This window comes from Aulonocara stuartgranti (assembly GCF_965226115.1).
Source record: "Aulonocara stuartgranti genome assembly, chromosome: 16".
Lineage (NCBI taxonomy): Eukaryota > Metazoa > Chordata > Actinopteri > Cichliformes > Cichlidae > Aulonocara > Aulonocara stuartgranti.
In genome coordinates this window covers 5,894,559-6,038,737 of record NC_138952.1, presented here as the reverse complement: position 1 = coordinate 6,038,737, position 144,179 = coordinate 5,894,559, and the positions used below count along the sequence as shown (strand labels likewise).

At 40.4% G+C, this 144,179-nt stretch overlaps 4 protein-coding genes and 2 long non-coding RNA genes across 7 annotated transcripts; 3 read left to right on the top strand and 3 right to left on the bottom strand.

Annotated features, from left to right (window-relative positions):
* Positions 1–6,721: 6,721 nt before the first annotated feature.
* On the top strand, positions 6,722–19,279 carry igfbp5b (insulin-like growth factor binding protein 5b). Its single transcript, XM_082508616.1, has 4 exons — positions 6,722–7,434; positions 15,086–15,294; positions 15,399–15,518; positions 16,171–19,279. Exons 1-4 carry the CDS (start codon positions 7,101–7,103, stop codon positions 16,306–16,308), a joined length of 801 nt encoding a protein of 266 aa, XP_082364742.1. The 5' UTR covers positions 6,722–7,100; the 3' UTR covers positions 16,309–19,279.
* Positions 19,280–27,686: 8,407 nt separating this feature from the next.
* On the bottom strand, positions 27,687–56,865 carry LOC309691081 (insulin-like growth factor-binding protein 2-B). Its single transcript, XM_082508617.1, has 4 exons — positions 56,383–56,865; positions 38,175–38,305; positions 33,436–33,576; positions 27,687–29,584 (listed from the first exon to the last, which is right to left on the bottom strand). The coding sequence occupies exons 1-4, from the start codon at positions 56,738–56,740 to the stop codon at positions 29,426–29,428; spliced, it is 789 nt and encodes a 262-aa protein (XP_082364743.1). The 5' UTR covers positions 56,741–56,865; the 3' UTR covers positions 27,687–29,425.
* On the top strand, positions 44,913–47,714 carry LOC309691087. The gene is made up of 2 exons (XR_014271885.1): positions 44,913–45,246; positions 47,466–47,714. It is a non-coding gene; the product is annotated as an uncharacterized lncRNA (long non-coding RNA).
* A 1,945-nt stretch (positions 56,866–58,810) lies between the features above and the next one.
* Positions 58,811–76,761, top strand: LOC309691085. Its single transcript, XR_014271880.1, has 5 exons — positions 58,811–59,852; positions 63,485–66,063; positions 67,450–67,495; positions 68,466–68,604; positions 70,554–76,761. It is a non-coding gene; the product is annotated as an uncharacterized lncRNA (long non-coding RNA).
* Positions 76,762–76,869: 108 nt separating this feature from the next.
* On the bottom strand, positions 76,870–142,711 carry slc4a3 (solute carrier family 4 member 3). 2 transcript variants are annotated; one of them, XM_082508604.1, is made up of 23 exons: positions 142,551–142,711; positions 130,574–130,978; positions 122,341–122,515; positions 118,956–119,206; positions 118,581–118,771; positions 115,216–115,442; positions 99,723–99,868; positions 97,465–97,645; positions 97,112–97,247; positions 92,787–92,970; positions 91,913–92,015; positions 91,553–91,737; positions 91,133–91,352; positions 90,107–90,322; positions 89,867–90,015; positions 89,573–89,767; positions 89,303–89,485; positions 86,606–86,695; positions 86,324–86,490; positions 85,955–86,208; positions 83,605–83,774; positions 81,728–81,901; positions 76,870–78,845 (listed from the first exon to the last, which is right to left on the bottom strand). In XM_082508604.1, the coding sequence occupies exons 2-23, from the start codon at positions 130,625–130,627 to the stop codon at positions 78,768–78,770; spliced, it is 3,729 nt and encodes a 1,242-aa protein (XP_082364730.1). In that variant the 5' UTR covers positions 130,628–130,978; positions 142,551–142,711; the 3' UTR covers positions 76,870–78,767. The 2 variants fall into 2 exon arrangements, with proteins under 2 accessions (XP_082364730.1, XP_082364729.1); XM_082508603.1 differs by lacking the exon at positions 76,870–78,845 and having other exon boundaries at positions 79,796–81,901.
* On the bottom strand, positions 107,372–110,385 carry LOC309690396 (piggyBac transposable element-derived protein 4-like; the record flags this gene model as incomplete). The annotated part of the gene is made up of 4 exons (XM_082507430.1): positions 109,319–110,385; positions 108,231–109,168; positions 107,601–108,141; positions 107,372–107,448 (listed from the first exon to the last, which is right to left on the bottom strand). The coding sequence occupies exons 1-4, from the start codon at positions 109,446–109,448 to the stop codon at positions 107,372–107,374; spliced, it is 1,686 nt and encodes a 561-aa protein (XP_082363556.1). The 5' UTR covers positions 109,449–110,385.
* Positions 142,712–144,179: the final 1,468 nt, after the last annotated feature.

The following is a 144,179-nucleotide window of genomic DNA, read 5'->3' as shown; positions in this document are numbered from 1 at the left end:
AACCATCAAGCTATACCTAATAAAGTATACAGCATGCCTTTGCACTGACTGGCTTTACATTACAACATACATATTTAAAATGTTTATTCATTACATATAGAACTTTATTTGTCATACACACACACATTGGTGGATGCTTCAGGGGTGACTTGGGGTTCACTATCTTGCCCAAGAACCAAACTGGTAGCATTGTTACTAATCTGAATGCTGGTGGTTTGATCCACAGCTACTTCTTTGCAGCGTGAAGTATCTGTGGGTAAAGCACGAGACCTCAGATTGGTTGTGATGCATCTGTCAGTGTTTACACGAGTATATTATATCACATCACCATTTAGCGCATTGCACACTAATCTGCACCAAAGAGCCACTAGTATGAATGAATGTAGGCTCTTCTTTTGCCTAAATGTTCTCAAATGTTATGCTTATGATATCTAATCTCAGGTTTGCTTATTTTTCTATCCAACTCACTATCCGGCTCAAACTCATCACAATCATAACTCATCTCGCACACACTGAGCCTGGCACAACATGCTAGTATGTTAATGTGCTTGATGTGGTCTCCAGCTGGATCCTGGCAGTGAGAATCAGCCTCTGCCAACATGTCTCCTAACATCCAAAATGCCATTCATACCCAAAGGTTGGCACATACCTGAGCTGCTCAATATCAGGTCTTTTACCCAGAGCTGTTGGCGAGGCCTGGATGAAAGTATTAGGCATTAGATTTAGCCCCTGAAATGAATGACAGACATTTAGCTTGCTTGGGAAAGTTTTCTTTTTTCCTAGACTGTTGGTTTTAGATTCATTAGATTGACATTTTTATATAAATCCAATTCACTGCTTATACACCATTTCCACCCTGACATTTGCTGTTAGCTATTCTAATAAAACACACCTCTGTTCCATAGTGCAGTGAACTGGAATGTCAGTCTGTGAGTCTGAAATCTTTATCTTTAGCTCTTCAGCTTTGCACTGCTCAAACACTGATGATGGATGTGCCTTTTTTGTTTTATTTTGTATGTAGCTGTTTGTGCTTTTGCTTGAAATGTTGCCAGTGAAGGAATTCCATTTAATTTATAGCCGAAGCATTTTTAATGTTTATCTTAGTCTGAGACATTCTGCATGAGAGCATTGGCTAAGTACGGACTAACTAAAGTGTCTGAAAGTGTTTAAAGAATACTCGAGGAGTACTTGATGTAAAAAAAATTTAAATATTTGTAAGCTTGATTAGTCACTTTTGACCCGGCCTGCCGCCTTTATGCAAACACGCATATTCACGTACACATATCAACAAAGACAAACATCTTTTGTGAGGTCGGTTGCATAAGATGCCCTGTCAGTTAAAAGCACAAGGAATATGATAGGGAATATGCAGGTGGCAATGAGAAATGCAGCCTTAAGTAAATCATCCTCAACCATCCACAAATACATTACCTTTTAACAAAGCCCAGATTAGCCATTTCCAGCAAATGGTTTGGCACGAGACCAGTCCTGAAAGCAGGACTGTCTCTAAATGGGTTTTGTTTTGGAAATGCTGTAGGCCAACCATACATTAATAGACTATAAAAAGAGTACCACTTGTGTAGGGTTTTACGCCACCAGCTTATCTCGATCTGCAGAGTTTCCATCACAGCGCTCAGATAAGCCTTCGCACCGACTCACGTTACAGGATCATGCAGGTCTTCTCATGGTCACATCCAGGCGTTTCGATGTTAATGGAAACCTGCGGGGCGATCATCGTCCAAAAGTTCACCGTGCTGTTGACAATGCCACTATAGCAACACAGTCAACTATCGGGAGATGCGATCCAAGGGGCCACGAGCTGAATATTTCTCACTATTTGGTGAATTAAAAGCTTTGTCCACACTTCCAGTGAGTGGATGCTTTTAGAAAAATAAACCACATTGCTAAGATTTATCTGCATGTTGCTTTCATTGAGCCAATGGATATATACAGCTAAAACCACCAGCTTTTCTTTCCAGTCATCTTCCAAATGGTTTTAAATGCTTCAAGGCCGATATTGATATCAGTTTTTTGGTATTGGATCTGTCAATAGCTCATATTTTGCACTGACATTCAATATGGTTTATTAAAATTTGACCAAAGTCAGGCACCAAAATGTCAATATTTTTTTTATTCCTGACAGAGAAGAAAAGACTGGAGCAGCATTCATGGGTAACAAGATATTAAAGTGTTCCAGACAACTGAAGCCCAGACAAATGGAATAAATAGGTTTAGTGGCTCCCTGTAGCATAAGAATCCATTGCTTTCCTAAAAAATAAACCCAACCTTCTCCATTATTCCTTAAATCAAAGTTCCTAATGAGCTCAGCAAAATGGAAAGCTCTCTTCGTCCCTGCATCCTTGTGTCTTTTTCCTTTTTTTCTACTGATTTTTGACTCAACGGCCTCCAGTTTTATTCAGCAGTTTAAATGACACAGTGCAGACGGGACATTTGAAATGCTGACAATGCTAACAGGTTAATTCCTGGAGCCACGCTGTCTGGTCTCAACAGATATACACAACAACACCTTTCTGTATGTCCTTGGAAGTGAAACTGTTTGTGTGCACTAGAGTGTTTGTGTATCGCGCGCTCCTCGCGTGTATATGTAAAGTGCCGACTTGATGAAGTGGAAGAGGAAAAATTACGAGCTGCGTTCTCTGCTGTTCGTTATTTTCCATCTAAGGGGAACGCAAAGACATAAAACACAAATACACCTACCCACACAAAGACTCACGCACACACGCCGTCTACAACATATCCAGAGCGACTTGAGCACATAAACATAAAATTGGAGCACATGTGCATACGCACACTATTAGACATACATAAACTCACAGAAGCAGAAGCAACATTTGATATGTACACTGTGTGCATGTACGCTACAAGAGCTGAACGTGGCACATAGTGCTGACAATGACAGTACTTTAATTTATATAAGCACCATGCAAATTAAGCCAGTTGGCATAAAAAGCTGAATAACTTTATGCCTTGTGTAATGTAGATAGAAAGTCCCCAAAAAGTTTCCTTTTCTTTTACTGTCATTGTTTGAAACTTAGTCAAAGGATTTCATGTGCAAAAACCATTAAACCATTGTACAAAGTGCCATAACTGTGCTGTGGTTACAGTACACAATTTGAAAAACTGTAACTGATATGTTGTAAACTTTGTTACAGCTCAGCTGATCCAAAAATTGCGCACATCAAAACGTGTTTACCGGTCTGTGGCAGACACATCCGCATGTGTCTAACATATTCCATAAAGCGTTTTGGAGCCCCAGAGGGAGCCATGTGAAGCCTGAAACATGTCTTGAAATGATTTTTGCTTGGGCCAGCATCAGCTGGCCCAGAGGACAACGTATGTGGAGATGAGGAAAAATCTTAAGGTATAAAACTGCTCAGACAGTGTTTCAGTGTTTTGTTGCTGTGTTGGGGAGGAGGGTAACAGGCTGCGTTGAAAAAACACATTTTGATTATCCACACAGCCTGAAATTAAAAGTTCGTTTTGGTGCAAATTGTTCTAGAAAGACTAAAAGGTTTGGAATCGTTGTTGCACTGACCCCTGTGGGTTTAAGTTGTCCAGTCACACCCATCATCTGCGCAGTGATGTCTTAGTTAGAAGCACAGATCTGGATTCCAACCTTCTAGTTTCTTTCTGTGTGCAGTTTGCACCTTTTCCATTTCCCTGTGTGGGTTTTCTTCCAGGTAGTCCGGCTTCCTCCCGCAATCCAAAGACATGCATGTCAGGTTAATTAGTTATTAGGAAGCTGCCATAGGTGTGAATGCCGCATCCTTAAAGTGCTTAGAAAGAAACTAAAAAGTTCAACTGTGGCTTTGTACAATACCATATCACAGTTATGGTTTGAATAATTCCACCACTAGATGGCAACACATGCAGGATTTTCAAAGCAATTTCAGTGACTCCAAGAAAATGTATTAAACACACCAACCTTTATGAGTACATGCTTATTTAAAATATGGGGGTGGGGGTTGGGTATAATTTTAACTCATCAATCCTAAAGCTCACTTGAGATCCAACAGAAATGCCTCTGAACAAAAAAATAATTGTGAGAGCAGAGCTTTAAGCATCTGTTGCTGAGATGTTCTGAGATGCTGCTTGATCCCTTGGACTGCAGTTGCAGTGCTGAGCAATAGAAAATGCTGGCAGTTGAGCAGTGTAGATGCACTCTGAGAAACTCTCAGATGAGTCCTCTGGCATTCAAAACACACCACCACCCAAAGAAGACATCTAGTCACGGGTTTGCACACTTTGTGCAAACTTTGTTATTGCTCCTTTAAGTCAGAATGATGCATGGGGAGGAGGAGGGTGGGACAGAGGGAGTAACAGATGGATTGATGCATGAACAGATCTTTGGGGAACCCGGATTTGCATTGAGAAAAGAATGAGAGCAAAATAAGGAAAAAAGAACAGGAACATCGTGTCCCCTCGGCAGTGATGATATGTTAATGTACAGCCTTAACTGGGGCTTGTTTTGGGAGCATATTTTCTTTGTAATTTGTCATCCTCTCTTCATCCATCGTCTCATGCCCAGCTGAGATTTAGTGGATGCATCATTAATCCACTCTGCTTTACTATCTTAATCCGGCTCATTATCGCTGCTCTGGTTTGACTAAAGGAGCTCAGATTTATGTCTTGCAGGGTTTTGCCGCTCCTGTTAGTTTTGGAGGGAACACTGACTCACCGCAGCTCTTCGCCCTGGAGCTGACTACTGAGACATTTAACCATCACAGTTCACCCTGTGCAGTTTTCTGTGGCTTCTGGAGTCCTTTGTGACCACCTCCCCCCCGCCCCGCTTTTATTTCTTTGTGTCAAACTCTGACAGAAAAAAAAGCTCACTCCGTTTTCAGATGTGTATGGTTGAAAGCAAGAGATGTGAGGGCGATAACACTGATGGAGGCATGTGAGGGAAACCAGAGAAAAAGCCATGGGGGAAAACAGTGGTTATGAAAGCTTTCAACATCTTCTGTAAACCAAGTTTGAAACAATCACGGCTGAAATGAAGCAAAGAAAACACTAAACGTGTGCAACACTAACTATGAGGTGCAAACACATCACACGTACCAGAGCGATTAGAGAGAAAACGAGGTGCCCGTGTGGATCCAGCTTCATGCAAGTGAGATTATGTAATCCAGGCACAAATTCTAAGAATTGGCTACAAATAAATATTGATGTAGTCTTTTTTGTTTTAGATTCATATGCACTAATACCATAGCACCACATACTCTGTGCCTTTGGAACAAAGACATGATTTCAGTTATGTGCAAATAGAGATTTCAAAAGCACAAACGTTATCAGGGAGCTCCTGTGGAGTTTGTGACTGCTAACAGCGCCTTCTAGTGTTCAACACCTAAACAACAAATCACCTCCGTGGATCCTCAGCCTGCAGGAGCAGGATGAGATAAACCGATAGCCACGTTTAGGAAATGATTGTGGGCCAGTTTATCAAGCGGTGAGTGAATATGGGAAGGAAAATCGACACGGCTTCCTGACTCTCTGCTGGTAGTGAAGAAAGAAAGAAAATCTGTCCTAAAAGCTGCAGAGATGGGAATAACAGCCCCGAGTGTGTGATCGAGAGTGCATATGTGGTAGACACGCACACACAGACACACACGCTGAAGCAATCAGGCACTGTTCTGCATACAGGCTATAAAATAATAGAAGGCGGCTACACTTCAGTTGTCAGCCTCAAACCCAGAGTTCGTGACATTTTCCCCTTCTCTCTCTGACTCTTCTTTCTCGAAAACATGACTCTGGGTTCCTTATGCGCGTGCGCGCACGTGTGTGTGTGTGTGTGTGTGTGTGTGTGTGTGTGTGTGTGTGAGAGAGAGAGAGAGAGAGAGAGAGAGGTAGCACATTGGTGGGTTTCCCTTCTGGCTATATTTCTAACACAAATGGTGCCCAGTAGAAGCAACAGGTGCAGGCTTTAGAGTGGAGCAGGTATCCCTGTGAGTGATATCTAAACGTGTGTGTGTGTGTGTGTGTGTGTGTGTGTGTGTGTGTGTGTGTGTGTGTGTGTGTCGGGGGGGTAAAACTGGATTGAAAAATGGCAAATCTTCTAAATGTTACCGTTCCAACCGTTTTATAACCCTAAGTAATGATATCACGCACCTTCCCCGAACGCAGCATTGACGATATTCCATCCAACCCCGTGGCAAACACACAGCATTATGACTCAAGTAGGGGGTTACCGATGATCCCGTTTTTATGACCGCGGGGAATCGTTATGTAACGTAAGGTAACGACGTTTCCTTGAGGCTTGAACAAAAGTTTTCGGGATAAAACGTTCACAAGTTAGAATGGATTATTTTTGCGCGTAAAAACGTATTTTCCCCCATTTTGTTTGGCGCCAAAAATCTTGTGTGAGGTTTTCCCCAGAGTTTATTTCTGAGAATCAACAGCTGAAATATCCGTCTCCCTGTTTCGTTTTTTAGTGTGAGAATTTATTACAGAATACAAATGTGAACTACTTAAAAAAAAAAATCTATAGGCAGTACAGAAGCCTACAGGTTTCGACTAGCTGAAATGCTTTGATGAGGGCTGCTGTTGCCTTTTGCCTCTTGCACCTCGGCATCAGCTCAGCCTTCAGGGTGAAAGAGCGATCCTCCTGCTCCTGAAAAAAAAAAAGTTTGGCCGCGTGCCAAACTGCGGAACAAGTGCGCCTCCCCTCCCTGCTGTTTAGCGTATTCATAGTTAGGGGTTTGGGCTGTTTTTTAAAAGGCAAGGCTGCTCTCAAGTTGATCAGTCTGCTCAAGAAACTTGTGGTGGAGAAAGTACCGGAGTCCAAACAGACGGGGGAAGAGATTTTGTGCGCAGAATTGCTTTGCTCCAGCAGAGGACAACATTTCGGGGGGGGGAAATAGCGCACGTACTTTTAATTGGTCCTTTAAAGTCCTTCTGCAGCGTTCACAGAAAAAACCTTACCATTAATGTTTTTTATAGATAGCAACACTCTTGGATAAAGACTCTTGGCTTTAACTGTAAAAATCGGATTATCTGACTGAGGCATTGTGTTCATTAGACCAAGCTACTTTTCCCCTCCTCTTCGCATTGAGGTTAAGCTATAGCTGAAGAGAACGCCAACAATGTTTCTGAGTTTTTGCCTCCTGGTGACATTTATCTTGGGGCTGTCCGGGTGCTTGGGCTCATACGTTCCGTGCGAGCCCTGTGACCAGAAGGCGCTGTCCATGTGTCCTCCGGTGCCGGTCGGCTGCCAGCTGGTCAAGGAGCCGGGCTGCGGCTGCTGCCTAACGTGCGCACTGTCTGAGGGACAGGCGTGCGGCGTTTACACCGGAACGTGCGCCCAGGGCCTCCGCTGCCTGCCGAGGAGCGGGGAGGAGAAACCCCTGCACGCCCTTCTCCACGGCAGGGGACTGTGCACCAACGAGAAAGGATACAAACCTGCCCACCCGCCCATAGGTAAGACGCTCACTGCTGGGTGACTGAATGCATGCTTGAGAGCGAACATGGGTTTAAAATGTGTGAGAAATGTAACTTCTCGTCTGCATCGGGACCCCCTGGGTGTTCTCTCTCCTCTGTTTATCAGTGTTTGTTGACATCTTGTCCCACGCCGGGATCCAGCGTGTGTTACTCTGAGAAAGGCTCCTGCAGCCTGAGGGACCAACCAAAAGGCAGCACAGTAGCCTGCTCTGTTTTATTAAATGCAAAATCTCCCTCTTAAATGAAATTCAACCCCTTTTCCCAAGTTCTTCCCTCCTCACTTAGACCACCCGAAATAGTTCTCTGCCATGCAAAAGAAGCGCAGAGCCCTGGAGCGCGAGCAGCCGGTACCGGCGCGTTTGTTTGACATATGGTTTGAGGTGGCATCTGATTAACTTTTATCCACCGCTTTGAATCAACTGACTGTAGGAGCTCATTCCGGCTCTCTGCGCAGATCACACATGCTCCTTCTGGTGTCAGGCTGAGCATCTAGCTGTAGCACAGAAGTTTTAAAGGGCTGAATCTCCACAATAATAACACGGCGTGAACAAACACTCCGCTCGTGTCGCCCGGTGCCGGTTAATCTGCTGCGGGATCGACTCTTAGCTGTGGTGAACGCACATGGCGTGTCCCGGCTGAGCTGCGCCTGCAGTACGGGGCAGTGGCTGTCAGACTGCGGTTTAGCGAAACCCGAAAGTGGTTGACAATGATCCAGACAGTCCCCGCTTTAAAATATTTACAGGTTTACAGTCTTTTTGAAACAGTTTTACGCGTCTCTTGACGCACGCACGAAAGGTGGCCGTGGACTGAATGTTGGTTTATTCTATGCAAGTAATATTCAGATGAAAATAGGGTTCATGCTTCAGCCTCCTTTAACATCCAGCTCTAACAAGTGTCTGTCAAAGCCCTCGATTTTCCATCCACACGCCAGAGCTGTTCTCTGTTTTTCGCCTTTCCCGTCCAACTGCTTAAACTGTGAAATCGATCGAAGGCTTCTACTGTATGAGACAAAATGAGCTGCCACTCTATAAACTTTGGATCTCTTTAAAGCAGAATTTAGGCAGATTTGGGGCTGCAGGCTATCCCTATGGGTGGTGTTTCGAGTCGGATTACCACTAAATCTGTGTGCGTGAGAGAAAAGAGAGAAAGACCGATATAGACAGAAAGAGAGAGAGAGAGAGGGAGAAGGAGAGCTGGGCCAACAGTCTTGAATGATTTAAGATATTTCTGAGGGAAGCAGACAGGTCCACCTTCACTCAGAGTTTTAGCAGCTTGTCAACAACTAGATAAGTAGGTGGAAACCACAAAGGTTTTGGCTACAAGCCTCACTCTGTAAAATAGGCTTCGACTGGGCTCATTTATACTATTGATGGAGTCATGAGGTTATGTCCACCCTGTGAGCAACCCCTCATCTCTCTTCTATGGGTCCAGCTATGACTGCCGTTACAAAACACTCAGGCAATCACAGGTTTGGTAAAGCTTCAGTCAGTATGTGAAATGATGTAGTCTTTTGTGTTTGTTTTCCAAGTTTGTGTGTATTTGCTGCCACATATACTTGGGTGGGGCTGTGTGGGTCTCTGGGTGTGTATTGCATGTGATGACACCTCAGGCAGTTTTGTCTCACTTTGGTTTGCGCCGACACACACACGCACGCACACACACACACACACACACACAAGCAGAACCTGGCTTCTGTGTTGGTCCACGGAGGTAACCGGAGCATCTTTTCCTGCCCCGGGCGGTGCATTCATTGCAGGGCTCTCAGTCACAGCGCAATGATTCAGCAGAATGCCTCCGGCACGCTCTTTCCTCTGAAGGGCCTTCTGTCAAACAGCTCTGCGGACGGGAGCTCATGAGGTGAGCTTCTGGTTTCCTGTCGTGTGGGGTTGCAGCTGTCTGCGCGCTGTACCAGCTGAGCAAGGCAAACACAGAGACACAGAGAGGAGGAGCTCAAGTGTCCACCGCACTCGTGAGGCCACGAGAGCTGCGGCCCACTAAATACTGACTGGGACAGTCAAACAATGGCGGGGAGGAATCTTTGCTATCCTCTAGTCCCCCACTCCCCCCTCCCTTTTAAAGAACAAGAATCCTGGCCATCACTCTGCATCTGGGTTCATGTCCCAGCAGTGCATTAATTCATGTTTTGCTCTTGCACTGTGATCCCAGGAGTGGCTTGGATTGTAAGGCACAGGAGGTGGTATGTGCTCCCGGGGCACTTAGACTTTGTTAGCCCCCTGTGAGTGAATCAGACCCCAGAAAGCTTGCCAACAGATATGACTTCATGGCAGCACGCCTCCCGTCCTTCAAGCTTCTGAAAAGGCCTTATGTTTTAACAGATTGCTCTTTGCCAAGAAACAAAAGATGATTAGGGAGTGGTTCCAAAACCAGAATACTCTTCTTACACATGGACAGAAATACTATGCTCCTTATTAGCCTAGCAACAGAAAACCTGCTGCCTTTACTGACAACTTTAATACTTTTACATTTGCCCGGGTCCTTAATGTGTGTGTAGATGCAGTTTTCAGCCGCTGCCAGACAGTTTCAGCCTCGGTGACACTTGTTGTCGCATAATTTTAGAATGCTATTCAATTCATGAGCATTACCATCTGCTTTTTCCACGTTCACATCGTCCCTGGCACGGCGGGTTATTCGGCTGTAGCTGAGAAAATGATGCAAACGCTGACTCTCTCCAACTGTAGACAACCAGCCACCGTACTCTGTCTAATATGTACGTTGCATAAAGGCATGCCACGTTAGATATATCTCCGGTCACGAGTGACTCCAGCTGCCTCACAGCTTCATGACAGGCAAAGGAAAGACTGTATGCGGCTCTCCATCCATCTCACCTTGAACATCTGAGACAGTGCAGTGAAAGCTTACCATGCTGCAGCTCGTGTGCTGCAGGTGCTAGGCAGAGTTATTGGAAAGATCATTTTCCAAAGATATCACATGACCACTTGAAAAGCTTGCAATTCGTGGCAAAAGATAGCGAAGTGATTTCTCGGATGAGACACTGATACTACTGAGTTTTTTTTTTCCAGGTACAGAATGAGAGTCAACACCACTGGAGTTGTTGCTGGCAAGCAAATACCCTCTTTGGCATGCTTGCTTGAATTCTTCCAATAAAATTTTACAGTGGTATTTGTACAGCTTACCGGTCACTGACACCTAATCTGCCGGTGGCAACAGTTGTGAAAGAAATCAACTCTCACTGTAGTGCAGGATTTTATGATGATGTCACATGTGTTTAGGCCTGATCTGGATATTGTAATCTCACTCCACTCCAACCTGGTTACATTCTAGACCAATAATTATATTATTGTCCTTATAGAGGACTATTTAAAGTGAGCAGTACAACAAACTTCTAAAAAGTTTGGCTCCATTCTCCTAAACGGCCATGTAGTGATTTCTTTAAACTGTACGAAGACTGATTCTCAGTTTTGATTTGAAGAAGCAGCTAGCTTCTCATCCACTGTGGACTTCTTTTCCTCCCCTCGTTCTCCCTATACAGTACATCCACTCTACAGCGCTTGATGCTCGCCAAAATAGCTTCTTCTGCCACTGGGGAGTCAGAACGTCGTCACACCCAGCAATTGTGTTGTGGTAATGGTGACCCAAAAAGAGGTTGCGTCTGTCCATGTGGCTTGTTGAAAACCAAATTCAGATATGGGATGAGACCTCAGACCAAAATTAGCAATGTAGAGTAGAGCAGCCATGCGCCTTACTCTAATAATTTACTTTTCGAACGCTCTGCAACATAAAACTGAACGTTTAGCATCACGGAAACTGTAAACAGGTCAGGAAGTTTGCTTACCTATAGCAGCATTTCCTTCTTTGAAAGCTTTTGCATCCTCTCATAGGCCCTGTTTTGCAATTTATAATCCTTGAATTGTTCTTGCTGCTATTTATACCATGCATTCAGAAAAGCAGGAAACTTTTTGATTGCAATGAACATATTCTGCGTGCACAATACCATGGGAAGTGTTATTTCCTGCATATTCAGAAGCTGATTGAGAGCGTGCACAAGGCCGAACAACAGAAATCCCAGTGAAACAACAGGACATGCAGGTCAAAACATAATTCACTTGCACTTGTGGTAAAAAAAAACAACAAAAAAAAAAAAAAAACCTGGACAGAATATTTGATAAAGTCCAGATTTTCTCACTGTTCCAGCTGGTTTGGAAGTGAGCCTTTTTCAGTCATCGGTCTCTTAATCCTTCTCAGGAAACCACTGCGCATCTGTCATGTAATGTGCAGAGGATGTATCTTGTTGGCCTGTTTGGATCAAAATCTCTTAATGAAAACTCAAATGGCTGTTCGTGCCATTTCATTACTTTTTGCCACTGAAACAAACTCTTCATTTTATCTGAAAACTCTTTTGCCATAAAAGAGCTCTGCAACTGGCAACGTTGCCATAATTTGGACCCATTTCCTTTTCTCATCAGATAACTTTTATGCTGCTGCACACACTCCTTAGCGACTCCCACAATCCCTCTTGGCTTGTTCACACCTCCTTTGCTGCTCTAGAAACTGCAGGGTTATTGGGCCGTGCCCTTGCTTTCAAATATTAAGTAGCGGAGGCAGTGTGACACAGAGGGATGGCTTACTAACGTTGTGCTTTATATAACAGATGCCCTTAGGCTCATTTATCCCCACAATTATCTTGTCCTACCCCCAGATGAGATTAAACAGCACCTCTATTCACCGCTCTCTTACATCTTGTAAAGATGTAATTTCAGATGCAGGGCACAGACTGACGTTATCAAAGGCAAGACGTAACAAACGTGGTGTAATGTTGGGAAATCCAATGGAAGGTGGGAGAATCCATTGTCCTGTTTTGTTTTTTTCTCTAAGCGATGTTGTTACAGTCTTAAAGACCCAGTGGAGAGAAAAATCAAAAGAAGGGGCAGCTTATCTTTCATTCTTGGACTTGTGCCCATAAGAAACTTGGGATATTCATGAAGCATAATTGTGTGCAGATGTTAATTTTTAAACAGAGGAGTATCAGGTGCACCTCCTTTGGCTACTCCACTCCTCTTGCCCTAATGAAATCTTTAGCTCGAGCAGAGGGAGAAGCGATAGCAGCACGGCTTTGGGCTCGGCTGAATGGAAGAGATGCACATGACTTGGCTCACTTGGCCCCCGTCCAGCATCTTGGCCGAGTTTCAGGAGTTAAACACAGACCCTCTAAGACTCCTTTACAAGCTGGGTACCCTTAGCATGGAAAAACTGAGTTTTTGTGGCAGAGCCTAAGAGGCCACATCAGAAAAGATGAATTTTTGTGATTTTTGTGATTTTTTTTTTTCAGCGCAAGCATGGAAGTCAGGCACCATTGTCTTTTCGAAAGCTGCATGAATTTTTTGAAAACCTTCATCTGTCCCGCATTGTTAACCGTATTCTCTCCAGACAGGCATGTTCCCAAAGCGACCGACAGAGAACGTTTATTTTCACCAGGATATTTTATTGCCAGATATGTGGCATTTTAATCAAGCGCCCTGAGAAAGTATTAGACTGTACAGCAGAAATAAAAAGGTTTTCCAAAGTGGTCACATGCACGGTGTACATGAGAATGCTTGTTTGACGTGTTTATTTATAGCACGCAATAGCCCCTTAGTCTGAGCGGGGAGACACAAGGACATATCTAAACACAAACTGAGGCCTGCCAAGTCATGGGTTGCGAGATTAATTTCAAAGAGACGGCAGTGCAGCGCAGAAGCCAAAGACCCAATTCTGGTAATCACCCTGCCTCCAGCCCCCACCTCCCCCTCCCCTCCCAAAGACTCCCAGACACTCATGCTGTGTCAGGCTCTTTGAACATCAGTTTCTCTGAGCTCGTATCCTTGTTACGTCTCAGCGCCTTTCTCCAGGCTGGCTCTCTACCAAGAGGCCAGTCAGAGTCATGCAACTTGTCACATTTCTAACATATTGTTATATTCATAAGTAACATATTCATGTATGGAAGTTGATTTGTCTTCCAGCAGCAGTTGGCCATATAGTTTGCAGCCAACATTCCTCTTTGGTTCAGTGCGCCTGGCCTCGTGCACCACGGCGGGTTTCCTTGTCAGATAAATATAACCAGGGTCATCCACTGGCACCATGGCTTCAGCCATTTGGGGCCTGGCAAAGTCCCCACAATAACTCAGTACTTATGGTACAGCTAAGCCAAGAGGGGGGAAGTGGAGGGCTTGTTTCTGTGGCCTCAAAGAACCTCTGGCTGGGGGTCCAGGCTTAAGAGGCTGAGCCCCAAAGATAGGAATAGGGGGAGGGGAGGGTTTGGGTTAAGGATAAAGGACCTCAACCTGTAAATATCCTGTCAGAAGGGACTTTCAGATCTCTGAGACTACAGTGCCCCCTGGGGGAGCTGGAATTACATCTAAGGAGTGCATACAGTGTGACACAAATGTACAAGCATTTATATGATTCCGTGGTGCAACTGGATTTTCCTGAGCTTGACATTTGAATCAGTTTAATGTGGGACACGTCGCTATAAAGTTACTACACACAGGGGCCTCAGGCCCGGTTGCAGTTTAGCCCAGATAACATGTTAGCAGTTTTTTCCATGCAACACGTGATCCAGGCTTCCCAATTAGTAGAGCTCTTTATGCTCATAAATATCAGTGTGTCTGGATTCATGTGTGAAGACCGGCATGTCTCACTTTTAAACTTATGAGAGGATGTGTTGTTGGTAGACTGTTGAGCAAAAATGTTGTGCATATTTTTCTACATATTTTGTGTCTTTTTCCCTCACAGATAGCCCTGAGCTCAAACATGAATGCAGGATTTCAAACTTTTCCAGTTATAAATAGAGCAAAGGGCCTTTGATAAGTGGGGTTGGGTGAGAAAAGATGATTTAAAACTAAGCTCTTACCAGTAGGAGTTCATCAGCTGTTGGCCAGAGCTGCAGCCTTCTCTCCTCCCTACACAAATGTTAAACAACAGTTGGCACAAACCCTTGGAAAAGCACCCACCTGTTATTGTTTGTATGTGGAAAGGACTGACAGGCATGATTTATCATTTATGCAGATGACTATACAATAATGCAAAATAACATCCTAAACTAAGATTTTTTTTCCGTTTGTTAAACATTGCAAAAACAAATCTCATGTCACTGTTAATATTGTACATTAATATGTTATTAATGTCATTTGATAGGACATTACCTTCACAGAAATGTTTAAAGTTCCAGTCAAAACAACTACCATGAAATGATATGAGAAATGAGTACGAGATAAAAGTGAGAAGGAACTTTGTTTGACACTTAGTTGCTGCTCTTTCTCTTGCTCACTGTGTATAGCATATAAAAGCTAAATTAGGCATTTAAAAGAGTTTATTTTTATATTTAAAAATAGATTTCTCTGATTCTTTAACTAAAAAATCCAGTAATAATAATGCTACCACTGGGCTCCCAAAATGTTCTTACTTCTCTGAACTTTAACGTAAGAGACGAGCACATTATGCTACGTCCAGATGAACAGAATCAGCTTTTTGGGATTTCCTTACCTGAATGATTGAGCATGCATCAAGGCACTTTAACTTAAGAGAATTCCAGTTACACTTGCTGGATGCGCATAAAAATGTAATTTGAAAAAAAAGTAACCTCTTTCTGTTGTTGCTGTTTTTTGTGGTGCAGATCGCGAGTCCCGAGAACACGAGGACACCAGAACCACACAGAGTACAGGCGGGGTTAGACCACCACCACTCTATCCCAAAGAGATTGTGAACAGCAAAAAAGTCCTTGCAGTGCGCAAGGAGCAGAAGAGGAAGCAAGGCAAGCAGCGCATCATTGGCTCAACCATTGATTACTCTCCTCTGCCCATTGACAAGCATGAGCCTGAATTTGTAAGTATTCCATGTGCAAAGTTTCATGTGGTTTTTGCGGTGTATATCTCAGTATACAACTGGTAGTTGTTTGGTTAATAATCCCGTGCTGCATTTCTCTAAAGGGTCCATGCAGGAGAAAACTGGACGGGATCATTCAGGGAATGAAGGATACTTCTCGTGTAATGGCGCTGTCTTTGTACCTTCCCAACTGTGACAGAAAAGGATTCTTCAAACGCAAACAGGTGAGCCTTGATTCTTTAAACCTTATATAGCCTCACACCACCCTTTGAGCAAGCATTTGACCAACATAACAATAAACTGCATAATTTCATTGTTATTAAACATAGTTATTTCAGTGGAATGACAGCAATCAGTGGGCTTGCTTGCTAGCTGTTAGCTTTAGCCCTTTGAGAATTCACTCCAGGAAATGCAAATAAACATTGTTATGATGATAGTGGTAAGTTCAGGTTAGCAAGCTGCCTCCAAATACTGCATCATTCTACCACACAGACACAGATGTCTGTTAATTAGAGCTAAATAACTAACAAATAGTTCACTTACAAAAAGCAGTGCACAGACCTCTCAAATGGAACAACATCAAAAATGCTCCAAAGGACATGAACATCCTAAACCAAAGAAGTCAAATACAGTGACTCCAATTAGCAGTGCTGGAAGCTAGCAGAGAGCTAACTATCATTCACCAATAACTCAAGGCAGCCCTAGCTCTAAAAATGCAGTTTATCCTTGCTAAAATATAATTCTCCCCCATAATTCAGAGTTACTAAGAAAAATCCCCACTTTGTGGTTATCACATAGTTGGAAAATAGCTCATTTAAATGTAGGCCTTTTAACATGGGACCTTGCTGGATTAACTCACTGTTTTCTTCTCCACAGTGCAAGCCATCTCGTGGCCGCAAACGAGGCATCTGCTGGTGTGTTGACAAGTACGGTGTTCAGCTCCCCGGCACAGACTACAGCGGAGGTGATATTCAGTGTAAAGACCTGGAGAGCAGCAGCAATAACAATGAGTGAAACTGGGAGGGCCATTTTGACCTCCCCCATCCCCCAACCCTTAACCACCACGTGACCCAGGGCCCACGCCTCCTCTCTGAATCACACCTGTATGCTCCGCCCTACGTTCACTTCAAGATTTGTTTTTTCAACTTAAAAAAAGAAGAAAAAAAAATCCAATCGCAAAACAACAGGCTGAAAAAAGACACCTGTATTTTTTTTTCCTTTCTTTTCAGTTGACCAAGCACTCTTCTCTAAATGAGGGTGAAAGTCCCAGAAGATTTACTAGATCCTTTGACTATTATGATCACGGGACCGCCCTTCTATGAGCCTGGTCCCTTGGCTGCAGATCCATGAAAATATATGCAACTAATGGATATATTTTTATAGAAGCTGTGGGTTTGTGTGAGGTGAAATTAAAACAATTGTAAAGAAGAAAAAGAGAGAAACAGCATCAGGCTTATTGATTGAAAACAGATCAGTTTTAGGCCATGGAACATGATGCCACTGTGGAGCTGACGATTGGCCAGAGTAATTTGTTTTTATCTGTTCTCCAAAAGAAAAAAACAAAGAAGAGATAGGGATATGCTGTAACAGTTGACTCTATCTGGGTTCTGTCAGAGCACTTATGAATAGGGGAACCTGCTTGGATATGTGTAAAAAAAAATCACAAAATGATGCGTGCATGGACGCGTGCATGTGTACAGTTTGAATGTGTGGTATGTATGTTGGTATATGACGGAGTGAGCCTATTACAAAAAAGAATGTCCTTTTTTTTCCTTTTTCTTTTTGGTTTTTTTTTCTGATTTTGTCACAAGTATTGCTAGAGCTTGAAGTGGTATCGGGACTGGCCTTCTCTTAATGTAAAAGCGTAAAAAAACAAAAACAAAAAAAAGCAAGTAGACCATCACAGATGAATCTATGTATGTGGCTCTTTGACAATGTAGCTAGCCTGATATGCCAACTGTGCCTATTTGAACAGACATTGCCATGCAGGGCGACACAGAGCTTAGAGAGCACCGCTGGCTCTACTGGTGAACTAAACGTTTTCAGCTTAAGTCTGACTCAAGTCTGACTCCGATCATGAGTGCATGCAATCCAGCTTCCCAGTCGGGCCGGCCGCTTCTCTGATCCATTTGTGTGAAGTGTAGTTTTGTATGGTTTTGTTTGTGCTGTTTTCTTTGCCTTCAGTGAAGTAAAGACCACCCACTTTTGAGCCATGTTTCTTTATCAAGTGGTTCCCCCTCAGTACTGCTACTACAGTGTAACCATGGTGTATTACATTACTTTTAAATATAGTTACTGAATGTTTGTTTTTCCTGTAGAAACAAAGTATGAGAACAATGTAATTGTGCTTGGGGGGAAAAATAGCCTGTAAAGAATTTCAAAGGATTCTTGTAGGTCAACTACAGGGAAGTCAAAAAAGCTAACAATCTGAAATCCTTCTGCTTACACGCCTCCATGCGGAGGTTATCTACCTTTATCTGAGTGGGGCATGATCCAAACAAAAAGGTTACAGGTTATAACAGGGTCTTTAATAGAGTCGCTCTCTCTGTGTGCAAGTCACAGTGCCTTCCTATATGCAAAGACATTTAAATACTGACGTGAAAGTGACATGGATATCATGCGGGGCAATTTTCAGATACTTGATATGACAATAGAGGTTCTGATTAAGAGAAGAACAGTGAATGTGGTAGGTCCTTTGAAATGGTGTCGATAATATGTTGCAAATCCATTTGTAATCTCCGCCTGGGGGTAGTTCTGGACAAAAATGATGTGTGAGGAACTGCAGTCCGTTAAACCTCCTTCTTCTCTTTGACAACCAATAAGCTAAGATTCATGCTTCTTCATGTGAATGCCAATGTATATGATTGCCAGAGAGGGGAAGCCAAAGGATGTTCGGAGGTAAATCGTGTTTTAGGGCTTTTTTTAATGCTTCTGCAGATGTGTGCATCCTAAATGGCTTCCAGTTGGGAATACATTGTCAAGGCTCCTTGCCCCACTTCCAACACCAAATCCCCGCTACCACTTTCGAAAATAAGCAGCTTGCACTTATTTCAGTTACTCACTATTGATATTGACACACGGCAACATCCTGAGATGTGGTATCATGAAGTTAGTTTAACAGCAAGAACAACAAAAAGTAAAAAAAGCTAAATGTTGTGTTATCTTGTGCTTACCTTTCAGAGGTGGTGCTTTGAGGTAATATTTGTTGACAGGGGCTGTGAAGCCCATGCCTGGGACCTCCAATACAGCAGCATCTTTTAGGGAAAAGTAGATTGAAAGTAACACAGCTAGAGATGTTTTCATGGCCTATTGCACAGAGATGACAGCTGAGATAGAGACAGAGGAGACAGAGAAGAGGGAGAGCGAGCGCCATGGGCAGTGGTCATGATCAGGGCCTAGCCACTTCCCCGATGTGGGGTCACCAATTGCATGACATTAGATACAGTTAGCAGGACAATAACTGGGAGTCGTGGAAATCCGAGGAATGAAATACTGCAATCAGTTTAAATATCTGAAATTGGAACTTGGCAAATATCAGCGTTCCAGTTATCTCTTTCATTTCAATTGCAGGTTGGAATTCAGGATTCCTGTTTGCGAGTAGCAGCTTCCTCAGGTTTCATATCTCCTACTTGGTTTGAATTTCAATTCACATACTTCAGTAGTACAGTAACTACAGTACAGCTTTTATTTCTGAATACATAACACTTTTTGGATGTAATGCGACGATACAATTGGGTTTCGTAATTTGGTGTTCACTGGCTTGTGAAATCGACCCATCGGTGGCAGGAGGATAGCAGGAAATAAAATGGTCAGTATTTGGAGCTGCATAAGACAAATAAGAAAAAAAAGACAAAAAAGCTCAAATTATTAAAGTGAATATCACTGTGTAATATTTATTCAACTTGTAATTTATGTACTCTTTTAACCTTTGTCTGTTTTTGTTATGACAAAGCATTTATTTAAATAAAGTTATGTATTCATTTAAGCATTCTGCGTGAAGCTTTCATTTCTAGTACTGCATCTTTAAGGGGAGTAAGTAGCTGCTAAACTGGCTTGAAACATACAGTTTGAGCGGGAATCTTCCTGATTGTAAGCACTAACTAATCTCTGAGGCACGAACTGTTAAACCTCTTAGACATAAGTCTGAGACACCCAGGCTACACTACAGGATCTCATCCAGCATGCAGGATGTGACTTTATAAAGCCTCGCCTGAAGGCAAGTCACCTGGTTTTCAACACCATAGTCAAAAAGATTGCACCGGAAGAAGGAAGTCATTTAACATGAGTTTGAACTTCGGGGGGGATAACATCTACAGGGGCCGGCTCACTATTCAAATGACTGGGAAGAAGAGATCTGTAGCCTGAAGGAGACTTAATCATGTTATGGAAAACCTGCCTTTATCAGCACTTAAAGGAAGAATGCGCTCCCTGTGACACACCTCTTTACACAGACGTATATATCCAGTTGCGTGCATATGGAAGATATGGAAACAATATGGTAATCTTTGAAAGTATTTTCTGTGGATACTAAATGTGAAGCAGTTTCACCATCCAGGTGTTTGTCACAACCATCTTTTGAAAAACATGATATAAATGCACTCAAAGAGCACAGATGCCAGTTTCTGATTAGCTGTTGGCTTTCAGTTAAACATTAAAGGGCTCTAAGGACATGTGCATGCATCTCTGAAGATGGGTGTCTGGTCATTTTTATTCTCTTGTGGCTTTAAGGAAGTGACAGAATAGGACTTTTCTTTTTTTAGGGGGCCACCAAAATCTTTCCCTGGGGACCTCAAGACTTTGACTGACTCCAGATGTGGGTGACTGAAGCAGGGCATGAAAGGGTAGAAGGATCCAGGAGTTCCTGTGTAGCTAGCAGATCAAGGGTGCTGTAAAGGTTGTTGTGGTATGTTTCCATGAGTGTGTGTGTGTGTGTGTGTGTGTGTGTGTGTGTGTGTGTGTGTGTGTGTCTGTGTGTGTGTGTGTGTGTGTGTGGACCAGGGGCAGCGCATGCTTTGACTTCAGGGAGGAGGAAACATGTGTAGAAGATTTGATTTGTGAGGTAGTGTACATGACAATTACTATTTGCCTTCAAAGAAACTGACAACTGCACTTAGGACTTCAAAGCATTTATGCCCCTTTTATTAGATAATTAGGCCAACAACGTTGGACGTCTACATCTAACATCAACTCACGCACCTCACTGCATCCCAAATCCAGTCAAACTGCTGTGCTGTGCACTTTTCTGCCCATGCGAGACCTAAGGTGGGATACTTTTCTGTACTGTATTTCAATTATACAATTAAACAAATGGTCAGTGCTGAAAAATCCCAAGCAAAAAGCTTTGGAGATGCTTTTAGTTGCTTGTGCATTGCGTTGCCTGTGGCTCACTTCATTAAATGTGACTTTTAGACAGGATGATGGGACATTTAAAGACATAAGCTTACAAATGGCATGCAGATGTTTACACTACGTATTTAGGATCTCTTCAAATCACTGCTTGTGCTCTTGTATAATACTATCTCTTTAAGAGGTAATAGTGGTTCTTGTCATCACTGAGATGGAGATGAAAGGAGATTTGAAAGAAAGTACGGCAGTTGGGAGTAAATCACATGACTTAGTGATAGAATCCGCCAGTGCTGGTGGTAGAAGACGGCAGACAAGTGTCTGCTAGTTTTCTAGTTTTCATCCAAGCCCTTTCATCCCAAATGGACTAAGACCTAGAATCCCAAATGGTGGGTTGTTCATCGTGGATCGGATGTGACAGTGAGACCCACAAATGTGTGTTAAGTAAACCATATTTAGAGATTAAGATTTGACGTCCTTCAAGCCAAGAAAGAGAACCTTACGGTGCAGTCTAGTAGACGTTCTCAATATTATGGGAGATTCCAGCAATATAAAAACGTAATCTGCATCATTCTAACAACTGAATGAAGTTTTATATTTTAAACAATTGTTTTTAAAAGGAATCAGAGCGAATCTGTGAAATTTCATCAACAAAAGTTTTAAATGAGACAGCGAATGAGATTGGGGGCTCCATGGTCTAGGTATTTTTGATTTTCTCTGACAGCAGTTACTTTCAATCACAACAATAAACGGTTTCTTACACAAGCATACAGTTTCTAGTTTAACTTAAGAAGCAAATTAATTTTTACCTGGAACTTGGTACCATCAAGAAAGGGCACTTTATCACAAATCCTTAACTGACCAATCAACACGCATTACCAGAATCCATTTATGAGCAAACTCAGCTTTCATGTAAAAAAACAAAAGTCATAGCATTGTTTTATTTTTGGGGTGGCTGTAGCTCAGGTGGCAGAGCAGGTCAGCCACTAATCAGAAGGTCGGTGGTTCGATCCCAGGCTGCCTCCTGGCTGCATGTCAAATATCCTTGGGCAAGATACTAACCCCATGTTTGCCTACTGGTGGTGGCCAGAGGGCCCGGTGGCGCCAGTGTCCGGCAGCCTCGCCTCTCTCAGTGCACCCCAGGGCAGCTGTGGCTACAACGTAGCTTGCCATCACCAGTGTGTGAATGTGTGTGTGAATGGGTGAATGACTGAATGTAGTGTGAAGCGCTTTGGGGTCCTTAGGGACTAGAAAAGCGCTATACAAATGCAGGCCAAATGCAGGCCATTTTATTTGAGTTTGGGTATTTATCTGATTACATTAAAACACTTTTTTGCCCGGAAGAAAGTGTATAGAATTATTTTGGCTGTTTAGCAGCATTAATGCCAACTTACAGTACATAATGTTACAAGCACTGCTCCAGGTCACTTACAGCTGAGGGTGGTAGAATGGGGTTACTATGAAGTTCAAGTCGTTTCTATTATATTGTTCAGTTTATAGTACCAAGTCACAAAAAGAGTTGTCTAGAGGTTATTTATATCATAAAGCAAAAAACCCTACAATGTTATAGAGAGAATAAGTGCTTGGTGTTGGTGGGGAGAACAAACTCCCTTTATACAGGAAAAGACTTCCATCAGAACCAGACCTCATGGATGGGCAGAAATCTTCTACGACTGGTTAGTGAGGGAGTGGAAACAGAAGACAGAAAGAGGAGCATGGAGAAACAATCGGCAATAACCAGGACAAAACACAGAATGCAAAAGGCAAAACTTACCTATTTGTCTCTTGAAGACTGCACGGTTCACTGTAACGGTAGTATAGCAGTGGGGTGGGGTTTTGGCTCAGCTGCAGGGGAGGGGTGGAGCAGAGGGTTCAGGGGCAGCACCAGGAGAGGCTGGCTGGTACATCTGTCAGCCATCATCTAATCATGATTCTCCTATTTTACACAGTAACATGCAGGGACCGCAGTGTGTGTATGTGGAGAAGCTGGAACACGGATTACCAGGGTAACATTGGATGACGTCTGAAAAGACAAACTGCTATAAGCTGAGCACATGTGTAAATAAACCAGCACTAACTAAATCGCCTAACTTGTGTGTGGCAACTTGCTACCAGTAAGGTAAAAAAATAGGTGTATTTTTTAATCAAACACTTTTTTATTTGACATTCAGATTACAGAGATGATAAGAGCCGGATGACTCTTCTGCCTGATATTAGATTGTTATGTTTACGTAAAGTTTTTTTTTTAAAAAAACCCTGAAGACCCATTATTATTATTGCATGCAACAGTTGCGTGCAAATGCATGGGAAGCAAGAAAAAAAGAGGGAGAGGATACAAAATGCTCAACGCATCATGGAAAATTCCCCAACAACTTGAACTAAGGGATTGTTCGGGGTCACGTGATCAAGCTTAACTACCATCTTTGTTAAAAAGGAAAGTTTGTAGAGAGTAAAAAGTAAAGATGCTGCCTGTTTGAAACTCGAGGAACCACAGCATTCACACTGAAGGTGAAGTGCTTAGTTGTGATGATATGGCACCATGAGGTGCTCAAGATATGATGGGCCTGATCATTTAGGACTTTCTTTGTACGAGAAAGGATTTTAAATTCAACCTAACAGAGCGGCAGATCAGCGCTGCTAGGAGAGGTACAGCCTGGTCAGGTCACCAGTCTATTACAAGGCTAACACAGTAGGAAGAAGACAACCATTTTTCTCACACATATTGCCACAGCATGCATGTCTTTGGACTGTGAGAGGAAGCCAGAGTACTCACCAAGAGCCCATGCAGGTGCAGGGAGAATACGTGAACTCCACACAGAAAGGCCTGGTGGTGAATCCAAATCCAAGATAATCATGCCTTGATGTTATAAACACTGTACCAACGTGTTCCCTAGTCTTTAGTGTACCTTACCTCTCTCACCATGATAACTGGATTTCTCCAGTCCCGTATGACCCTGAATAAGCGGTAAGTGGAAGCTAATTGCCAAAAGCCTTGTTTCTTGTATTTAGCAGAAAGCTAACTTCCTCTTGTTTTGGCCTTATTGAATCCACTTCATGCAATACCAGAGTGTTCAGGAACTCTGGTATTGTGTGAAGGTAGTGGATAAAGTGTAATTCCCCTTTAAGATACAGCTTCATTATCTGTTCCTCTATTCGTGCCCCTGCATAACCACATCTGTGCAGATTCAGCACTGTTACTGGCTTCCCTGCCCTGCTGAGCTGAAACATAATAATTGGCTTTTTTGTCCATATTGAGAGTTAATGTTTCTACTTCCTGCTAACATGGGAGCACCTTATCATTTCAGCACAGATAAAACAACAATTATTTTGTTAACATTCAACAAGTACAGCTTCTGGGAGTCTTAGTAACAGACCCACCATCAACATATCAAGGGAAGTTTGTTGAATGCTAACAAAAGAAATAGTAGCCTGAAAGTAGGGCGGATCTTGGACTCTCTGTGCCAATACACACATACAGTACGTGTGCTTTTGCACATACACATGCACTCACACACTCAAAAACACCAAGCAAGCAGAGATTCTCACCCCCACTCTCAATCCTTCTGCAAAACTACCCTCCTTAGCTCATTGTGCCAGATCTATTAAAGCCCAAACAAAAGACACTTGTTTTGATTCGTGTTTTTGCAAAAGACCAGCCTCGAACTACCATCAGATGTGGCGAAGGATCCGAGGATCCACGGACGACACTGAGCCAAGCTGTCAAACATTTATGACAAACTCTCTTCCAAAACAAGGCATAAATAAAAAAAATAGATAAAATATGTCACAAAAACTGAACAAAGCTGTGAGGCTGTAGCTAAAGGAGCAGGAGTGTGATTAAATACAGCATTGGACTGGTGTTCAGCTACAGTAACTGGCACATGGGCACAAGTATAAGGTTACGTGGCCAAAGCCAGTCAGGAGTGGTCTCATATGATACACTTTTGGCCTGGACTTCAAAGAAGTCTCTTTTTACACCCAAGTCTTGAATCATTTTGATGGCAAATCACTGGTGACTGTTCTTGGGGACATTTCCCAGTGTTTGCAATTTCTACTTGATGTCACATGTACTTCAAAAATAAAAACTTAACAGATGTTCAAGGAAGCCCAATCATTCAGTGCAACTTTTATTAGCAAACGAATATTTCATTTATTGAGCAAATCATATATATGCAAATTATTTAGGCTTTTAAATCCTGTATACATTTGTTGCACATCTGCAAGCCACTTTTCAACCCACCTGCTCTTCCTTTTCTGCTGTGTCTATCTTAACCAGCCTGATATCCATTGTCACTGCCGCTCTGTTTTGTGCCAGGCTCTTGCTGGTGCTCTCGCCGCCTCTGGCTTTCCATGTATGCACATGAAAAAGCAGGGAGGTGTGAACTGCCAGGCCTCAGAATGGAGCCATGCCACCAAGGATAAATTACTCCAGATGGTGTCACGAACCAGGCTCAAAGGGAAAGACAAAATATGGAGAACACATATCACTTGTATGAAAAGTAAAATAAGTAATTAAGTAATCTGTTATGTCTGAATGGCTGCAGATGGCCAGGGTAAGTAAATAAAGAAGTAAATCAAAGTCAAATGTAAGTCAAAGGGAGAAAAGAGTGATTGACTGCTGAGGAACATAAAGTATATACCTGCAGATGAGCAATCTGCAAAAAACACCCATCCTGCTTGTTGAGTGTAAAATTACATTTAGCTGGAGCTGACATGAAGTTTAAGAGCCTGAGTGCCACAAATCAAAGGACCATCTTCTAAGTGGCAGCTGCTTGGAGGTTTTTGCCAATGCCACTTTTTGGCTAGAAACCTTCAATTTGACTAGAAGAAAGAAGTAAATGTGGCTGATGTAGACACAAATATTACATTTGGAACTAAAATATCAAAATATATCACAACAGAGTTGTTTTTGATCAAGCCACTAAAAGTACCTGCTGTGAATACTTGATAAATCTTATTCGATATTATCAAAGTAGTGTCTAAATTCTGTCGCTCCACAATTAGCTTCAGCACAGCTTTGATGCTCAAAATTTGTCCCTTGGCTTCCAAAGGGATCAACTCATATTCATTCTAATCAGGAGCAAATAAAAAAAAAAATACAGATTGAGATTCAATCCCAGTAAACACTTGATAAGTTTATTGCTCGGGAGTTTCACTTCTTATTAAGTACAAACTGAATTTTAGTAAATTATTGTCCCCAGTAGAGTCAAAAAGTATGATGGATTATGTTTTAGGCAGGCCTACCTCATGAGTGACTAGTTGCTACTCTATGACAGTGCAGTTGGTCAACTTTTTTACACTTTCGGTAAAACAAGACAAGGTGAGTATAAAGCAAACAAAAACTTAAAGGAACACAGAGTATAGTGTCAAATTAATTAAATAGTTAGTAGCAGAGGAGGTTGGTATTCGGTTTTAACTGCGTTGGTGTTAATGAAATGAACAGCAGGTACACTAGAGGGGCAACAATGAAACAACCTCAAAACAAGAACAGTTTGGCAGGTGGAGGGCACTGACATTTTCCAGCCCATCTTTTCTGACTGTTTTTTCACTAGCTCTGTATTTGACCAGGGTCAGTGTCCAACTCCCCTAGGATGGCACATCAATACATACCTTTGTCAGGTTTGCTATGTCTCTCAGCACAGTCTCAAGAGCATAGAGGAGATGCCTTGAGACAAGCAGATACTCTTGGACAGGACTCCAGAAGCTCCTTAACCCATCAGCAGGACCAGTATCTACTCAGGAACAGCAAGAGCCACAAAATTAGATCCTTCAGGTCACTTGTGTAAATATCCCTGACCAAACAATCAGAGAAAGATTTCATGAGGGTAGCTTTAGGGCCCAAACATCCTCTAGTGTGCCCTGTGCTCATGTCCACTGCACCATGGAGCCAGTTTGGATTTTGCCTCCCTGTGCTTTTCACAGATGAGAGTAGGTTCACCCTGAGCACATGTGACAGACGTGAAAGGGTCTGGAGAAGCTCTGGAGAAGGTTATGCTGCCTGTAACATCGTAAGGCATGGCGATGGGAGGCATATCCATGGAGAGACACACAGACCTCTATAGGCGTGGCAGCAACGCCCTGACTGTCATTAGGCATGAGTGAAATTTCATCAGAATGGGCTAGCCTTCCACTTTGATTTTCAGGGTGTCTTTGAATTCAATCCTCTTTATGTTGCCCATTTAAATTTTTCATCAAACATTGTGGCATCCTTTCATTCCTAATACACTAACCAGTACCAAATTGGCACAGCTATCCTGACTTAAAAAGATATCTACTGACATGGCAAAAAGATTTCCACTTACACAAAAGCTATTCATTCATGTAGTTAAAGTGTCAAATTAAACGTAGATAACAACTTCACTATCCTGCAACTTTTTTGATTCACGCACTGCTATTTTTACAGTGACAGTGCAACAGAGACTGAAATACGATTACATGAAATCAATGAGAGCACTTGCCTTAAGGGCCAAAAACTGTCTGCAAACATTCTTCCTCTCAGCGTGTATGAGTGAGACAGCACTGTACAGTAAGTTACAAATCATGTAATAAGTATTATCCTTACATTTACACTGGTTTCCGCTCTTAAAGTCATGATGTGCAGCAGTACAAAAGTGTGTGTGCATGGGGTTTTGTGTGTGTAGGTGTTTGTGTGTATGTGTGTGTATGAATGGGCTGGTTTATTCATAGACACCTTTACCACTTAGTATCACATTTGTCAATGTCAGCCTAATCCCTCCTCATGTCAACACTTAATTAGTAACCCTGGCAACACACACACACACACACACACAAGCATGTCAGTCCACAGTATCGATAGGAATGGCCACACAGTGGTTTCCAGGGTTATTATCGTAAGTGTTGACAGGCAAACAAAACAACAACAGCTCTCTGCAGTTTATTATACGGATGGGTGTGGATTCCAAGAAAAACATGGATGATGTCAGATTTTACAGTCAAAGTTAAATTAACACAACATTTTCACTGCAAAATCTTAAAAAAAAAAAAAAAAAAAAAATGACAACCAAAAACTGCAAACAAGTCTGTTCCAGTCATGGGCAGAGCATTTTATTTCATTTTGCACATCAACATGAAATTTTGCAAAAGGTAATCAGAGAAAGCATTACTTGAAATAAAAACTTAATTATCTTAATTAAAACAGTGTTCACCAAGTATTACTGCTAAAAAATGTATGAGTATAGATAGTGCACACATCATCTTCAGCGATTCAAAGATTCTCCACTCAGCTAAAGAATAAGTGGGGGTTTGTCCCCATTTTGCCATTAGAATAACATTTAATCTGTGTCATTTATTATATTTATATAAATTAATAATAATTTATTGATTTATACAACAGTAGCAGTGTAGATTAATAAACATAAATGTAAAGTTATCCAAAATGCTACACTGTGAGTCTAAATGCACCAGCACATTAGGATGTCATTGCTGCTCATTGCGAGCTACAACTGTGCGATATGGAAGGAATAAATTTGAGTGGGACATCGAGTCTGATGCTTGTAGACCAGTGGTGTCAAGATAAGGCCTGAGGGCCAGAAATGGCCCAGCAAAGACACCAATTCTTAACACTTAAGATCAAAGTGGGCTGTATGTGGCACGATATTTAAAATGAGGTTTATATCCCTGTTGTGGGGTGTCCACCATGACGCCGTTGTGGAAACAGCTACTAGAAGCATCTTACAAACAAGCTTTTGCTATCACAATTCAGCTGCATTTTCTGCTCTATCAGAAGCACAAACATTTTGTTTTGCACGTTTAGTTTTTCATTTATTCTCCTTGATCGCTGGTAAGTTTAGAATTTTAATGCTCCATTCCTATTGGTTGATTCTTAGACAGTATTTATAATGGTAGACTCTCATCTTCAATTTCTAAAATTGCCAGCTTTGGGCTTCGATCACTGAGCAGTGTAAGACTTCTGATATGGAGGCACAACCAATATAATATTTAGTCTCTTAAAAAAGACTAACTGCACTTACTGAGATCCTACATGAGACATTTAAATGCAGATAAAATCCTTAGTAGGTTTAGGCTGAAAGTCTATATAATTAACAGATTAATGCTGATTTCATCAGATTAGGTGTAATGTCAAAGAGCTTTCTTAAAATGAAAAAAAAAAAAGCAGAAAATGAGCTGACTCTGCAGTTCCCCTTAGCATTGCAAACCATTTTAGCCCCTTTTAGATGGTTATTTTGCTTTTCTTGTCTCTGAATGGCCTCTTTACTTGTAGCCCTAAAAGTTATGCGTTTGCCTTATATTCCTTAAAAAGCTTTACTTTCGGACAGCTTTACATTAGCTGAAAATCACCAGAATGATGGACTGACAGAGCTGATAACAAGCTATCATTTAAAGACCTCAGCATGTTATTTTCAGAAGTTATAATGACACTGAGGATGAATATTAAAAGAAATCCAGATTTTTTCTGTGTGTATTAGATGGACACTTATCATGATCTAACTTGGTGACGACCCTAAGCCTAACACACATCAGAATGTATTTATGTCCCCCTGCCTCGAACTGTTGTTGCTTATGCATGTTTTTTGACTAGAATGAGCACTGTAGTTTGAGTGGATTATAATACATATCATACTGCTGAAAAATGTCCATTTACCAGCAAAAATACTGTAGTTCACTCTGCATTTATGCTCTTTTACTGAAGCCACTTTCCTAAAAAAGTATTATATCATACGAGTATGAGCTTAGTCATCACCTGTTGATGAATAATCCTCATAAATTTGGAATTGTGAAGAAAACCCAGCCCCATTTTGATGGTGCGCTAGTGAGATGCTTCTGCAGTGGGCATTGCTCTGTGCACCTCCTGAAACTGGTTACAGTTGGGATCCCCTCTGACTTTAGGTGTCTCTGATATCTGGACTCCTGTTAAGGGGTCAACACACCAGCATTCTCCCCGCTGGCCGTGGGTGGACATGTTGCACTGGAAGGAGAGAAGAAAAACACAAACTAGGCAAGATGGAAAACACTGGGAAAAAGAGGCGGGAGGGTAAGGAAACACAGTGAAAGCAGGGGATGCATTAATGAAGCATGGCGTAGGGTGGCTTGAGATTTGTGTTCATGTGTGTGTGTGCGAGGATCTTCTGGCGGCGGGGGGTCATTGGATGAGAGTGAGGACTGTGATTCGGGTGGGACAACACTCACCCAATAACAGCCTGTCCTCAGGTTATGCCCCCTACACACAACCCATCCACAGCCACACATGTGATCGCAAACACTCCCACACATACACGCACAAACGGAGGCATGCCAGCAGACTAGCTCCCCTGCAGAGCCCACCCTTCCCCCCCAACCCCCTGAAATGAGGTCGTAATTGAAGTGGACACAGTTTACGGCCCGCGTGCGGGGCGGCCGGGTAGGGGACGGCGAAAAGAATGAAGAGCTGGGGGGAAAGAAAAGACTTTCCATTTTCTTCCTTCGATGAGAAAGAACAAAAAAAGTGACAGTTACAGTAATTACCGCGCGACAAGGAGGGACAACTCCAAAAGGGAGCCGAGTGTTGAGGAGGTACAGTGTTCCTCCCTGGGAACCGTGGACTCTAGTCCAAAACAATGCTGTTGTTTGTGACCGGTGATGAAAATTGGCTGAGTGGTTGAGAGCCCTGCTTTAGGAAACGGTGGCGCCTATTCAAATCTTCTTTTCTGCTCTACTATCCTCGTAAGAAAACACTGGATATGTGACCTTGTTTGTCCTCCCCTGTCTGATGTCTATGGATGGGCATAATACAAATTCAAGCCCCCAGTCGGAAGCACAGTTCGTTCCTCGGCTTAACAAAAGTCTTCCCATGAAGTACGCCAAACAGTTTTATTGCCTTGTAACCTTGAGCTCAGAAGCTTGTTGCCTCATTCATGATGACAACATCTCCCCATGCATTTGTGCGTTTGTGTGTGTGTTTAAGAGCAGAACGCTAAGGAAGAGGCGGGTGTGAGAGTTTATTAAGAAAAAAGACAGGGGGAGGAGGCAGGTGGCAGGAGTGAGAAGGAAGTTATACTTTTGCCAGGGTGATTTTGCCAGGCTGATACAAAGGAATTGTGTGAGTGTGACTCAGACAATGAGAGAAAAGAGAGGGGAAACCCCACAAAGTAATACGTGGGTGAAAGAGGAAAAACCAAAAAGAAAGTCTGAGGAACTGAAATGAAAATGTGAAAAGCGAAGGAGGAAACATAAATGCACTCAAAACTTTAATGCGTTACACATGTATAGGCACAAGAATCTCCACCAATACCGAAAGCCACAGAAGCTCTTTCCCATCATCAAAGTCAGCGGTCATTACTTACATAACCACCAGCAAAGTTTAAAACCTGTTGACATCTGCAACCACTTGAGTTTGTTATGGTCTTGTGTTACAGATCACCACGAAACAGTAAGTCACCAGCAAATCCCACAGAGCATAAAACCGCCATGTATCTGCTCACTATGGGCTGAATCACCAAAACATGCCACAGCAATAGCAGGAACCGTAGGAGTGATGTCACAGCAGGTGTGCTGCTTTTTGACAGCAGATGGAAAACACCTGCTGTGACAGCACTGACTGGGGTGTGGCCGTTATTGTGAAACTCGTGAGTTTCCTGATGCGTGATTCAGTGTTCGTATTATTCAGCAAAGATGACAAACGAGTTTACAGTACATGTGAGTAGATCTGAATAATGGAATTAGTCCAACGACGAGAACGTTTTTTGTTGTTTTTTTTGAGTAGTTCAAATGAAGGATGAGGCGTGAAATTCAGTGGAACAATGTGAAACACTGCTTAGACACCAGTGTTTTCATTTGGTTTGGTGGTTTGTAATTTTCTATGATTTTCAGTTTTACTTAACAATAACTGTAAAAGATTTTATTGCCATTCTGAAACTGAAATGTGGCCACAACTGTATAACCTGTGTCTTCTGTGTCCTTTGGCTTTTTGTATAAGCAGAGTGCGGCTCTGAGCACTGTAAATGGTGCTCAGCAGTGGAAGATTTGATAAACAAAAGGGTAACTGGTCAAGAAATGATGTCTCTCAAACTGAACTTTTAGACTACCCTGGGCAAAGAATGGAAAACGAGGCACGTGGCATTGTAAAGCGCTTTGGGTGCCTTGAAACGCGCTATATAAAATCCAATCCATTATTATTATTATTATTATTACTTGGACAACAAAGGTAACCTGTTTGGGCTTGCTACTTTCTGTTTCCACCTTCAAACTGGTTACGGATTTACATGAGATTGTTACTCTAAAAATAGATAGATACATTTAGTGACTCACCTGACATTTGTATACACCCCATAAACAGAATCACATCAAAATAAGCCATAAGCACACAATACTCAGTCACTTGCACTCTCCTTGAATTTTAGAGATCATTTTGGGCATACCAGTATGTGTTGCACATGTTCAGAGTTTTGATGGTTTGATGAATGAAAGATAGTTTGGATCTGGTTTTCTGAACAACAGGGGCAGCAATTTAGATTTCCCCTTGATGGATGAAAGTTTCCTCAAAACTATATTCTTTGTTGTGCCTTTCTGCTCAGGCATTCAGTTCAAAAATCCTATTCCAGGATACCTGTACTCAAAATTAAATGAAAATGCTACCACATTAGGCTGTGTCCATGCAGGAATTAATTCAAGGTGAACAGAGATCATAAAAACTAATGACATATGGCACCTTCAACTTGGCAAGATAACTGCTTGGTACCCTAGATAAACTTTTTTAAACTTTTCTCAACTTCCAGTTCGGTGATTGAAGCAAGTACCAATGAGTGTGTAAGGTAATGCTGATTGACACATTACCCAGCAGTAGATACATAACAGTATAACCTTCTATCATCTCTTTTGAGTCTGATTTCCAGTGAGAGGATGAACATAAATATGCAATAGATCACATTTAGGTAAGATGACTGATGGACTCATCACACAACAACCCCCAACCAGGAGTCTAAGACATGGCTTTAAGATGTGTATCATAAAACTCGCATTATTAAACATCTTTGCTTCTGCTTGTGATCAAAAAGGTTCTCAATTCTAGTAACTTAACTAATATCCTTTTGGAGATTTTGTTGCCTGGCTCTCTTGCTAGTTGCTGTTGGGGCAGATCGATCTTAAAGTAGAAAGCTACTCAAGTCACAGCTTACAGCAGTTTGGCTACACTGACCACATCAAGGCTGGACAATATGTGGAATAAGAAACTCACTGGAGAGGCAGTCAATTATACTGTTGTGAAGATATCAGTGGAATCCACACTGACAGTCTGACCCTGAGAGACTAAATAATAGCAGCCCATCATCCTGCTGGTTGCACTCATGACCTGATGCATCATGTTCATGCTTGGATTCTCGGTCTTAGCTGAAGACAGCTGACATGACCAATAATTATCCTTTAAAAGAAAGTAACATCAGTTTGACGCACGGGTGGCTGAGGTCCACAGACACAGAAAGTTCTACTGGAATTTAACTTGAAGAGAAGATCATCTAAAGCCATTTTTTTTAATTTACTTGACCAAATTTGGAGATATTTTTTGTTTGCTTCTCAGGTTTTCCAGCATTGTTTGGCAGGCTTTTTGCAACAAGGGCTATTTCTTTCTTCCTTTTATGTCTACCCTCTCGTCAATGGGAAGTCTCAATTCTTTCTTTATTATGCTTCAAATTATATCCTGTAAAAATCTAAAACATAAAATAACAAAAACGTGAAAAGTCTTACCATACATATATCATGGATGGGTCTCTTGTGAATTTATCTGACCCAAATGTTCTCTTTTGTAAAATAATGTGACGTAGGACAGGTGATATGCCAGCAGCTCACCTGCTTGAGGTTATACAGTCCATGTTTGTCACAGTTTGGAAACTTGAGCTGATACAGGTTCTCCAGTGGGCCTCTGTTATCCTCTGAAGTCATTTTAGCAATCTCCTCTAAGACCCTGTCCAACTCCTGCTGACAGGCACTCTACATGATGAGGGAGAAAAACAACAGTGAGTAATTAACATGTACAAATACACCTGTAGTCACTTTTAGGCGAGGCAAAAAAGAGAGGTAGGTTAAATTTGACTTGTGCTGGAGGCCGAGCAAAATGTTCTCCAACAAAAAAAAAAGAACAGTGAAATAAAATACATCTGTGCATCTTGTAAAAATGTCACAAATATACACATTTATAGTTAACATTTTTATGAGCCACAGTTAGACAAGCAGCAGTTCAGCCAATATTATTGATGTGAGTCTGCTGGAGCGGAACGTAACTGACTGGGCTGCTTAACTCAACTGGTGGCCACGACCATGACCACACAGACACACACAAACCTGTGCTTTCATGCACGCACAAAATTCTTAGCACACTTTTCCTGTACTTACTCTTCTTGTTCTGCACATTTACAGTGTATTCAAGTGTGCACTGTAATGCAGACACACACACCGAGTGCCAGTCTACCCGTGGGATCAAAGGGGTCTGTTCTTATGATTAGTTGGCTGAGGATGAGAGAAGGGAGCGGGAGGAGGCACAGTCTGCCACGAACTTTATCAGACATCTGAACATATAGATGAAAAGCCCTCTCCCCCTCTCTCTGTGTTAGACTCCTTTTCTTTTTCCTAATAAAGACATACATAAACCAACATGTCAAAGACAACTTTTAGTTTCAGAGCAGAGTCCCTGCTCCTACATATTGGGATGTTAGTGGCCAGATTAAGATGGTCCCTGGACTGATTCTGGGCTGTATTTTGCCCATGTGTGTTCTTGAAAGACTCGTGTTGAGATTGATGTCTCAAGATTGGACAAGCAGTCCTTAAGTTGTAATTTAGACACCCCTTTTACAGAAGTGGTTTGGTGTAATAGTCTTTATCTTTTTATTTTTATTTACTGCAGCCTGTCACCACGACTGACCTGATGATGTGCCTGGAGTTTCTCTTCCAGTTTGGGAGTTCAGCTCCTAATACTTCTATTACCACTTAGGACTTTAACCTCCACATCTGCTCCAGTTGTTCCTGGCACTTCTTTATTTTCTTGTGCTCCTTCTTCCTGATGTTGCTGTCCACTGAGATTGCCACATCTATTAAAATTGTGGTCTTCATTGTCAACCACCACTATGTCTGATTGGTTGGCCAGCAACTTGTCTGTCTGGAACTCGAAGTCCCACTGCACTGTTGTTCTCAACATCCTGTGGTGGTATCTCTGATTGGGAGTTACGGACTTCTAATCTGTATATGGTACAGATGTGCCAGTACACTATCTTAGCCACATCTTCTGTCTGTCTATGATACATCCCATGCAGGGCCTTGGTCTTCCATAATAGTGTTCTAATCCTCTTCAATCCCGCCTGTTAACCCCAAGTAGGTGGATCAGTAAATTCATGTCTCACTCACTTATGACTGACAGCTGATGGTTTCACCACTCCTGAATCTACAGTATATCTGTGTTCACTCTTTGTTATGAGCTGGTTTAGGGGGAGGCCTATGCAGAACCGCGTCACCTTGGTATATCCTGCACTTGATGGTAACTTGTGAAATTCCCTGGAATGGGTCTATAGTGTTCTCTTCCACAGCCCCATGTACTTCCTGATGAATGTTATCAGTGCACTGTTAGCCTCGTAGCGGCCGCCGGTCTGACTGTCAGGTGAACTGAACTTCAGGTAAGAAGTTATGACCTGCAGTCTATCTGGGTCAGATATAAACCAAGTTTAGGTGGAGTTTATTTTCGTTATGCTGAGTTTTTCGTACTGCGTACTAGCTAGCATGACGGGGTTTCTATACAGCGGGGTGGGTGCTATGATGTTACTGATGTTGAACTTTATTTTGTTCATAAGGTTAATTAGTAGAGTTGCCAACCGTCCCGTAAAAAACGGAATCGTTCCGTATTCAGACAAAATATTACGCGTTTAGTATTGAGGTGAAAAGGAACACAGTTTGTCCCAGACTTCAGCTACAATGAAAAAGACACAAAGCTGGAGTTATTCTGTCTTTTGCTGTCAGCTGCCTCTTCTTCTCTCATTCTCTCCCTCTCCCGTTTCTACTTCAATCATGAAACTGATCAGCTGGTTACTGTGCAGGGGGGGCAAGGTAGGGCCTTAACAGGGAGAGGGGCGCACAAAGAAATACTTTTCTTTCTTATTCTCATTTAAAATGTCTAGCTTTTAAAAAATAATTATTTGAGCCTTACAACAAACGATTGATAGATTAACGCATATATACCATCAAGACAGTGTACATCACTGTCACAACAGTGTTTGTTTTCATTCAAAGGCTTTATGATTTTTCCTATAATGGTGGGCCCAGAGTCAAAATGCCCAGGCCGATTTTTTGTCACAGTCCAGCCCTGTATGCAGCTCATGTGCAGTCTGGTGTTACCTACATCTTCCTATTCAGAAGGCAGAATTTCCGAGTTCTGAGTACAGTCAAAGCACCACGACTGCAGTTTTTGTGTTGGATGTAAAAAGCGCACATGACGCTGTGACGTAGGCTAGAATCATGGCGGCAGTCAACGACGGTTCCCAGTGCGCTGTAGCCGCTGAATCACTATCTTCAGCAGTAGCTTTCTTTTACAGATGTTAGAGCACTGAGGTACCAGAGTGGATCTTTGGTCTTGGGCTCTTCTATAATTCCCACTTGTTGCATATAACCTCTCTCATTAGGTCAACAGTCAACAAAATAACAGCTGGATAGTCTGGTAGCAACATTGGATCAGTGGTTTGATTCCAGGTCAGCCTAGGCACCCAATGCTACTTGAGCCTATGTTGGAATATGAGTGAGCTGGCTTAATGAGGTCTGCATCATGTGTTAGGGAACTAGGGTACACTGATGAGAACCTGACTATTATACTTGTTATTGGATTATTGGATTGCAGTAATTTAATCTTTATGAATTAAGTTGGATATATTATATCTTACATTTTGTTATTGGCTTTGGAAGTTATGGACACCACTCTTCCCTGTGTCCCTCTCTGTACTGTGGAGCCACAGACTCGCCCATTGGTATCTTTTTCTATAAAAATGGGCTGGTTCCCTCTTACATGTCTGCATGTACTGAATGAATATGGCTGTCACAGTTTTTTTTTATTTTTGTCAAAAAGAAAATTGAGAGAGACAAAAAGAGAGAGAAATCTGTCACAACCAGAGCTCTGACAGTGAAGCCTGTGTTCAGCATATAGCTCTATGATCTCCAATGACTATTCACAACAAAGTGCTGGGCAAGTCCCTCCCCTTGCCCAGCTGCACGACTCCTTTTACTGCACTGTCTCCTTTGTTGCTTCTAATGATCTTGACATTGTATTGTACCGCCCCGCTTATTATTTCTTGGTGTATTTTGTTTTGTTTGGCTACAAGCGAGGTTGTTAAATGAGGGAGAAAATGAGCAAAAGCATATCATTGTTTGTCTTATTGAGACATATATGGGCGTCCATATGCGTAGCCCCCTTCAGGCCCAAGCTCATTTGCATGAAACAGGATATGTGTGCTTGCACGCCAGCCCATTGACGACTTTCTAGGAACTGTTTTTAATTTTTTGCGGTGTTGCACTGTGAAATGATGAGTGAGTGCTAAAGAATGGAAGGGGGCGGGGTTTTAATGTAAAGACTGCATCAAACTGCCAACTGCCACTCCACTGTGGTGAGAAAAACAAGATCACTTTTCATAGTAAAGGTGCTCATTATGAGCAGTTACTGAAGACGCCTGTGGCTGAATAGGGGCACTGTTGCTTCTGCAACTTTCTATTTAATTAACAAACGCATCAGTAAATCATCAGAGTGGAAATGTGTCATTATGTTTGAAAGCATTTCAAACACAAGGCCTTCAGCTGCCAAAGCTATACAAAGAATTTCTCTACAAACAAATAGTCGTTGCATTAAGAATCTGATGTCACTGTAACTGTCACCTCAGCTCATATCAACTGGTGTATTTTTCAACACTCACAGTTTCTATTAAAGCACATAAATGAGCGCTTATATTAAAGCATGGTACAGGGTGGAAAATGTGGAGCCTACCAAGTAAGCTATGAACTGAGATTGAGCTGGGCCTGTAAAACGCATAAAAATATAGAGAATGTCAAGGATTAAAAAGTGAGTGTGTGTTTATTGTGTGCACATATTAATCTGTTTGTCTGAGTAAAACAGTGCCCAGAGGAGGGCACCACTGTACCAGACATTATTGCTCACACAGCACATTTTTGACCTTGTGTCACTGCTTCTTTTGATGGGCAAACATTTCGCTGTATCCTGTAATGATTATCTTTTGTAGGCCTAGAAAGAAGATGTAACATAGGCAGGTAACGAATAGGCCCCTACATTACACACTGCTGAGATTTTTTTTTTCTTTTCAGCTGTTTCTTTTTAACGACATGCTTCTTTGTTTCCATGTCAGGCAGATGAGCTGCAGGGGAGGTTACAATATATAATTACAACAGTTTTGCTCGTACGATTTATAATAACTTGTGGATCCAATTATGTCAGACATGGAGCCAATATACTTCAGGTTACCAGTTAGTCTACAAAAACAAATCCCAGTGAAATGAACCCTGAATTGTTTACCTGTAGCTAAATTATAGGAAAAAGATTTAACCCTGACCTGAGATACTCTCTGATTTATCTTCATCCTTGTTCTGCGGTCCTGAAGGTATTGTTCGAGGGCGGTCTTCTGCCAAATCCATGGGTTTAGAGGCGGTCTCCCGGTGAGTGGATTTTCAGTCCCATGCACCTCTGCAGCAAATAAACACACAAAGCAAATGCAGTTAATGTGTAGCATATGTCCAGATAAACATTCAGACTTCATGGCTTTTTGGTTTCGATCCTTGTGTAACATTCAATACTTGTTAGGTTCCTAGAAAACCTTATTTTGTGTCATTTGTTTGAGTATGAAAGTTTTCTTGTGGTTTCTTTAGTTAACAAACAGATGTTGTACACACTAAAAATTGCCTCACAGTTTTTAGTGTGTACAACATCTGTGCTTACTAAAATGCTCAAGACTCATCTATATTTATCTATTCAGTAATCAAAGCTACTATTAAAAGTAATTATTTATCTAATAACAGGCCCTTTGAAAAGTTGTCTTAATCCTAGAATTAAAGGACAAAGTCATTCTGTGTCCTCAAGGCATCCTGTGACCCTCCTGCTTCATGTGACTAATTCTGTGCAGCCAGCCGTTGTGTGGACCAAACCGTGCTAAGATGTTTTTTGTGAAATGGCCAAGTGCTACATCCAGCCCATTTAGGTTTAAAATACTGAGCTACACTGAGCAGTGGGGGTCTCTGTGAGAGCAGTTACTGTTGACTGTTATAGCAAAGTATGTTCATCATTTGGTGGCGACAGGAGAAACAAAGCACAAACAACAAAACAATCCACTGAGGTCATTCAGGGCAGATCCAGACAGTGAATTTAACGATGCTGATGACTGTAACTTTAAAACAGAACTACATCAGGGGGTTAAAACTGTATGGACTTTCATCAGCGTAGCAGTCAAAACAGTCATGAATTATAGTCCTAAGGTAGACTGGCAGTCAGTGAAGGTGAGTCCAGACTCGTGAGGATGCACATCTGATGAAGGCTTTTCATGCTGAGTAAGGATTTTTTATGGCATCTAACTTTCCTGCCAGAGGCTTTGTGGGTGTGTGAGAGTGTGTGTATTTGTGTAAGACCGTGTGTGTCTGTAATTAGCACTGAAGCAGAAGAGGTTGTAAATCAAGCCTGAGAAGGAAGCCTTCCCCCAAATCTTGGGAGCTCCTTACACATGCCATGGCACTGTCTGAATGTGTCTGTGCTCATGTGTGCTGGTGCACGCTCTGCCAGGTGTGCAAAATGAGCAAGTCCGGCTTCTATTTTGCTAGAAACTTGTGTCTTACAAATCCCTTTCTGGCAAATTTGGAAATTTCCTCTTGAAAGAAAATTAAAGCAATTAAAGAAAAACAAAAATAAATCATAACTAAAAAAACAAAAGTGAATTATTTGACCAACAAATGTTTTCAACACAGTTACGCTAATTTTTATTTTATGTAGCATCAGTTTACATAAACACTTGCCTTAAGGCGCTTTGTACTCCACCTGTATTACAAAGTAAAGATCCTACTATATTAGAGTGATAACCCCAAATCAGTTAATTCCCTATGGAGAAGCAGTTGGTTACAAAGGGGAAGAAGAGATGCTCAGTGCATCATGGGAAGTCCCCCAGCAGCAGCAGCATAACTAAGGGATGGTTCAGGGTCACCTGATCCAGACTTAAGCTTTACCAGAAAGCAAAGCTTAAAGTATGAACCCTAGCCTTAAAAGTAGAGATGGTGTCTGTCTCTCAAACCCAGACTGGGAGCTGTTTCCATGGGAAAGGGGTTTGATACCTGAAGGCTCTACTTTTAGAGCCCAGTCTACTTTTAGAAACTCAAGGAACCACAAGTGAGCCTGAAGCCTGGGAGCAAATTTTTAGGTTGGGTTAGTATCATACATGCAGTCTTTGTGATAGGATAGAGCCTGATTATACAAGACTTTGGATGAAAGAAGCATTTTAAAAGGACCAACATTTAACATGCAAGAAACATAAAAATGTGTTCATAGTTTCCCAAATGACAGCGTTCTACCGCCACTGTCTTCACTCCTACAATCACTGAACCTATAGTACTCCTGTGTATATCATACAATGAGAAGTACTCATCAGGTTTGGAGAATTACTAGAAATTTGAAGGTCAGTACCCATTCTCTCTAGATGTGTTCCTAGTAAAACACTGACTCCAGGTTAATCAGGAAGATAGTCTGAGCGGTGGAAAAAGGACCAAGGAAAGGTTCAATAGGTACGTGGAAGCTAACCCCCCGGGTTCATAGTTTTACAGGGTCTTGTCAAATCACATGTTGCGTCCTGAATGAAAGAAAATCCTGATTTGGAAAGAAAGCATTTTAAAGTTGATAGAAATTAGCAAAAATCTAAGATGACAAGTCACAATGCTTCTGGAAGTGTTTTTGTAAGACACATCTGCTCTTTGGTCACAGAGGAATGTAGAATGAACCCCACCCCCACTGTAAAACATGGAAGAGGCTCAGTTTGATGCATCTGGGACACAATGAAATGAGAACAATGAAATTAGATGATCTCCAAGACATTCTTCAGAGAAGCACTATCCAGTGTCAGGGACCTGTTATTTTCTAAAGGAAAAGGATACCAATAATTATGGCTAGTTTTTCATTTAGCTTTGCATATCATGTCAGTTAACAGAGGCAAATGGTGGACGATGGCCATAGACCCTGCCAAGGCTGCCCTTTGTCAACAATTATGTTCATAAGTTCTACGGACAGAATTTCTGAGAGAAGCCAAAGTGTTCAATTTTGTGGTTTGGGATAGTGCAGTGAGGCAGAGCTCAGTTGTTCAAGAGGGGCTGGAGGTAAAGCCTGTGATACTCTATGTCAAAGGGAGCCAGCTGAGGCTGTTTGGGAATCTCTCTAGCGTGCTTCCAAAGTGAGATGTCCAACCAAGAGGAAACCCTGGGGAAGACCTTAGACCAGCAAAAACATCCACTGGCTTGTAAACAAAACGGAATAAGTGGAAGGGTGGATGGATGGACCAAATTTCACTGTAATCCATCCAATCTTTAGTGGTATATTTTTATTTGCAACAGTACTGGACAGACTGGTTGACCAGCGTTACTATCCCTCAAGCCAAAATCGTCTTCTTATCGAGATTGGAAAGATTCACATGTGAGCTCCACATGGACAGACTGTGACCATAAATGAGTCCTTAAGTTTCAAGCGGTCAAATTAAATTCCCTACAATCTGTCAGTGTTGACTACATGTAAAAGCTTCCAACCTCCACTTCAGCATACAAATTCAGACTTTTGTTCCAAGTTTTGTTAAGATATTCATGAACTGCGAAGGAATCTTTGACTTGGGAAGGTTTTGCAGGGCACATCAAGCAAGGGCTTGCTTTTAAGAAGAAATGATATCTGCCGTCAGAAACACATAAAAGCATTTTATAGCTTCACAACATAAATGTTAGTGGAAGAAAATGGATGGATGGGTAATGTAAAGCATTATTTCCCCTTAGCAATGCAAAAGTGAATGAAGCAGGAATGCTGTGTTGTGGTTGAGTTAAATAAGGTAGATACACAGCTTGTAAACACTTTTCTGCGGTTGTGTTTGAACTGCCTCTACAGACACTTATAGGAACTCATGACTGCATTTTCAAGCAGAAAAAACCCCAAACTTGTCTTTAGCCAACAGCTGTCATCACAATACTGTGTTGTTGATTCTGTCTTCAGCGCCATAGAAACTACCTGTCTCGAGCTGTTTGCAGTGTTGGCTTTGGGTATTGCCTCGATGTGAAGCTTTCACAGTCCTCTCATAGCACAGAATGAGTAATGTCTTTCCAGAGTTGCTTAATGTATTTGTCCTGTTATCATATACAGCAGAGCTGGTCTCAAATTGACTGGGCTTTGACGTCCAAGAAAGTGGACTACTTTAAACCCACTGTCTGTGTAAATGGTTCCTCTTAAGCCCCAACCACTTCAAACACTTTACAGCTGGCAAATGTACAAAAAGAAACAGAATAATGAAGATCCCCTTCAGACCTTTTACAGTAAGCTCTCTCTTTCAACTCTTCTATGTGGCTGTGTGTCATTTTAAGCAATGAAGCTGCCTTTGTAGTTGTTAACAGGAAACTTTTGGTGCTTCTACACTGATTGTCAGGCTTAAGAGGCAAAAAGGTCAAAGTCAATTATTTTTCAAAACAGGCTCTCGGGTGCTGATATATTCATTGTAAACTTACCCCCAGAATGTTGTTTATATGTGATTGCTTCAAGAATATTTATCATTTATTTAAAAATTGCATTTAAGAAATAACCTTAAAACTCATTTCAGTTGATGCCCAACTCTTCAGTTTCTCCAGGAGCTTTACTAAATATACTTGATGCCATTAATTAAGAAGTAGAACCTGCGGCTTCACTTTTTCACAGCTTCTCATTAACTCTGTTTAACGGTGGAAAAAACTCTGAGAAAACCCACCAGACAGCAGAGAAACTATGCAGGTGAGGAGGCGTGAGAGCATTTCACTGCTCAAGACTCCAGTAACACGGAGGGTTTGGCAGATTTTTTATGCAGTTGTGTTGCATGCATACGCTCATGTGCAGGTGGTGTGATCCAATATATCTACTGGTCACTTCCGTTAAAGAGGTTTTAGGTCAGTTCTTACCAAAATGTATCTTGCAGAGAAAGGCCAGAGACATGTTATAGTCTTTATGCCAGTGTGACATGTTTGTTTTTGTTTTGTTTTGTTTTAAGTAACTTTACTAAATACAACTAATATCCAAGACATTAAAGCTTAAGATACGTTTGTTGAATAACTGCAGGCTTATATTCCATCCCTGAACTCTGAGCTGACAATACCAACACAACAAAACGCTTACAATTTCACCGAATGCAATGTATTCCAGAAGCAGCTCTTCACTCTATCAAATGCACCATTTTATCAATCAAACTGGACCAGTTCTAGTTTTGAGAGAAGCCACACCAAGATGCACAGAGCAGATGAGCAAGGCAGGAAGTCAGACACAGGAATAATCATGTTTCAAAATAAAAGACCCCACTATACATGAAACTTACCAAGCTCACAATGACTAGGTTGCCTAAACTTAGTCATCTTAAGTATGCTGTACTTTTTAAGTTCTGGGAACAATTACATTTTACACTGAGAGCGATCTGAAGATGTGCGAATGCTCCTTTGTCGGTCTTGCAGTCCAAACACACACTTCTTGATTGTGCCATATTCTGCAGCAGCAGCACTTTCCCACAGCAGAGCAATGCAGAAAATCATGAAAAAGCACATGAAAAATACCCCAAGACATTAACCTGGCCTCCCTGCTTCTAATCTGATGGAACAGCTAGAGTATGCAGATTCATGGAGTCCCCACCCCAACCCCAACAAATAAACTATTTGTTGACAATGTTTTAGTGCAGAACACCACCACAAACTCCAGAGGTGCGGTTCTCAATGCAATTGCTCAGAGTGGTTTTGGCAGCGTGACCAACAAAATATCAGGGATGAGATTTTAATTTTGTGGCTGATTTTTTAAAAATTACACTAACTCTGTACAGACTTAGGGGGGAAAAGTATCCCTCGCCTTGTTGTTCCATAGCCTGTGAGCTTAGGCAGTGTTTAAACAAGCACTTCAGTCAGTCATTGTGGAAGCTGCACATTACTGCTGTGGTAGGGCAAGGTGGAGAAGGTTCTCAGGTTTAACAAAAAACAGATTAAAAGAATGAACTTCGGACTTCTTTTTGCCTGGTAGTCAGAAGCAAATGTTAACATCACTCTGTGTGCCTCCATGCAAACACAGAGGCAACCTTTTGCAAACACTTTAGTTCAAAGTGCAGTATAATATATTGCTATACAGGCAGTGCTGTGAGCATTCATTTGGAGGCAGAATGTTGCTGGTGAAGATGCATCTATTGCATAGTTTAATCTGAAGACATCAGAATATTATGTTTGACAAACTTTATATGTTTTCTGAATCTTAATCTGATAATTAATGCAGTATGCAACCTGCAACTTCTCAATGTGCTTTAAAATATGAAAGAGAAGGAGAGAGGGCTATTTACACCTCAGAGGGAGTTTTCTCAGGTTTGCAGGCACCCACATGCAACTCCCACCCAAAGTGATGTGTTATAGCTTTAACTTTTCACACATTCTACTGTGTGCAGCACAAATCGACACAGAATAATTAAAGACCATAGAGTGTGAGTGAAGGAGAAGCAGCAAGTCTCAGCAGAGGAACCCCTTCAGGCCATTAAGGGCAGTCTAAGACCACCGACGCCACAAAGAAGAGACAAGGAGAGAGAAATAAACAGAAGCACAAGGAAAGTGCAAAACAGGTTTGTGCTTTGCGCAGTGGGGATTTTTCAGTTGACGACTGGCGGTCTGAGTGGTTTTATGAACGTCACTATTGGATGATTCTGTCCAACCCACCGATGTGTTGAATGAATGGGTAGGGGTAGATGGTTATGATAATAAAACAATGGTTAATTCATGGTTGTGGTTAGGGGAAGGTTTTGGCTGCCAACATGAGAACTCTGGCTACACATCAGAACTCTGAAACTTTAAACTGGATGCCACAACCTGATGAGGGAGACATGGAAATCAAAGATCAAAGTCAAATCAGTGTTGATTGAACAGGTATTCCTGCTGTGTGTTCTACCCTCCACTGTGTTCTCTACGTGTCCTATCAGCTGCAGTTACAGCAGTGTAAAACACTCAGATTAGAATAAAGTATAACAACATTTTTATATTTTTTGCATCACCAAAATAATACAAGCACATTTCTGTGCATACACAGCAAATTCAAAAGTGTTAAATGTTTTGGTGTTAATAGTCTTCTTGCAAAAGTAGAGTTAATTTTACTCTAAGTAGAGTCACATTCTTTTAATGTAACTCTGAGGTGTAAAATGATAGTAGTTAAAATCGAGTGTTAAAAATGAGTGTTTCTCTGTCAAATCTGGAGGTGTTACAATGGAAACATTAACTCTTGACCTCTTAACTCTGAACTCCTAGAGGGGCTATGACACCAATAGAGTAAATTCACAGACTCCGCCTCCAGCACGGCTCCAATCGAAGCTGAAGTGAAGCCGTTTCAGAACATTTTGCTCTACATATTTGAGTTGTTTGCCATGCTTGGTAAGTCATTCTTTCAAAGATTGTTTCAATTATTATTATGAGCTTTTACTTCTGTGGCTCTTTAAGAGATAAGATAAGATAAGATAAGATAGAACTTTATTAATCCCTCGGGTGGGTTCCTCTGGGAAATTCGACTTCCAAAAAAAGCACAGCAACGACCGAAGTTACAGTTACAGAATTGTTATATATATATATATATATACACACACACACACACACACACACACACACACACACACACACACACACACACACACATATATAAATACAGAGACAAATATAAATAAAATATACAAAGGGGATAAATAGAATAAATAGGAATAAAAAATAAAAATACAAGTGAATTGCACATTTCAAGTATTGAGTCTATTGCACTGTTGACTATTTACAAAAAGTATTGCACAAGGTATTGTACAGTGAGGTGAAGAGGCACTACAGCTTAGTTGTTCCCCCCTCCTTTGTCCTCCTGTTTCCCCTCCCTCTCCCCTCCAGAGAGGAGTTAAACAGTCTGATGGCGTGTGGGACAAAGGAGTTTTTAAGTCTGTTAGTTCTTGTCTTGGGGAGAAGCAACCAGAACAGACTCTTCTGATTGTTTATGGCCGTGTGCAGAGGATGCCCAGCATTGTTCATAATGTCCAGCAGTTTCTTTAATGTCCTTTTCTCTGCCACTGTCACCAGAGTGTCCAGCTTCATGCCGACCACAGAGCTAGCCCTCCTGATCAGTTTCTCCAGCCTGGATGAGTCCCTCTTTGCTGTGCTGCTCCCCCAGCACACCACAGCATAGAAAAGTACTCCAGCAACCACTGACTGGTAAAACATCCTCAGGAGCTTCCTGCAGATGTTAAAAGACCTCAGCCTCCTGAGGAAGTACAGTCGGCTTTGGGCTTTTTTATACAGGTGCTCTGTGTTGCATGACCAGTCCAGTTTATTGTCCACCCACAGCCCGAGGTACTTGTACTTGTTGACCACCTCCACCTCCTCCCCCTCTATCTGAACCGGCAGTGGACCTTCTCTGGACCTCCCGAAGTCCACAACCAGTTCCTTAGTCTTTGAGGTGTTGAGTTGCAGGTGGTTTGTGTGACTCCATGCGACAAAGTTCCTCACCAGACTTCTGTACTCCTCTTCCTGATCATCCCAGATACACCCCATGATGGCCGTGTCATCTGCAAACTTCTGAATATGGCATAATTCAGAGTTGTAGCAGAAGTCAGAGGTGTACAGGGTGAAGAGAAGAGGGGACAGCACAGTTCCCTGTGGTGCTCCTGTGCTGCTGACCACAGTGTCAGACGTGATGTCCTTCAGCCTGACGTACTGTGGTCTGTCGGTGAGGTAGTCGGAGATCCAAGCCACCAGGCAGGGGTCCACCTCCATCCTGTTCAGTTTTTCCTGAAGCATACAGGGCCGGATGGTATTAAAGGCACTGGAAAAGTCAAGAAACAGGATCCTGACCGTGCCTTTTCCCCCATCCAGGTGTGAGTGGGCTCTGTGTAGGAGGTACAGGATGGCATCCTCCACTCCGACACCCGCCTTGTATGCAAACTGTAGTGGGTCCTGGGCATGTTGTACCTGTGGTCGGAGGAGGTTGAGGAAGAGCCGCTCTAGAGTCTTCATAAGATGTGACGTCAGTGCCACCGGTCGGAAGTCATTCAGCTCATTGGGCCGGTTCTTTTTGGGGACCGGGACGATGCAGGATGTTGGAGTTGAGACAAAGCTGTGTGGAAGGCATTAGCCATGTTGCTCGGTGATAGCATAATATTCTGTTTTAGCTAGCTGAAAGGTATTGTTTGCGGGCAAATACCACAGCCTTGAAAAAAGCTTGCATGTGAATTTTCAGTCAAACTTTTGGTCAAATACACCTAAAACAATGTGTAGAATGTGAAATGTTGGTATAACGGTGCTGCTTGAAGCCTGAAACCGATCGCCCATAAAAATAAAAAAAACGAGCAAACAGCAGTAGCAGACGTCCTGACTGGATTCTACGTTAGCATAGATCCCTCCAGAGTTTTGTGCACACGGTTTAGGTAAAAATGAAAAAGGTTGAGGTTTTACATTTAGTTCAGTATTACCTGTTGCCTGTGTCCTTGTCTTTTGGGAAAATACTTTACACAAGTAATGGCTCAAAGAGGATTCCTTTTTCTTTTTTACTGTGCTGCAATTGTTTACTGGATTATTTGTGCCATTAATTAGTGTCAACTAATTTTTATTCAATCACCACACAGGATATGCTTGTGAAGATGGAATATGGGGGAGAGCAGAAGTGCGTTGAAGTTCCACAAAGGGATGAATGAAGGACATGCAAATTGTATTGAAGAAATAAGTGATGAGAATGCTGTTATTTGCATTTACCATGTCAGACCTTTTGATAAACACAATTCTAATGAAAGTGAGAACATGTATACTGTTACATCTTTCAGAAAATGTTTTGAAATTGTGGTGCACAGTTCAGAATAAATGTTTTTCAAAAACCATTGCATCTTTTTAGTAAATGTTTAGTTCCAAAAGAAATTTCTAGAAGTTCAGAACAGTAAAATTCCCGCTTTTAAGAATGAATTAGAAGATAACTCTTACGTAGTTAAACTAAAATACTCTTTGAGAGTTAATATATAAACTCTTAACACCAAGTGTTAAATTATCAACTCCAGACAGATTTGGTGTTTAACACTAAATCAGAGTTAACGTACCAACTCTCCAAAAAGAGTTAAATTAACACTCTCTGGTGTGGACCCATATAGACACTTTAATAGTGTTGAAATCAAATCCGACAGTGTTAATTTGGACATGCTGGATTTGCTGTGTAGCACTCTAGTAAAAAGATTCCAATCTCACGAGTTTCTCTTCCTGGTTGAGTGCAGCTTAATCATTGCAAATTGGTGGTCATTAAATATTTATTTTAACAAAAAGATATTGTTGACAGTATGCTGTTGGACATGGGACAAAAATCAAAAATGAAATTAGGAAGAGTAGAGGTGTTAAAGTGAGGAAACAATGGAGCCAGGTGTCTGCTATCCGGTTGTTCAGTGATGACGTGACGAATCCTACTTCCGGGTCTAAAGTAGCCTGCGTTTAATATGGCTTTTGTGCTGTTAACATGTTTAATGTTATGTATTTTCTTCTATTTGATCTCAAAAAGCTCCTAAAACAGTCAGTGATCACCGTTGACCTCCCTCGGCTTTTATTACCGCTAATCATTTATTTAAGCTCAGTTTTTAAAACCTTAGGATGTAACTACAGCCCAGCCCATGCAGCAGTATATGAATGACTAACCTCGTATTGTGGATGGATTATCTCAGTTGTTCTCCTGGCTGAAGTTTGGTCCTTTTACAGCATCCTGCCATGCGATTACATTTGTTTCTGACCACCAAGAAAACTCACGTTAAGTTTTATCGAGTGGAAAAAAAGTTAGCTTGTTTATATTATGCTAACATAGCTGTGTCACTAGCGGTCACGTAGCACATCATTATATACCAGCTAGCCCAACTTCAGTAACCCTACAAACGTCACTGCTGTTTAGTTTTCTGTCTTCATTTATGCTGGAAGTGATAGCAGAGCTGTACGTTTTAATTTGTTTCCAAAACCCTGCAGTCAGGACATGCTATATTGTATTTAGATAGAAGCTAGCGAGCTAACTTCCTGCTAACTTCTAACTCCGTTAAATGTCATAAATTACGTTTTCATGGATGCCTGGATGTTAAACTCAATTGTTACACCTGGTAGAGCAGAACGCTGATCATTTTATTAAAGATGAAAGACTTTAGACAGTTTTTCAACTCTCAGTAATGCCATAGTGATCGTTTGATATATGAACCTGCAGCGGAGTTTAGACCCAGACACGGCTAGTGACGTCAGACTGAACAACCGGATTGTTCTGACTGTATGCTCCCCCGCCTGCTACAGTATAGTACTGCACCTTATAGACAGACTAGCAAGTAGAACACACATCACATCTATGAGCTTAATGCAATGACTTCCCGTATTTGTAAATAATATAATTTTATCCATCTTAATCATCTGTACTTTAATCATTTATTTTTAGCTTATGCATACAAACAATCATCCATCTCAGTATATTATACAATATATATTATCTCTCTCTATCAACACCTACTCCCTGCCGGTGATCAGGTACCCTGCTAGGATAATAAGATGGCCAAAGGAGGAAATAGAAGCCACTGACATCAAGACAAGGAAGCTCCTGTCCATGCATGGAGGGTTTCACCCCAAGTCCAAGCTCTATGTACAGATTTAGATTTTGTACTGTCTTCAGAGAACTGTGTACCGTGTAGCAGCAGGCCTTATTCTCAGAAGACATGTTTGGCCCTGCACTGCAGGCTGACAAATTAGCTCTAATTAATGGGTGAATTTCATTTAGCTGCTCATCTCTGTGGTCCTCCCATTGTGCTTGAAGGGATTGCTGGGTTTCTCTACACAGTATTGTTAGGTCATAAAATCATATCTAAAGAGTTTTAAATGTAATCATTCTCTGAGTTTACTGGAGCACTTAACCGGTACTTTATTTACCACTGCCAAGCAGAATATGTGATCGATTCAGTTATTTCCTCGTCTGTAAATTTGCTAGTCTATCAAAGAGACAGGCAAAAGAAAGAGCAAGTATGCTGGTATATTTGTGGGAAGGCTAGCAGAAATCAAAATTAAAATCCAGTATCCACCATACACACTGCTAGTAACTCTAGTATGTCAATGGAAATTCAATTTGTTTAAATGCAAATCATGCATCATTTTCTGGCCTGTTTTTTAAGCTGGATTCGATGCAACGCATTCAGGCCAAGCCCAATCACTGATTGACTGGCCACTAGAGAAACTCTCCCTTGTACAATTCCCCAAACCGTTGGCAGCAGCAGACTTAAAATAATGTTGTGGAGTGTAAGCGCAGACTTTCAGCCTTTCAAGTAAGTCAAGCGAATTTGTTTTGAGCAAACATTCTGTGCTGCTCAACAGATCGTCCCTGCATAAATACAGTGGATGCTGAAATGTTAATGGATAATCCAAATATTGCTGCATAATGATGTATCCATGTTTCTGACAGATCTTCCACACCTGCCATAGACTTCAGCACCTCATCGGAGTCAGTGAATTCATTTCCTTTGTCCAGAATTTAAAGGAAGGGAATATTTGGTTTGATGTCAAGACTGGAGCTCACAATCATCACCAGACTAAAACCTTAGTGCACCAAATACTGGCAGCTGCATGTCTGTAAAATGCTTACAACCAACCTTTACTTCTCCTTTCTGACATCATCATCATGCCTGATATCTTTAACCTCTGCTGTATCCTGGACGGGAATTTAGACGGTTTGAAAGATGGTCTATGAAGTTCTCTTCTGAAGCCTCTGCCATCTCTCTTATTTTCCTTTTGGGTGATGGAAATGGGCTTAAAACTCCTCACTGATTGGCTAATTCCTCATTCAGTCATTAATGAACATAGTCTGATTAGACCTCCTTTCTTGGATTTATAGCTTAAATGACCGAGCCCGTAAACTCAGGACAGTTTGTGCAGAGGTGAGGGAAGACTGGTTTTCTCACAGACTTCTACGGATATGAAGTCTATGAGTCTTTTCGCAACCACAGGAGATACCCTCCTGGTGGCAATTAAAGAGACACTTTAAAGGCATGGTAAAGGCACTTCTGCACTGGCTTTAGTTTTCAAAATCCAAAGCTATATCCATATTTTGAGGTATCTATGGCATGGGGTCTCACCGGTTTATGAGTCAGAAGGTTATGGTTTCCATCCAGTTGTGACCTTTGTTTTCCACAATTTTTTAACTTTGTGTTTCTTAGTCATTTTTAAACCCTGCATTCACTCACTGGTTGGGTTTAGGAAGTGAAAGCTACTTTAATTTGATTTAAAAAAGGGATTGTGGTTCTGGTTAAAAAAAAACAACAAAAAAAAAAAAACACCCCAGTGCAACTATAGTGCACTTCAAAAAATGATGATTTTGGAGTGAAAAGTACCTCTCACCAATGCTATAACCCACCTTGTCATATAGATTATAAGGACGAGGAACAAACTCTACCTAAATGAGCCATCCCAGTGGCTTTGACAAAACAGCACAAGTTGACGCCCTGGAGTGGACTTCCAGGGTTTCCACAGTGTAGTACAGGATATCTTGGCAGAGACTTCCCATTCCATGCACTGGTTACTGTCTATCCATTTAGATAAGTTAATAAAAAGACAACACTTTGGCAAGCATACTCCCGTCTCACAGGGAGCGCCTACCTGTATGCAACCAAAGTGCTCAGTTGATTAATCAGTACTACTTGGACAACAAATTGAAACTGGGAAACTGAAAAATCTTGTCCCTAGTCAACACATTTTACATATTTATACACAGATGTTTGTCTGCTGAAAGCACCAAGTCTCAGCAAAGCTCAAGGAGGTTATGAACTCTAGACTGTTTACTCAGGCTGATGTGCTGCTCATTTCAGTGACCCAAAGGACCCACGTGAACCCAGGATCACATCAAATAAGCACAATATCCTAAAAAGCAACACTGTTTTTTTGTTGAACTGAAAAGTGAGAGTGTAAACTTCAGGATCTTTCCTGCAGTTAACGAAATGTGGATGTTGAAGGGTACAAAGAAAGACAGATGTTGATATTAAATAGCTGCCATGCTTGAAAAGTCAAGCTTAACAGAGTGCAACCTGCCCTATAAAACAATGCTCGTTTGTATTTTAACTGATCTGAACGCCAAAGGTGATAAATCACAGCATAGAGCCCAGCCCATCCCATTCTGTAATATACTCACATACTCACATATCTATATTATTGCTAATATATATTGTAATATATCTATATCACTAAAGCACTTCTGGATGGATGCAAACTGCATTTCGTTGCCCTGTACCTGTGCATGTGCAATGACAATAAAGTTGAATTCTATTCTATTCTATTCTATCCCGAGTGCACTGTGCTCAGATAAAATTGCAGGATTGGAAATGGGTTTGTTTTCATTATCCTCTCCCATTTAAGTCAGTAGCCATGAGACGCAAGATAAACAAATAAATATTTAGCTCTAAGCAGTTTATATAAATAGGTCACACCACCTTCTTCTTCTTCTTCTTCTTCAGAGAAACTCTTTTCCAATAACAAACTGACACTGATGCTCACAACAGACACTGAGACATTTATGATTGAATGCTAGCCTTAAAAGTTTCAATGTGTATTAAATTTCCTCCTTAATACAATAGCCTACATCAAAATAAGGCATTCCCAATACGAGAGCTTTGAGGCTACGTGGGTTATAGACATGTTAGAGTTCATTGGAGGGATACTGCTGGTTTGCGCTCACAGATGTGGGTCTGCCACTGCCTGCCAAACACATTGCATATGTCAACATTCATTTTCAGGAATCAATAGTGACCCTTTGTCCCTAATAACTGTAATGTGGGATAGCAAAGCTTAACATTTCTCTGTCCCAGCAGGATTTCTGGGTTGTTTCTTTTGGGATAGTTACAAATATGTTTGATGTAGATGGTGGTTTTTCTGACATTAAAAGAGTTCTGCAGTGAAACTGTAGTCTCGACTCTGCTAATTCTCAGTGAAGTTTTTCCTTCTGTGTTATAACTTCATGCTGAGGTATAAGAGAATATAGGAGAAGTCTCAGTTAAAGCACAGTACAGAAGATACTTGACAGAGGACAAATCTTTGGATGTACAAAACAGATGTACACAGACCATCACATATAGCACTGTGTCAGTTTAAGCTGTGGTGATGCAGACGTAGGTGATTTAACATCATAATGAATTAGATTTCCACTCCTAGGAAATTAATATACTTCTCTGTGTTTTGGACCTTTTGAATATTGTTAAATTCATTTTTGATTTTGAGAAATGATCATATTACCTGGATTTTATATTGTTTTGTTTTCTTGTTTAGTTCCTGTGACTAGAAATAGTAGAGCTTGGTAATCCCTGGTAATTTCCCTGCTATATTGTTAGAGGTGTCTAGTTTATTTTCAAGTTATTTAAGTGTTATCAGTTTCAGTTCCTGCTCCCTTGGTCTGGTCTCTTTGTTTTCTACTTGGTGTCCCCTCCTGTCTGTCATGTCTCTCGCCCTCCCTCTCTCTCTCTCACTTGTCCTTGTATCTGTGCTCTGTCTCCATGTTCTTCTTTTTGTGTTTCATCCTTTGTCACCCCCAGTCTGTCTGTTTATCCCTGCCTGCAAGTCCTACTCTGAGTCTTGGTATGCATGACACTTCCTGTTTTATTTTGACAGTCCCTTGTCTCATGTGGATTGTGTTCAGCTTCATTTCTCCTGACTTATTATGCCCGATTAGTCCCTCCTGTGGGCCTCCACTTTCCCTAATCATCCTCATGTGTATAAATTGTGTGAGTTCCCCTTCATCCTCACTGGAATGTCAGTTCACCTCCCTCCATGTGTCTTTCCGGGTTTCACAGTCTATGATCTTAATGTTTAGCTTTGCCCAGTTTGATTAGTAAAGTCTGAGTCTCCTTTTGTTTTGTATTCTTCTTTTGTTTTTCTCCCGGCCTAAAAAAACTGTCTAGTCCTGATTGTACGCGTCTGCTTTTAGGTCCTCTCTCCAACATGACAGACAGAAGAAATCTAGTCTGGATTCATGAGTACTTCTCATGAGTACTAACTCTGTAAAGACTATATGCAATGACCTCCCCTGTACCCTTAATGCCAGGTTTTGAATAGGGATGGGTATGGTTTAGGTTTTATCCGATACCAGTACCAAACCGGTACTTTTTAAATGGTGCTTAAAGAATGGAGAACACAAAATTGGTCCAAAAACCTCTCGTGTTCAGCTGTTTTTTTGTAAAAAGATAACAATGTTAGCCTTTTCTGCAGCTATAGGGGATTTGTGACATCACTCTTGGCTGGAAGCAGTGCTTAAACAATGGAAAACACAAACTTTGTCCAAAAACCTCTCATGTTTAGCTGTTTTCCACTTTTTCTTTGGTCATTTTAGCCTTTTTGGCCAGGGTGAAGGGAGTATCTGCCATCAAACAAGAGGACAGCCGCATGTAGCTATGATGATGTTTGCTAGTTCACCTTACATGCATTAAGTTAATAACGTGGTTAGCAACATAAATTACACACGAACAACATTAAGCTACTCACGCAGAGAAGAACGGCTGCTGCTGCCATCATCATCCGTCATCATTTCTGCTACACTGGCAGGGCTAGGGGCCAGAACTCTCCTCTTCGGGTTCTTGGGGAATGTTGCTAACTCCGGGTCAGATAACCAGTGTTGCCAACTTAGCAATTTTGTCGCTCTATATTTAGCGAGTTTTCAGACCCCCTTAGCGACTTTTTTTCTAAAAAGCGACTAGCGACAAATCTGGCGACTTTTCTGATATTATTGGAGACTTATTTATGACGACTTTTTGACGTGCAAACGCGTATCGCTCTTACTCTCAACAAGCAGCGGGTGCTGCCTTGGGCACCTCACCCGTGCCAAAGCGCACACAGGCGGAGGATAGTCCTCCCCAGCTGCTATCAGAGCAGGAGACGTTCACACCTGTGCGTCCGAACAGCAAATGAATAGCACATGAGCGAAGCCGCTGCTCCCGCACTGACTGTAACGCAGTCAGTTCTTCCTTTACTGTTATGCTGTTTTGTGGATCACAAGGTTTAAAACTACTTATAAACACACACTCTCACACACAAAGTAACTCCACCAGAGTGCCTATTTCAGGTCACTTTTGCTGGTCCAGGACTGGATAAAGGAGCAGGGTTGGAATTGTGACATTAAAAAACAACAATTGCTAAAATAAATTTAATTTGTAGTTCTAAATAAATTCTAACTGCATTTAGGACGTTTTTTACTCACTTTATGTCTCTTCTACGATGTTATTTCTCTCTCCAACAGCGTAGGTTACAATTACATTAGCATGACCAATTATGCAAATTAGGCGATGACGTCATTTGGCGACTTCTAGCGACTTTTAGGACAACCGATAGCGATTTTCCTTACTGAGGAGTTGGCAACACTGCAGATAACAGGCAAACCACGCGCAGTAGATGTGCACGGTGTGAGGTCTCGCAGCAAGCTAGAAAATACAGCGCATTTCTCGGCTTTTAACAAAATGCTATACATCGCTAGGTGTTTCATCAGATTCGAGGAGTTACCTCCTTTTCACAGTATCACCTTAAAGCACTTGTTGCAGGCTGCTGAGTTTGCATCATTTGCTCAGAAGTACAGCCAGACTTTGACAGCTTCGCCTTGGGCATTTTTAATCTGTAGCTCTGCTCTAAAAGAATGTACGTACCTGGGCCCGCCTACTACGCTCGCAAAGATAAAATGATTGGCTGGAATCCAAAGTGTATGACATCTCAGGGGAAAAAAAAGCGCTGCTTTTCGGTCTGGTTACTACCGTTTATGTCAGAACCGGTGCCATAATGATACCGGTACCCATCCCTAGTTTTGACCCCTCAATATATAACAATATATCATGTACTGTATTTAAAAGATGGATGTGACATCACCCTTGACTTGATCTTAGCCTTTAGTTTTGATTTCGGAATTTTGAAGTTTCACCACCATTTTGGCTACCACTGTGTTGGCTTATTGGAGAAAGAAGTGAACGTATTTGGATGGCAGCACTATAAGGCAAAGCTAGCAAATTTGGTTAATGAGCTGTGTTCATTAACTTTACAGTTAAATTACACAAACACAGAAACATTTAACAGACAAAACACTGAATATACCTCGCCAAAGCACAAATTGCCGAGATGGTTAGTTCCACAGATTATCTGTTAGATAATTTAGTTAAAATGTTCAAAAAGGCACCAACAGCAGAAAAAAGAAGTCCGGATTAGAGGCTCCCACTAGTGGAGGTAAAGCCCAGACAGTGATGGGCTGTAGCTGCCAGGTACCTGTCAAAGTAGCCATGGAGCTAACTTTAAGTCTTAACACTAGGAGTTCTAAAAAGTAAAACCCCTACCCTGTAGAATGGTTTGGAAGAGATCCATGTCTCCTCCAGGTCTAAAAAGTAAGGCCAATGTAGCCTTGGGGGATTATTCTCTGTTCAGTTTATTCAATTTAAATATAAAAAGCGATTTAGTGATTGAAAACAGCAACTACAGATTAATGCAGCTTTAATGGTCTTTCTTTATTCTACTACTTTGCAGCAGTTTTTTCATAGAACTTACCATACCCCGACAGGTTCAAATGTTCCCAGACATCCACATCTATTCTTTGTCCACATTGTCCCAAACCCTGAATGAGCTGCTGTAAAGGGAAGTCAGCATCCATACTTGGGTAGCACCTCAGACCGGTGGAGCACCTTGGCAGATAAACCCCACAGAGCTCTCCCACCTGCCGGGCACACACCGGACAGCAGCCGCAGCCTGGCTCCCTCACAATCTCTGCACATAGCGGATCGACTTTGGTGCATGCCATCATATCCTCTGCGGTGCAGCTTGGGCATCGGAAAGCTAAATCACAGAGTAAGAGTCCAGGCAGCCCAACATATGCAAAAAGCAAACCGTATAAGAAGTACATGCCCATTATAACGCTTGCTAGGTTTGTTAGTGACCACTAAAGGTAAAATGACCCTACAGCATGAACCTCTGGATTCTCTGACAGTCCTCTGTGTTTGGGTAAACACTGTGGTGCCGCTGACAGGGTCCTATCTGCTCTCATATTACCAACTGACTGAGGAGAAAGAAGTCTTTTTTTCCCCCTGAAAGTATCAAAATATAAATCCCTGTTGATAAGAAGGTTCAGAAACTGAAACTGTTGCTTTCAGGTGCTATAATGTCACTCAGTACAAGATTACCAGAGAGGAAATTTTTCAACATTTGTGTTTTTCCATTTCACTCCAATTGCACCATCTACATGTCCTTACTAGCAAAGTCCAACCAGATGTTTCCTGGGAAATGTTAAAGTCAGTGCTCTTTCTGTGATTTGGCTCCCTCACTTGCTGCGTGTCAGTTAGCACTCAGTTAAAGGTAAGACTAAGGAGCCAAAAGTGCTCTTTTTTCCCCCTCAGTAGCTCAACCATTTTACCTGCACACAGCACAGCTTGCATTATTTTCATTGTGTGTGTGTCATCAGGGCAGAAAGCAGCCCTTCTGACATCTACTGCAGAATTACTCAAAGGATGTTTTAACAGGTATGTAGCTAAAGTGGACACAGTCAATGTGACACCATTGGTCCACAACATCAGCTTTGAGTTGAATATGTTGAATGTTTTTGACACTGAAGCCGAACATCCCATGCTCATGAACTCCAACTGACATGATAATCTTGCTTTAAAGTGTATCCTGCTTTTTTTCTTTGCATTTTAATGGGAACCATAATTTAAACAATTACCACCATGTTGGTGAGGAAAGGACTGTCTAAGTATTGGACAGGATGAGTAGGGACCACCCTTTTATTTGTCTCCTCCCACAAATTCATATGAAAAGGGGCAAACCGCATGCACAGGATCTAGCCAGAAGTCAGACCCTTCAAACAGAAACTACGCAGGCTAGGAAGGAGGTAAAGTCATCTTGCTGTCTTACACTCCAGAACTCCACCCAAAGGCTGACGTCTAGTTGAACATTTTGACCATTGCAATTTTTGATTTTTAAAGTAAGATTTAACAAGCAAGCGGTAGAGCTGATTCACTATAATGTACCATCACACTGAGTGATCAGTTGAACAAATTAGAATATATAATATGTTAATCAATTTATCTGAATGTATAAAGGTGTCCACTCCCTCCCATTATTACTTTCGTTGGGAAGAGATGGGAAGTGAAGCAAATGTTAGGATACTGATAAGCACCTTCCTAGTCACCTTCCTTTTTCCACCCCCAGCAGATGGTGCTGAGGGTGTACAGGTGGTTTTTAGAGCTTTTTTCCACAGAAAATATCCACCCCGTGCTTGGAAATGAGGCTGGTGTGAGTAGCAAATAACAGGGCTGTAAAAACTAATGCAGTTGGCTGAAAGCCAGCGAAATACCCTGTAGGAATACAAAGAATTGCAGATTCAGGTGAAAATGATGTGATTCCTTTTCACAAAGAAGAGTGATTTAAGCTGCTGATTGAATCTAAAAATGCAATAATTAATGTAAACTTGAGCATTTGCAGTTTAAACAGGACAAGTCCTCTGCTATTAAAAGTAAAACTATGAGTGTAATTGTAGCACCACACCGGTCAGTGGCAGGTATTCACAGACATGACTGGGACGCCATGCATTTAATTACACACTGATTAATGTGACCGCTGGACACCGGATTCAAAATCAGTCCCAGAGCTTCATGCGCAGCCACTGTTTGATAAAATTAAGGTTGAACAGAGTCCTGGGTTTTGCTTCGGGCCTATTTGGTGCTCTCTGGAGTAATCAAATAATAATCTGCTCCACGGATCTGCTGCAGAGCCTGCTTCTCCAAACCCACAGAGAACATTGCAGATAGCCATTTATTTCATAAACCTTCACTTGCGATGATGTAGGTGTGTGTGTGTGTGTGTTCCTTCTAGAGATTCATTTGCAGAATATTAATACAGTACATTTTGTTGGATTTTTATGCTTTCTTTTTCTGAAACTAATTCTAAATTCTGCATTGTCATCAGCCTCGTGTGTATAGTTTTCTATCAGTATCCTCCTAAATATCAGCCTCCTTTTCAGTTCTGTCCTTTGAATTTATCCATGACTGAGGGAAATAACCGACTCTGGAAAATGTGACCACCTTCTGTAATATTCCATTTGTCTCAGCTAAATGACTCTTTGGGAGATGGATCTTTCAGGAGCCCAGTTAAAATATCTCTCAGCGCCGTAATATCAGGTTGTTCCGCTTAAAAAATTAGACATCCCGACATTGTTCAGCCGTCGCCCATTCATTCAGAGTTGCTAAGCAGCACGTACACACAGAATATCATCGTATTGAGGAGTGGTCTTAAGAAAACATTTCCATTTCAGGAACAGTTTACCGAGCAAACAGAGTACACAGCAGGTAGACACGGTTTAGTTAACGTTGTGCGTCTTTTAAAGACGGCGCACGTGCTGTTTGGATAGCGTCTCTCATGAAACGGAGTGGAAAATGTTTTCACAGATAAACCCAGCAGAAGAATGATGATGAGAGAGGTGGGAGGTTCGGGAGACAGAAGTTGACAAAACACTTTTTCCACACATTTGTTATGTACATAACCAACACTCTTATATTTTTTTAAGGTTCTGTGACAAACTGGTATTTGTGTTAAGTTGCTTTGAAAGCTGTATGGGAGGAAATGTGATGATTTACAGACACAGACAATGAAAAGGATGTCATCACCCAAATGGTAATGGTGTAGGAAAAATTGTGTACATTAAAGACCCGTTTAGCAGTTTGCTATACTGTTATCACTTAACATTTACTTTTAAATAAATGTGACTCTTATTTTATCAGATAAATTCAAAGATTTCTAATAGTAATTGAATCCTACAAGGCACACTGTAGAGTCCCCATTTACACTTACTGACACACATATTCATTGACGATTTATTCTGTGTTGTTTTTTGCCTGTCACATGTACATCTGATGGCTTCACTGCCGGGAATATCTTCCCTACAGACAAGCCAACACACACGGATCAAACTGCTGACCCTCCAGTTAGGTCACTCAGTAGATGACCTGCTCCTAAGCCACAGCCGCATAGTAAGTGTTGTTATATACAAATATCAAATGAGCCAGTCAGATGGAAACAGCTGAATGTATTTAGTAGGGGTGCAACGATACGGTTCGATATTTTTTCGATACAAAAAAATGTTCATGCTTTTTTAATTTATCATTTATTAAAATTATAAATATATAATATTTTAACTCAAAAGGTTAATGTTGCTGAAACAACAAAGTAATAAAAAAATTAATCTATCTGATCGAGAAATCACTCATCTTTGGAAAAGAGAGTTTATTACAGAGAAATGGCTCTTTCCAAAATAAAAGCTATACTATACACCTCTTCTGGGGTATACTCTCAGCAGCATATTAAACATATCAGGTCCCCATGAGGAGAATCATGTGCTAACGGCTGTCTAAATGACTCGGGTAAAGTTTGTAGCATGCGTGCTTGTTGTTTTTGTCTGCTTCCACTTGTCTTTGCATTAGGATGATGTCGGCGTAAATGTGCAGTCATATTCGTTGCGTTCCCACTAGTGCTGTCAGCGTTAAATTTGAAATGACGTTAACGCCACAACAGGGCAAATCTCTGTTAACGAGCTACCGCGGATCGCCCCGTGCCTGGGGCTGGACGGCCAACACGTTACCGAGCTAACTGCGCTAACGCAGTAGTTCCCACCCATGTAACTGAGCATTGCGTGGCACATCCGACATACTGTTTTACTTTTGTCCATGACGTGCTTACCTTCAGGGTCATACTTCACATGAAGACCAAAATAGTTCCAAAGGCCAGATCTGAATGAGGGTGGGGGAGGTTCAATTTGCCATGTTGCAAGGAGCTTAGCTTCTGTCTTGCTAGCTTGCGCTGCGCTCAGTGGATCTGCACTCGACAGTGCAGCCTAGGCGGAGTAGTTGAACGCAGATCCACTGAGCACTCAACACAGACAGCATTGCCAGAAGAAAAGTTGATAAAATAAATTAAAAATTTTGTATTGTTCGATACATATATGTACCGAAAGCACTGTATCGAACGGTTCAATATCAATACGAGTATCGTTGCACCCCTAGTATTTAGGCATGTAGATGTGTTTAAGACCACCTGCTGAAGTTAAAATTGAGCAATGGCAAAGAAAGGTGATTTAAGTGACTTTAAATGTGGCCAGACAGGACGGTCAGAGTATTTCAGAAACTCTCTGAAAAAGAGAAAATACCAGTGAGAGGTATTTCTCTGGGTGAAATGACTTGTTGATGCCAGAAAAGTAATTTCACCCAGCTGCCTTCCTATCTCGCAGAAAAACAGCAGGAAACCACACCGGGCGGCACTTTGGTCAGCTAAGAACAGGAAACTGAGGTTACAATTCACACTGCCTAACTAAAATTGGACAACATGAGATTGGAAAAAATGTTGCCTGGTCTGAGTAGTCTCAGTTTCTTCTGCAACATTTGGATGGCAGGGCAGAATTCATGTAAACAGATCAAAACATGGATCGACTTTGCCTTTTATCAAGAGTTCAGAGTGATGTGTAATGAAGTACTAGCATCAGTTAAATCCCAGACACTACCATCTTCTGATGGCTGCTTCCAGGATAATGCACCAGAGCTCAAACTGGTTGCTTGAACATGACAATGAGTTCACTGAACTCAAGTCATCTTCACTGTAATGAGTCCAACAGAGAAACTTTGGGATGTCGTAGAACGTGTAGATTCACATCATGGATGTGCAGCTCTAAGATATTTGCTCAGATGTGCTTTAAAGTAGAGATGGACCGATCCGATATTACATATCGGTATCGGTCCGATACTGACCTAAATTACTGGATCGGATATCGGAGAAAAATAAAAAATGTAATCCGATCCATTAAATATCACGAAAGCACCTCACAAAACTTGCAACACGCCGTAACTCACCTCAGAACTTTAGCATGTCGGAGCAGTATGCATCACGTGCGGGACCTGTCGGTGGTCTGGATAGCATGTGGAGCTTCGCTAGCAACCCGGCATTTCATCTCCGACAAAGTTATCCCCGAGAGAAGTAAAGCAAGTGTGTAAGTCCATCTCTGAATGTTTGTAAATCATTCCTGCGTTAAGCTTAACAAGCGACTGCCTCTTCTTGCTGCTACTTCAATCATGAAACTGATTAATGATCAGCTGATCGGCTTTTCTGTCGCGAGTCCGTCTCTCGTTTGTTTTTGGCCCACTTTGCACCAGAAAGAGGAAACCAGCGGATAGACAACAGCAGCACATTTAAGCTTGATCAGCTGTTGTTAGAATTTATTTATTATTACTTTCTACTCCAGGATCTTTTTCTACGTAGCTGACGCTGGTAACTGTGCAGGGGCGCATCTAGCAAAGTTTAGCCAGGGGGGCCGATAGGGCATGAACAGGGAAAAGGGGGCACAAAGACATACTTTTCTTTCTTATTCTCATTTAAAATGTCTAGCTTTTAATAAATAATTATCCGAATCTTACACCCAAAGTTTTAATCTGATGTAAAATGAATAGAAGTCAATTACTGTATATAGTGACTATTAAGTCTAATATATATACCCTAGTAAGCTATAGTACTTTTTCCTTTGGGAAGGTACCATCTGTGCAGTCTGCAATTTTGTTGAAGAAAGATGTTGAATCTATTTAATTATTCTTGAAAAATAATTGATTTCTGTGCATTGTTTTTCACACTGCATCAAATTAAGGTTGATTACGTTGATTAAGCATCATGAGGTGGAGTGTGAGGGGTGGTTCCCTATTTTTTATTTATTTATTTTTGTTGTTGCTGGGAGTTGGAACCCTATTAGTTAGGTTGCTTAATATTTACGCTAAGTACTCTTTAAAATACCAGAATAGGGAGGATGGTGTAGGTTTAAGTTTATTAGATTGATCAGTATTGCTGAACTATGAAATTTTTTTTTTTTGCATATAGGTATAACAGAATAGCTTTAGTGTAGTTGTTGTTTTAAACTTGAGTATGAATTTATACAAAATGCAGCAAGATATTTAAAAAAACAGTTTTGTTGATTAAAAAACACTATATCGGATTCATATCGGTATCGGCAGATATCCAAATTTATGATATCGGTATCGGACATAAAAAAGTGGTATCGTGCCATCTCTACTTTAAAGTGAATTAGAAAATATCAGTACTAAAATGTACTTGGACAGAGTGGCTGGCAATTTCAAACAAAGAATATCTGATATACCAGCTGTTAAGTGAAACCTAGTACTTTTGCCACCATGCAGCATGCATGATGGTTGAAAAAGAAATCGCAAGACCCTTGTAATGCAAGCGGGGTGTGGTTGTCCCTCTTCATATTGTAATTCAGGCCATAAAATTGGAAATGTTCTCATCAGGGTTTCAGAGTAATTCCCTGCATTGTTTGCCACGAAGGTTCTGTTACATTACCTCAGAGGGGCTTCAAAGTCAAAGCTATTCCACACTTTGTGGCTTTAATCAAAAGCCAAACTATTTTATTACCAATAGTGTTAATATGAAGCTCAAATGTGTTTTACATACAAGCCGGTGATGACGTAGTGAAATTAGACTTTCTGTAACCTAGACACCAAAATATTTCAGTTTGATATTTCATATCTTATCTCTCAACTTACATGATCTATTTGACAGGCCAGTAGCATTTCTTTCAACTACTGGTCCGACAGTGAATGCTTTGTTCCAGGATAGAAGGCCCTGACAGACATTACTTCATACACCCAGACCAGCTAAGTTGAAGCATGTTACACAAGGAGCGACATTGACGTCACGCTGGAGCTGCAACGCAGGCCTGGAAGCCCTAACTAGCATCCTTGGGTCAGTCAAAGAAGAGGAAATATCTTTCTCATGTCATAGGCGAGAAATTTCCCATGCCCTGTCTCCAAGAGGTGCAACATACGCTCCACACATGACAGTGTGTTAAGCCACCATTACATCATGTGTGACTGTGTAATAGGCATTCATACACTTTTGCTCCAGTACTGACAATAAAATCCTACAATCCTCCTTTTTCAATTATTCTAGCAAAGCTAAACATGTTAACATCACTTTTAATGATCTTTTTATATGCTGCAAATTTTCATCAGCCAAAACATTAAAACCCTAATGTGTTGGGCCGTTTTGTGCTGCCAAAACATCTCTGAGTTCTTCAGGTCATGGACAGGACCCAAGATCTCTGGGGGTGTCGCATGGTGTCGAGCACTGGGATGCTGGCAGTTGATCCTTTGGATTTAGTGGACTCTGTTTTGGGGCATTGTTACATTCCCCAGGCAGTCCTGGGAGAAGAAGGGAGAGACTGGGGTAAGTTGCTCCAAGGGGCAAGATTAGCCATGCCTGCTAGCTGCCTCCTTCCAAGAGAAAGATGGTCACTGGCGCCATCTATGCCTTACCCTTGATCAGATTTAGAGGATTCTCTTGCAAAAATCATCCTCCAGATGCAGGTAAAGGATTTGCCATACAGCTGAATTCTCCATAGCATCTAGTAGCCTGATAACAACAGTCTACTAAGATAGTATCAAAATCAATTCTGCCAAAAATTAGGTCGTGAAAAGTTGTTCTCAAAATATCAGATGATGGCCACCATTCCACTCCTTCATTCCAAAAGTATTATTGACAAAATTACTACAATTTATTCTCATTATTGACACAATAGTTATATTTCACTTTAAATATGATTGTTATATATGCAATGAAATTCTGTTTAACTTTTGTACCACATTTATTGAATCCCACTAATCATGCATTTAACAATTTTTTGATGTATGGGGGTTTCTAGAGTCTACAGCACCACGCAGTACAGAAGACAGTTCTGTGTGCAAAAGCAACACAAAATTACCTGCCACTGTCGTTTTGATATTGTCGGTTATATGATACAACCAATATCTTTGTAAATGGACTGGAATTTATGAAGCCTTTTTCATCATTACTCAAAGCCCAAAGCAAGGTACTTCATGCTGTTAATACCGTTTTTATTGATTGCTCGCTAATGGAAGCAGTGAATGCATATTGAATTTCACAATCTTACTCAATTAACTTTTATTTGTATACAAACAACCAAAACGACAGTAGCCTCAAGACCCTTTGACACACAGGCTGGAGGATCCAGGGATCAAAGCTAACAGCCATCCTTGAATTTGGGAGAAAAGTAGATACGTTTAAGACAGTCTAAGAAGCTTGGAAAGAAAAGCGTCTGGACTTCTTTAAGTTACTTAAAGATGTTTCACCTCTCATCCAAGAAACTTTGATTTTAAGACAGGCCTCCAGTAAATGCTCTATATAAGCAAAGCCAAGTTTCTGGTTGCATCTGTGAAGATGTATGTCTTGCCAGTGCAGGGTTCTCATACTTCTTTTCCATTTAATCATCACGTGGTGTGCAGCCAGTTCTGTCTTGCTGCCTTTTGAGAACCAGCTTATATTTCAACAGGTTTGAGCACTGAACACGTTACGTAGCATTATGCTGGAAAGGTTGGGGTAATTTTATGGGAAGAAAAATAAAAAAAAACAGAGACAGTCCAGGGATGAACTTCACCTGCTTCCAAGATGCCAAGGAGAGGAAAGTCTGAAGAGTGTAGAACACTTAGTGGTATATAAAGCAGCGTTACTGTTTTACTGAAGCGTTGAGCATTGTGGCCTTCATCAGGGTCTTCATAAAAACATAATGTAGGAACCATTTTGAAATAGCAGAGGTAAACTATAAATTTGGCTCTAGATTGGGGATCTAAAGGCAGCTCTAAGCAGAGTTAAAACTAACAGATCCCAAGCATAAAGCTTGGGGTGTGTTGGAGTTGGAAATAACAAATTTCCTCTGATTGTGAGTCTCTTTCAGTTTGTGTGTGCTGACTTTGCACACACAAACCCACCCCTTAATTCCTACCCCACCCAATCTTCCACTGCTGGGAAGCTGGATAAGAATATGATTTAACACAAAGCATAAACATTTACGTTAAATATGTGTCTGTGGTGCCTGTGCGCTGGCTTCTTGACTCTTAGAGTTTTGCTAAAGTCTCTCTAGGGGGGCTCTGACTGGAACACGCCTTTGGGTAGCATGGGAACAGGCAGGCTTGGTCTGGGAAAGGGAGCAGGCTGTTCATTTCTGTTGCACAATCCAATTAGCTCCGAGTTCCACCGATAAGAAACAGCACCAGATCACTACAGAAGCTTTGTGTGAGAAGTCGTGCGTCTAATAGCTGGCTGGTAAACAATCGGCAGCATCTTCAACAGGTTCCGCTTTCACCAGGGATCTACGACAGCTGGTTAACAACAGAGGTACGTGACTGTAGAACTTTTTATCTTTATAGGTTTTGGGTTTCGTAAAATGATTTACAAGTGTTGGCTGGATGGATCGCCGCATAGGTTGTAAAACCAACTGCAATATAACAATTCGTGCATTTACATCACTGACAGTATATGTGCTTTTATAGAGGGACAAACATCACATGTGCACATAAGAGAGGAAAATACAAAGAGAAGAAAATGCTTTTCAACATTCCATGGCAACATCTGTTTTCACTTTTTCCTCCCACGAGATAAATTCATTAGTTTGTGGGAATGTCCAGGAAGCAGATGGACATCATGTCTTCATACACATCCTTTTTTCTTTCAAGGTGTATGCTTGGGATTGAGGTGAAAGTTGGAACCTTAAATGTTAAATGTATATCTACCTTTTAAATGCAGACTGACAAAATAGGAAAGGGTCTCTTTTCTTTGTCTTTGTTATTGTGCATCATAACTAGAAAATACAAGAAATGTCAAATGTGGAAACCATTATGTGCATTTCAAGGAATTAACACTCCAGTGAGGGGAGGAAGCAGAGAAAACAAAACTGGAGAAAGTGTCATTTTGTAAAGCTCAACAAGACAAATTAACAGAATAAAAACAGAATGGAGAATTTAGGTTTGTAGGGAGCTGAGGAGTGATCTGACTATCCCTACTAGCAAAAACACACATGCACAGTAGGCACATTGTTACAAAATCCCCATTTGAAAACCATCTTGCATTATTAATGTTATTTTAGCTTATCACTACTTTGTCAGCAGTCATTTCAACTGCATGAAGCAAATTGGTCCTAAAAAATAATCTCGTAAAAAACGTTGAAAAGGAAAACCCAGTCTGTTTGCACAGTTGCTGAATGGTGGGATTTATGGGACTGTGACCCCAAGGCCCTGACAGACAGCGGGGAGGAAAACAAAATGTGGGAGAAAGGAAATGGATCACTTATCAGAAGCAAACCACAACTAACAAGTGTAGATGACCCACCACCTAAAAAATGTCAAAACCACTGCAGTGTCAGGAACACTACCTGTCTTATGAGTGCTGTCAACAGCCCTTAAGCCACTGTGTGATCTTCAGAAGCTGCAAGTAAGCTACACAGGAACCGTGTAACCAAATACCCCTTCTTTCACAACTTGGACTTCCTCAGGGGACTCGATACGAGCCAGAGACAACAAGACTGTTGGTCTGTGTAAAGGTGCCTGATAACGTGAAGGAGCCAAGGTGGTCGGAGACTTTGCTGCAAAAAAAGTGAGAAGTGTCACGCTGGTGCAGATGGCTCCATCAAGGAAGTTTGAAAACACCTGCACTCTGTGCATGCTGAGGATGTAAACCAGTGGTTGTTCGGTGTATTAATGAATTCTCATAACAATCTTTTAATAGATCATGCTGACTGCTTACCTGCTGGCAATCTTCTTCATCTGCGCAGGTAAGTGTAGTCAATCACACAATCATTGCAGACCAAAAATGAGAACTTAAAAGGTATATTTGGGTTAGAGGAATCTTTTTTTTAAAAGTTTTTATAGCTAAATGTATCAAGACAGACAAAACAGCAGTTATTCACAACAGGAAAATGGGAGCGTTTCCAGGTTTTTTTTTTTTAAATGGGCCGGCAAAGGAGAACCTCGGGTGGCTGGGTTGGGGGTGGAGATGTCTCACAGGGACAAATAAAAGCATCTGGAAGTTCAATGAGTTCTAATAATGTTAATATGCTCCACAAACATGCATTAGATGTAGCTGCTTGTAGCAATGTTGGAGTCACACTGAAGGGCAAAGGGAGCTAATGGAGCTAATAATATATTTCAGTTTTACTGCATGGTCTATCAACACATATTTGGCTACAGTTTGCAAAGTGAAAGAGTAAAGGGGGCACAATTAAACTAGCAGCATTCACTGCATGCAATATTATTTATCATTATACTCCTATGGCAGTTGTACCTTTCGTTTTGTGTGATTTTCAACAAATTACACAACATCAGAAAAGATTTTCAGCTAGAATATTTCATTCATTTCATCTGCATGCATATATTTGCAAGATTCAGTGAAGACAGAATTATTTGTCATATAAAAAAGGGGTGTGAATGAAGTTTCCTTTATGGACACCACATGAACTATAAATATAATATAAATATAAATATAGAGACCCTGAAAAGCTGAAGATGGAAGATTTTTACGTTTATGTTTTCAAATTGGGGAATTACAAGATATATCCAGGCCTGATACATCTTCTAATTCACAAGAACCCTTCATTACATTTAACTGAAAGCCAATTTGAATCCAAATTATTACAAAAAAAATGAACAGGCAAACAGTAGTGTTTCTAACATTAATATGCGCTATCCTGAATTGAGTCAGCAGTGCTGACTCTCGCCTATGTTGTGCAATGTCATTTTCTTCAGGAATCACAGCAGAAGCTGTCCGTCCACCATGCAACGAGGACCTGTTTGACATCAATGTTGACAACTGCCTGTTGGATTTCAACAAAAGCATGGAGACAAGTGACTATCAGAACATGTGCCCGTGGCCTATGGTTCAAAGGTAAATGTTAGGCTCTTCTTTTCTTCTTCATTTGTTTATTTTTTAAATTTAGCTAATATAAAGTTGTCGGGTTTTTTTTCTGTGTGTTTATATAAGAGAGACAAATGAGTTATATTTAACTGGACAAGAGGCTCCCATGAGTTTCCAAGACTTGAATGAGTGGTGTGTGATTAACCAAGCATTAATGCATGAGTCTGTGCTGAGCTCAACATGAGTGAAAACACAGGAAGGCTGGATAAAGATCCAGCCTTCCTGTGTTTTCACTCATTGAACTCTGCAATGAAATACAGACACTTCTTTTTACTGCCTTTTCAGTAAAGACGTATAATAACCTTTAGTCATGGGAAAATCAGATGCTTTCCAGTCTCCTCATTACATTTGATGCCGGTCGAAGTTTTAATTACTCATATTCTAATGAAAACATGTGAGACCATTGCTCTTGGGCTCATATTTCCAGACAGCAGTTGTTTCTGGAGACTTTAGTCTTTGCCGTGCTACCTGGAGTGGATGGCAGTGGACTTTAATTATGACTGTAATAATCCATATTTTACTGTCAGCATAATTTGGGAGATGAGGTACCGTAGAGTTTAAATGGTGTGTAAGGGTGGAGTGTCCATCGTCACAAGGAGCCTTGCTTGTTGAGCAGGCTTCTGGCTGTCAGGTTCAATTGAGCCTCGGTGGAATTTTTCCACACTAAAATTTTGCAGCGACATCTGGTTGCGAGATTTATGTTTGTTTAGAGAGGCTACGGTTGCTTCTCTGCCCCGAGGACGTGACAAATTAATGCTTAAACTTGAAATGTAAGCTGCTGCCTAAACATCAGCGGGTGATTTCTCCATTTATAAAAATCTTGAAGACACTCAGGCTGTTGATGTTTTTGGCTTTGTGCGCCTATAAACAAGGCGCCTATAAGTGCAATGCAACTGTGTGACATGGATCTATGATCATGCCAGGTGAACTGAGGCAAAAAGCATGGCTTCTATTCATCTGCTGTTGTTTGTTCATGCTACATCCTACTCAGCACAGTCATGTGTTCCCATTTTTTGAACCAGTGCACCTGTACATTTCACTGGCATCAGGATATTTTAATAGTGCATTTGCAAGAAATAAACAATGTTTATATTATTTGGTATCTTATGGCTGATTTTCCCCTAATGATAAATGAAAATGTGCTGATGACCCATTTAAAATGCATTAATGGTGGGTTCTGAAAGAGGGTTGGTCTGTCCTGATGATGCCAAATAAATAATTCATGCATACCTGATCTTTTAATTTATTAATAAGTCTTTACTCAGTTATCCCATGAAATGAAGGTCTGTTTGCAGACAGTTGGGTGTGCTGTGGTCAGTAGAACACACATAACAGCTCTGTTGCCTGGCAATACTGTTAGCTAAACGGGAAACAGGAAGCTGAAATGTTAAGGCCTCAGTCACCCAGGTGGAGAGACTGATCGGTGACCCTCTGACAACCACAATGTGTATCCCTCTGCTAGTCGCTAGGTGAAAATGGTTGCAAAAATGCTACTGCACCAAAAACTTCCATGTGATTACTTTGGTCACTAGCAGATTGTTGCCATTGCCTGCCGTTTGCATGGAAGACACAGACTTGTGTGCAAATACTTACCAACTACTGAGCAGCAGTGAACCTTTTTATGAAAAGGTGGCGTGTTTTATGAAAGCTACAGGCGACTGCAGCAATCTGCAATCGTGGAAAATAACTTTTTCCCTAGTGACTTGTGGTTTCCAAGGATTCACCGAGCAGACTAAGGCCCAACTCTTAAAGCTACATGTATGAATAATGTCGAATGTGCTGACGTGGAATCTGATTCTCAGCCTACAGATTCATGCTGCACATATTTCACACACCCTAAAAATGTTACAAGTGAAATTCTTTACCGCCTGAGTAATTTTGGGTCACCTTGACTTTAGTCTCACTCTCTTTCTCTGCAGCAACTACAACAAATTGATGACATGTGTGGAAGACTGGGCTAAGAAAACTCGGTGTTGGGGTTATGGATTTTTGGTAGATGAGATTTACTTGGAGGTCCACCAGACGTACTTTTCGCTATGTGGATACGTTCGTGACCCCCCACTCTTCACTCTCATCATGTTAATAGCACCGTGTATTATTGTCACACTTTTTCTGCCTCTTCTGTGTGTTCACATCGCCCCCAGGGACACATAAATACCCAGCGAAGGAAAATTGGAATATTTTTTTAGCCAGTGTTCTGACAGTGCTAACTGTGCTTGCTACCTCTGTTGCAGAGATTCAGGAAATTCATCCTGGAAGAAGACACTTCAAGCTAATAAAGAATCATTTTACATAAATCAGAAAATACATTTTCTATTCAATGAAGTAGTGAAAACGCCTGACTACTTAAGTTTGGTTGGATAAGTATCTTGGGCTGTTCACAAAGAGTTTCATGATCCAAAAGACTGCAACGGAGAGGACAACTGTACAACTGAGACTCTTTTGGACCTAAATGTATTTATCCAAGCAGACAAATTGCAGGGGAGCTTATAAACGGGTGTCGTAAATTGAGCAACAATGACTGCAAATCCCCCAAAGGTCACGTTTGGTGGAACAAAGCAAAAATCTCACCTGTTTTAAATATTCCCCTGTCCCCTTCAGGATCCCTGTGCACCTCTGCACCATTTCCAGCGCTCTGGCTGTTTTCCGATCTCTCTCTGGAACTCCTCCTCTGATCACTTGTATGTCCTCCCTTTTGTTAAAACAACAACACTTCCAGCCTTAAATTTTATATTTCGAGAAGAATGTCAGAGAACAACATCTAGTGACTAGTGACTGACATTATCTCCAGTCACCATCATAGTGTTGGTATGTGGCTTTCATAGTGTCAGCACACAAAGCATCCACTACAGGTCAGGTCCTTTTTGACAAATGCTCTCATGAGACACCTCAGATTTTTACAAAAGACACTCTTGACCTTATGTGCTGCCTCTGCACTTGAACAGTTTTTATTTTTTTCACCAAAAATTGTATTTCTAAAATGTTTTTTCGTTTTATAAATCATCATTATGACCTGTATAGAGTGAGCCAGACTAATTACAAGTGCTGGAAGCCGTCCCGAGGTCCCACAAAGGCAGTCTTGAGGGGGACATTGGCTAAATCTACAAAGCTATGTTTTTTATGTTTGAGTTCCAAAACCACAATGCACAGAAAACAACATTTTACAGGATTTTGTCATCCAACTGTAAAATTATAGGAGATATTTTACTATTTAAAAAATAACATTGTTTTGAATATTACCCTCCATAAACAAATATGAACACAACTGGAGGAAATCTATGAAAATGTAACCATTTTATTGTTGTAGTGATTTTTCCCTGCAAAGGTCAAACACTGTATTTCTCTGTGACTTGTTTGGTAAATATACAGTACATATTTATCACATTATACAGTCTGTAAAATGAACATACACTGAGCACTTACCTAATGAATGTTCTTCACTTCCATTATTCTTCCATGTGTGGCAGAAGTAATCTGGTTTATACTGTAATCATTTTTATGTTGACAGAAATAAAAACAATACCATTTGTATTTGAAACACATAATAAATATTTATTTCAGACAAAAAAATAATGCTTTACAGTTTTTTGAAAACCTCTTTGTAGCCATAGCAAGACAGACCTGCTATTAAAGTATTCACATGACCTAAGTGTCATCTACAGATGCAAACATACTGCATTTAATTATTTTTTCATCCAATTACTACTTAAAAGGACTGTTGTGCAGAGCTCATGCAGAAAACTGTGTCAGTAAAACAATGTAAAGATCCATTAGGTGTTTTGGGGGGATTTCAATACTTGAACAATTTTATGGTTCCTTGTAATCTGCAAAGGATGCTAGCGTTCTTAATCTGACTGAGGATCAGTTGCCCAGCAAAAAAACAGAAAGCAAGTTGAATTTTTTAAGCCAAAGGGGAATTTTCTCAAGAATCGGTGGGTAAACTAGAGACTGTTCAGATCCAGGAGTGCCAATTGGTGATATTATGTCTAATAAGACTCTAGCATCATTTATGCACAAGGTGTTTTTTGGTATTTGTTACCTGATGCACCCGGTTAATTAAATAAGTGCCACTTCAAACTCCTTGTTCCCCAACATGCAGGTAAAGTTACCAAGTAGTGCCTAACTCTAATAAGCAGATTTAAGCGAAATTTGCTAATGCGGGTCTCTAAAACGGGACCATTAATTGTCAGCAGGTAATCTTGCCACCAAAAACACACCTTGTGCATAACAGGGAGTCCCAATTAACTGCTGACCCCGCTGATCATGAGACTCGCTAGCTGTTGTGTGTTGTAGAGTTCTTTGGTCTGGCTCTTATTAAAACCTTGCTAAATGCAGCTTACACCGTGCTGGGAGAAACGTATAGTCGTTTTGTCTTTCGTGGATCAGTCACACTAGAGTAAAAACAGTCCTTATGATTAAAAAAAAAAACTGGTGGTTGATGTGATTTCATGGAACTTTGTTGCTGTCAAAGACCAAGTGCAACTACTGGTGTCGACCAACTGGTCACCCAGAGGTTGAGTGGGTGACGCCCTCAACCTCTGGGCGACCACTTTCAACTGGAAGGCAGTTGCACAGGTTGCCAAGTGGAGACAACTTATTCGTGGTGGGAATGGGACTCACTGTAATCACTCTCAGACTGGCAAAGGTTTTCAAATAATCATTGCGTATTTTGTAAGCACAGAAAGAGTCGGTCTGTGCAGATGAGTGCAACTCGACTGTGACAACTCCTTGCAATACGGGACTCGACTCAAGTGGTTGCCGGCTGCTTGTATCCCGATTACATTCCTCTATTAAAAACAAGGCTGCAGAGTGCTTGCGTCATTTTGCACAGGTAAAACCACATCCTACTCACTCTGTCTTAGTGCTCTTTTATCACCGTCTGGACTCAGTAAATTTGCTTTGAAGAGTACAACTGACTGTGAGTGGTTTCCAGACCTGGTTCATTTAGTTTTCCCTAGTGTGACTTCAGCATAAACAAATAGCATAATCTTAAAAATCATAGGTGTTTCTCACTGAACTGAACTGAACGTATTATTATTCTATGAATAAAAAAATACTATCCACAAAAAGGAAGATTAAAAAAGGATAATACTGGAGATAGTATTTAATTTACAGCAGGAGATGAGGAAAATCTGATACCAAAGACAGAAGAAAAAAAATTAGTGGCATTCCTTCAGCATCCACCATATTTCTGTTGCTCTTAAGAAAATATCAGTATTACTGCATTTCCTTGTAGCAGTTAATCTCGTTTCACATGTATCTGATTTATCGTTATATATAGTCAAACAGAGTACACTATTCAATATGCTAAAGACCCAAGCTTGTCAGATGTCTTCACTCAAGCTGATGACAGTGGATTAGTCTTGGTTCAAAAATAACAGAGCTAAGTCTTAGAATTGGGTGGGTGGCCTGGCCTGCTACCACTGAGGCATAAGGTGACGAAATGAGGTGACGTGAGAACGTTGACATGACAGAATTTTCTTTAAGGGTCAGAAAGACCAGAACGATTTTTCTTTACATCTCGTGTGTTCTGACATCCAACACCAGACAGGACCAAGAGGCAGCGCCACACCTTTTCTTATCTTAATAATACCCACAATTCCACTTTTTCTCTTGTGTAAATACTGAAAGGATGTTTTGGTAAGTTTGCTGGTTCTTTTTAGGCTGTGGGCTCCACAGACACAGCAGCTCGTGTCACACACACACACTTGTATCGGGCATACACCTCAGAGCCTCTTTCACCATCACAGGTCGAATCAGCACAGCATTGTTGACAAACAACAACTTTGGCTAAAAAATGAACTATCAAAGCTTTCACTGCATATTTAGTTATTAATGGCACCAACAAGGCATTTTACTTTAAAAAATAAAATCTTTACCCCCCTTTTGATTCTCATGTTCTCAGCCACTCACAGCTGGCTGTACAGCATCTACTCTTAGTCTCTCATAGTAATGCACTTAGTGCTCTGTGTACAACTAACATTAGTGTGTGCTTTTTAGGTATGGAAGTTAAATATTGACAAAACTATTAGACATAGAACAAATGTAAGCTTTCAACAAACTATTAAACAATGTTAGTCTGCCTGAAAAGATTTATAAATGCTTTTCATTTTCTAAATAAAACTATACACTTACTGGTCACTTCATTAGGTACACCTTGCTATTAACAGGTTGGACCCAATTTTGCCTTCAGAGCTGGCCTAATCTTTCATTGCACAGATTCAATTAGGTGGTGGAAACATTCCTCTGAGATTTTTGGTTCAGACTGACATGATAGCATAGCTTTGCACAGTTACTGCAGATTTGTTGGCTGCACATCTACCATCTCCCATTGCACTGCATCCCAAAGGTGCTCAATTAGAGTGATAGCTGAACTCTAGTTTAAGATCACTTGAGCTTTGTGACATGGTGTGTTAGCCTGCTAGAAGAAGCCAGCGGAAGATTGGGACATTGGAGTTATAAAGAAATGGACATAGGAAGCAATAATTCTTTGGTTGGCCGTGGTGTTTAAAAATGGTCATTACACATTGTTTTTGCCACAATACCATCCAAATGCTGCTTGCTAAATTTCTTTTCAGTATTCATTATTTCAAATGAACTGTCGTCCTTGTAAATGAGATGAATACAAACTGAAAAAATTGTCTGTAAGGCAGAAAATATGAGGGATGCTTGCTTACTCAGGGCAATCTAGAGTTTACACTTTTTAAATTTATACAATATTAGAATAATTCTAGGTTACAAAAAATACATAAATGTCACACACAAAAAAAAAAGAGTTAAAAAAAAACCCCCCAAAACATCAACAACAAAAATAGTTTTTTCATTTTTTTTGCAAAATTATTTGGCAGTGCGCTTTCTAACATGGTGACCACTCATAGTTGTGTCATTAGTGAACTTCCATAAATCAAGTTCCTGCCCCTAAAAACACACTCAGTCAGAGGCAAACATTCAATAATGTCACGAATACGGATAGGGGTGGGTATAATGAAGAAATACCTCACTGTCTCTGCCCTCAGTTTGCCATTCCAGTCTCTGTAAACTCCTGAAACATAAACACATGGTTGAAAAGGTCCATTAATAACGCAGCCCATTTTAAATGAAACTGCTACAGAGTGCTAATTCAAAGCACATTGTGTTACTCATTAACTCGGGGAGCTGCAGAATTAAATACAGACTGCAGCAGGTGTACGCTTCACATCAAAGTGGAGCTTCAAGTGCAGGCCTACAGAGAACAATCTAGGGGGGAAAGAGAGATTCATTTACCGTTAAACTTCTATGTCACTTCACTGGAGTAAACACATAATTCTACGCACTTGACCTCTTTTTCCTACATTGTACAACATAAAAGCCAGGACTGTAAGCCATAGTTTTTTACATAGCAAGCGCCGGATTGCCTTGACCGCTTTATTTACACAAAGAGGCAACAAACTAAAGGCTGGGGAGCAATATTTACAGATCAAAGGTCAGTTTCCCCTGAGACTGAATCTTTGCATGGCTCATAATATAGGGCATGGTTATGTGAAATAAGATGAACAACAGTACATTGCTGACCATTTAAAGTATGTTTATAGTGGGGTTTTGGCCTTGTTTGCCAGTAATTTATAGAAACCTCTTCAGCTGCCAAGCAGTCTCTCTCTCTCCTAACTTACTATGCACTGTTTTCTTTTAAAAGGTTCATAGACTAAATGTTAGCAGTACATACATTTTGGTAGTAACAGTGCAAAGAAACAGACTTTCATGTTGAATTAACCTTTTTGCCAAGCATCCCCCAGAGTGAGGAATTTGGGTTTGGGTTCAATCATCTCTGCTGTTCTTTTCCACTTTCACTGAATGTGATCAAAGAGTGTGCCATCAAGATATTGTAAGAAAAAACAGCAGACAATTGCTGACTTTCTGCAGATATCCACCCAGTTAGAATCCCCAGGACTCAGCTGACGCTTCCCGAGTGTGTCAGTGATGAAAGCAAGGGAGCCACCGAATGCAAACATGGAAAAAGACCAGAACCCAATGTGCTCACTTTTTTTGTTGTATTCAACAACTCCCGTCTATTTTAAATCAATACGAATAAACTTTATAATCCTAATGTTTGGTGAACCAGACAGTGAATATCCTCAAAACATCTAAATGTGAAGCTTCTTCTTTCAGTTCCTAAGCTTTTAATTGCTGACCGTAAATGGACCATTGAGCCAAATATAGTAAAATCACACCAATTTCCAACACTAATTAATGAATTAGTTTGATCTTTTTGTTGTTTTATGTACAGCAGCTGTTATGTGTTTCTGTGTAGCATGAAATAAGAAAGGTTTCTGAAAATGTGCATGTGTCAAAACTACACTTTATTAGGTACACCTTAGGTAGTACCAGGTTGGACCCCCTTTTGAGATCTGGCGGAGGGATTTTGAGGTTTTTGGTCTTCTGCTGTTGTAGCTCATCCGATTCAAGGTTCAATATGCTGTTCATTCCAAGATGTTCTTCTGCATACCTTGGCTGCAATGAGCAGTTAATTTAGCTACTGCTGCCTTCCTATCAGCTCAAAGCAGAATCTCCTCTGACCTCTGGCATCAGCTATGCATTTTCACCCAGAAAGAGAACAGAATGGTCTTTTTCAGACCATTCTGTGTAAACCCTTGAGATGGTTTTGTGGGAAAATCCTAGCAAATCAGCAGTTTCGGAAATACTCGGACCAGACTGCCTATCACCGACTACCATGTCACATTTAAAGTCACTTAAAAACACCTTTCTTCCCAAATGTGATGCTTGGACAAATTTCAAGAAGTCATCTTGACCTGTCTATATGCATACATACATTACTGCAGTTGCTGCAGTACGATTGACTGATTAGATTTGCGATAACAAAGAGATGAACAGGTGTACCTATTGAAGCAGCAGGTGTCCGTTGCAATATAGGATAACTCTAAAAATAGATGGTAAATTACAATCCCAAGCTCACAGTCAGTCTGTGCAATGCAACCTTCATGCATCCTGCAAATGTTTAAATGCTCCCCAACATTTTCAGTACTATCGTGTCTGTGTTAGCCAAGTGCATTATTCATGACATCTCTTAAAAAATATACCAAATTTAGCAAAAAACTGACAGATACTTCAAATAAAGACACATTTTTCTGTTTTTAACGTGTCACTCTACACAATGTTCTTTATATTTTACACTAACTCTAACAGTAGCTTAAGCTATCCGAAATCTAAATACCACTAAGAACATGGTATAGCGTTAAGTCCAAAAGGTCACAAAATAAATAGATACAACAAAGTAGAAAAATAGGTTTAGACCATGTTAGCTATTTACTTATACATCCAAGGTCATAATAATGGGATCAGTGGAGGGCATTAATCACCTTAAAAAAAGTACAGTGGCAGCCCATGAAGAGGCACAGTCTCTAGGGGATTTTGGATTCACGGGAGACTACATTTAGAGATGAGGACTTGTGCCAGGGAGCTGGGTTGGCAGAGAAACGTGACCTTTTTTTCCTACAAGTCTGTACAGAAAGGAAAAGGACTGACTTAACTCCTTGTTTGCACACCATTGCAACCTATAGACAAAGGCAGTAATACAAAGGAAAAAGGCAGTTTAACAACAGAGGCAGTAAAACCAATTGAAGGCTTTACATTTAGAGAAAGTTCATCTGAAAACATTATTAAGTTTGATTGAAATCCTCTCCTCATTAAAGAAAATCTTTCTTTTCTCACAGATCAGTCCCAAAATAAGCCTGAATTAATCAAGCCTGCTGCAGTCCTAAAGGTCCCCACTATCATTGCACTTATGCCCAGAACCTGCAGACTAATTAAAGGGAGACATCAGGTAAAAAGAGTTCATATAAGTTATGTATGCTGCTAGATTTGGTATAGTCCACTTCAGGTATGCATTCAGAGCTATTTCTGTCAGGGTTAAGACATCGACACCACCACAAAGATCTAACATTAGATGTGCTTTTTAAAAAATGGATTAAATAAAGGTAAAAAGTGCTTATCCAGCTATAGATTCTGTATATTTTACAAACACCATTGCAGAAGCTCCTCTTGCTATCCAGAGACAATGAGGTTTCCAAGATTTGCTTCCTCCGATCGGTCAGACCTGCAGGGTGTAGGTGATCCTTTTAGCTGGTTCCAGCTTAAATTTATACAAGCATGTGGATCTCATTGTACTCATCTCGTCCATCTTCATCAAAGTTGGGCGAATCTTCATCACAATCCAGCTGCAAAGGGTTGAAATACCTTATTATTTTCATTTAATGTTCATTCTGGACAAATTAAGCATAGTTTAGCGCTGCCAATTAAAACAATGCTGTGGAATAAACTAGCACACTGACACCATCATTGTTTATTCATAATTTAAATACAGCAATGCATGCATTTTGACTGAGCAGTACTCTGTTAATTATACACAGCAATTAGTGCCTCTAAGATCAATGCCTGAAAAAAAATAGGCTGCTTTTCGCAAGCTAAGGCTTTAGCACAGAGCCCAAGAGACCAGCCGGCAACCATCTGCCAGTCATGTATTCCCTGACCACTTGGCAAGTGGTTGCTGAAGGTTGATGGCATTTGCTGCCGCTAGGTACTCTGCTAGCAATGGTGAAATTAGGAAAAGCGTGACACAAACTGTTTTCTGGAAACAGAAAACATTAACCTTTAAAATAAAAGCTGCATCTTTTGATAATTGTTGGCTGCGGTGGCGAGGCACAACTTTTAATCTGAAGGTTTCTGGTTTGCGTATAACTTTTTCAAGGTTTACCACTGCTCAGCTATTATTGACTTTTTAGCGAATTTAAATAGCAACGGGCAGCAACTTAACCTAAATTAAACACAAAGACAGAAACAGATGGAAAAAGCTAGCCTGACTGTTTAAAAGTCACCAAATCTTGAAGAAGCAGACTACAGTAATGTCTATCTAATTTTCTGTGTTAATCTGCATTAGCCAATTTAGCATCACAGGTGCAGGCTTTCAAATTATGTTTAACATATAGACAAAAGTAAGACATTTTTTAAAACGTCTGCTTTTATTTTTATTTTATTCTTTTTCTTTATATACAGTTTAGAACTGAGTTATAGGTCGTTATTGGAAAATGTGGTAACAAGAAGAACATTCGTGAAACAATTGCAATCCCCAGTTCAAAAAAAACAAAAAAGACATTGGAATGCTGTAATTTTAACTACATAGAAAACGCAATGATCTGCAAATCTCAAACCCATATTTTGTGAACTATAGAACACAGAAAAAATACAAATGTTTAAATTGAGAAAAAAATGACCATTTCAAGGTCATACGGTCATTTTGAGTTTGATGGCAGCAATATATCTCGAGAAAGTTGGGACAGGTACATGTTTACCACTTTGTAGCGTCTCATCGTCTTTTTACATCAGTCTGTAAATGAACTCAGGAGAGCAGATGCTGGACTTTTGGGAAAGGAATGTTGTCTCATTCTTGTCTGATAGAGGATTCTAGCTGCTTAACAGTCCTGGGCCTGCTTTGTTGTATTTTCCATCATGTCCCAAATGTTTCAGAAAGGTCTTGTAAAGGTATGAAGTATGCACTTTAGCATTGTCTTGCTGAAATAAGCAAGGCCTTCTCAAAAAGACATTGTCTGGATGGTAGTGTAGTTGCTCTAAAAGTTGTATATACCCTATGGTGACTTTCCAGATGTGCAAACTAAGGCACTCATACATCCCCCTAGAATCGGAAATGCAGGCTTTTGAACCAATAACCAGCCAGAGGTTCCCTCTCCACTTTAGTTCAGAGGATGCAGCGTCTATGTTGTCCAAAAAGAATTTCAAATCTTGATTCGTCTGACCACAGAACAGTTTCCCACTTTGCCTCAGTCCATTTTAAATGAGCCTTGGCCCAGAGAAGCGTGTTTCTGGATCATGTTTGCATATGGCTTCACAATTTTACACTGAGGAATATTATTCTGAGAGTGTTCCACAATTCCCTTTTATTCAGTCATGTAACCGACCAGTTGCCAGTTAACCTAATTACTTGCAAAATGTTCCTCCAGCTGTTTCTTTTTAGTGCCACTTACTTTCCCAGTTTTTTGTTGCCTTTGTCCCATCGTTTTTGAGATGTGTCAGATTCAGACTGAGCTAGTATTTTTCTGGAAGCAAGAAAATGCAGCAACACAGGAAAATGTAAACCTTTGATATGTTTTTTTATATTCCCATGTGAAGAAAATATGGATTTATTTATGAGATCTGCAGATCGCTGCATTCTGTTTTTATTAACATTTTACAAACTGTTTCCACTTTTTTGGGATTTAGGTTATATTTATGGAATTATTGTAGAAAATCATTGATGGTATGTGTCAATCTTGACTAGCAAAGGTCCAAATCATGTACTTAGTAGTTTTCTTTTTTTAATTTGCATTTCCCATACATGGATCATTAGAAGTTTTTCTAGGAATGACTTTCCCTCAGGTTCACATTATTTCATCCACTAATGTGAACATGAGACAAACCAGAGCTACAAGGCCATTTTTCCCCTTTGACTTTCTTTGGTTTACCAATTGTCTATAGTGCAGAAAAGCAAAGCAAAGAATGTGAAACAGGAACATTTATTATGGAGTTCATACAAGGGTGAAGGTTCGAGGGAGTGGAGGATTTGACGTCAAGGAGGTTCAGCTTTGGCAATTTTCAACTTTTGCCAGTCCTTTAGGTGGTTTGGGGCAATTCTGCAGCGCAGAGAGTTCATGAGAACACATGAACGGTGGTCATGTTAAGAATAAGCTTATTTTCTTGCTCTTAAAAAGTTGACATTTAGGAAATGGAAGGTTTTAATTTGACAGTGATGACATGTATGGGTTTAGGTGGATCTGTCCAAGAAAACATGAAACCCAAAAGCAAAAAGCAATATCTGCGTATGTCTTGAAATGATTTGGATGAAATGATCACAGGGGCAAAAATAATCATCAGAACTGTCAGGGGTCAAATTTGTTTCAAGCCCTGCAAGTCAGTATTAGACCGATATAAAAACATGCAAACGTCCGCTGAATTTTAAATTTGCCGTATACAGTAAGTATCTCGAGGCTATGTGGGATTGGATGATTGTGGCAAACATTCTCGGAAAGACTCTGCTACCTAAACTTACCGCCTGGAGCTCACGCTCCTCGAAGATCCTGGAGAGGATGAGGCGTCGCAGCGGCACCGTCATGATGAGGACGAAGGGGAACGCCAGGGAGGCCGCAGTAGACTTCACTACCCACAGAGCCACGATGCATGCCAGCTGGGTGATGGTAAACATGTTCATGCGCCATGTCTTCACCTGAAGAAACACACACATGGTCAGAGGGTTAGAAACCAGGAAATTACAGCACAGACAGATATATCCAGAGATGCACAAATCACATTTTTGGCTCCATCTAGTGGAAAATTCTGCATCTAATCTTTTTTTAAACATGCATGAGGGTTAGATTTTCTGTCTCTCTTTTTTTAAGAAATTCACCAGGGAAAATTTTGAATTACAAAGATTGGATTTTAAGACATGGGAATGGTTGTAATTTATTTACAGTCTCATAGGCTTTATTGCAAGTTATCACGATAAGCAGCTGCAAAGTTGCTCTGGCTGTGAATGGGAGACATGTTAGCAGGGAGTGTTCCCTACATAACAAGATCTAAGCTTTTCTACGTGAGCTATTAGGTTGGAAACTGTGCTGTTAAAAAAAAATAATAGAGAGAGCAAGCATCTGCGCACTTGAGGACGTGCTGTTTAAGTTTCTGGTAAGACATGAAATACAATCCTACTATGTAGTCCCATGGAGAGTGTGTGTTTTCACGCACTGCTGCTGTGTGTACATCAAGATCCCACTACATCCCAGTTATAACTGTTTTTTTAACATCTAGGTAATCTGCTGCACATGTAAACACAGCAACTTTAGAAAAAGAGGTTATGTTTTTGAGTTGAAGGTGTTAAGTTGGTTTGATGGTGTTAAGATTAGCTGACCTGACAATATCGGAGCTTTGCTATTTTCCAGATATATCACATGTTGATGTACGAGTTATTTTTTTATTACACAAAGTATTCTGTGACCATGGCAGAGAGATAACCCGTCTCTATAAAGATGCAGGCTACTGTCACATTGCCTGTGCTGTTTGACCGCTTAACAAAAGTAATGAAACTCATAAAGACAGCCTGGCTGTGTGCGCCTTAATTTATTTCAAATTTCAGCAACAATATATTGGGCAAAGGATGTTGAAGACGGAGCTTCATCCAGAGGTTCATGGATGTAGTGAAGGAGGACATGCAGAGGGTTGGTGTGACAGAGGAGGATGTGTCTTCTTATAGAAGACTCTCTCGAGTATTGCAGGATCTTTACCTTTTAATATAAAGCATTTTGAGGCAATGCTATAGCCAGCTGATGCAATATAAATACTGAATGATTTACGGGAGGCAAAATTTACAAGGTTTTAGAATACAGCACAACACGACATGAAGTAACGCTAAAAGACTAAAATTAGAATCTAGTTTTTATTTTTATCTTTTCTGATTTTTTTTGCTTTAATATTTGAATTAGATGTTTTAAATTACAGATGTAAATGGTTTGACACCAGTAATACAAAGAGTAGATAAAACTATGCTATAGTCTGACAGCTGCAGGTGAAATAAGAGGAATGGATGTATTAGTAACCAGATGGCCAGAAAATGAACTGTGCTTTTCCCTAAACTGTTGAGGTTACTCTCAGATTTGGGTCCAAACTCCAGGAAAAAACTCTTTCGAAACCAGGACTTTAAACCAGAAATCTGGTGTGCATGGTTTTCATTGGGATTTGTCATTATCCACTGTGACGTTGTAGTATGTCTCTGACTCTCAGCATCTAAGCCTCTCTGTTTTTCTTTTGATTTAACTCAAACGCTGAGGACGGACGTCATTTTGGTCCCGCAGTTGCTGCTCTGCTGGCTTTGGTTTCTCCATGTTACCGCTCATAATAGAGCAGAGGGCATGTAAACACTGCTATTGCGTGTGCTACCTTGGTGACGTAGATGTGGTCCGGGTGGTGCTTGGCAGGCGTGACCATAAGCGTTATGCGTTCGTACAGCTGGATGCCCGTCAGAGAGGTGACCCCCATGTACAGGAAGATCCCGAAGAGCACAGCCAGAGGGATGAGGCGGAGAATATCTGTCATCACTATGGACATACCTGATGGGCAAACAGGGATTTAAAGGGGGACTTTTAACATGATTTTACTGCATGCGTGCACAATAACTGGCAACTGTGGAGAAAATTATTCATTCAACAAGGGAACGGGAACGGCCCTTAAAAACAAACACGCTGTCGTGCCTTTTATTAGAAACACACTCCCTCTTCAGATGCCTTGGTTAAGATACTCTGAGGGCTAATCCAAACAGTCTTCTTCCTAATCCAAACAGCATTTCACTCAAACAAAAGCTCAACAATCATGATGACTCACCACGCCTGCATACCCAAACTGGATCAAACTAGACTTAAGATTGCTTCGGGAACCCTACCTTAATTGAAACAAGACTTTCAGTCGGCAAAACGCAATGAGTCAGTGGATGAAAAACAATGCTGCAATGTCAGGCAGTGCATTTTCACTTTCACAAAATTTTCTTCTTGTAGAACGACTGTCTCGGCTCATTTTGAAGACAAACAGAATGAAAAATCATTTTAAGCTGTTGTTGGGCTGAGTCAACCTTCATGAATGTCTAGACATGCAGGAGCTACAGAGCTGCCACTCTTCCAGCTCGCGTTTATTTACCTAGAAATAGCCACTGGTTCAGATTCGTGTTTTATTCCATCTTGAATATTGATCTGGTGTAAATTCTGATCCTTACACTTTCCTTACATAGAATGATAAGAAGTGTAATTCTGCCAGCCGATTACATTGTCTCCCCTTTTCAATTAATTTTAACTAAATTAAATAGGTTAATTTCTGCGTTAATGTTGGCAAACTCTTAAAAAACAACAGGCTTTATATGTTTTTCTGTAATTGGACAAAATAATTGCGTTTATTTTGACTTTGGAATTAATGTTGCTATACTTACTATGGCAGCAGCCACACAGGGTATATGCAATCATGTGAAAATGTCCATTTTCACAGACTCTGTGCAAACCCCTGAAAGACCAAGTGCACCCCATTCAGTATCTTGTAGAGCCATCTTAACATTAAGTAACTTGAGGTAATCTTTTTCTGTCTGACTTAAGAAGAACTTTAGGGTTGATTAGGTATAGCAGGTCAACTATTTGAGGATTAATTTATGCACAGTTCTCCTTCCTTAATCTTTTCCTTTTCCTTTTGTTGATTTACTGCTATAATTTGGATCATTGTTCTGTTGCAAGACCCAATTTCAGCCAACCTTTAGTTTGGCTTTTGCCACAAGTGGCACAGTGCATTATTACCAAACATTATGACTCCACTCATATGTCCAAAGCACATTGTTCCAGAAGTCCTGTGGTTTGTTCAGATGCAAACTTTGCAAAGCTAAGTACACTATGTTCTTTCTTTTTACAGAGAAGAGGCTTTCTCCTAGCAACCCTTTCCAAACAAGCAATACTTGTTCAGTTTTTCTGATGTTGTCATGCACTTTAATATTTACCATGCGAATTGAGACCTGTAGAATCTGAGCTTTTGGGTTTTCTAACAGTGTCTCTGCGCACTGAAAAATCTGAGATCTGGCTGAATATGCTGGTCCGTCCACTCCTGGGGAAAATGTGGCATTGTAGTAACACATCCGAATGCTCCAGACCAGAAAACTACGAATACTGCTTTTATAGAAGTGTCCAAACTTGCTAAAGATCAGTTAGTCAAGTGCATTTGATTAGCAGCATCTGGCTACTACTTATCCTCTTAACTCCTCCGAAAGAAGTAATGGTTTAATTTGTTTTTCACAGGACTGCACAGATTCCTTAAAAAACGTTCTTTTCATTTGACTCGGCCACTGGCTTCACTTTCAGACTTTGAGGCTCCATTCTTGTGTTAAAGCACCTTAAAACTGCATTCCTTTTAATGGCCTGCAGTGGGGAGAAAATACCCCAACTCCTCAGCAATTAGGACCTTTTCCTAATGAGTTTATGGACTTAATTGAATATTTGAAATCTTACATAACAGAGCATGATACACATTTTTTTTTTTTTTTTTAAAAGAAATCGCAGTCAAAGTGCTGTAGACGTTCTAAACAACCATCTGTTTAGAAAGTCTGCAAATAAATATACATAAATGCAATGTATGTATATCTAAAACAACAGGCTTGATGTCAGGCCTTTCTAACTACAGTTGCTAAGCTATGATCAAAAAAGGAAGGGGGTGTGCTGCATAATCATTTGGTACTCCCCACTCCCATCCTTGCCTCTCCTCTTACCAACAAGCACAGCCACAAGAAGTCCGGTGAGCCTCTGCTCTTTCACCTCCTGGATCATGGGCTTTTCTCCAGGAGCCGTGGCCTTGCTCATCACTGTGAGCGCGTTAACATGAGTGACAGAGCGCACAGTGGCTGCCGTGAGCCACGGCAAGCCAAAAAGGGGGCAGAGGGCACCCAGGATGACAATGAGCAGGAGATCCAGATGGAAGCCGGAGCCTTTAACCAGCCGACGCTCCTTCTTACTGACTATCAACCTAAGATGTTGGAGGAACAAGACGAAAACAATAAAATGTTTATTTTAGTGAACATATTTCATGCACATGTACAGAATTCTTTGCAACTGTATATAATCATGGCGTGCGAACGTACGAAGTAATTTGAGTTTCCATGAAAATAAGAATGAACACAAGCAGGGCAGGAACAACAGACGCCCCCATCATCCAAGTGGGGAAGGGCTTCTTGTCACCAAAGGGGCTGATAAACCAACCTCTCTTATCAGGAGACGTGACAGAAAAACCTGATGGCACATTGAGTTTCTAAAAGAGAGAAAAAAAAAATCTGTTTTTAATACTGAAAAGAAAAATGTGTTAGAGCTTTTGAAAAATGTCTGCACTTGCTGTGCAGGATTTCTGTGATTAGCAGTGACGCTACCTGTGTGTAAGTGTCAGTAATGGCGTAATCCACCAGTACTGAAACTAAGATTGAGATCGGGATGCCAAAGTCACCGATAATCCTTCTGGCCTGGGGATATCAAGAAACCAAACATTAAATTAAAAGTGAAAATACATCCCAGATCTCATAAAGAGAAACATCACTTGAGCATAAGTCAAAGATTATGTAAAAAGAAGTCATGCAGAAGGGAACAACCTCCTGTTGAGTGGAAAAATGCTGATTTGAATTGCTTTTCATATGAATGAGTATAAATTATATGACTGATCTGCTCTTTTTTCATCAAAACAAACCACTTTAGCTATCAAGACTAGCCAGCAGTAGTTTGTCTGTAAAACAGAAGCTTAAAAACGTATTTGCATCACTGAATAACTGCACATAACCGTTTCAGTGCAGAGACAAAGATATTTACGATCTGAAATCACACAGCCTACCTGCCTCGTCTCATCTTAAGCTACAGTTTACCTTCAAATATAAACTGTGAAGTCTTGATACATGCTCTGTCATCCAGGTACAGAAATGCCAGAAATGTTCATCTGGAACAAGTGAGTTATTCAGTCTTAGCTCACTGCAGGTTTTCCCAAACTTATAAATGGTACAGTTGCATAACAGTCATTATGCATTCAACTGCGAATGAAGAATACATTTGTATGAGTGACAAAACATTTCTGTCCAGATGGACAGAATCAACCTTCTGACATAAACGCTGACGTTTTCCTCCACTAGGAGTGCTAAAGAGCAATGTTTCATATATGGCCCTTGTTCTTTCACAGCATGTCACACATCCCTGCTGAGGTTTGGACACCTTTCCACAATATTTAGTGGTAACAGCATGCAGAAAAGCCACAGAGGATGAAGTTTAAACAATACTGTTTCTAAAATATACAGTAAAATATGTATTTATTTAGAAAGTAAATGAAATTTAAATTTCAAGAAGATGTTTCACCTCTCATTCAAGAGGTGTCGTCACTTCTAAAACCAAATGGAAGAGAGTTTCAGAGAGGTATTTAAACCTTAGTGAGGGTTGCTGACCTCACCTGAGCCACGGTGTGAAAAAAGGTGTGGGTCCTTAACATCACCAGAGGTTTCGGCTGAAACCACTGTGACACCTTCCCTCACCCTATCATAAGCATTGTACTTTAGACCCAGCTGCAGCTTCAGACAAATACTGGTTTATCTCAAGGACAAAAGCTCCCAAACACAAGATAACAACACTGGAGGAAATCAATGACTGGTTGTGCCACAATTTTCTCCAGCTAAACAAAAACAAAACTGAGGTAATAGTCTTTGGCGCCAAAGAAAAACGATTACAGGTCACCAGAGAACTTCAATCTATACATCTAAAAACCACAAACCAGGCGAGAAATTTGGGTGTAGTGATGGATGCAGACCTAAACTTAGAAAAACACATTAAGACAATAACAAAGTCAGCTTACTATCACCTCAAGAATATATCAAGGATAAAAGATCTGATGTCTCAACAGGACCTGGAAAAACTAGTCCATGCATTCATCTTTAGTAGGCTTGATTACTGTAACAGCATCTTTACAGGTCTACCTAAAAAAATCAGTCAGACAACTACAGCTCATTCAGAACTCTGCTGCTCGAGTCCTCACTAAGACCAAAAAAGTGGACCACATCAGTCCAGCTCTGAGGTCCTTACACTGGCTGCCTGTCCGTCAGAGGATAGACTTTAAAGTTCTGATGCTGGTCTATAAAGCTCTGAATGGTTTAGGACCAAAATACATCAATGACCTCCTGACCCAGTATGAACCATCCAGATCCCTCAGGTCATCTGGATCCGGTCTTTTATCAGTTCCCAGAGTCAGAACCAGACACGGAGAAGCTGCATTCAGCTTTTATGCTCCTTATATCTGGAACAAACTCCCAGAAAGCCTCAGATCAGCTGAAACACTCAGTTTATTTAAATCCAGGTTGAAGACTCACCTGTTCTCAGCTGCATTTGAATAAAGCACCAAATCCACACTTTAAGCTTAAATTTCAAAACTTACATTTAACTACTGATTTTATCTACTGTTCTGATTTTATCTGTTTTGATTTTATATACTGTTGTTTGTTTGTTTGTTTGTTTGTTAATTAGTTAGTTAGTTTATTTGCTTGTTTTAATCAATTTTAAATCATGCTTTTTATTTGTTCTTGTTTCTAATGTCTCTGTAAAGCACTTTGAATCACCTTGTTGTTGAATTGTGCTATACAAATAAACTTGCCTTGCCTTGCCTTGCCTTGCCTGTGCATGCTGTGCAGAGCAGCACTATACTGTACACCCTCACCTAAAGGGTAAAGGTCACTCTTTCGACAACAAAGCGGGCTTGACAGAAGAGTAAAAGAAGCCATCTATGTGCCCTGTGTACAACCGTAATTAAACAGATGCGGTGGGTTATGACACCAACTGTCAGCCACCTACAATGCAGTCTTGAGATCTCTTCCCAAGCGCCTCAACCCCCACTCACAACACGTGTCAGCTGACCTTAATAGATCATATGATAGGGTGAGGGCAAGGTATCGCAGTGGTTTCACCCTTGTCTCCATTAAACATAAAGAAGTCCATTCACTTTAGACTTAGACTAGATGTAATAAAAAATGCTCTATAGAGTCCATTTATATTCTCATGAGAAGTATGATATGATTTGTTTGAAAGGATTAAAGGAAGTTTATTACCTTGCCACCTAAAAACCGGCTGTTTCGAAACTTCCTGAGAAAGAATGCAACAAAGAAAGTGCCCATCATGAGCACCAGAGAAAGAAGAGCAGTGTTAGGCTGGTTGTATATGGGACCATCAAAATTTTGAGACCCACTGGCGTCAGTGGGATACACTGCCATCAGTGGATGTTCCTTAAAAACCTGGAAGAAAAAAAAAAAAGAGTAAATCTATACAATGTGACTGATTTTATTAGCATTTGCAGGACTGATTACTGTTTAAATTCTTACCTTGATGAGCTTAGAGAAAGTCTCATAGATGAAGATGAGGGAGATGAGGAAAGCGAAAATCTCCTGTGTAAAAGGTGAGATGTAGCGGACAAGGAAGCTACCCTCTGCTGCCACAATCACCAGGACGATGAAGATGAGCCAGAAGCCGATCCACACTCGACCAGTCAGGTACTCAAAGTTGTAGACCTGACAAAACTGAGTGAGAGGACAGATTAATCACCTGACAAGAGAAAAAGTACATGGGATGATATGAAGAGGGAGGCTTTGTGTTGTCATTGTCTTGTTAAAAGTCACCTTATAGAAGGCCTCTTCAAACACCAGTAAGGGTCCAGAGAAGCCAGTGATGAGAAGGGGTTGTCCAGCAAGCAGTGAGAATATAACTCCGATAGTTGCAGTGGAAACAATGAGTTCAGTCACTCCCATCATGCCCTCTGTTTTCTCTCCTGTATGTAGAAGTAGCCACACAGAGATAGACAAATTAGATGCAGTACATCAAAGAATATGGACTATATATTTTAAGTAAGTTTTGATTACCCAGGAGGCCTCCAAAGGTAATAGTGGGTGACAGTGCGGCAAAATAGATGAAGATGACAGCAGCAATGCACTGCATGTCCAGGGCGTCTTTTAAGTCGCTCACATATTGCGGGTAACGCCTGCGGATGTCGTGGATCAAACCTCCAAACAGCATTCCTGAGCGCTTTAATGGATCCACTTCCTGTTCTCCCTCCTCCTCCTCCTCAGGACTCACCTCTGTGGGCATTCATACAGGCATCACAGCATGAACAAACTAATATCCACGGACCATCCATGAGTAAAAAACAATAAACCACTGCAGTTCTTCAACTGGCCACTTGACGTTACCTCCAAAAGGGAGTCATTTCTTTTTGACCCTCATTTTAAAATGTCCAACTTTATAGTAGAAAGAAACGTCTCCTTTATAACAGCTGTACAGGGGGTAAATTATGTGCTTTATCTTCCATGCTTAAATTTTATTGCTGCTTTTTTTTTTGCAAATATTAGTTCATTACTTCTGTGACTGACCAGTGGGTGCTAAAATACGTAGCGATTGATGCTAGCTGTTTATGATGCTAGTTACTGATATGGACCATTTGACCATATTTATGCTGCCGGTTGCTTTTGGAAAAGGCCATCCAAGAAGTCCAGCTTTTGTAAGCAAAATTCTAGTATTTTATTTGGTTGTTAATTAGCTTGTATTGGTTTCTGTCTATATAGCCTATGCACATTCCTTGCTAACAAAGCTTTTTAGCATTTGGCTGATAACTTAACGATTCATTTGCTCTTCTAAATCTAATAATTTCTTCCTCCAAAAAACAAGGTAGTGAATGAATTTTATATTTTTTCTATTTACAATAGATTCTATGAAAACATCAGAACTTACAGAAGAGAAAAGACATGAGAATAGATTAGACACATTTCTTCTGTTGATTTGAGCCCTAATACACAAGTCTCAAGTGTCCAGGTGTCTAGTTGTTCACTGAAGTTTTCCAGCCTTTTCTGAACCAGTGCTGTCTGGAACAATTCAAGTACATTATTTTTTACCTTTGATTTCTGACTCTACTCCAATTAAGGAGCTGTGCTTCTTGAGCTCTCTTTCCTTTCTCTTCCGCAGCATCTGTTTCTGGAAGTCAGCCACTGTCTTCAGGAGGTCTTTTCCCTCCACGTCTGACGGTGGAATCACGATGCTGTAGTCCAGGAATTCATTGATGCCATTCAGGAGGTCTTGTCTGTCATCAGCAAAGTAGGCAACCTCATGGAAGTTCTAATCCAGAACAGAAGTGGATGGCCGTGACAGAAAAAGCAGGATAATTAGAAATCTGTGTGACTTGTCCAATTTTAACCCCCACTTTCTATCACTGGAAAGATATTATAGGATTCAAAACTATTTTGGTTTAGCAGATTATCATTATTAGTAAAAAAAATTACACACCTTAGAGCCTTAGAATAAGATTTGGAGGCTACCTTGTCTGACATGAGAGTGGAGAAAGAACGTCCAATTTCATGATAGTCCACGTTGGACTGACTGGGACCGAGAAGGACGAAAATAAATCGAACAGGGACGGGAACCTCAAGCACCGACTCCAGAAGGACTGCCTCGCTCAGCCTGACAAAGGCCATAGCCGGCTGCTCCAGAAATTCAACACAACCTTACAGAACAGGACAAAATAAAGAAATAAAAAAAACCTGCTTACTGATTTGATGTACTTCACAAGAAAAATATTGAGAGTGGCAGTTTGTGAGGCACAGCCAAATCAAGAAATTAGCATTATTCTCCCAGTGGTTTATAAAAACTGAAAAGAAAAACTCTGTCCCAAAGCTTACCAACTAAAACAATGACCGCCTCAGCGTCTTTGGGAATCTTGGCGAGAAGTTTCATAGATCTGGCTGTGGCTGGATGAGTCTCCGGCAGAGGGTGGAGAGATTTCTTGGAGGAAGAACAGTACAAAGATTACCCACATTACTGGCTAGCCAGGGTGATGTGATATAACAAAGAACTGCGCTAATAATGTGACATTATTCTTACATTTGTGGGAACGTAGGTATCAACAGTCACATCTCATTTCAAACCATTTTTTATGCCTCAAAAATATTTTTTAATAAGCTGGTTTAAATTTGCCAACATTTTAAGCTGAGGAGGAACAAGTTTTCGCAGCTAATATATCAAGATGCTTTAACCAGAAGCACCTGTACGCTGACTAAGAACTTAACTCAACACATGTGGCGCAGGGAGGCCTGCGTTCTCCGACTTCAAGAACTACTTACATGACCTCTGACCTTGTTAAGAAGCGTCTCAAAGGCCAAAGTGAGAGCCACGGGCCTCACATCAGGAATTTTGTGTAACCACGTTCAAAATCTGTGCTCACTGTGTGCTTCTTAGAACTTAATGCAAACCATAAACTAAAACAAGACAGCTCAGCATCCCTTTAATCTCCGTCCACTTAGATAGCTGTGTCCAATTACCCCGGTGGGATCTTGTCAGAGCTACTTAATCACTCACTTTGGCTTTGGTAGAGCCAATTTAACGTGCTGTCTGCCTGCACTGTTTCAACGACGTCACATTGTTTCATCGCCGAGACCCCATATTTCTCAGATCTCTGTCAGGAGCCTCTTAAAAATCAAATGAGCTGTGTAAATGACGTTAACTACAGAGACACTGACAATGTGTAACACATTAAAGAGAGAAGAGAAAACTTACAAACAGGCTAACAAAAACGTCTTGTTTGGGATCGTACACGGGTCCTTTGTGTTCGTGGTGCTCATCGTGCTCTTCGGACACCAATGGCTGGTTGGTGTCGTGGACGTGGTTGTGGTTGTAGCTGCCATGAAGACTGCTGGATGAGTGGTGGCGATGAAAACGATTTTTGTGATCGCTTAGATGGCTGCAAAAAATATATATATATATATATATACAAAGTATAATTTCCAGCTATGCCTGCAATATAATATAGTCACTAAACTGCAAAAAATGTTAATGTGATTAAAGTTAACATCACAATATTAAACAGCAATGAGCATCTTAACATGGAGGCTTTTGCAAATTAGCAGAACGCACAAAAGCACAACCAAGGCTGTGAAGGAGATTTGGGTCACAGTAAGAGAGCAGATTCTAATGATGATATAAGCAACCAATACCCGTCCACTCATTTCATTTGAATCCCAAAAGTCAATCTCATGTGAGAGCCAAATAAGGGCTAAGAGATCATCAAAGTTATCAAATTGTTATATACATTCTCATTTCGAAATGCCAGTTGCAGTTGTTATCTCATCCATAGATATGGCCAGCAACTGCCATCCTATACTGTCTGCAAGGAAAAGCCTGCACAGTGATAGGAAACTGGAGGCTGGACATTGAGATGGGGATTTCAGGTCCTATCTCCAACACTTGAACCTATGCAGACTCGTACTTGTGGTGGTACAAAATAGACTACCGGTGTAACATTTCAATGCCTAAATCTAACCAGACAGTGAATGAAAACAAAAGTCAGTGAGTAAAAGTGAAAGGCCAAGAAAGTTACCTTCAAAAGGAGGTGGTCGAACTCGAGATGAAGGTTATGGGATTATGCTACCAACAACTCCCCCAACTGTGCTTACTTTTGTTGCTGCTTTAGAACGGAAACACGCTTCTGTCAACGAGGCGGCACCTCCAAAATGAAATGTGTTAACTGCCCGAGCCTGCTCGTAGCTGGAGACAGCTAAGAACTGGTGATACCAAATGATAAGGGTCATTCAGGGGAATAAGAACAACGGAAATAGTCTGAATCAAATTTGGTGCAAGTCCAGTCTTGTAAATGTCAACATTTTTCCATGACATTAATAAATACCTACGTGAACTTTCACAAGACCTGAAATTCCAGTGGGTGCTTCTGCAAGCACTTTTTCAAAGGTAAGAATCAGAAATATAATCTTAACTCAAAGCCTCCAGAAGGTGCAGCTGCTTTTACTATTATTTAATAACTACTGTTTTCAAGGCCAAAAATATCCATGCTCAATTGCCTAATGCTAAGGACAGCTTAATCATTTTTAAGTGGGCTGCAGAATTACCTGGATTCTAGAAATGCTCAAAACAGCTGTGCTTCTTATTCACCTAATCCATCTTTTGTTCATTTAATGTGTTGACCATCTTTACCTCATGCGGCTGCAGTGGAGGTCATAAATCTTAGAAAAGTCATCAGCAAAATCCTTCCAAAATTAAACCGCTTTGCAGCTAATCAGAAAGCGGTTTCAGGAAAATCTGAGTTGACACATTAACGTGATATTTGCATTATGGTATCAATAAAAGAGCCAGAGACTGACCTTTTTAGCCCTTATTTTCTCTGCTTTCTTTGCGTGTGATGTTAAGCACATTTCACCCCACTTAAAGACGAGTTTTTAAGCATGTCAAACTGGCCAAGTTTCACTACATCACTGTTCAGTCCACTGGTGACATCACCTCACTCATTAGGCCCACATGGTCCAATAAGACTGCGCTCAAATTGGAAGAGACAGCGCCCCAAGACAAAAGAACGAAGTGTGACACTGAAGTCAATTGCACACAAAACGTTTCCAAAGGATCCTTAAAGTGGTCTGAGTAAGCGATGAGCTAAATCCTAGCAGCACTTCAGTGTGATTTTATTCCACGTCATAAATCTGATCTTTTAGCCTAGCGATGACTCTAATGACGGAGTGTTCTTTTCCCTGTGGAACCAGCCAGTGACATGCTGGGAATTTATGCGAAAAGGCAGTGAAATGTGGAACGAATGCATGAAGGCCCGCTGCTAAGAACGTCCACTGGCCTGCTTCTTCTGAGTGCATCTGCTGTGGCGCTTTGTGAGCATGTGTGCAAAATATGTAAAAAAGAACTGTAAATGTTGCCATGTTCGCTATAATCCATGGGTCTAACTAAGGTCACCACACCATTATCCAGGAGAGATTCTTCTTCTTCAAATCCAGGCTGTACCATTCTGCCTTAAAAAAAAGGGGGGAACCTGGCAGGACTGAGGTTCTATGCAGTCAGGAGAAAAAGGGACATTCTGAGCTCCTTGTAAAGTATAACAATAACAGGCGTGAGGGAAAATTCAACACCAGTTGACAAAACTGTCTCACTCCAAGTTCAAAAGTTGTTCTGGAATGCGCTTGTCTTCCTTATCTTATTTTCTATACTACTTCCACCTAAGTACAAAAGCATCATTTTAGAAAAGCAAAAGTCACAGGAGCTCTTGAGTTAAATATCATAAGCTGCAGAACAGGATTTAGATTTGTTTCTATTAATATTAATTGGAGGCTTTGTGAGTAAGATGGCAACATTGTATGTACTTCTGACAGGCAGGGCTCGTCTTTCCTCTGGTAATTTAGCCAACATTTACTTGACTTGTTTCCAGTCTCTAGTTATGTAACTGTAAAATGTAATTCGCTGTGTTATAGAGCGCTATTCGATTGGCCACGTGTATCACAGTTTAGCTGTCGTGTCAATGCCAGGGCAAATCAATGAGTGGCAATATCAGGGAGCACTGGAGTCACAGTTCCATGCTTTTATTTGTTTGACTTGGGTACAGGATGTAAGTAACTATATCCTCACGTGTTTTGTGAATAGCTAGTTAAATATTACTTTTTTGAATTCGGATTATGACAACGAAAAGCACGTTCTAGTGTCCTATGATTACCACCACCTTCCCATATCTACTCATATACACTTCCGCTGGTTTAACAGCATCACACCCAATAATTTCCAACAACACCATCGATCCAGCAGTGGCAGGCTTAGACTTACTAATGCAGAAAAAAGCAAAGCGCTGAAAACTCCTCGGCTCAAATAACAGCTGAGCCAGCTAGAAAGAAACAGGAAACATTTGAAATGAAAACACGTATAGTTTTTTAGGAAAAAAGTAAGCCTGGATTTATAAAGTGAATTTTGGGGACACATAAATTTTACACTCTCCTTTTCACTCTCGGTGCGTAGGAATCAGCAACGGTCTTAAACAAAGGCAAAGATCAAACATCCAGGAAGGACCACACAACGAAGACTCAAACGCCAAGTCTAACAGCACAGGCTTTAACACTCAGTACAGATACAGCCCAGTCTTGACATTTGCAGTTCAGTCAACCCGGGGAAGTACAGCAGTTGATGAGCCAAGTCTTGTTAAATGTCACTTTTTGGAAATTCCCAGCTCAGTTCCCCTGAGTTGAATTTTTTTTTTCTCTCCTCTGTGGGATAATGATTAATGAGCAGGAAGGCTTGGATCTAATTCTTCATACGACCAAACCTACAATCCAGGGTCAGAATGTAAACAAAGCTGCATCCACAGTACCCTAAATTGACAGGTTGGTTAATACATGGGTAAAGAACCAACTAAATCTCACTGATTTTAGGGAATATCTCATGAAACAGAAGTCAAGGGATAAACAGGAAGCTTTTTTTCTCAAAGATCCAAAGATAAACATGTTAAGGAAGCACATTCTCATTAAGCTACTGTAAATCCAAACGCATAAAGAACACTTAAACAACCTTTTCTTAACATGAGTGTGTTATATGTTAATATGATCTTTACTCAGGGTCAGGCACAAAGTCAAAAAGAGCCTTAACCAGACTCCTTTCAAATATTTCAAGAAAGCTAAATGGTTTGCTCTTCTGTGTCCCCTGACACAATGAGAACTTTCGGAAAAACTTACACACCAAGTCACATCTTTTTTTCTGCTCTCTATCTGTCAGAGCTAGTGCACACACTGGCACACACGCCTACAAACATAAAGCAGCAGCAGCACACAGGATGACACCCTGTGTTACAAAAATCGAAGGTGGTGTTAGCATTTTAACTAGTCTTTATAATTAAACTGCTGCAAACCAATCGGGGAAAACAATCACTTTTATTTCTCTGATTCACTGCTCTGCTCGGCTTTTATTTTTCATCTCTTTTCCATTAACTTGAAACATCTTCTCCTTGAACTGTGGTTCTTCACTGTTTACCACCGCAGGAAATAATGTTATGAATTGGTGATGCACTCAATCAGGCACAGCCTAATGCTAGTGTCAGCCTGGTTACTGACCTGTGTTTGAGAAGCAGGGCCCGAAGAACGTTGGGCCTATCCTCGGCTCTGATCTGATCGGAAATGATCATCGTCTCCACGACCAGGTGGGCGATGCCGGGCAGAGAGGTCTGTTCGAGGTCCAATAGGATGGCACCTAGAGAAGAAAGGCCAACCCAAACAAGTCGCTGCTGCAACTTTATTCAGTCTTAAGGGGAAGAAACAGTTTTAAGCAAGCTTGAAACAAAGCAGGAAACAATTTGCGGTTTTCTGCATATCACAGTTATGTTTGTGAATTTCATTTCAGCTGCACATAGGATAAACTGCATGACTGATAACGTGATGCTTGCTGGACACACACAGGAGCTTTTTACCATGTGTGATGGTGCGGCGAAGCTCCAGCAAGCTGCGGAAGGACAGCGAGGCCACATGAGGTTTTCCCCAGCGGTCCGTCTCATCGTCCACATCCTCCTCGAACTTGATCCAGCGAGCGCGCTCCTTCCATCGCATTTCATGGTCCTTCTCCACAATCAGCTCGTTCAGCTCCACAAACAACTGGAGATAAAACAGGGCAGAAACATAAGCGCTAAAGCACACGCTTGACCCGTTACACGTACCTGTCTAAGATTACTTTTGGAATATGTTTGACAACTGTGTTATGAGGGTGTAACTCAGTGGGGAAAAACATGTCTATCACGTTGTTTATAATCCATGATCAAGTTCCTTGGAACGCATTTAAAGCTGTGAAAATCCCCCCAACTTCTTTTCCAAGTTCCTATCTTCAATACAGTTTGTTTACCAAAACATACACGGAGAAAGAATAAAATAATGATTGAAGACAGTGCACACAGCACACTCAACCAGCTAAGAGAAAGGCTGTGTGCATCATGCACTCGCTGTCTTTGGACAGAACTATGAAGAATAAAGTGGTCTAGAGGGACAATCTGTTACATTTTTAAAAAGAATGACTTTTTTCCTCAGAGCAACACAATTTTTGTCTTTGACTGTCAAACTCAGAAGAAACAAATATGCACTTTGTGCTTAAGCTACAGTAAGACTACACTTGGGACCTGTAATTAAAGCTCTACTGCTCAATACTTATACTAATACTAACTAGGATTGTGTGTGAGAAAGGGGAAAAGCATACACAAAATTATCCCCCACTTTGCAATTCCCCTGAGCATTGCTGATCTATTTTCGCCTTTTCAAGCTTTTAGTTTTGGTTTGTCTGTCTACAGTTTATATCTGCATGTTGGTTATTTCTCAATCCTTTCATCAACCTTTTTTCAAACACAGACTGTAAATGGATAAAGCCATCGTGACACAACTTATTGCTTAGCAAAGGTCATTCTAGAAGCACCAGCTTTTTCAAAAAGGAACCAGTCTGACCGAGAAACTGGAACACAAGAGACATTTAAATGATAGCAACTTGTTAACTGAATATACCTCGATTTAATTTCTTTTTTGACTGTAATGAAGACCATTATTTACAAAAAGAACATCATGTTATAATCAGCAAGACTTGAAACCATGAACTCGTGAGGAAGGTGTTTACTTCAGTCACAGGTCACGAGACAAGGGCTGTTCTCCCATAGACTTCTATGGAAATTAGTTTCATTATGTAGCTAGAGGAGATGCCCCCTGCTGGAAATTAAAAACAATGCGGGTTAAAGGCACTTGCATATTAAATGATAATTTCAGCCACAGAAGCTACATCCATCTCTTATAATCACTTTTGGAGAGCAGCAGGGAGATGTTAGTGGTGTCATGTATTTAATATATATTCTTAGCACTTATTTGCTGATTATATTGTTTTATGTATAAGAGAGGCCCAACTCTGAGTACAGTCTGTGCCAAAACGTACTGACAGGAAACTGCATGCTTTTGCAGAGAATATGAGCTGCAGGCAGAAAGTGAAACTAAGTAGTGTTTGATTGAAACTTAAAGTGTGCGTGACGTGTAGAGGAAGTATATAAATAGACCACTTTGAGCCGTGTCTTTCTTTGCCGTTAAGAGAATACACAAGAACTGGATTTAATACTTGGTGCCGTGACCCGGATTCTTTTGTGGCTGAGGGGACTAATTCGGAATTTAAGGTACGATCTGATATGAGGCAAAAAAGGTAAAGCCATTGTACAGTGTCTCCTTTTGTAACTTGCTAGCAGCCTTTGGATCACTTATTAGTTAAAGGACAAGATATTTTCCCTGCAGCACCTTTATTACACAGTAAAAATATCAGTAACAATCTCAGTTGTTGTCACTGTTTATCTCTGCCACTGTGCCAACACAATATTATTTAACACTGTTTAAGGGTAGAATTCTTAACAAAGCAAGCTATTTAAAGAAAGTTCACTCATGAACCAAAGAAGTTTCTTTATGATGCTATCATAATAAAATCGAAGACTCACAGTCATAGAAACAACTATCAGGAGGCTGTGAGCCCCAGCACATGTGCAAAAGTACTCACATCTGACTGTGTCCCTGCAACAGTATATGTCTCCAGGACCACATTTTGTCATGCTGACGCACAAAAAACAAAAACTATAACACAGTGAAAAGAACAGCAGCTATGCTACTGCATGTGATTAAAAAAGTAAGCAAAACAAAACGTGGCTGTCACCGCGCTGCAAACCTCGTGAGTTTTCTTTTCCGAAGCCCTCTTCTTCTTCTTCAGGCTGGACAGCGGCGTAGAACTGTTGCTGGTTCGGCTCATGTGACATCGGGACGACTTCTTCACCAGGTGCCGACGCACCCCAGGGTTATCCTCAAATCTGTGACCTAGTGTTGTCGAATCAGAATGTAAGAGGTCAGAAGTGCTAAGTCATGATGTCTGGATTATTAGTAAACAACCCGAATATGTACATTTAGTAAGAGGTAGGCTGAAATGCTTTTTTAAGTGTGTGTTTAATTATAAAATGTGCTCCATACTGGAACGTCCAATAACATAAGGCACAGACTACACAGTATTGTGTGGAACAGGAAATTATTACAGAAGAGGAGGTTTTACGCACAAACATTTGTCAGTTCATAAAAACTATATTCAAATTCAATTTCCTCGACCTGCCAATCACATGTTATTGAATTTTGGATGAGGCAGCCTTGGCAACGACTCTCCATTCAACAGAGGGGGAAGATTGGGTGGTCCCTAAATTTGAATAAAGGGAATGGAAATCTAAAGCTAGCATAGCTTTTCCACATATGTGGAAATATGTTTAGAGAGAAATTATTTCAAGTTCTGATTATCATAATCTATTTACAATTCATTACAAAACTAAAGAAACACAGGTTGGTGGATCTGGTTTGTGTATGCCAAAGTAATGGTGGACTGTACTGCTGCCGACCAGCCAGAGCGGCCAGTGCATGAAAATAATTTCTTCCTGAGTAAACACTGTCTTTTTTAATTTTTCTCCCTGAGCAGTTGGAGGCCAAGTGTTTGTGTGTGCACAAACTGCTGTTAGTGTTCCATCCTGCTGCGTCATGCCTTCCTTGGGGAAACAGAGAGAATGGAAATGAAAATGAAGTTAAGCTACATTTTATTTTGTAAAGTCTCCCAGGCAAAAACCTCTGAAGGTTGGCCTTGTTTGAACTGCCTCAGCTGATCTGGATGAGCTGTTTTTTTCTCACCACAGGGCAGGGCAAAGACAGGGCATTCCAGTGTAGGTGAAAAGGACATTCTATCCATCTTCTTGAACTCGTTGAACCCATGTCAGACTTTCTCCAAACTCGCAGAGAAACCATGACTTAGATGCCCAATGATACCTGAACCATAGTAGGGTATAATCCAACACACTAGAGCAACAATTGTCCAGATATTTTGTAAATGTCTGATGAACTTTCAAGCATTTAGAAAAAAAATCTTTGGAAGTATCAAGGCCTGTAACCTTACATTTGCGAAGAAAACTCCTTTTAACCTCCTGGGGTGGCTTAAAAAAAAAAAGGTGAGTAAGAAGAAACACTAATCATGGGAAGCCCCCAGCAGCCTAGGCTTATTACTGCATGACTAAAGGGGACTCAGGGTCATGTGTCACAGCTCTAAGTACATCACTTTCTTCTAAATGAAAATTTAAAGTCTAATCTTAAAAGCAGAGTCTTTCTCTGAAACCAAACTAGAAGCTTGTACAACAGAAAACGGGCCACTCTAGTTTTAAATACCCCAGAAACCACAAGTGAACCAGCAGTCTGAGAGCAAAGTGCTCTAATGGGGGGTATGAAGTCTTTAAGATAAAAGGCGGAATGATTATTTTACAAGTTTAAATTCAATTCTAGATTGAACAGGGAGCCAATGAAGAGAAGCCAGTATGGACGAAATATATTTTGTCTTTCTTGGTCCCGTTCAGCAGTCTTCCTGCAGAGTTTTGGATCAAATGAAGGCTTTTGAGGGAGTTTTTAGGACATCCTGATAATAGTGAAAAACAGTAGTCCAGCCTACAATTAATGAATGCATGTACTAGTTTTTTCAGCATCACTCTGGGAAAGGATGTTTGTAATTTTAGAGATAATGCACAAATGGAAAAAAAGCAGTCCTACATATTTATTTGATATACACACTCAAGGACATATCCTGGTCAAAAATGACTCCAAGATTCCTTACAGTGTCACTGGAGGCCAAGGTAATGCCATCCAGAGTATGCATCAAGTTAGACACTGTATCTCTGAGATTTTAAGGGCCGAGTACAATAACCTCAGTTTTATTTGAATTTAGAAGCAGGAAATTAGAGGTCATCTAGGTTTTTATGCAATTAAAAATAGATAAAAGTGGGTATCTTATGCATAATCAGTGAAAATGTGTGCTATGCCTTCTAATGATACTAACTTCTAATGACATGTTCTAAAACACATTCAGACACATTCTAAAACAGGCAGAAAGATTTTTTAAAATAAAATGCCAACATGCAACATTTCAAATGACATATTTTAAATTTTACTTCATGTCAATCCAGCCTATAGTGGCACCACTCCAGTTATACAAACCCACAGGCAGTAGTTAAGATGTTGTGAAATACGGTCTTTAACACGATGAATGTGTGTATAAAATAATACAAATAAATAACATAAATAAAACTACTGTACGCTAGCAACAATGTACTGAGTTGCAGTGCTCAAAATGCTAAGACTCATGATGGCAGCGCTAAAATTTCGCTTTCTCTCACTGTACATTTTCATTGTCATTTAATGTCACATGAAAATACTGGCCTTTGGTTAAAAATGGTAAATGGTCTGTATTTATATAGCGCTTTACTAGTCCCTAAGGACCCCAAAGTGCTTTACATATCCAGTCATCCACCCATTCACACACACATTCACACACTGGTGATGGCAAAAAAACCATCATGGTTTGTGTTGAAAAACCTTATTGCCATCAAGATGTTTAAAGGTAAAGGAATCACTTTGGTTGGAATCATAATTTGACACATCTGCTAAAACAGGTAATAAAGAACTAAATGTATTTTAAGACCTCCAAAAATAAACCCCAGTGCTTTCATCTGCCCCGGGAAAGGTAAAAAACAAGTCCAAAAATGCACATTATAACCTAACCGCCCCCAACATGTCCGGCTGGATAACCACTGCTCATCTACAATCACAATGAACACCGGTGTACCACAAGGCTGTGTGATGAGCCCTTTCCTCTACTCCCTCTTCACCCACGACTGCAGACCTACCAATGGTTCCAACACCATCATTAAGTTTGCAGATGACACAATGGTGATTGGCCTCATCAGTTACAACGATGAGGCCGCCTACAGGGAGGAGGTGGATCGTCTCGCTGAGTGGTGCGACACAAACAACCTGCTGCTTAACACTGAGAAGACCAAGGAGCTCATCATGGACTACAGGAGGAATGCTGACCCACATCCACCCATCTACATTAAGGGGACGGCTGTGGAGCGTGTGAGCAGCTTCAAGTTCCTGGGAGTCCACATCTCCAAGGATCTCATCTGGACGACCAACTGCTCCAAGCTGGTCAAGAAGGCTCACCAGCGCCTCCTCTTCTTGAGGACTGAGGAAGAACCACCTGTCCTCAGACATCCTAGTGAACTTCTATCACTGCACCATCGAGAGCATCCTGACCAACTGTATAACAGTCTGGTACGGGAACTGCTCTGCCTCGGACCAGAAGGCGTTGCAGAGGGTCGTGAAAACTGCCGAGGGCATCGCCGGAGCACCACTTCCTGCGATAAAGGACATCTACAGGAAGCGGTGTCTGAAAAGGGCTGGGAAAATCATCAAAGACCCCAGTCGCCCATCACATGGACTCTTCACCCTCCTGCCCTCTGGGAGGCGCTATAGGAGCCTCCGGACTAAGACCACCAGGTAGCGGAACAGCTTCTTCCCCACAGCTGTCAGACTCCTGAACTCTGCCTCCTGACATCTGACCCACGTTAACACATGGACTGGACATACACACAACCACCCACCCACCCACCCACCCACCCACCCCCACACACACACACACACACACACACACACACACACACACACACACACACACACACACACACACACACAAAATGGACAACTGTACCTTCATACACACAATAATAACATGGACTGAACCACCACTCACAACCACTAGCACTTTATATAGCCTTTGTAGAAATTATCCACATATCTCACTTATCTTAACTGCACTACTGTATAATTCTGTGTAAATAATCATTCTGTATAATACAATAATTTTTAATTCTACAACTGTTTATAACCTGCATAGTTCCCATTTCTGTATAGCTGTATGTCTAATATTTCTGTATAGTTTTTCATATTTATATCCTGTTCATAGCTTGTACTCACTACAGCCTGTACATACTTATAGTTATAGCATATTTATAACATACCTTCATATCGTGTACATTATAACATACCATAATAGACCCATTTCTGTAATACACTTACATATCTATATTAGTGCTAATATATATTGTAATATATCTATATCATGGCTAAAGCACTTCTGGATGGATGCAAACTGCAATCCGTTGCCTTATACCTGTGACATGTGCAATGACAATAAAGTTGAATTCTATTCTATTCTATTCTAATTAAGGTTTTAACTTTAACTTATATCCTATACTCAGGCTCATCCCAAAATTTCTCATCCATGTGGTGGAGCATCATGACAGCACTAATACGCCATGTTTCAAAGCCAACACAGGGATTAAAAAAGCAGAACCACTCATGGTTTGTCAATGAAATGTCTTTCCGCTCTAGCTGTGGATGAGCCCAAAGCCAAATAGGTGCCACTGGATCAATGGAAGAGTAGGAAACAGCAGCAGTCGAGCACTGTGTCAATTCAGTCAATACCGTGGACAACACTGTTCAGTGTGTGGCCATGAATGAGCCTCTACTGCCAATAATGAAGCTAGCAGCAGGCTAAACGATCAATGGAAACAAGTGAGCTCCCTTCCATTGATTAATCATGTAAAAATAGAATAAAATGCTTGCCCATGTGAATTCCCTGATGTGTTTCGGAAGCATGACGTAACTGTCACTGCTGTCAAATATCAATCATTTAAACAGATGAAATCCTACTCAGGAGTGGTGAACCTCCATGGAAAATACGGCCAACTTACGGATAGGCTCGAGGGGTGACCCCAGCTGGCTGTGGATTGACTCAAGCAAGTCATAATCATCAAAATCCAAGACAAACTCTTCAAAATCCTCAAATCCATCCACGATTGAAAATGAGCTGCGGTGTTCAAATTGGTGTTGCTTTGAGGTTCCAAAGCCTTTCTGGGTGCTGCAACGTCGTTCTGGTCCATGGTGCTTCTTGGTTCCTTGGTTCTCCTGTCCCTCAATGTCTGTCATCTCCACGGTCGGTACCTCCTCCTATCCACCTCTCTCCAAGGGGACACCCTGCTCATCCAACTCTTGAATGCCGTTGCTCTCACTGGTCTACTGACCTGAAGAGTCTGGATGCAACTGCCTCTTTGCGTTGGTTGTGCAATAGCACCCAAGTCCAAGCTAACCGACTCTCGAGAGAGAAAAAACAGCTGGTGGTCACAGTAGCAACTTTTGAAGAATAAGTTGCATGCATCAAAGTGGAACAAAAAAAGAATCTGTGTGATTGTCAATCAAAATATTCAATATTCCTTTCACTACAAAAATATAAGTTAGTCACATGTGCAGATCCTCAGTGTCACAAAAATACACTTTTTTGCCTTAAGTCCAAATGCAAAGCTGGAGCAGCACCCGAGGCAGCAACCTTCTGCTAGATCCACCATCAGAGAGCTAAATAAAAGATTTTGGCATCCACTTTAGCTGCAAATCCAAAATCACTTATTGATAAGGGATGGTCTACTTTAACAGACCATCAGCTGTCAGCTGAATGGAGGCACCACCCTTTTCTAACAATGTCCACACGCTATTGATTATTGGGGTTGCTGGCAAGGCATGAAAGAGTGGATCAGAGATCAAGAGTTGATGCCTTTTGTTTCCATAGCACCGCAATCACTTTCAAACCATGTGATGTATAGAAGGGCCAAAGGTTGCGATCTCCACCTAAACTGAATTAAACTGAAAAAGCACACATACACAGCACAAAGAGAGATGCAGAAATACATACTGAGAAACAAACAATACACCAGCTGAAATTAAACCTATCTGATGAGAAGAACAGAATACCCGCTTCTGCACTCCGCGTTGAGGATATACTGTTTAACGGCGTTAATTGTTAGAGGAAGCTGCACCTTTCCTGTCCCTGCATCTCCATGGAAACCATTGCATCCCCCCCAGATGCCCTGGTCTCATTGGCCAAACCAGGTGCACCAATGTGAGCTGAACAGGACATTCACCATGTCCATTGGGTTTGTGACTCACTCTGCATTTATACGAATGCCTGCATGAGTGTGTTGTGTGTATGCATGGGTTTTTTGCTAGATTGGATCTGTCTGATCAAAACTGCGAATTCTCTTTAAAACCAAACGATGCTTTGCACAATAATCTGAGTCTAGTGGGTGAACTTCGCACTGTAACATTTCCATCAAGCATACCTTGTTTTTCCATTAGAGAATCCATTTTTGCTGTCTCACAAGACCAACAGCAGCACTTCGAACTTTGTATGATGTGCTGCTGCAAAAAACACTGATCTGACGAATGCCAGCAACCACAGGCTTGTCATTTGCAATTATACTCTTCCTTTTTTTATGCCCCCTTTTTCCTCTACCTCATCTTGGAGTTTAAGTCCCAGTATTATTTAATTAATCACCATATTTAACAGCTGGCCCATAAACGTCCCAACCTGAATATTAACGTCAAAGAGTGTCACATTGCTTTTAAACATCGGAAGCACAGATTGTGATATTTTAAGCTTTAAATAATGATATTTAAAGAGGCAGACTAACATTACTGAGGTCATATTCCAATTTTGGTTGAGAAGTATCTTTTTGAATCCTGTTGAATACTGTCAAGAATACCTCAAGTTGATTTTATTACCTTACAGCTGTCAACACAACTAGTGTTTGGCCAGATTTTCTGTTGGTCTATGCTAACACAAAACTTTTGTACTATTAAATTAATTAGTTATTTAATTAATCACAGGTACTAAGGATTACAGTGTGCATCTTACTGCTGTTAGGCCACCATTTAACACCAAAAAACAACCAAAAAAAACCCCTCCAACTCTAAGCTCTAACTCCACTGAGCCTAGAATGCCGGTGATAGCTGCTGCTAGGAGTGTTAATTTATTTGGAATGCCAGGGGGGAGTTGTTAGCAGAATGAGCGTGTAATTGGTGCGGGTGGCTCGCTCAAAGCTGTGAGCATGGTGCCAAAGCTCTGGCTCTCTCGTAGCTCTTCACCAAGTCCTCACCCTGAATTTTAAGAGTGAAGCCCCTCATAATTTTGGCCCTTAATACTTTTATTTTCAAGTAACACTACATCTGCCATCAATGTAACAATTAGCACAGTAGTCTAATACAGGCCATATGGTCTATTTGCAGAGTTCGGTCCATAATACAAAGAGAAAAACCTCGGTGTGCCTTTACTTACCAATCTGCACACACACAGCTCGCCATCATCAAACATTAACTTTTGTGTATTTTGTGTATCTAACACTAGGAAGGCCCAGAGCCCAGCCATTTGGCTTTTCTACCTTTAAAACCCGGAGAGCAGCCAAATGGCTGGTAGGCTTTTAGCTAAGCTTTAGCTTCAGGCAAGTGGAAGCTAAATTGGCTAGTCATTCATATGTAAATTGGGTTGTTACCTGGGAATTCTGGAGGGAGGGGAGTGGGGGTGTGTGGATGAGGGGGTGGGGGAGCTGCTAAAAGCGGTGAGCTTCCTTTTGTGTTTCATCTTGATGCATTCTCAATCATCCAGGGAAACGAATCTCCAAAAGTCACCAACTTGGAGTGTTTCAGTTTGCCATCTTAGGGAGAAATCAACACACATGGGTGTATGTCCTTTGTTGCTGAGATTTATTGATAAAAACAGTACAAAAAATCAACCATTTGTACACATTTTTACAAATAATTATAAAAAGTGAGTGAGTACATTTCAACATTTTCAGCAATCACTCACAATCCTGGCACTGCCATGGTATCTGTAGTCTGCATTTACCACATGTGTATCTGTTGCAGTGAACACATCGCACAGTGGCATGATTGTTCTTGCAATTGTGTTTGACCTGACACATGGCTCTTTTTCCAGGGCTCGGTGTGGAGGGTTGTGTCAAAGGCAACTGTTCTTTTCTTGCCTTCTTCGCAGCTACATGAGAGTGAGCTAACTCCCTTGCAAGCTCCACCAGGAAGTCCACCCGTCTTTCCTTCGTCCCGGAGCATGCTTGATACAGCACATGTGCATTCAGTGCTGCCATGTCAATCATGTTATAAAACACGGCAACTGGCCAGCGCCGTGTTCCTCTGCGGACAGTGTACTCCCGAACCATCTGGTCCATCACATCCACGCCACACTTTGTTTTGTTGTAAAGGGTGACAGTGTTTGGCTTCCTTTTGGTAGTGTTATCAGTCTGAACCACGCCGTGCATGCTGCTAAGAATATAGACTGTCTTCTTCCGTTTGGCCGCATACGCCGTCAGCGTGGCAGCAGAGGTTGAAAACACCTAAGAAATAAGATAAATTGTTATTTCCATAGCACTTTTACACACAATGAAACACATAAACATAGAACCACAAAAGACCTGCAACATACCTGAGTGGTGAATTCATTGCGATCTGTCTGTCTAGTGGATTGAGGAATTTCCCTGCGAATCTTGTTGACTGTGCCGAGGATGGTGGTTTTCCGTCTAAGAAGTTTTTGCGCAAGTGAAAGCGATGTGAAAAAATTGTCCGTGGTAACATTTCTGCCCTTGTCTAGGAATGGTTCCATCAGCCTCATTACTACATTTTCAGAAAGTCTCTCCCCAGTGGGACGACTGGGGTCCTTGCCAAGATATGAGAAGACATTGCAAATGTACTTGGATTTTAGGTCGCAAGCCACCCAAAACTTGATCCCAAACTTGTCCGGCTTACTTGCAATATACTGCAGGAAACTGCACCGAGTCTTTGATGGGAAAAGCTGTTCATCAACGGTGATATGTAGACCAGGGTTGTAGCACGTGATGCAGTTGGTGACAAATGATCCCCACAAACTGGAAATTGCAGCGAACTTATCAGTCTTTGCTCGATCACTGCGGGTGGACTTGTCATCAAAGCGTAGGTGTTGCATGATTTCTTGGAAGCGGTTTCGTGCCATAGTTCCAATTATCTGTGGGTTTCCCAGGTTTGCTGACCAGCAGTCATTTAGAGATGGAACCCTGGTAACCCCCCGCAAGATGACAATTGCAATAAATGCCATTAGTTCAGGGAGGTCCATGAACCAATGAACATGCTCCGTTTGCTGTGCATGTTGAACAGTCCATTCTTGAATGCTACGAAGCATGTCAAGAGTGATGAAACACAGGAAGCTCCGAAGGCGACTCGTGATATTTCTCCTGGCTTTAGCCGTTGGCTCTCCATCTGCAGCGTACGCTTCTATTGGGGTGAAAGGGAGACAGGTCCCCACCTGTTCTTCACGCCACACTGTGCCATCTTTCGCTGTCTCAGTCCCCAAACAAGCTCTCTTTTTAGGTGCAGAAGCAGTCTCCTCATCTGCAGTGTGAACAAATTCAAATTGTGAGCAATGGGAAGGTCCAGTATCTCCTCCTCTGTATCAGAATAATGTCTGAAATATCTTACTTACAAACTACATCCACTTACTTATTTGAAATGAAATAGGAAATAACATGAAATGCAACTAACCGGAAGACTGATCAGACAGCTCTGAGTCCGAATCCGGCTGAACTTGTAGGTCTTCTCCATCCGAGTCACAAGGGTCGACTTCCCTCAGGATCATTTCCAAGGCCTGCTGAGTGGTGAGTCTTCTCTGCATTTTCTTTCCTTGGAGAGGAGGTCCGTACACCACAGAATTCTTCAGGGCAATGAAGGATTAGGCTAAGTGTAGTGAGATTGTATCATATATATAGGGCTTGGCTTCCTGATCAATGCTCCACTACCAAAAGGAAGCCAAGCCCTGCCACCCTTTACAACAAAACAAGGTGTGATCACATTGATGCCACAATGGACGACTGATCAATGCTCCACTACCAAAAGGAAGCCAAGCCCTGCCACCCTTTACAACAAAACAAGGTGTGATCACATTGATGCCACAATGGACGACTGATCAATGCTCCACTACCAAAAGGAAGCCAAGCCCTGCCACCCTTTACAACAAAACAAGGTGTGATCACATTGATGCCACAATGGCCGACTGATCAATGCTCCACTACCAAAAGGAAGCCAAGCCCTGCCACCCTTTACAACAAAACAAGGTGTGATCACAGGGCTTGGCTTCCTTTTGGTAGTGGACAATTGATCAGGAAGCCAAGCCAAGGTAAATGCAGACTACAGATACCATGGCAGTGCCAGGATTGTGAGTGATTGCTGAAAATGTTGAAATGTACTCACTCACTTTTTATAATTATTTGTAAAAATGTGTACAAATGGTTGATTTTTTGTACTGTTTTTATCAATAAATCTCAGCAACAAAGGACATACACCCATGTGTGTTGATTTCTCCCTAAGATGGCAAACTGAAACACTCCAAGTTGGTGACTTTTGGAGATTTGTTTCCCTGGATGATTGAGAATGCATCAAGATGAAACACAAAAGGAAGCTCACCGCTTTTAGCAGCTCCCCCACCCCCTCATCCACACACCCCCACTCCCCTCCCTCCAGAATTCCCAGGTAACAACCCAATTTACATATGAATGACTAGCCAATTTAGCTTCCACTTGCCTGAAGCTAAAGCTTAGCTAAAAGCCTACCAGCCATTTGGCTGGTGGCGGGTTTTAAAGGTAGAAAGGTAGAAGCCTGGGACTGCCAGTGTTGTTAAGTGACATATTGAAATATCAAAATACAACTGAAACATGATAGAATAATTGTTGTTCCTCACAGGTTCCTGTGAGTCTGATTCTTTCCTTTGACTTTAATAAATACCTGCAGATCCTCACAGCATGCAGGGAAAAATGTAAGCCGTGCCCTCATTAATGCATGTGGCACATCAGCATTAACTTAGTTATTAGGATGTTAGTATGCAATTTGATCTGACAGTAAATAAAGTTTTGTTCTTCTTCTTCTATATGTCCCTTCATCTGTTAACCAGATTTCAGGGTTATAAGGCAGACTTGTTTATAATAAAACAATTCTTGTCTTGATAAATCCCACACTCTACCTGAGCTATCAGATTTTCATCACCCATTCATGCAACACACACACAGGAGAGGAATACGTAATCACATTGGGAGTAAAATTAGTCACATGAGGATAATCACAACATGATGGTCATAAGACATGAAGCACAAACAGATGTAGGGAGGGTTGGGGAAAGAACGAGTGAAGGACACACCATGACATAAAATAATAAGAGGTGAAGTAAAGAGATGGAGAAGGAGGGAAAGAGGAAAAGAATAAATGCAAAATCAATATGTGAGCTTTGATGGATGAAAAAAATAGGGAAATAACCAATTGGGTAGCAAAACTTTTGCGAGATCCCGAGTTTGTTTTGCGAGATCTCGCAAAAGTCCGTCTTAATTTTTTTTTCCTCCCATGTCCCCTGCGGGGCTCCGTACTAAACACCAAACTCAATCTAGTCAATAGCAAACAAGCAACATCGGAAGCTACAAGAGACAATCAAAGCACATCAAGGAATCTGCTGAGCAAGCAGAAATCTGAAACTTGTGATGAAATTTGCATGGTGTCATGCCAGACTATTTCAAAAAGACCTTTTGTTTTAAATCTGCTTCAGACATTTGCTTCAGTCAGAATTAGAGCCAATGAAAACCCACATCTGGCCTCTATTAGCCACTCACATCTGTACAATACTAGAAAAATAATCAAAAGCTGAGAGGTTTTATTACAGACATATGCAATTTGACATAACACCTAATCTTGCCAATTACTGTAAAAAAAACTCAAACAAACAAACCCCCCCTAAACATCACTCACACACAAAACATTTTAAAACATTGAAAAATCTCCAACAGCTGATTTGTTTTATCAGTTCTGTATTAAAGTAATTACTTTAAATTATTTCATGGTCTACATCCATATCTACTAATCTCAGCCATCATCTTCAGGCTTATTAACAGGATTTCTGGGCAGTCAAACTTCTTCCATCCGCACCCTGAACTGTGCGCTTTCAGCCAGAACTTTTTAAACAAGCTTTAAAAGGGTTTATCTGCACCAATCAGTGTCAAGCCACAGTGGTGTAACATGTACCCCTGATAATCTGTTCATTAAGCTATTAAACTTCTTTGTTTCTTATTTTGGATTGTGCCCAACTTAACAACAATTGTATATATCGACACACAAACAACAGACACCTTTTAGTATTCCATACATATAATATTATATGATATTTTCAGTTAGGCTAAACTAAATGCCTTTTTGATAGCCAAAAAAAGAAAAGAAAAGAAAGAAGAAAGAGAAAAAAAAAAAAAGAAAGAAAGAAAACAGAAAAAGAAAAGAGAGAGAAAAAAAAAGAAGAGAAAAAAAAAAGAGAAAGAAAAAAAAAAGAAAAGAAAAAAAAAAAAGAGAGAGAAAAAAAAAAAAGATTTTCATGGTCCTTTTTCAGTCCTTTTTTATATTAGATTACATACTCTTATCAGAGTACCTGTTTATTTGTGCTGCTCATGTCATTGTTGAAATAAACCGACTGTGTCTGCATCCAAAAAACTGTGTGTTTTATGAATGACCTGCTGAGGTGTTCACTCTACACCATCTACACGTGGTTTAATAAGTGACTTGTTGCAAACTTGTCCCAATCACATCACGGATTAAGACCTGTCTGTGTACTTGAAGGGCAAATTACCAAAGTGTAACAGGGGAGCAGACACTAATGATATACATGGCCATTCCATGTTCTAAGCATCACTCCCTACAAATCCAATGCCCTGTTTTTCTGTTTCTAGAGGGGCCCTAAACAGTCAATTATTGCTCTGCTCTGGGAAAGCAGGAAAAGCCAGGGGCAGGGTCGGCGTTGAAGGGGAATCGACTACAGGCTTCTGTTAATTAAAGCCCCCTGATGCTCGGAGAGAGAGTATTTCTGTGGCCATACAAGCTTTTGCTTAAAAAAAAAAAAATCCTCTTTTAGCATTTATTTTTTTATTATCACTTACAAATTCTTTCTGTTAATTCTGAGCATTTAAGCATGGACCTTCACTTCCTAAAGTGATGCTTTGTGCAACATGTGGTAAAAAAAAAAAAAGTCTCCCACAATTAACTCATTCACTGCCATTGACGTCTATAGCCGTCAATTGCAGTGTATGAGTCAATGGGTTTAACTCATTCACTGCCAATGGCTGGCAGTGAATGAGTTAAGACTAATCGTGACAAAATGAAGTATGGAGTGCAAAAATAAGTGTAGCTCATGTCTACTTCCATAACTGTGCTACAAATTACAATATGAAGCCAACTGCTGTTAAGGATACAATATATGTAAAGCATAGTGACATATAACTGAATAAATACAAAGACTTTATTACAGGAACAGCCTACATTTGCAAAAATTATGAGTCGATATTATATTCCTCCTTCCTCCATCCTCCACCCTCTGTTTTGGAAGGCTTATTTTTAACAGTGCATACGTGGGGCTGTGTGGGCTGGTTTCATGAGACCGGATGTGTGGGATGTTCATGATGGAGCCAAAACAGCAAAACCCGTCAATGTTGGGCCTCAGTGAAGAAATGGAGTCAATAAATGTTGCAGGCTCTCTAGATTAAAAGAAGCACTGCTGAAACAAAATACAGTTTTGTAGTAGACTTTTTCCTATTATTTTTTTTTGCATCAAAACCATTAGTTAGGTCCGATTATACTACAAATCTGGGACTAAAGTATTTTAAATCTGTGCAATGCTGTGCTTTTAAATGTAAGAATTTGAAATTTAAAGATATTTAAATAAAAGGAACTGTTGAATCTGATTTTAATACATTAATATTCTTGTTATTTCAATCAATATTCAAAATTGATTTCAATCAATTTTGAATATATATATATATATATATATATATATATATATATATATATATATATATATATATATATATATATATATATATATATATATATATATATATATATATATATATAAAGATAAAAACGTGAATGTTTCAATTGTGTAAGCATAGTGGAAGTACTTTTCAGAGCCAGCAGAGGGCAGCAAACCCACAACACACATTATTATTATGTCATCAAAAATGTCCTGTTATTTCTGGATATAATTAGTCACTTAATGAGAGGGAAACAGGGTTCTATTTAATCATTTAATCTGTAGTCAAAGCAGCAGGCTTTATTATGTCTTCAACAGCACTCAAGATAGCATCAAGGGAAACATATCCAGCTCTATGTTAAGAATAATACATACTGACATTGACTTTCCTTTATTGCGAGGTGCACACAGCCAAGAATCTGAAGTCACATCCACGTACGATCAGATCACTGATGCGAGTCAAGGTCTTCATTTTTAACTCACTGCATTTACTTGGCATTTACATCAATAATACACTAACACACATAGTCCCTGGCTGATATATAACAATACAGGCAGCTCACAAAGACTCCCCTCCCTCCTCCACCACCACACACATCACTGTTGTGGCGTGGGTGATAAGAAAAAATGAGTCATCTCAGAAGGTGCTTTCAGAGATGGAGACAACCATCTACCGTTGTCCTGCTCCAAAGCTTTTCCCCAACACCAGTGAGGAATTTAAAAGGCTATTTTTTTGTATTGTCCCCAATAATCACATAAAAAACCCTATTTGACTTGCATTTAATAATAAAAACAATACCATAGCTACCTGAAAACAGACAGTTATTCCAGTATTTCAAACACACACAGGTTTCAACAGGTCTTTGCATCAATTTGCTCTAAATCTCCTCTTACCTCCTCACTCGTTTTCTCATTGTTATGGCCATTGCCAACCCCGCCCTCCTGCTCCTGCTCCAGCAGCCTGCAGGCTGACTTACCTCAGCACCAGCACTCTTCCCTTACCCCTCTACGCTGTTACCAATTTCCTCTCCACCGGGTTTTATCTTCCTGCCCTAAGCCTCCCTCCAGTCCTTCTCTCTATTACTGCATTGTATGTCTCCACTCTATTAAAAGGAGTTTCTACACCTTCGTCAACATGATGTGGGAGAAATGGTAATAAAATAGAGTGACACAGAGCCTCGCCGACTGTGATGCTGTCCAGTGAAAAGTACTAAACACACCAATCGATTTATTCACAGCATTATTAGATCAAGCTCAATTCTATATTTTTTTCTAAATATGTACATGTAAATGTGTGAGTAATGGCTGTTTAAATACTTCCCCGCGGTTATAAATCAAGCACATTGCGGCAACTGTTGCTGTGATTTGGCTCTATATAAATAAAACTGAATTGAATTGAATTATAATCATGTTGCTCTCAATAAAATATCTCCCTCTGCTGGTACTGCATCTCACTGCAACTTACTGCAACTTCTGCATTCATGTGCTTTTCACACTTTGGAGAGGCAAAGTGTGAAATGGACACAGTGGAACACGTGTCTATTACATGTTTTTCTGTGATACTGGGTTGAACATAAACTACCCTAAAAATACAGTGTAGTATTTTTCTTACTTTTCATGTCATCCAGATCAGCGCTGACCAACATTTGGGCTTCAGCCTCATCAGTGGGCACCTGCTGATAGACGGCAGTCTCCAGGGCAGTCATGCTGCCGATGCAGATCCGCTCCCGCAGGTCGTAGTTGTTTCGCTGGGTGCCCGGCAGACGGTGGTGGACAGGCTTCTTGCGGAACCAGCCATGAGGTGTGATTGAACTTGAGGGATCTGATCCTGAGGGAACACTGACAAAGAGCACTATAAGTTAATTTTAATTTAATAATTAAATAATTAATTCTTTGACATTATGAAAGAACTTTATTTTATTGTTTTCAAAACCAAAATATGAACCACAATGTAGTCCACAAATCAACCATAAATCATCACATTATAAAGTATTAATATACTTTATGTTAAAATCGTTTTTGATAAATACTCTCTTGGCTCATGCACTGCGGTTACTTTACCAACAGAGGGCTTCACAACACAACAACAGGCCTGGATCTCCTCTCCAAGCCTCTGAGTCATCCTCAGCTGAGCTTACTCAAACACAGCAATGAAACGCTGCATGGCTCAGGCATGATGCTTGTTTCTGTGCTTTTATCCAGTGAGCCATTAGCAGAGACAAGGACTTGAATCACCATGGCGCCCCTGACCTCCCAACAGCAAACTCCATGCATAATTCAAAGCATCACCAAATAATTCATATTCTGATGGTTATATTGTATGTGTTAGCAAGCCAGATATGAATGATTCAGCTGGAACCATTAATGGATCATAACTGCCCTAAAAACTGCACGTATGGGTTATAAATGTCATTGGCTTCCAATGACAAGTATCACACATCTAAAAATACAGCTTACTTAGCCTATGCTCTCGTATGCACGAGCCTGTTTTATAGGTTTTGCTGCACGAAAAAGTATTCACACAGTTAAAGGTTTCAAATTCAGAAAACAACAGAAAGCACTGAATATAAACCAAAATGTATTTAATAAATTTGAAACTGATAAAATACTAAATTATGACTGTTGTTAGGAAAATGTAACCAGCAACATGCTCCTGTGATAGGCTTTATCACTGCCAAATTCTGCCTTGTGAAACAGACAGCAGTCAGGGATAAACTGATAACAAAAGGCTGTTAAAGCTGCATAATTAAGTGGATGAAAGTTTAACAAAAGACTTGGTGTAGTGTGAAAGAATTTGCTCACAATGTGATAATCCTACAGCTAATCTCATCCCTGTATTTCCCCACAGTGTTATAGCATCTTTTAGCAATGTATTTCAGTTTTATGGCCCACAGCTTTAATAGCCTCCCACTGCTTTAATCAGCTGTGTTTTCAGCTTCAGTGGGCAGCTGTTTCCAGCAATATAATCTTTAATGAACACACTGTTACCTGTCCAACATATCAGCCACAAACAGACAACTTTAGCAGCTAGCTTAACTTTAGCAGCTAGCTGCTAATGGTCAGATACCTGAAAAACTACACAATGGGTTGGTGGAGACTAAAATAGAGATGCACAGCTAAAGGTAGAGCAGTTTATGAGGTGATTGTAACTGTTTGTGTATGAAAGTATGCGTGTCCTCCATACTCTCCCCGCACTCGTTATATTATCCATTTTTGATCTGCACACAGCTGTTGCTAGAACGTTGCACTCGCTTACGTCATTGTCATGAGACACTCTCACAAAACACAAAAACAAAAAAAACCCAACAACACAGTTTTAGTAACGCAGCGTGCTTGCGGGAAAGTAACAGTAATCTAATTACCTTTTTGCAATAGTAATCCCTTACTTTACTCGTTACTCACTTTACTTGTAAGTCGTTACTGCCCATCTCTGCCCACAGCCACCTTGAACCCATCTGTCCCTCCAACTGAACACCTCTCCACTGTTCTCATACATCTCCTGCATTAGCCTCCCATACTTCTCCACTACTCCTGACTTCCTCACTAGTAACAAAGATCCTCTCTTTGTACAATGATATGCATTACAACCAGTTTAGTGTCAAGCAGGGCTAATGTGGGGAACATAATTATTAGCTCTGATCCTATGCATGCCGGTCAGAGCTCATCACAGTGAGGGACAACATGAACAGTCGAAACTTTAAGGGCTGATTGATAACAAAAATCAATAGTACTGGGTGTGTGTTACTCCATATTTGTTCTTTTGCACAATTAACCTCAGTTAGCATTCTGCTAGCAGTTTACCTATGCTGCATTTCTGATACAGCTAAATTCTCAGTAAATCTGTTGTCAAGAAATATTGTTCTGTTCCTGCTGTGAGACAATAGAACACCCATGAAACACTTATATATGTGCACTGTATTAACAACGGTGGAGCTTAATTAAGCTGTTCTGCACCTCTAAAATCCAGATTTTTGTAATTGTGATGCTGTCTGACAAACTCTGCAGTCACAAATGTTAAAAACAACAGCTGTGCCAAGAACTCGGCTATATTTACTGGGGCGATTGTGGCTCAAGAGTTGGCAGTTCGTCTTGTAATTGGAAGGTTGCCGGTTCGAGTCCTGGCTCTGACAGTCTCGGTCGTTGTTTCCTTGGGCAAGACACTTCACCCGTTGCTTACTGGTGGTGGTCAGAGGGCCCGATGGTGCCAGTGTCCGGGCAGCCTCGCCTCTGTCAGTGCGCCCCAGGGCAGCTGTGGCTACAATGTAGCTTGCCATCACCAGTGTGTGAATGGGTGGATGACTGAATGTAGTGTAAATTGCTTTGGGGTCCATAGGGACCAAGTAAAGCGCTATACAAATACAGGCCATTTACCATTTACAAGCCAAACTATCATTCGGAGAGAAAGTCAGAAGCCACTGAGTGACTTATTCAGGTCTGCACTGGCAGACCGTATACTGAAACACATGTGCTGCTCTTATTGGCTGCTTCTCTCTATCACTCATAAACTTCTTCCTCAAAGGGGCAGGTGCAGCAGCCACACTAGTTTGATTTAAAGTTACCAACACTGAAACTGATTATCAAACAGTCAGAGTGCAAGTGTGCAGCATTTACGACTGGAATTTAAAATACACATTCTGGATGTAATATGAATACACATATTACTATTACATCTACGACTTTAAGACGTAATATTAATATGTGTATTAAAGTGGTAGAATATGGGACCTAGAAAAGGTTTCAATTTGAGTTAATTTAGCTAAAAGACTGACAAGAGGTCAGTACTGGTCAGTGAGTAGGCTGTAGCATATCGGCTTTTTTCACAATGTCCTGTAGCAACAGACACGCTAATTATGCGAAACATATGAAACAAATTATATGAATATTTGCCATCTTTGTGTTGGGGAGTGTTGCAGATTTTATACATTTTACAAATGTTTACTAGGACATTGGAGAGGACTCAGATGTCAGAAGTCACACCTGTTGCATGCTGCTTCTCCTCCATCCATGTCATCGTTCTGTCCAGTAACAGTTATTCCCCCATTATGAGCCGCCCCCTTTGTCAGAGTCAGCGCAGTTGTTTTCCTCGACAAAGGTTGTTCTTCGTTTTCCGTGTGGACGATAGTGTGGTGAAGGGGTTCCCCCAAGTCCTCTTGGCTCCCCAAACTAAACTGAGAGAAAGAGGAGGATCAGTGAGGGGGAGGCATATATAAAGCTGGCTATACATAGTAAAACCATAATCAAAACCACAGATGATTCTCTTTTGTTTAAGTATTAATGCCACAAGCATCTTATCAGCAGCTCAGGTACATGAGTGGATTTTGCAAAAGTTACACTGTATAAGTCACATTTTACCTGTGGCTGGACCTCAGGGAGCTCTGCAGGAGTGGCAGCCACCCCTTGCCCTTCGGTCTCCGACTCTGCCTCTTCCTCGTCTACCTCGTGTATGGTAGGCGTAACGTCAGAAGGCGGCAGCGAAGTCTTTTTTTTCCTGCGCTTCTTTTTGCGCCTCTTCTCCATGCTGTGTACCCTCTTCCGTAAACGCTGGGGCACGGGCAGGTGAGTGGACAAGGGGTGGTGCATATGGTGAAATGTGTGTCTGTGATCTGTGTCAAAGAGAGGCCATGATATCAGATGGTTTATTCACATCAGCTGGCTGAGCAGCTCATTCCATATCACGTGAAATGCTTTTTCTTTGGTGATGTATACAGACTTCCCAGCTGCACATCCATGACATCAATCGCTCACTCCAACAGCTCAAAGGGGGTTTATTGGATTGCAGTCCGATGAATGTGGAGGCCATTTGAGTACAGCGAACTCACCGTCATGATCAAGAAACCAGACAGAAATAATCTGAGCTTTGTGATACATTATTCTTCACAAAGCAGCCATTAGAAGATGGGTACACTGTGGTCATAACTGGATGGGAATAATCAACAACAATAGTCTGGAAGGTTGTGGTGTTCAAACAATTGCCAGTTGATAATAAGGTTTTCAAGGTATTCCTAGAGAACATCCCCCACAGCATTACACCACCACAAGCAGCCTGAACTTCTAGGATGGATCCATGATCAAATTCACTCACACTACAATCCAAGTGTTGTAGCAGAAATCAAGATTCATCAGGCAACATTTTTCCAGTCATCCGTTGCCCAATTTTAGCAAACCAATGTGAATCATAGCCTCAGTTTCCTTTTCTTGGCTAACAGGAGCGGCACCCAGTGCGGTCTTCTGCTGCTTTAGCCCATCTTCTTCAAGGAGCAAAATGTTGTGCATTTACAGATGATATTCTGCATACTGTGGTTCTCTGAGTTCATTTTTCCTTCCTATAAGCAGCAGTCTGGCCATTCTCCTCTGACAATTCCCAGTGTAAATTTATTCTGCACATGTTAAAGTCATGGGTCCTCCACAGAATGACAGCGGTACCATGAGGGGATGTTTTTATTCTTAGCTACCTCACACATTTCAGCCTGTCTGAAAAACTCCTATACTTATTATCGACTTCTCCCCAAACAATTTCTAACTGGGATTCAGCTCAGCAGAATGCAGAACAGTTTGAAGAATATTGGGATGAGACTTCTTATAGTTTGTATTTGGCTAAAAGGGTATATACATTATATGAATATTTTTTTACCTTTTCTAGCCATTTACAGTGATAGACATCACAGAAAGTCATAAAAATAAAATGCAGACGTTATTCTTTTTCTGAAATACTATAGTCGCCAAACGTGTTGAAAAACTTTTACTAAAATCACTAATTAGCATTATATTTGCATTTTTCCTCGTTTCAGGATGTGTGAGCCCTTTATATTTGTTGTTTCTCTCCTACTCTCTGTGCCCACACAGGCTGCAGCCTATATTGTCATACCACCAACAGACATATTGTTCTGTTTCTTTTCAGGCAATGAACAGTTGCCGACTGAAACTGCACTTTTAATCAAAAATCGCTTCCAAGTAATTTCCAAGCGGCAGCAGTGTGCTGATGTGAGCTGTGAGCTTCTGTTGTTAAAGAAGTTGGAAACTTTGAGGAGAACCTCAGAACCAGCTGGGTACTTAAAAAAGCTGATATACCAGCCGGCCTTAGGACTACTTATAGTTTGCTTGGGCCAAGACTTTGAATTCCTTTCAATATCAAACATGCAGTGTAAAAAAAGTGCAACTTTCAGTTGAAAGAATCTTCCTTTAATTCCTAAAACCCTAGAAAGATATAACTAAAACACTCTTTAACAAACACCAAAGGAAAGCAGCTCCATCTTTACCAATATTATCTCTTGTCAGGTGATAGCCGTCAGCTAATCTCTTGAAAGCTAATCCAGCCTTTTACTCAACATACCCAATATATGGTGCCCTGCTTTGATCTAATCTCTTACCACAACGGACAGGGTCAGGATCAGCTGGGATACATGTGTATTTACAGTACAGGATATTTCAGCACTGATGATTGTTATGATGCCAGATAGCAACAGTAAAAGATTTTTTTTAAAGCACTGTAGAAAAATCGACATTATGTGCACTGTCACATAATGTGGCATTGTCTTATTTCTTGCATAGTTGTATATATGTATATTTTTTCATTTTCATTTCTATTGTTTGCACCTTTGATCCAGGAGGATGATATTTCGTCCCACTGTATACTTGAGTGCATATTGTTGGGTTGACAATAAACATCAACTTGTCTTGAGATTGTTTCATGTCAGTGTATCTTAAATTGTAGTCTTCAGTGTACTGAGTGTATAGGTACCAGCAGCAATGGCTGCAGTGACTCCAGCCATGCTCCCAAAAGTATAGGACAAATGTGTCTATTATATGGACACATGCTGTACGTCCAGAGGGGGACACATTAAATAGGCACTTTTAAATTGTGTTTGTAAAATTTCATATTCAGTCATGTATTTTAAGATTTACAATAAGCTTCTATGTCCATTACTTCTATGTCCACCTTTTGAAATTCTTACGGATACATCCTGTAATTTGTTTGGACAGAGTTGCAGCTTTTCCTCTGTAAAAATTTTGTGATTGTTTCCTTGTCTTGAAAAGCTCTATATAAATACATTTTACTTGCTTGCTTACTTTGTTCACAAAATCTAGTAAATAGTTCAAATAACTGTGCAGTGCTCAATTCTAAGATACGTGGTAGAAATTCATACGCAGTGTACAGAGTGCACTGCAGATAAAGCTGATGGATACCACATGACAGGAGTACTGTCATGGCTGCTGGTGCCAGACGGTCTAGTCTCAGTATTTCAGTAACTGCTGATCTGCTGGGATTTTTCCACACAACCATCTCTGGGGTTTACAGCATCAGCTCTCTGGGTGAAAGGGTCTTGTTGATTCTTGCTGATAGGAAGACAACAGAAACTCAACAAAAGCCACTTGTTATAACCAAAGGATGCAGAAGAGCATCTCTGAATGAACAACACATTGCAGATGGGCTACAGCAGCAGAAGACAACACCAGGTGTCAGTCCTGTGAGCTGAGAACAGTGAACTGAAGCTACAATTTGCAAAGGTCACCGAAAATGAACAACAGAAGATTTGAAAAATGTTGCCTGATCTGATGAGTAGCCCTAAACCGAAATAAAATAAATATAGAAATGCTAATGAAAATGAGTTTTGGTCAGTAATATAAAAACAAATCCAAAATATCAAATTCGACATTTGACTGCAGTCTTGTCCCAGTGGCTTCTTTTGTTTGTGCAAGTGAAGCTATACTGTCATGTGTGCACGGCAGCTTTGCTTACACTCAAAGTCTTTCTCAGTGTAGTGTCGGCCCATCCTGTCTCCACTGGTAGAAGCAGAGTCACTGATGATGTCTGCAAAGCGCTCCACGGACAGAGCTTTCTCCCAGCTCTCTTCCTCCTCTTCTTCCTCCTGGTCCTCCACGCATCCATCCTCATCTTCCTCTTCCACCCTTACCTGGACGACAGTACAAATACTTTCAGTAAAGACAAAAAAGGATGATTAACTGCATGGCAATAACCGTAACTCATATATCCAAAGGCCACTCTTGCCCCCTGTCATTGAACCTCAGCTTTAACAAGAAGTTTTTCCAGTTTGCTATAAAATCTCTACGTGATACATGAAATGTGTTACCCTGATTACTATATTGTATATGCTAGCAGCCACACGAGAGGAACATTCATGCTAAATGAAAGTGTAATGCTAATCTGGGATGAATGCAAAACAAATAATTATTTTTGCTACTATTTTATATGGAAAGTAGGTCTGCTGTTTCTATTTCCAGACATGATTTGCACTCAAGCCAAAGATTTATTTTTGCTGTTAAAAAGCAAAACAAAACATGTGATTGTATTTTAAAATAATTCTGCATCATCAGAATAGGAACACAGCAACTGTATATTCTCTGTTACATGCACAGAGGACATCAAATCAATACAACAAAGTGCTAAGCAGCAAAGAACTAATGCACTAGAGAGCCCCTGGAGACAGTGAAGACTGATGGGAGTGTCCTGCCTCAGCTATTTGGTGCTTGTGATAGGTCAGAATCACTGGCACATGCTGCTTCCTCTGCCTCAGATTGGTGCTGGCACAGTGCGTACTTTGGCTACCGTTCAGTGGTCTCAGATTGCTGTGCCAGGGCTCCATTACTTCCTAATTACCAGCAGGATGAAGGGACATGATGCATTTAATGATCCAAGCTACCTATCTACACAAGGCTGAGGCAGATGTAGCTAGGCAGAATAAAAGAAAGGTTTTTTTTTTTTTTTTTAAAGTGAGTGAGCAGTGAACGCCTTGTTTTTACTGCATGTCCAGCTCAATTTTGTTCATGGTTTAATGTGCTCTGTGTTCCAATGAGTCAATTTCCCCATTCACTTCCTCATTTCCTTCACCTGCTCTGGTGAGGGCTATTCGTCAGAGTAAGACCCTGAATTTAATAGTCCCGACATATTGCAACAGGGAACAATATTCTAGGGAGAGTTTACTACAGACAAGAGGCCTAACTCTTTCATGTTAGCTTTGAAGTCAGATGAGGTGGAAGGACACAGGAGGTGGGCCACCCCAGCCCAGGTGGTGGCGGCGTGATACGTACAGGAATAGAATCACACACAATGGCTTACAGTGATTTGAAATATTGTATGCTTTAAGTACTGTATGCCCAAATGGAAATCAGATCTATTACACAAAAAAACCCCAAAAAAATCAGGAAGGTATATTTGCCCTGTTTGCTATGAGTGCCATCACTGTGGGTTACAATCTACTGTCTGTAGATGTAATATTTCATGAAAATTCAAAATCTCTGTGGCTGGTTTGGCCACTTTGAACCAATTAAAATGTAAAGAAGCTTAAATTAAAAAAGTTCAATCAACACAGCTGAGATCCTCTCTAACCTTTACTCTAACCGCCCGACATCTACTACAATATTAATTTTTCATAATTTGTGGTATGGTGAGCCAGAGATGCATTTAAATATTTATCAGCGGCTGACTACTGTTCAGGAGGGCGTATGTGGGGCTGTGTTTGCTTTGTGTGAGGATTAAGTGTACTCGTGTTAGTGATCAGGAAACACTAAGTGAAAGCCATCGGGGTTCTGTACGCGCATTTCAGTTATGAAGTCACAAGGTGAATCAGGAATACTGTGAGGTCAGTTATAAATGATAAGCTACTGTAAAGAAATTTGGATTATGTTACATGTGTCTGTGAAGGTTCTCAGTCATCCAGGTCATCGTAGTCTAAGGAGCTGCGAAAAAAAAAGTGTCTGAACTTCTTTAAGTTGCTTGAAGACGTTTCACCTCTCATCTTCAGTTCTAAGAACAATTAGTGGAGAGTCCCAGATTTTAAGCCCTATGGGAGTGTCCCCAAGAGGGTCGTGGACCCCCTATTGATCCTCTACATAATCACACGAGCCAAGGTGTGAAAACAGGTGTGGGTCACAATCAGCCAAGGTTTCGGGTGAACCCATTGTGAAGCCTAGATTCACTGAGGTCATATGGCCCAGGATGTGAGTGGGCATTAAGGTGTCTGCGAAGGGATCTCAAAACTGAATTATAGATGGCACACAGTTGGTGTCGTAAGCCACCGCCTCTGTTCAAAGATGGTCGCTCACAGTGGACATAGAAGCTTCTTTCACTCCTAAGAACTATCTTAACTGTCCCCTTTTAACAGCTGTACCCTTGTTGAATGACCAAACTCTTCATCCAAAGTACACAAGTACTTCTATGTTTGAGGTAATATAGTGCAATAGTTCATTCAAGTAAATTATTTAAGTTTTTAAATGCAAACAGAGATCGCAGCATGCACTGTTTGACTGTCACAACTATACGAGGAAAAACAGCATGCATGATGGGAACTTTCTGTGTCTTTAATGCACGTTAAATTAGATCTTCCTTGTTTCTTCTCACAGTAATGAAAACTAAGTTAACCATGATGAACCTTCATATTAAATTAGCGTCCTACCATTGTACATGTATTATCTAATGAAGTCATAGAGAGCAACAGGTTCACAGGTTGTATTTGTAACATTTTTTTTAAAATAAAATAAAAAAGGACGTCACATTAGTTGCATCAAAATATGTGTTTTACGTGTAAGAAAATACAGCTGAGTTGAATAAATTAGCAAATGTGAGACGAGTACACATCAGCTACTGAAGCAACCATCAAAGAAACAGACTTTGAATAAACTTTGGTTTTGGCTTATAAAAGCTGTGAAAACACCATTGGACACTAAATTTAAAATATAAAATGAACCTTTTACTAATTAAAACACAGGTGGATAAAAATATTTAGCTCTTTAAAATTCTTCTCTTTGTGTTTCCTCGCAGAGTGCTCCTCTTTCTGTTGCTTCCTCCTCCTTTTATTTGGCGTGCCGTGTTTAAAGCGGCTTCCCTGTCGCTTTAAGCCGGGCCTCTTTGATTTAAGGAGCTGGCACGCTTCCCAGAAAAACAAATCACAACTAACATAAATATCAGCATCAGTGTTTTGCTTTTCTTCTCACTGCACAGCTGATGTTTATGAGCAATTATTTCAAACTGAACAGTTTGCATAAATATGATGTTTTGAAATAAAATGAGGGATGGTGAGCTCTCCTCAAATATGGTTCAATTATTGCATGCACCCATAAGCCTTATGAGCCTAATTACTTCTGTTAACTTCTATAGAGTCCCTGTAGAAAACAGCAGCCTTTGTCTTCAGTAAATTAGCCCATTTATAACTGCAACATGCTATCAAATAGAAATATTCAACATATGTTGCGTTATCTTATACATATGCCCGCGCTGCAGTATAGAATTGAAACTTTTGAACAATACGGTGCCACACAGTATCAGTTTTAGGTTGAAGGTGTACTTGGAACCCTTTTGGTGAAACCTTCAATTAAAGTTTACTACAGAGAGGACAAACTAACAGCACTGCAACCAAGCCAGTGATCCTTTTATGTAGTAAGCACTTAAAATAAGAACTTCAAATAACTGAAGACCAAGCAAATAAAGAGATACCACTGATTTGTCAATTTAACATTTAAATGCAATGCAACTGATTACCAAAGCTGGATACTTGTTTTCCTGGGGCTGTCAAAGAGTACAATGTAAATCTAAGGACAAAAAGAAAATGTCTGCAACAAGTCATCATGGTTTGGTTTTTTTATGTAGAAGTTTAAAAAATGTGGCAAATTAAAATGATAGAATTTAACCAGGTTCTTCCATGCTGCAGCACATATGAAACATCACTGTTAGCGTTGAGAAAAAACACTTAGATACATAAGCAAAAGGTGCAATGCAAATATAAGAAATACAATAAATTACAGGAGTGCAGCATCCCACATTACCACCAAATGATGATCAGTGCTGTTAGCAGCAATGTGCATTGCCCCATCAACATGCAGTCCAGAGGTGATCAGGTCTTTGCAACCGTAGCACCTAGACTCTGGAATAACCTCCCTGCTCATATTCGTTGGCTATTATCTGGCTTGTTGTGTTGTCACCTTTATTGTTTCTTGCCCTGTTCCTTCTTAACTGTTTCGCTCTCATTGTCTCATGCTCTGTCTGACTGTGAAGCACTTTGGTCAACTCAGTTGTTATGAATATGTGCTATAGAAATACACTTTGATTGATTTGATTGATGTGCCTTAAATTGCAAGAAACAAAAATACGTGACTAAACCAGGACCTATGCTGTGTTGTTTCAGCCAGTTCACACCTCCAGTGAACATGTCAAAGTGTCCCCCAGTAACCCTAAACCACACCTGCCTCCATTAGAGAGTGAGTGTGTATGTGGTGGTTAGAAGTGTTTAAAGGTATAGAATAAAATACTGTATAAATGTATGTGTGAATGGGTGAATGTGGCTTACAGTAAAAAGTGCCTTGAGTGCTCACTAAGCGTAGAAAAGCTTGGTATAAATAACAGTCCATTTACCATTCACGTTAGAGAGCAACACCAGTGGTCTCTGTGGCAACGGGGACCATTGGGCTTTGCTTTCATATGATTCATACACACATGCCCTCACACTAAACCACAAAAACAAAGTCTCGACTAGCAGAATCAATCAGACTGTAGGAGACTAAAACCTGTGCAGAGAAGCCGCTCCGTCTCACTGCAGAGGCTCCGTCTGTGTATATGAACACAGAGCTGACAAGTGATTGAAGGTAGAAAGAGTCTACTTTTTGCAGCCAATCGTTGAGCCTGTTATTTCCACCAAACTACAATATGTTACATGCACTTTGGAGGACACAGTTCCCGCTGTGCATAATGACACATCACCTACTTAGATGATAGAACTGTTTTTCCCTGAGATCACCGGCTATTCTGTTTCGCTTGAAGCAAAGCTACAAAGCATTGTGCAAAGCTGGACATGGAGCATTTTCCACAGACCCCAGGGTGACTCATCACTGCTTGGAGAAATTGGAAGTAACAATTTAGTCTTCAAGACATTTCAGTGCTCTTTTCACTCAAGATAATCATCTTGCTATTGTGTAAGGAAATGCTATTGCTCAAAATATGAGCAAGGATGTACACCGAGCCACACCAGAGTCTAAACAGCAGGATTTTATGACAAAAGTCAACTCATTAATTGAATCTCTGCAATTTGCTCAACTTCAATGAACTCTGATATGCAAATATGGTCTGCTCATTATCCATTTATGACCTTGGATTGAACAGTTTTAAGAATTTAAACAGAGAAGGCAACTGAGCTTATTATCAGTTTTGCACAATCCACCTAATTTCCTCTGCCAAACTATAAACTACTCCACCAAAAGTAATTGTAGACCACTAAAAGAGCAGATGGTGCAAATATGTCTCCTGAGTACAATGGGTCTTGTGCTGGCATGTTTCTGGCTGGCTAGAACGAACAATAGCAGTTAGTTTATCAATGGACTGTCAGCTAGTCCTGTAACATTGGTGCATGCGGCCGAGCTTATGTTAATTTAAAATGTTATTGCTTGCTGCCATATGGTAAAATATAAACAATGCCTTTGGAAATATTGGAAACAAGCCCTTTGTTTTCGATACACATGGTGCGTCAAAGGGCAGCGTTAGCCTGAGGATGACAGAACAGTAATGTCCAAATGCTTCCGACTGAATTAACAGATCCAAGTAGAAAATATTCAAAACAACAACAAATATTATGTTTTATTGCCTATTGTACACCATTATGGATATGGAAATATCTGCAGGCATTGCTCTCTGGTCGAAACAAGTGTTCTGGCAGCTAACTGGTGTGAAAGTGTGAACTGAGTGCTGGAGATGTTGCAGCTAAGAACTGACTTAACACCAACTCAAACAAATCATTTCATGGCTATCTGTCAAACAATCATGTAGGCTTGTTTTCTCACTTAGCTTTCTGATCTCAAGCCGCACTCGCTAACAGCACTGAAGTTTCTGGAGACGTCCTGTAGCTTTAAAGGAACACGACTCTATTGTACAAGCTGCTATAATAACATCTGCTACACAACACTTTTCTTATTCAGATTACTTACTCTATTACTTATCCAGAGTAATAGAGTAACTAGCTGGTTAGACACCATGTTTCTTTAAGGACTGACCTCAATTCTATCTGAATTTAGAAGCAGGCCTTTATGTATTTAAGACATTCATGTGGATAGATGAAGCTGGTTATCAGATGCATTGCAATGAAAATGTACAATATGTCTCATAATTAGAGCAGGGCGATATGACCAAAAATATTTATCAAGATATACATTTAAAAATTTGCGATAACGATATAACTGACGATATAATTGACACTAGACAAAATACTTTACAACTCCAAAACTTCATTAGTGCAAAAAAACCCCATCAATGTATTTTCACTTAAACAAGCAGCTGTTTTTTATCTCCATTAAAGTTATATAAAAATTTAACAGTGCAAATGCAAATTCCTTGCTGACAGTTTAACCAAAAGGCATTTGCAGTGGGAATTGGCCGACATATCCTCAGCATAACCATGTATAATATCCACAAAACTTAAAAAGAGGTTATACACACACAATACGGTAAAATTATGTTGAAGCACAGTACGTATCACTCCGCGAGGCTCCTGACTACGGTAGCCGTAATGCTCCGACAACCCATTAAGCAGTGCAGGTTCATAGCTTAGCAAAGTCGTACTAAAACATTTGACAGATTTTCGAGCGCCGTGTACCACAGAAAATCGTTTTGAGGTCAGTAAGCACAACCAGAATTCATACATAAGGCACACGGGATTATAAGGGGCACTGTCGACTTTCAGAAAAATCAAAGGATTGAATTTAAGTGTGCCGTATTTTCCAAAAAACACGGAAAAAACGACGGCCCTCTAGCATGCTCTACCAAAAATAGTGCTTTGTTGTGTATCTGACGGACGAAGTCTAAACCAGTTCCACACCAATGAAGTTGCAGCATTTTTACAAACCAATTCTGCTTCATCCGTTTCATTCAACGATCCGCTTTTGCCCTTCTCATTCTCCGTCGCCGCCATGCTTTTTCCGCCATGTGCGTAAACAGAAGGCTGGTGGTTGGATCCTGGGCAGTTCCAGTCTCCATTTGGCAAGATATTAACCCCAAGTTGCTCTCCAATGCATGCGTCAGAATAGGGCTGGGCTTTGCTAAGCTACGAAGCCGCTCCGCTTGATGGATTGTCGGAGCATTAAGGGTATTGTAGTCAGGAGCCTCGCGGAGTGATACGTACTGTGCTTCAACATAATATTACCGTATTGTGTGTGTATAACCTCTTTTTAAGTTTTGTGGATATTATACATGGTTATGCTGAGGATATGTCAGCCAATTCCCACTGCAAATGCCTTTTGGTTAAACTGTCAGCAAGGAATTTGCATTTGCACTATTAAATTTTTATATAACTTTAATGCACATAAAAAACAGCTGCTTGTTTAAGTGAAAATACATTGATGATTTGTTTGTTTTTTTTGCACTAATAAAGTTGTGGAGTTGTAAAGTATTTGGTCTAGTGTCAATTATATCGTCAGTTATATCGTTATCGCAAATTTTTAAATGTATATTGTGATAAATATTTCTGGTCATATCGCCCTGCTCTGCGTCAGAATATGAATGTTAGATAGAAAGCACTAAAGCGTATGAATGGGTTAATGCGGTTGTATAAAGTGCTTCGGAGCTCCAGGACAATAGAAAAGTGCTATATAGAAATCAGTCCATTTAATAGACACGTTGATGGTTTGTAGAACGTATGTATTGAAGTTAACACCAAAACTCAAGCACTTCTGATTTAAGGCTTTATTTTTCAGAGCCAAAGTATCCAAGGTCATACGCAGTGAGGATGTAAGACTGTTAACAAGATAACCGACCTCTGTGGGAGTAGAGTTCAGGTAGCTGCTCTGCACTGTGTTGGCACATGGCATTGAAAAAGATGAAAGAAAATTAACTGCATCCTTGAAGTTTCAAATAGACATCTACTGTAATGACATTCATTAACCCCTCCTGTGCAATCCATTATTATATTATTATGCTAACTATCGTTATTCTTATTTTTATAATAACAGGTTCAGTTTAAGAAAACAATACTTCTTACCTGCTGTAGGTTTATTAACACATCTATGTCAGGGGCATGACCTCCTGTAGCCATGGGGCCCGGCAAGCAGCCAGAGGGTAGAGCAGACCTCTAAAACGTGCAGGGTCCTGCAGGGAAGTGGACTAGTGTGGCTGGAATGAGGGGAGACTGGCTATGGAATTGCTGTGAGGAAGATGATGCGGTGGACGTGACTGGACCAACAAGAGTGGTCCAAGAAGTGGGTGACAAAGGTCAAAGTGTTTAGGTGTTGGGGTCAGGTAGGGTTTGTATCTTTGGGAGAGGGGAATAAGCAGGAGAGAGAAAGAGGGAAAGAAGGGCTGCACGGCAGGAACCTGGAGGAGGACGGGATCAGCCCTTCTCTTTCACTGCTGGGGATCCAGGAAGCCTTTGGGGTGGCATAACCTGCTGGAGAATGAACAGGGTAGGAGGTTAGCAGTCAGATATGATGGATAGTTTGTAACCAAGTGACCAAGTGACCAACCTTACATGTGACCAAGCACATGTAAGGTTATATAGTACATAATCACCATATGCTGATGGATACACATCCAAAGAAACACAGTCATATATAACCACAAATTACACACAGTAAACTAAAAGTCCACAGACAAATCTGAAAACAAAATGTGAATCAGAGAATCTAATTTTAATTTTTTCCTTTTTAAAAAATGTTGAGGTTTTTTTTAAGCTAGGTAGCTTAGCATAATTACAGGAAGTGGTCCAAATTAAACAATGTTCTGTAAAATCATAACAAAATCCACCTATGAGCAAGTCTAAAGTTTGCTATTACTGATTATAAAGTGTTTTGAGTGCTCAGAGTAGAAAAGCTTTATATAACAATGAGTACCACAAAAAGATGTTGGAGGTGTTTGCTTACAGATTGTACTGCCTTGTACAAAGGCAGGGTAGCTGCTTTGACCGTTTGCAGCTATGAGCTGGTTGGCTTGTAAATTATTATTTATGCAAAAGTATATTCAGGTGGTAGTAATGTAATTGACATTATAAAACATGCACGTAGCTTTTGCTGTGGAAAAATGGAGCTACATGAATTTTACTTGAATGTCACTAGATGTCGATAGCTGTGGTTAGAAAAAAATAGTTAAGCCTACGCTGTTCTGGTGAGTTTATGAGCTCACTAAATTATTTTGGATCGTATTGAATAACAAAAACTCTTTTTTTTGTAAATCATGATCACTAGACAATGAGCATGCTGCCTATGAGACAAAAAATTGTTAAACTGAAAAAAAGTCTGAAGGTTTGGTCACTGACTGCTTGGCTTTTTATGTCATAATTAAAAATGTGGCCAATAAAAGTATATATCTGAGTGACGGTAATAACATTTAATACGTAAAATGGTATTACGGTAGAATTATTTGTCTTTGGTGTAGTGTGACCTAGATAAGTTAGTTAAGCTATTTATTACAGTAAGTCAGGTAAAGTAATTATATATTTGAAACAGCTATTTCCCCACTTCTCACCTAGCTGACGTTGGCAGGGAAACAGGGAAATCTAGAGCTCTGTACCAGAAAATACCAGACTGATGCAAAAAACAGCTCACCGTGAGTCTCAGTGGGACTGTTACCATTATGTTAAAATTAAATTTCCAGATAGAAATTAGCATCTTACCAGCTAAGTGACTGTTAAGATATCTTCACAGGTCATTACTGCTGGTGCTCCATGAATTAAATGATTTCAAGTCTTTAGATCAGTTTCATAATTTGAAAACCCCAGTAGCACACATCCACAAAGAGCAGACAGCTGAATCATCCTGAAAATGTCAAAAATAAATGCTAGTGATTGGACTGGTCTCAACATGATGGAAAACAGGTGCTTCTCTTCCATGTAAACATGCCGGTTGTTGGTCTGTAATTATATTATTCTGGGCAGTGCAGGAGGGGACGGGGCAGGGGAAGAGCTGCCATTTAAAATCCACTAACTCCTCCAAAGACTGAGTCTGTGCTGTCTATAATTTTGGTGTGCCTACATTGCTTTGCCAGACCAGACAGAGAAGGAAATACCAGAATACGCTAATCCGAAAATCCTTTTGTCATGCGCAGGCTTTGCTTTGATTAACTCATATTTTTGATTTATTGAGCTAATAATACCCCTTGGTTTTTATAAGGCTTCGCTGCAGTATAAACAAGAAGGACGCAAAACAGAAAACATTAGGCTAAATTAAGCAAATAATAAGTAAGAATGTACTGCCAACATAAAATAGTCATGGGAATTAATGAAACCCAGTTAAATCAACCCCGAGTGACCAGTTGTGTTTGGTGTTGCCGTTTTCCCACAGTCACAATATGAGGCTTCACATCTGTCTCAGTTTTATTCAGCTGACTCACTTGCTCCCTTTGAGACATTTACATTTGGCTCACAGCTCACATTATACACAAGGCACTGCACAAATAGAAGTACTGTAGGCTGCTGAGATCTAGAGCAGTTTGAGGTTATGTCTTTAACAGTGAGGTACTATGCACATGCACTCCATAGTACTGCATTAACAGTTCAGTACACAGCAGATGCATACACCTCCCCTGCATAACCACAGACTAATCCATTGTGAGTAACTCTCAGTGTTTTAAAGCACAGCTTTATGGATATGCAACGGAAATATACATTCAAGCAACGTGAATATGGAGTGGTAACGGGGTGAACATGGAGTAGGTAGTCACACCAAAGCTGACCCATATCTTGCCCTGCCTACCACCACCCAGACCAGTGCCCAGTGATATCAAATGTCTCACCCCCTTGACACAGCCATGTAATCAGAGAGCTCTGAATGGTTCTGCCTTTGAATGTGTGAAAGGATTGATATATTAGTGATTGTGTTACAGACACTGGTGGCGGAAGCAGCTGAGGAACGCCAACATTTAAAAAAAGGAAAACAAAAGGCCTGGTAAACATCCAGTCTGCAATACAAAGAATCAGGGTGACTGGTCAGGGTGTGATACCTACAGAGAAAAGTAAAGATGAGATGACGGTAAAATATTCCGCTGGATTTCTGTTAAACATCAGCAACTGAGCAAGAAAGAAAAAACATATTTATATGACGATGCAATGATTGCATAACGAATGTGAGAAAGAAATCCTTGTCATATCACAAGTACATGGCAGGTTGGCAGATGTGCCAAAAAATGTGTTTACAGACAGGCATTTCATTTGCTCAGATTACTATGTAAAGTGGATGCTTAACCTTGCAATTGACTTTATAAATACAGTCATTCTGGGCTCCCTCTGCTTGACAGCCACCTTGTTTAAACTGTTACCTGTTTCAAGAGATCAGCATAAAATATCAACTGCCAAAAGTAATTCGATCACAAGGTCTAGAAGTTAGAAACAAGCTGTAAAAAAGTACCACAAGAATTCTCTAGACTAGGAGGTTTAAGGACTAGTCACAGAGTTAATGGAATTGAATAACCATACCAATTCTGAATGTACACTAATACTGATGTCAATAGTTGGGCCCATTGGTGGTTAACCCTTTAAGACCTACCATAGAAACAAGTCCGCCAGAGTTATCTTTATATTTTTACATGCTGTAGTGCCATTTTTGGGAGCATTTCAAGTTGCTATACATCAATAAAACCGTTATAGCCCAAATTTTAATAATATGTATGCATTAAGTCTATAATAACTACATAAATTGCAAAAAAGTGCAATAACTACAAAAGATGTAAAATCGTATTTGGGTTGGTTTTTTTTTTTTTTTTTACATATATTTCTAGTTAGAGAAATTTAAGAGGTTTGTCCCTCAAAACTATAAATACAAAAAAGTTGCACAAAGTAGTTTCTAACAACAGGAAATTAATTTTGAGTGTCTTCATAGTTTTATTTTTGAAATACACAAAATATTATATAGTGCTGGAAAAACAAAAATAAATATTATAATGCAAATTTGCAAAAAAACAGCAGGTGCATCAAAATAAACTATTTACAGCAGTGCAATTTGAGTTCTAAGCATCCCAGAAACTATTCAAAAAAGCATGAAGTCAGACATGACTTTTAAAATCACCAGTACAGGCTTATAAGGTCCCTAAGGTAAAAAACTACATTTTCCGCGAAAAAGACGTCACTTCCGGTTTCGGCCAGGTAATGGTGGACACGCGATAGTTCGCGCTGACGTCTATCCCAACAAAGGAAGTGTTATGAACAGTTGATCAGATCGGCAAAGCGTGTTTCTGGAATATTATATTTTTGTTGCTGCTGTTTGTATTTTTGTTGCTGCAAGTGCTTTTTATGCTGTTTTTGCAAAGCCATATGTGGAACAACAAGATGATGACATAAGATGTAAGTACAACTACTCCGGTTTCATGTGCAAAACAATTATTGTGCTAGCTTGCATGGTTCTGGTTCTACAGGGATTTAAAAATAGTTACGCAAAACGGAGCGTGCCCTCTCCGACCAGTTTTAAAGGGTTAATACTATACATTGTAATACATATACTATTGTAGATTTACAAGACATCTGATGATGTTATGAAGTTCTGAGTAAACATGGTATTTACTAACATTTGATAGACCAATTAATACATGACTTATTAATAAAGAAATGTAATAACATATTAAATAGTAAAGATAATAACTGCAACCCCACTTAATTTAAATTTGCCTATGTGTTTTTTTTATTACCTCTATATAGTAGAAAGTCAAGCCCAGGCCTACTCTCATATTTATAGTCCCTGCACCTGTGCAAGCTGCTTTGCAACCCAGCTCCATTATATCTCCTTCTTCCCATGTTTGTCTTTTTTAATTGATGCCTGCTCTGTACTGAATGTGGACTCTCACCACTTCTCTCCCCACCTTCAGATTTCCGTACATCCATCAAAGTGCTGGGATGACCCCAAAAACAACAAAATTAATGCTCTGATTTATTTCCTTTTAGGCTGTGATTTTGACATTAGTATTTCTTTAAGCAAAAGAAATGAATTAAACTAAATCAGTAATAAATATGTAAAACTTTTTTTTTATAAAGAGAAAGCTAAACAGTGTATGTTGACTCACTTCCTGGATTAAATTTTATGTTGTTGAATTTATGACTTTTAGTCATCGTTAAAAATAAAAGTTGTGAGTAGCCAAAATGAGTTTGGCTTTTTAAATGAGTTTAAAAGGCCAAACTCACTCATATTTCAGCCTTCGATATATGAGTGAGGAGCATGGACATCTGGAAGCATCTTGGTTTAGGACTGCTGCTCGACCATGTTGAAAGAAGCCAGCTGAGGTAGTTCTGGCATCTGGTCACGATACCTCCTAAGCACCTCCCTTTGGAGGGTTTCCCGGCACGCTCAACAGGAGGAGATCCCAGGGTATTCCCACAACCCACTAGAGAGAATGTTTATTTCTTCTGGCCTGAAAATGCCCCAGGATCCCCCAGGAGGAACTGGATGTATCGCCCTGCCCAGGACATCTAGGACACTTTACTTAGTCTGCTGCCACTGTGACCTAGCTTGTGATATAATGGTTGGATGTCAGAAACTTAAGTTCCCCCCCAGCTCTATGTACTTGTTGAACGTTATCTGATCATACTTGTTTTGGAAAAACTTTGTGGTTTTTTTTTTGTTTTTTTGTTTTTTTTAAGGAAAAACTTTGTGTTCAAAAACTGGTTTCAATCATTTTTTTTTTTAGAATGTCCTTTTATTAGAACAAAGGGACATTTTAAAAAATCTTATGCCGACACAGAAATAGCACAAAAGTGAAGTTTGTAATTTAAAAGAAAACTCACAGGCTCCAGGAGTACTAGCCTATGTGCAAGAAGTGGCTGTTACGCAGCCATCTGTTCATAACCATTTCATAACCGTGGCTCGGGGGGTTGGGAAGCGTATCTGTAACCGGAAGGTCGCCGGTTCGATCCCTGGGCTCTCTGCCCTGGTCGTTGTGTCCTTGGGCAAGACCCTTTACCCTACCGCCTACTGGTGTTGGCCAGAGGGGCCGATGGCACGATATGGCAGCCTCGCTTCTGTCAGTCTGCCCCACAGCAGCTGTGGCTACAACTGTAGCTTGCCTCCACCGGTGTGAATGTGAGAGTGAATGAATAGTGGCATTGTAAAGTGCTTTGGGTGCCTTGAAAAGCGCTATATAAATCCAATCCATTATTATTATGAACACATTAGTTGTTGTATTAAACGGCAAATACAAGTATTTAATTTATTGACTACATTAATGTGATTAATAATTCTTGCCTTGTGAGCATCTGCAGTGCACTTTTGACCAAGGAGGGTTAGGGTCACTCTTTCTACCATGTTTGCTGGGTATAACCGCATTTTGAGAATTTAAAGTAATATACCACTAGTTCCAAACTTCGCAAAGAAAAACCACCATATATGTCTCAGTTAACCCAAGTGATAGAGTATTTTCAGGGGAATTCAGTTTGATTTATATAAGAAGAAGAAGCTAATTTGTTTTTGTGTCTGACTGCAAACTTTTTGTTTATCATGCATAAATTAGCAGAGTGTAATGTGCACAGAGGCAGAAAGCCACAGATGCTTGTAGAGTTACTGTTCAACAGCTTGGTGTTTGTGACACATCATTTAATCAAGGTAATCGCAGCAGATCAATACATCTAATGGAGCTATCTTTTGGTGCAGCCATTTGCAAATTAGATGTTGTAGCCCCCAGATGGCTGCAGGGACTCAACTAACAGCACTTTAAAAAGACTTTTAATCTAATGTGGCATAACAGCACCACATGGCACATATTCAAGTTAAATAACGTTGAACAAAAATAGAGGTATTTAGTATTTTAAAGACTCTTAAAACCGATACTGATATATCAGATTTAAAAACTCTGATATTCCAGTATATCGGACAATATTTTTTTTTGTTTCCGACACATATAGATTCAACAGATTTTCTTAATATTTTTTAAGCTATTTATTTACTCGTTTACACTTTGCCCGACTCATCTTGGATCAGCCTGTTGTTGTATTTCTGTGTTGCCAACAGAGAAGTTGAAAAATGCCCTCTGGTGGCCAAACTATGTAACACCAACACTCACAACATGGCCTTGGGTGTTTCTGCCGTGTCCTCTTTACTTTTCAAATGTTCATTTATCAAACATTATAAGTGCTGATATTTGTAGATCCGCAAATAGCTAATATAGGCTTTATTGTATTACTTGCTTTTGCCTTGTAGCCTTTTATGTAATATGGGATGTGAGACAGTATATTTTAGAGCCTTAACCACAGAGAAAAACACAACGATTTCAGAAGTATTAATTTAGTCAGTTAATTGTGGTGTGACATTGTTAAACTGGTAAGCATCGCCCACGTTAGTGTTCTGTACTGGCAGCTACTGCGGCTCTTTATAGGATGTCAAGAAACTGTCATTAAAAATTGAATTTTTCTATGTAAGAGACAAGATTCAAGACTTGTTAGAAGCTTGTATAACTAAATTGTAGATGAAGTCATTTTATGCTACTCAGAAAAGATGCTAATGACATAAGTAAAAAAGGGTGAAATAAATAAGAACCTGTGGCTGGGATGTGGCATCTTATTAACTTTAATTTTTGACTGATAAAAAAATGTTAATGCAAACTGCTTCCCCTCAGGTAACAGAAAAGTCCATTTCATTTCTAAATCAAGTATAGTAAGCATGAAGCCCATGACTGTATGCAGGACAGATTCACCCAAAAGGTGCCATGGGAAAATTTAAATTTAAGGTAAACCTCGAAATGTTTACCTGGTGTCCCTGAGATTTTGCTGCTTCATCATACTAAGCAATTGTAATGAAAACAAAGAAACCAAAGAAAGAGAGTGGTCGAGTTTGACAAAGAATTAGTCTTGGCATCAGTGTTGAGACATCTTGCAGACTTTCACAGTGCACACTGACAAACATGGACAGGACCTCACATACAGTGCAGACGGAGAGTGTAAGATCGTGACTTGCTGTTAACCACATTTAACCTGTTAAATCACATGTATCCGCCTGAATACTGCTAAAAGCTTCATGTAAATATAATCTGTGCAGACCACTGCTGCACACAAACTCATCTACTAGTCTCAAAGACTGCAGTAACAACCACTTCTCCAACTCCAGGCCAGATCGGGGCACTTCAGACACAGCAGTGAGCTATTTCTTCATATATACATCTAAATTTAGAGATAAGTGGGCAGCAAACTCAGAGACATGATGGCTCATAATTCTACAAAGCCTCAAACTTGAACACAATGATGCTACAGACTTAGAGTGCAATATTTTAAGCTTGACGACCAAAAAGTATAAAGCTCTTTTCATAACTATAGTCATCAGTTTTGTGCATTCATATTGTGAGACTGGAACGACAATGATAAATTATTTATTCAATCTGATTTAATTCAGACACTGAATTTATCATTAATCCATTTCTAATTTCTATCTCAGACGCCATAAACAATTTATATCACAAAATCAATGTTAATAAAACCAAACGGAGAAAAGACTAATGTGTTTATGTAAAGCTCTTTTTTGAATTCAAACTGAGAATAAATTACATTTCATTGGTGCTGTTAACAGCAGTTATACATAACATTTTAAATAATTCAACAACAGAAACAAGATGACTGTGACTCTCTACAAAGTTTTTATTGCAACCATAAGTAGACAAAAATGAAAAGAGCTACTAGGTTATTCTGTCAACCTAAAACTAGGTTTGATAAATCATTTTCATTTTCATCAGAAGAAATGACCTGAAATCAATTTGTGTACTAAAATGACTGAATACTAGGGGTGGGGGAAAAAATCGATACTGTGTAGTATCGTGATATTTTGTTTGCTAATAATGTATCGATACAGGGACAGCAGAAATCGATATTTTGTTACAAAAAAGGTTTTTGTGGACTGGAACATGCTCTGACTTCAGAGCATGTTGATCAGCTCCTTTTTCTGAGCAAGAATCCTGACATTCCTTCACTGTCCAAATGTGTTTAACTTGTTTTTTGGCAGCAATAAACACGACAGTTTACTTATTTTAATTTAAGACATGTTTTATTTTAATTAAGTTTAAAACTTTTTTTATTTAATGTAAAATTATATTTTGTTTTAATTTATTTTCAAATTCTTCAGTTGCTGAATGGGCTGCATAGTTTTCATAAATTGCATAGTTCAGAATAGCTATAATTGTACCAGATGGTTGCATTCAGTTAAGTTGGACTAGACTGTAATACAAACCGTTCAGTTTGTCAACAATAAAACTGACTGAAATGAGAGAAAGACTGAGTGCGAGGCTTTGATATTAGATAAAATGAATATTGATAAAGTTTACCTTTATGTACAGAATCTGAATATCGCAAAATATTTTAAAAAATTGCAATTCTATCGTATCATGCGTTAAGTATTGTGATAATATCGTATCGTGGGATGTATGGTGATCCCCACCTCTACTGAATACACAGAGAAAGTGTATTTAGTTTTATTCTTTGTCAGTACAATTGGACAACACAAATCTATTGAGATGTCTAAATTACTCAGAATAAGGGGTATTAAAAATATTTTGTCTTTGTACTATAACAACGTTGTTGATTTTCCTAAAACTAGTCTCGGACAAACACCATCCATATTATAGTCATTTTAAAAAATAAAACTACCACTGACTTTTTTCAGGGGAAAAAACTAAAATAAAATAAAAAACTGAAGCAGATTTCTGTCCCGTCTTCACCCCCAACCAGTCACCAGATGGAAACCTGAGCCTGGTTTTCCTGGAGGTTTCTTCCTGTTGAAAGAGAGTTTTTCCTTCTCACTGTCGCCAAACCACTTGGTCATAGAGGGTCATATGTTGGGGTTTCCTCTGTTTTCCCTGTATTATTCTTTTGTATACAAATAAAGCACTGTGAGGCAACTGTTGTTGTGATTTTGTGATACATAAATAAAACTGAATTGAATTGAAAAAGATTTGGCACAGTAATGGTGATCTTCTTTTAAAGAAGATAGACACCTACTGTTCAACTTTTAGCAATAATATAAGTATGATGGGCGAGTCAACAATTTTCAACCAGAGTGAAGTGTCTCAACAAACTACTCAAAGAATTCTTACAGTAAAGACTTGTGATTGTCACTACTGTGAATCTAAATATCCACCTGTTGCTACCATCAGATCAAAATGACTTTGGTTTACTACCAAGCTAGTTGCCTATTTGATGATTGTTTCTACTTAGCTCTTGTTATAGTAACTTGTTTTGGCAGTGACACCTGGTAAGTTGTTCCAGTAATACACGTACTTTTCGCAGTAATATATTATGTAAGGTATTACAAGTCAGATTTTCAGTTTTTCCAATTAAGTCCATAATATTTTTGCATGTTTTTCACTTAATTTTACTGACATACCTGTTTTTCAATTACTAATCAAACTACACCAGCTTTAACCAAACAAAACAAAACCAACAAACTAGCTCATTAGTGCAAATAGTCTAATAAAATTACTTCCTCAACAAAACAGAGGAATAAACTTCTTGACGGGTCAGTTTCTGGACTGGTCAGTTTCAGTTTTCTCAAATATTTATTTTTCAAACCTTAACATTAGCATTTTGGCTGCTACAACGTTTGGCTTTTAGCCCCAAAAGTGACCATACTGGGAAGAGAGGATAAGGGTTAAGTTAACAGCTATGGCTAGAAGCTGAAAGCATCCACTGAATGAGTGCAAAACACAGATACATAAACCAGCTAATTAGTATAAAGTAACCGACTAATGAAATAGTCAGATGTGCTATACCACACAGCAGCCCATATTACATGTCCGATAATGTCATTAACTTCTCCAACAGCACAAACATAGTCAAGAGGTCCAATTCAGTGACTTGAATTAGTGATCATTTTTCAATTTTTTCAATATTCAATATTTGTTTCACAAATTCCTTTCCAAGATTTCAATAAAACTGAAAAATAACACCAAAGTAACTGCAGTTTTCCGCATCTTAAAATGTTTGGCAAACAGGAATAAAAACTTGCAAAGTGCCTGATGTGGTCCGCGAGCATATTAACAATACTAATACTATCAAAATCACTGCCTTGCACTTGGATGGAGGCAGGAATAAGAGCAAGATAACTTAAACACGGGGCAATTCTTCACTCTACTACAGGCAGAGAGGAAATGATTCTCACAGGGTAACCTGAGCCTCTACACATTATGGCAAATCGTTCATGCTTTATTATAAAATGTGAGTGTTTATGTAATGTAAACTGAATTATGCTGTCATAAAATGCAAACAGGGAGTGAGATGAAACCTCCGAAAGGCTCCTTGTTTATTTATGATAGCTGAGCAGCCCTTCTGGAGGACATATTGTCAGCTGAAATCCCACTCAGCTCCTTGTGGCTCAGACATAAGTGGCTCGATGATCAATACTCGCACTCAATTCTGAAATTCCTTATTTATAAAAACAGAGAAGCACAAAGGTGCCAGGTTACCTCCACTCCGCTGGTTTCCACGGGAACAAACAGGCAGCTTCTTTAAACCTTCAGTTCCTGGAAATCCTCCAAAAGCAGCCCGAGTTTACTCTCCTCAGCAGACGACGGTTGCTGAGTCATTACTATGTGACCTTACCGCCACCTCCAGCTACTGTTTGAATTTGAACGTCGGACTATTTCACACAATCCAGAGCCACCGATCTTCTGCGAGCGACAACTAGAGCTACTTTCTGCGATAAAACAACAATGTCGACTATCAGCGTACTACAATGAGCACAACGCCACCGCCTCCGACTCGGAGGAACGCTGCTCGACCTGCACAATGAGTAATGAAGACGTATCTGCCTCTCCAGCAGCCCCTGCACCCGCAGACAGCGCTGCACCTGCGAGGACTCACTCTGCAGCCTTCCTTTGCAAGCTGGCATGTCTCAGTTTGAGCGAAAGCATTAAATGCGCAGCATTAAGCAGCCATTTACTTTTGCCAAAGCACATGCATGTCTTTGCTGCACGGCAATTATCCACGCAGCATCACGCTGATGCCACGGTGCGTAGTTGCCCACTCAAAACTCAACGCTGTAACGCTTGCATGGATCATTTCGCGGACTTACCTGCGTTTTCACAGAGCAGTCTGCACAGAGGAGAAAGAGCTAGAAGCGGGAGATGAGGCGACTATAGGACGCAGCAGCGGGGCTGGTTCACTCTATAACCTTTACTGGAGACACGCGAGGCAGCCTGCTGGATCTGCCAAAGGATGCTCAGGCTGACCACGTGACTGGGGAGGACAACCAGCCTATCTCAAGTTACCGATGGACACAAAATTTAGAGCTTAATCTCAGAAGAGTCAGAGCAGCAGGCAAAAGCAACAAAAAACCTCTTCAGTAAACAATTCCTACGAGACAGATGACCAGCTGTTTAAATATATATATATATAAGTGGAAGTATAACAATATGCCTCAACACATGTGGATTAATCATGCTGGCATAACTACATCAGGAATAGCATTATCAGAAAATCTGGAGGAGTAGTTCATAGTTTTACACTATGCCAAGTCACCCTCGAACCTTATGTGTGGCACCCGTGACCTGAACAGTTTGTGTTTTTCAGGTCTGTACTCATGAACTGCCGGTTTTGCATCATCATCATCATCATCATCATCATTATTGTTGTTGTTGTTGTTTCCAAAAATAAAAATAAAATCAATACAGAAAAGAAGGAAAAAGGGCAAAAGAATCATAACTTATGAAACTAAACCATATCAAGAAAAATAAGGGGGATTTCAGATAGACTGGACACTATATGTATATTTTTATATTATGTATAATTCAGTTTCTCTATGCATGTATAAACATAACACGTGTGTCATCCTTTTACGTTTATAAAACTAGAATTTTTTTTAAGTGATTTTACTAAGGTGTTTATAATTTCACGCACATCCATCATCATCCTCATTTTGTGCATCAGTTTTCTACAAATTGTACTTGTGGGTTTTTTCTAATTATTTTTCTAATGAAATCTTTTTTTTTCTTCTCCACACTTTTGTTATTTTTCATTATGGTGTTATTTTTTAAAAAAAAAATCCTGATCTTGACTCTACTCTGCAGGTCTTAACTATGGTCTTAAGAATTCCAAAAAGTTGATTCTATTCATCTGGACGTAGTGTTTTCAGTTCATCGTTTCGTCACTCATCCAAGTGACTTCTTCAGTCTCAGCTGACTGCAGGTTTCCCCAATCTTATAAACAGTACATTTGCACAATAACTGAAACCAGCCCACCAAATGAACAATGGGCTATGAGGTCAGTCCCTTGATCATTAATATACAAATTGTCAAGACCATTGATCAAAGGCCATGAGTACCATTCACAGAGAGTTGGGGAACGGTTGCAATCACAGCATTGTGAGATGTGGTCTTAAGAACTTCTAGTCTTGATTGTGGATGCTGGATCTACTAGCCCTAAACTAAAACCACCATTACTGCCTCTACAAGTATGACATGGCCTACTTAATGAACATAACCTTAAATTCTGTAGCTGCTTTTACATATAACCTTAGACATAAGAATAGCCACATACACAACTAACAGAAAAAGTCCCAGCCTTTTGATCTATGACAGATGATTTGTGTTAAATTATTAAGAATGACTAATGTAGAATATGAGATATTAATAGAACAAAATAGAAATAGTAGAATAAAAGACCACAGTCAGATTAAGTGTCAAAGAGCACATCACTTCATCAT

Coding starts and splice junctions, on each gene's coding strand:
- igfbp5b (XM_082508616.1), top strand. CDS start 7,101: ATGTTTCTGAGTTTTTGCCTCCTGGTGACATTTATCTTGGGGCTGTCC. Junction 7,435..15,085: donor ACCTGCCCACCCGCCCATAG/GTAAGACGCTCA, acceptor TTTGTGGTGCAG/ATCGCGAGTCCCGAGAACAC. Junction 15,295..15,398: donor ACAAGCATGAGCCTGAATTT/GTAAGTATTCCA, acceptor ATTTCTCTAAAG/GGTCCATGCAGGAGAAAACT.
- LOC309691081 (XM_082508617.1), bottom strand. CDS start 56,740: ATGGGCATGTACTTCTTATACGGTTTGCTTTTTGCATATGTTGGGCTG. Junction 33,577..38,174: donor TAAATCAGAGAGTATCTCAG/GTCAGGGTTAAA, acceptor CTCATCATGTAG/AGTGCCTGTCAGCAGGAGTT. Junction 29,585..33,435: donor GACTGTATAACCTCAAGCAG/GTGAGCTGCTGG, acceptor CTCTCCTTCCAG/TGCAACATGTCCACCCACGG.
- slc4a3 (XM_082508603.1), bottom strand. CDS start 130,627: ATGGCTACAGGAGGTCATGCCCCTGACATAGATGTGTTAATAAACCTA. Junction 91,738..91,912: donor GGCGGTCATTGTTTTAGTTG/GTAAGCTTTGGG, acceptor CTGTTCTGTAAG/GTTGTGTTGAATTTCTGGAG. Junction 86,696..89,302: donor GCCGGTTTTTAGGTGGCAAG/GTAATAAACTTC, acceptor TGATATCCCCAG/GCCAGAAGGATTATCGGTGA.